At 42.5% G+C, this 127,487-nt stretch overlaps 2 protein-coding genes across 4 annotated transcripts; both read left to right on the top strand.

Annotated features, from left to right (window-relative positions):
- The first annotated feature begins 15,178 nt into the window (after window positions 1–15,178).
- On the top strand, window positions 15,179–33,422 carry SFT2D2 (SFT2 domain containing 2). Its single transcript, XM_022560059.3, has 8 exons — window positions 15,179–15,334; window positions 23,529–23,615; window positions 23,862–23,947; window positions 27,285–27,366; window positions 28,832–28,867; window positions 28,955–29,013; window positions 30,941–30,970; window positions 33,084–33,422. The coding sequence occupies exons 1-8, from the start codon at window positions 15,272–15,274 to the stop codon at window positions 33,121–33,123; spliced, it is 483 nt and encodes a 160-aa protein (XP_022415767.1). The 5' UTR covers window positions 15,179–15,271; the 3' UTR covers window positions 33,124–33,422.
- A 680-nt stretch (window positions 33,423–34,102) lies between these two features.
- Window positions 34,103–104,493, top strand: TBX19 (T-box transcription factor 19). Of its 3 annotated transcripts, none has more exons than XM_022560128.3 (8): window positions 34,103–67,128; window positions 74,225–74,489; window positions 75,910–76,008; window positions 78,562–78,623; window positions 79,823–79,884; window positions 87,546–87,737; window positions 90,001–90,136; window positions 93,190–104,493. In XM_022560128.3, exons 1-8 carry the CDS (start codon window positions 66,932–66,934, stop codon window positions 93,473–93,475), a joined length of 1,299 nt encoding a protein of 432 aa, XP_022415836.1. In that variant the 5' UTR covers window positions 34,103–66,931; the 3' UTR covers window positions 93,476–104,493. The 3 variants fall into 3 exon arrangements, with proteins under 3 accessions (XP_022415836.1, XP_022415834.1, XP_089767599.1); XM_022560126.3 differs by having other exon boundaries at window positions 75,874–76,008; XM_089911473.1 differs by having other exon boundaries at window positions 75,874–76,008; window positions 87,504–87,737.
- Window positions 104,494–127,487: the final 22,994 nt, after the last annotated feature.

The raw sequence follows: 127,487 nt of genomic DNA, 5'->3' as shown, positions 1-127,487 counted from the left end.
TTCTAATGGCAGCATGGAGGTATAGCTGGTTTTGATACAGTTTTGGGGGAGTAGTGACGTCAGAAGCCAGACTGGACTGTGAAAAGCAAATGTAGAAATGATAGCGCTTTCAGCAAAGCTGCCTTCACAGAAACGGGCTGGTAGCTGTGGTGTTGCTGGGACAGTCACATCTATGGGAATAGTCCAGTAATCAGACTGGTGATTCAGGAGAGGGTATAACCAGTGGAACAATTGGTATTATTGTAAGTGAAGTGATTGAAAGCCTCATGCTTTATACTCGTTTATCAGCCATTTCTCACAATAACTTTGTAAAGAATTATTATTAAGTCTATCAAAATAAGGTTCTAGATAACACTGGTTCCAAAAACCAGAAATCATCTAGTTCCTTTCCTTACTTGCTTAACCACACAGCCTCCCTCAGGCATTTACAGAACATCAAAGGCTTTCCCTAATCTCTCCTAGTTGTCCCTAGGATGTAATACTGTAATTAATACTCCTGTAAATGTGAGCCCTGTTCTTGCTTTGGGGCTTCACTGAGTTGCACTGTAACTATTAGGTCAGGCGGTGCTTATGGGAAATCTGCCTGCACTGGCATCATCTCCAGGAAACCTGTTAAGGTGTGTGGGGTTTCCTACTCAGGATGTATTTAGGGCACTGGCAGAGAAACACCCGAGTGGCTTTGAAGGCTGGACTAGTGTTAGAGTGACAGGCCTCTGTGTGAGCATGAGACCTGATTCTGTCAGAGACAGAAATAAAAGCTCATTACAGCAAATATCACCCCTGTCTGGCTTTGGGTTTTCTGCAAAGCATAGCCTGAGACCAGCACTAAGATGCAGGTAGTTGGGACGTGATCTCAGGAAGAACAAACAAGTGAGAACGTGGAGAAAGGGAGATAGGGAGGCAAGGCAAAATGTGGTGTAATGAATGAGCAGGTCACCTCTTGCTGGAGACTTCTGAGATGCTTTGTCCCAAGGAACGATCCTTGAATTGTCCGAGCAGAGGAGGGGGGCCTGGGGCATTTATAATCCCACCCCACTGGACCTGGCTCCAGGGGATAGCTCCCCCCTTAACTGCCACACCCCAGCACACACACACGCACGCACGCACGCACGCGTGCAAGAAAGGGCTTGGGAAGAGATGTTATCTGCATGCAGGATGTCTACCACAGGTGCAAGTGGATTCAGGTGGGCAAAGGAATATGAAAGGGGGCATCAACAGCCCTCACTAAAAACCCCAAATTCATGTATTGCAAACTTACTCCCCTGTGGTGATGACAAGAAGAGTCTTGTTTTTATTATCCCCAATTCTGTGCACTCCTGAACTGAAATGTTTTCTCTGGCCCCTGTCCACTTAACTGTTCCTCTATCAGCCAGCTGTGTTGTAATTGATCAAGGGGCTACCAGGTGGTGAGAATCCCTGAAGAGTGATGATAGGACGTCAAACAATGTCTCTTCAGTTCTCTTTCCTCCTTTAAATGATCTTGCCTCTCCCCAAAGGGACTTTGAAAAAATATATCTAAACTCTCACACCACCATTAAAATCAAGTGAACACGCAAAACAATCTAGGGCTTGTAGCAAAAGAAAGCTGGTGTCTGTTTCCCTGCTAAACCTGCGTTCTCAACCAGGCACCCATAAGCAATGGCTGAACTTTTGCTCTACGTTAACTCCCCTGGAATTGGAGGCAACCTTTCTTCACATGGGCTAGGAAGAGAGGCTCTATACAATTATATTCTCAAAAAGGTCTATGACAACAAAAGAGAATAAGAACCGCTATCCTCATTGGCTCACCAAGGCTCCTTTTCTACTTCACTTATTTACTTCATGTGGAGGATTCAAGAAAAGGCAAGAATACGCATTGGATGGAGAGGGGAAGTCTGGCTGCCCGGACAAATCCCCACAGGGTGTCATAACCCTGAGGAGGTCTCCCTAGTCCAGCCTTTTGGCTTTACATATTCAAGGCCTGACTTGCGACCACTCGGAGGTCTGATGTCTTCCTGGGAGCGGCAGGTTATAATGGAGAAAGCTGCTTGGTAAGCAAGAAACCAGGGCAAAAGAATAAAGTTCAGGATTTGCACAGTCAGTGGCCCCAGGTTCTCACAAGTGTGTTGGGGATGCACCTGGTTTAGGCAGAATTCATGCACCAGAACCACATCTTACCTGTCCCGTGGTTAAATGGGCTTTGCCAACATTGCCTTAGACTCTTCTTTAGCCTCTAGGATGAATCAGTCTGAGGAATCGGCTTTCCTTCCCTCTCTCCCTCTTTTTCCTTTCCAGATATATTAAGACATTCAATCTTGATATCTTAACATCTTTTAGGCCTTTTTCTTTAAAATCACCAGGAATGTGATTTTAAAGAAAATCCATTGGATAAATCCAACGGTTTCTGTCTTAATTTCATGCATTAAGGATCAGAGGTCTGTCTTGTTTTCTCTTCCCTCGGGGCTACCTCCGTAAAGTGCCCTGAATACAGATTTCTTAGAGACTCTCTAAAAGCTGTTTTCCTTTTAGCTCTTGCTGAGGATGCAATTCGACAAGGCACACATGAAATTTCAACTAAAAGCTGCCTGCTTGTCCGCCCTGGCAAGACAGACGTACAGAGAGGCTCCGCAGGAGTGCATCACACAGCCTGGAGGAGCTGGTTGCCTCTGCATTGCACCGTGGGGAGTGAGAAGAATGGCTAATAGCAATGATGCAGTAGGTTACTTAACACCTACTATGGTGCTAAACTTATTCATTCATTGAGCACTTACTACGTGTTCCTGCGCTGTGCTGGTGCTGGAGATGCAAAGGCAAATAAGACAGGGTCCATGCCACGTAGGGACCTTTATGTGAATGGAAGAAACAGCATACGAACAACTAGAGCATTTTGTGCTAAGTGTTAACATAGAGGTAAGAATCAGGTGACTTGGGAGTACTGTGTGCTGGGAGAGAGAAGGGGTCAAGGATGGGAAGAGAGCAGGTGTTTTCCCAGAGGACAAGGTGGGGAATGCAATGAGTTCAGGAACTACTCTCTCTTATGTTTGGGGCCCAGGCATGTCAGAGAAAGGGGAGAAATGAGTTCACAAAGGAAAGTATGTGCTGCTGAGTCAGCCACAGTTTATCTGTAGTTAGTGGGGACTCATGTGCATTAGTTTCCTGGGAATGCTGTAACAAATTACTACAAATCTGATGGCTTAAAACACCAGAAATTTGTTCTCTCACACTTCCGGAGGCCAGAAAGGCACCAATCGAAGTGTTGGCAGGGCTGCGTCCCTCTGGAGGCTCTAGGGGAGAATCCTTTCTTTTCCTCTTCCAGCTTCTGGTGGCCTCTGGCATTCCTTGACTTATGGCTGTGTCCCTCCAATCTCTGGTCACGTTGCCTTCTCCTCTTCTGTCTGTGTCAAATCTTCTGCCTCCTTCTTCTAGGGATACATATGATTGCATTTAAGGCCCACCTGGATAAACCAGGATAATCTATCTCAAGATTCTTAAAGTAATCACATCTGCATAATCCCCCCATGCCCTGCCACACACACAGTTTTATTTGCCATATAAGATAACATCCCCAGATTCCAGTGATTCGGACATGGATATCTTGTAGGGGACATTTTTCAGTTTACCACATTGTGGGAGATTTTAAGCAGGGCAACACTTAGGTTTACAAAGATCCTACAGGGAGTGGAGTGACCCAGTCAGAAAGAACCCTCTGAAGACATTTATTAAACCTAACATGAAATAGCATGGTGGAACAGTGGATTGAAGGAAGTTACAGCAAATTCACTGTACCCACCCTGGGTAGCAGCCTTGGTTAGAAGAGGGGCTTAGGAGTTAGACTGATTAATGTGGAACTCAGAAACCCAGAGCAAGTTAATTCACCTTTCTAAGCCTCAATTTCCTCATCTGTGAAAGCTGGATTATGATAATAGTATCTACCTTTTGGGGTTGTTGAGAGGAGTAAACTAAATATGATACATTGATTGGCACATGAGTAGGACTCAACAAAGAACATTCCGGTGATGACTAATGTTCTGGAATCAGGTTCCTGAGCAGAGGTGGCTGGAAAACCATCAGATGGAGCACATTTCACCCAGTGGCCTCTGATCAACTTGTTGAACCAGTCCACTAAAAGATAGATATTGTTTATGCGCAGCACTGAAAGAATTCCTGGTTCTTAGTGGGATGGTTTAGCTACATTTAAATGCAGAAATCACCTACAAGTAATATTGTTCTCTTAGACTATCAGAACCTGCTCATGACTTGACACCGTACAATTGATAAATGCTTAGCAGGAATAGTGCTTGCCTCTCCCGTTGCAGAGCACAGGCTCCGGACGCGCAGGCTCAGCGGCCATGGCTCACGGGTCCAGCCGCTCCGCGGCACGTGGGATCTTCCCGGACCGGGGCACGAACCCATGTCCCCTGCATCGGCAGGCGGGCTCTCAACCACTGCGCCACCAGGGAAGCTCCCATTTTTAATTTTAATGTGTAGTGTTTAAAGTCAATCAGTATATATTGTGCAGAGCATGATGCTTAAATCATCATGTTTGGGGAACGTAATGATTTGGGGAACAGAATATTATGCTTGGGGAACAGACTGGAAAGTCAGTTTGGGGAAGTTTAAAGGGGCCTTGAGTGGCAGGTAAGACCTTCAGACTTGATGGTGAAGACAGGGGGAAGCAGGTGCAGGCTTTGGAGTCAGAGGCATGACCTGATGAAAACGGTAACTGAAGGTGATAAAATGTGTATTGGTGGCAGGAGGGATCTGAGGTAGAAGCAAGGAAAAGACAGGGAGGCCACTTAGGAAGCTAGTGCAGTTTCCCACATGTGAGGTGACTGGGACCCGACTGGGAGGGAAGCAGGGGGAATGGAGGGGAGAAGAAAACTTGAAGGAAATCTTCCTTCAAATAAATTAGAGCTGATAAGGGTAGGTTCAAACGACAGGTGGTAGAGTAGTAACAATACAAGGGTAGGATCAAGAGAGATTGGTAGGCAGGCAGAGTGACAACCGTGCAGTGGGAGCCACTGAGATTTTTTGCTTGCCCTCGTGGGGAGGTGTCAGAGCTGGCTTGCTCACCTTGGGAAGGGTGGATCACTGCTGAGGATGACAAAATGAGGTTTGTGCAGAGGGGAAGTTCTGGGAGGCCCTGGAGAGGAGCAGGATCTACCTCTACTCTCCTGGGAGAATCAGCCGTTTGTGTTAAATTTTAAAAGCATGAGTTGCCTGGCCGTGATGGGGGCCACCGCCAACTAGGCAACCGGATGGGAGTGGTCCTAAGTGCAGAGGGGCCGGAGGAGGGTGGTTCTGAGGAGGGGGTGGGAAGAAGGAGTGTGTAGTGTTCTGAGTCCTCTCGAGGGTGGGAGGTCGAGGCCATGGCCGATTCCAGCTGTTGTGCGGGTAGTTAAAGGACACACACTGAACATCACAGCGGAGGGCCCAGAAGACAGAAGGAAGCATGCGTCGCTGTGCTCTGGCGCCGATCCCAGTGCCTGGTCCTCTCACCGGTACCTCCCTGGTCGCTGTGTCAATTGTTTCCGCCCTCGTTTCCTTTCTTAGCAACAGGCTACTCCATGAGAGGCTGTTTGCACAAAACCCCTCCAAGCCAGCCGCCTCAGATGGAAATTCTGCATACTTCCCTTCCTCCCTCCTTCCTTTTTTCTCTCTCTTTCTCTCTTTCCCCTACCTCTCCATTTTTCTTTCTTTTTTAAAAAAATGATTGAGGTGAAATCTGCATAACATAAAATTAACAGTTTCAAAGTGAACAACTCAGTTGCATTGAGTACATTCACGGTATTGTGCAACCACCTCCGCTATTGAGTTTCCAAATATTTTCATCACTCTAAAGTAAAGCCCCTTACCCAGGAACCAGTTTCTCTCCACCCCTCCCCCCCCACCCCCCGGTTCCTAGCAACCACCAATCTGCTTTCTGTTTCTATGGCTCCATCTATTCTGGATATTTCATATAAATGGAATCATACAATATGTGACCTTTGGTGTCTATATTTATTATTGAGTAGTGGCACATTCACAAGTTTCGTAATTGAAAAGTCAGTGAAAGATAGTGATATGTTCTCTGCCCCATGGTCGCTTAATTCCTTCCCTGGAGGTAAGGAGTAACCTCAGTATCTTTTGTTTATTATTGTTTTTGTTTTTCTTCCCTTCCAGGTATATTTCATGCATATAAAAGCAAATATGCATATATAAATATATATCTTCTTTAATCTACCATTCTTCATTATGTTATAAGTATGATGGAATGCCATCACTTGAGTTAAGATGAATATTTTCACCAGGTCTATATAGGAATTCTGTTATCTGACTCTAAACCCACCATCTTTTCTTAAAATTAAAATTTATTGTGTTTTATCGGATTATACATTTATTGTAGAGTTAATTAAAACTAAGACAAAGGAAAAAAAGCAAATATACATATATATATACACACATATGTCTATCATCTATCTATGTATTCATCATCTATCTATCTTCTCCTACACTGTTTAGACTTGATTTTTTTCTCCTAACAGTATATCTTGGAAAGAGTTTCATTATCAGTAAATTAAGACTCCCTCATTTATTTATTTATTTATTTATTTATTTATTTATTTGCGGTATGCGGGCCTCACACTGTTTTGGTCTCTCCCGTTGCGGAGCACAGGCTCTGGACGTGCAGGCTCAGCGGCCATGGCTCACGGGCCCAGCCGCTCCGCGGCATGTGGGATCTTCCCGGACCGGGGCACGAACCCGTGTCCCCTGCATCGGCAGGCGGACTGTCAACCACTGCGCCACCAGGGAAGCCCTCTCATTCTCCTTTTAATAGTCTTTTAATGACTATTTTGTATTCTTGTGACTGAGTATATCATAATTTATTTAACTATTCCCCCCACTGATGGACTTTTAGGTTGTTTCCAATCTTTTGTTATTATAGACAATGCCAGGATGAATTGCCTTGTACACAGGCCAGTTCGCGCAGGTGCGCATGTATCCGCAGATAAATTAAGAGTCTAATACTCAGGGTTCAAACTTGGACACGTTTAGGGTGAGATAAGGGTGGACACCCTCTACATTGTACAATAAATAACATTCATGGATTGGGAAACGTACTGGGCATTGTACTAAGCATTTTTTAAGCAGCTTTATTGCAATATAATTCATACCCCATAAAATCCACTCAGAGTACACTTCAATTAGCTTTTAAAGTTTAGTATATTCACAGTTTGCACAACCATCACCACAACTGATTTTAGAACATTTTCACCCTCAAAAGACCTCTGTACCTATTAACCGTCACTCTCTATTCCCTTCTGCCCCAACTCCTGGCAACCACTAATCTACTATTTACTTTTTGTCCCATTCTGGACATTTCATATGAATGAGATCATATAATATGTGATCTTTTTAAAAAAAATTTTATTTTGTTTATCCATTTTTTATACAGCAAGTTCTTATTAGTTATCTGTTTTATACATATTAGTGTATACATGTCAATCCCAATCTCCCAATTCATCCCATTCCCCCCTCCCCTCAGCTTTCCCCCCTCTTGGTGTCCATACATTTGTTCTCTACATCTATGTCTCTGTTTCTGCCTTGTAAACGGTTCATTTGTACCATCTTTCTAGATTCTACATATATGCTTTAATAGACGATATTTGTTTTTCTCTTTCTGACTTACTTCACTCTGTATGACAGTTTCTAGGTCCATCCACGTTTCTACAAATGATCCAATTTCGTTTCTTTTTATGGCTGAGTATAATATACCATTGTATATATAGACCACATCTTTATCCATTCGTCTGTCAATGGACACTTAGTTTGCTTCCATGACCTGGCTATTGTAAATAGTGCTGCAATGAACATTGGGGTGCATGTGTCTTTTTGAATTGTGGTTTTCTCTGGGTATATGCCCAGTACTGGGATTGCTGGGTCATATGGTAATTTTATTTTTAGTTTTTTAGGGAACCTGCATACTGTTCGCCATAGTGGCTGTATCAATTTACATTCCCACTAGCAGTGCAAGAGGGTTCCCTTTTCTCCACACCCTCTCCAGCATTTGCTGTTTGTAGATTTTCTGATGATGCCCATTCTAACCAGTGTGAGGTGATACCTCATTGTAGTTTTGATTTACATTTCTCTAATGATTAGTGATGTTGAGTAGTTTTTCATGTACCTCTTGGCCATCTGTATGTCTTCTTTGGAGAAATGTTTATTTAGGTCTTCTGCCCATTGTTCGATTGGGTTTTTTGTTTTTTTAATAATAAGCTGCATGAGCTGTTTTTATATTTTGGAGATTAATCCTTTGTCTGCTGATTTGTTTGCAAATATTTTCTCCCATTCCGAGGACTGTCTTTTCGTAATATGTGATCTTATATGTCTGGCTTCTTTCACTTAGCATGTTTTCAAGGTTCATCCATTTTGTAGCATGTATCATTATTTCATTCCTTTTTTATTGCAGAATAATATTCCATTGTATGGATATATCACATTTTATTTATTTATTTATTTGGGTTGTTTCCACTTTTTTGTAACTATGAATAATGCTGCTGTGGACATTTGTGTACAAGTTTCTGTGTAAACATATGGTTTCACTTTTCTTGGGGATATGCCTGGGAGTAGAATTGCTAGGTCATGTGGTAACTCTACTTTTAAACTTTTGAGGAATTGCCAAATTGTTTTCCAAGGTGGCTGCCCTATTTTATATTCCTACCAGCTGTGTATGAGGGTTCCAATTTGTCCACATCTTCAATGACACTTGTTATTATTATCCGTCTTTCTCATCATACCTATCCTAGTGGACGTGAAATTTTATCTCATTGTGGTTTTGATTTGCATTTCTCTGATGACTAATGATGTTGAGCATCTTTTCATGTGCTCATTGGCCATTTGTGTAACTTTTTGGAAGAAATGTCTATACAGAGCCTTTTTCCATTTAAAAAATTGGGTTGTCCTTTTATTATTGAGTTGTAATAGTTCTTTACACCTCTTAGATAAAGTCCCTTATTAGATAGATGATTTGCAAATCCTTTCTCCCATTCTATGGCTTGTTTTTTCCCACTTTCTTGGTGTCCGTTGAGCACAAAGGCTATTAATTCTGATCAAGTCCAATTTTTCTATTTTTTTCTTTTGTCATTTGTGCTTTAGATGTCAAATCTAAAAAAGGTTTTGCCTAACCCAAGGTCATGAAGATTTTTTCCTATATTTTCTTCCAAGAGTTGTATACTTTTGTTGTCAAATGCAAGTTCATGTGCCCAATGCACAGTGAGGCCAAACGAACTAAAACAGAGGAGTATGAAGCAGAGAGAGGTTTACTGTAGGTCAAGCAAGGATAATGGGTGGCTTGTGCTCAAGAAACCTGAACTCCCTGATGGGTTTCAGGGAAGAGTTTTATAGGCAAAATTGGGGTGAGGGCTTGCAGTTTTAGCTCTTAAATTTAAGCTTATGATTCATTTTCACTTAATTTTCATATATGACTTGAGGAAAGGGTTCAAATTCATTCTTTTGTATGTCAATATCTAGTAGTCCTGGCACCTTTTGTTGAAAAGATATGGTGAGCATTTTATACTGATTATCTCATTCACATCCCATAAAACCCTGGGAGCAGGTATTATTATTATCTCTTTTTACAGATGAAGAAATCAAGTCTTAGAAAGATGAAATAACTTGACCATGTGAAACCAAGCAGGACTCTGTGGGGCTGTCCTGGGTACAAATCCTTTCTGTGTCCCCCCATTTCTTTTTTGTAGGAAAAAGACTTCAGCCTCCTAGACCTTCCCTGAATTCCAAAGGGCAGATTCAAACAGTTGTTCATCAGAAAAGTGAGGGAATGCAGAAACAAAGGAGGAGCAATCAAGAAACAATAATGCAGTGATAAAGAAGGATCCTAGTTCCTCCTCAAGGAATACACATAAAATATACCTCTGAGTTCTTCTGCAGGAACTAAGGCCCCCACCCATGTGGATGATGCTAACTTCAGGCTGAGCACCAGATTCCTGGAGCACTGTCCTCTTACTTCACCACCAACCAATCAGAAGAAAGTCTGCACACAGTGGAAGATAATGAAGATGCTGACCCCCTCCCCAAATGATTAACTGTGATTAACTTCCACTTTCTCCCTTTAAAAACTTTCATGGTTAAGCAGAATCTTCGAAGTTGGTTCTTGGACATGAGTCCACCTTCTCCCCAGGTTGTCAGCCTCCTGAATAAAGCAACCTTTCCTTTCCAACCAACACTTTTCTCTTGAGCATCGGCTTTCAAGTGGCAAACAGCCAAACCTGAGTTTGGTTACGCATGATCACAAAACTAATAAAAGGAGGAACTAGATTTAAACCCATATCCTTCCGACACTAGGGACTACTTTATGCTGTAAAAGAACTTTATAAATTGTAAAGCACTGTAGAAATGTGTTGTTGAAACCCTGAAAGGAATAAACTTTCCAAAGGTGAATGTGTAAAGAGAGAAAACAGAGAGCAGGCAACACCTATTTTATGGTTGGGAAAAAGAAATGAAGGTAGAGAAGAACTAGTTATAGATGGAGATCCATGAGACCAGTGGTTCTCAGACGTACAGATTTCATAGACATGGTTTTCACAGTATGACAACTGATATCTTGACCATTTTACCATAATATCATGTATATAACTCACATAAGCGTCAGGTCAAGGCGCTATGAACAGAGTTGTGGAAGACCACAAATATTTAATCCTGCTAAGAATATTTTAAAAACACCTGCCTTTTTCTATCATTATCACTTCAGAAAATCAACAGTAATTACAGAAAAAAGAACAATTCTTCCCAAGAAGTATGGAGATTATACCACCACATACACATGACACATTGTCATATACTGCATAGTAAATATTTCATAAGCGCTGACATATGTCCTGTGGGTACTGTTTTGTCTTTTTTCATTTCCCTGCTAAAATGGTCAAAACCTCATTTCCCTGCTAAAATGGTCAAAAAGTCATCATTTGTAACTTTATCCTCTTTGAAAATAGGAACTGCATATTTCTTCGTTGGCACATAGCACTCAATAAATGTTTTTTAACTGAATAACAGACCAATTAAAAAAATGAATCAGCAACCTTGAGAACAAGGAGGGGGGAGGAAGTTAGTTTTAAGATATTTTAAGATACCTTATATTTTAAGATAATGTTCCTCAAGCATTACATAACTACTTGCATAGTGATATAACTAGTTATATTGGGCTCCAGCGCAGATTCTAATATTCTGCCTACTTCCCTCTTTCTTATGGGTCCTGCAATTAACTCAAAGTGCTTCCTTCCTCTTTCCAGCAGGAGAGGAGGTTGGTCTCTAAAGTTCTTTGAAGTCAGGGATAATGTCTCTTTAGTTTTGTATTTGTACATCAAGCACCTGGCCTTGTGTATGGTATGTAGTAGGTGCTCAGTAAATGTGAGAGGACTGAAGGACTCTGTGAGGCTAAGTCAATGGGGGACAGGGAGGCTGCCTTGGAGAAAGTAGAGAGACCTTGGAGGGAAAGGAGACTGACCAGGTTTTCCCTGGGGTAAGATCCCATGCTCCAATCCTGCTGGATGCAGATACCTCAGCCATCTTCCTCAGGCTGAAATTCTGTTAAGAGTTTTGCTGTAGGTGGGGCTGTCTGGGTTATAAGACTTATAATCTCCTGCTTCAGGTAATTTCATCATTGCTTGAACATAAAGCTTGTACACTGATACTTTGATAGCAGGCTTGTTTTTCTCCTAATTTAAAACAGAAAATCCTTGTCCTTTTACATCTGAACGCATCTAGCATTTCCCCTCAGGCAACCCAAATCCTTTGACTGGACCACTTACAGGCAAGTGTGCCCCTAAGATTTGCAGGGTCTGGGAAATAGCACAAATGGAAGTCCATATGTCTAAATTTATATATATATATATATATATATATATATATATATTTTTTTTTTTTTTTTGCGCTACGGGGGCCTCTCACTGTTGTGGCCTCTCCCATTGCGGAGCACAGGCTCCGGACGCACAGGCTCAGCAGCCATGGCTCACGGGCCCAGCCGCTCCGCGGCATGTGGGATCTTCCCGGACCTGGGCATGAACCCACGTCCTCTGCATCGGCAGGCGGACTCCCAACCACTGCGCCACCAGGGAAGCCCCTGTCTAACTATTTTAAAGCTATAAATCAAGCTAAACAATTGTTAAATTATGTTTGATCCTCCTACATTGACAAATACACGTAGAGCTATAGTTTTCTTTTTGTTGTTGATCTTAGTTCCCCAACCAGGGATTGAACCTGTGCCCTTGGCAGTGAAAGCTCCAAGTTCTAACCACTGGACCGCCAGGGAATTCTCTGTAGTTTTCATATGACTGAAAATTGGCAAAATATCAAAGATGACTGAATCCAATTATTATTACAAAATTAGAATATATTATCATGACAACATAAATTCAATTTTCAAATAAAATTGTCACTTTTTATGTTTTCAAGAATTATTTTTCTAAAATATTCAAAATCAAAAGTTAAAGGGAAGGAATATAATTTATAATTAACAAATGTTAAAAATTAAACCAAGTATTTAAATAAAGTTGAAACTTTTTACTTGACTTTTTGAAAATGCAATAAAATCTTATTAAATGTTTTTATCAAAAGCTACTGATGATTCTAGTGTTCAGTGTCAAGTCAGTGTCACGTTTCACATACGTTATGCCTAGACCTACATGTATACATTTAAGAGTAATATGAAGTGTTTAATTTTGCAAAATACTTATCAGCCTCCATGTGATATGTTGCAAATACTGCATTAATTTGTGCGTACCTCTGGGACCTTAAATTAGAGCATGTAGAGAAACAAGAAAATGTATACTTGGTGCTACTGGGAGGTGGTGTATTCTCATACAAGAATCTATTGCATCCAAGGCATCTTAGTGGAGGGATCTGACAAGTGCACTTGTCTTTTTTCTGTTACCTAAGCTCTTGCATTGTTTTGTATCCTACTGGCTCTGAAACAGTCTCTGTGTGCACAGGTAGTGGCACAACCCATGAGCTTCACAGCATTCAGATGTTGTCACCTTTTGTGTCAAGGACATTGGGCAGGAAACATGAAGAAGCAGTTCCCTGGGACCTGAGCAGTGTTATCCGTGAGAGGGGGTGTCGCAGTGCTGAGTGTCAGGTCCCAAGTAACCAAAGAGTCGTGTGTTCTTTAACGCATTTGTGTGTGTTTGTGATTGGCAGGCTCCCCTGCAAGCATGGGCCAAGAGCGGAGTCTATCCCTACCCAGCCCTAAGAGAAATACTGATTTTAGGCATGGGGTGAGATTACAGGTATATGATCTTTCTGATCAAAATCTCATTTTCTGTGAGGAATGCAGAGTGGAGGCGGAGGTGGAGGGTGGCCCAATGTTCTCACTTTGCTGACAAAAATAGGCTTTTCCGGCTGACTTGGGTAGCATAGTCATTTAAGTGTTGCCCTGTCTGCCAATCTGGCTGCTACAATTCACTGAATTGCAAAAGACAGACGCAAAGTTTCTCATTCATTCATTCACTCACTCAATGTGGATTTTCTGAGCACCTGCTTTGTGGGTGTTTTTCTGGGTTCAGGGAGTCAAGAACTGAATGACACTGTGAGGTGGGTCTCACAATGTAGAGGAGACAGACTTGACCATGAATAAAGGTAACACTGTGAGGTGAGTACTTACAGGTGTGTTTAAGGTGCTTTGGGAACACAGAGGAAAGAGCAACTGCAACGTCCGTGTGGGTTGGCTTAGAGAAGGCTTCAGAGGATATGGCAAAGTAATACTGGCTTCCATTAGTTGCTAACTGAATGCCTGCCATGTTCCAGGCTCTCTACATATACTGTCATGTTTACTTCCCACAATAACTTTCAGAGGTAGTCATTTATGTCCATCTTACAGATGAGAAAATTGAGGACCAGAAAGGTTAAGTAACTCAATACCACACATCTAGTATGTGGTGGTGTTAGAGTTGTAACTCCCAGATCTTCCTAACTCCACTATGGATGGACTTTCCACTCTGTGCTGATATTTCAAGAGTCTTGAAAGATGTGTAGGAATTTACTTGAATGAAACAAGAGGGTAAAGAGCATCCAGGCAAGAGCACCGGCATTTGTTATTCAAGATTTCAGGTGTAAATTAAAATTATAAAGCATAGCATATTTGCCTTCCATAAAGATGAAATCACATAGGGTGTAATTACAGCCGTTTGACTTGTATAGGGTCCTTTGCAAATCCCTTTGCTTGGTTGACATATAATACTTTCTAACAAGTTCTTGGTAACATCTAAGTTCTCTCCACTCAGACACAGATTCCTACTCTTTCATAAATATTCTCCTGTGCGCGCGCGCGCGCCTGTGTGTGTGTGTGTGTGTGTGTGTGTATGGGGGTGCAGGAAGATTCTCTAGTGGGTGTTCCTGGTAACCTCTCTTGGATTTGTTTTTTCTAAGCCTATTTAATCTCCAAGTTAGTTTTCCAGACATTCTCCAGCAAGCAGTTTGAGATGTGAGCCCACGTCCTGTCTCTGGCACCATCCTGGGGGTTACATGGATTCTCCAACATAGAATCATTAGCGCTGGAGTCCAGTTTGAGGTCAGTAAAACAAACCATCCAAGAAACACAAAACGATCTGGTATACCTTTCCCCACTCCCTCACCCAAGTTCTACCCGTTTCTCAAGTTTTTGCCCAAATCATTCCTCTCGATGCATTTTCAGTTGGAACTACAGTAGTGTTTTTCTTGTTAACGTTTCCACAAAGCTTGTTATAGATTGAATTTGCTCCAGTTGGCCTCAAGTGATTTTTAAACAGTTGTTTCCAGTATAACTACAATCAGAACGCGGATTCCCCACAGCATTTGTTTACAAGTCTGCAACCACACCAGAGGGAGTGTAGGGTACGGGGAGAGGGGGGTCCAGGCTTCACCGTCTTTGTTTCTGCAGTGCCTCGCATGTGCTAGGGACTCCGCGTCTGTCGACTGAACCTACGAGGGCCCCGGGAGGGAGGGGAGCCGGCTAGGGTGTGGAACGCTGCGCCGGACGCAGAACTGAGGCTTAGCCACGCGCGGTCGACCTTAAACCCACCTCTTCCTGCCCGCCCCTCCTTCCCGGACCAAAACCAGCCCTTAAACGCGGGCTAGGCGCAGGCTAGAGGCGGGTGCGGGGATCGCCGGGCGCCTGCGCCGGCAGCCGCCAGGTGGGCAGGTACCTGGGCGGGGCGCGCCGTGGTTGGCTGCGGCGGGGGCCGAGCACTCGGAAGAGCCCGCGACTCAGCCAGAGCAACAGGCGGCCGGCCGGGGGCTGGAACCGGGTTGGACCGGGCCCGCCATGGACAAGCTGAAGAAGGTGCTGAGCGGGCAGGACACCGAGGACCGGGGCGGCCTGTCAGAGGTGAGTGCGCCGCGGCGCCCAGCCGCCTGGCCGCGCCCTTTCCGCCCCGAGGCTGCTGCGCCCCCGCCTCGGTGGAGGGTCGGCGGGGGGCCTGGGAGCGCGCCGGGGCTCGGGGGTCCGGGTGACACCGGAGCCCCGCCCCCAGCTCCGCCGGCGCCTGTTGCTGGCGGGTAGGAAAGGCAAGCAGGACTTCCAGGATTTCGTGGAAAGCAGCTCTGCCCCTGCTCCTTCCTCCTCCTCTCCAGAGCTCCGGACCCCCGCGCTCCCCCCACTCCCCACCTCAGGTACCAGGGCCCAGACACTCTGCACAGGACAGTCGGCACCTGTTTACTTTTTTGTCCTGCACCCTTCAGCCTTCCGCGTCCCATCCCCCCACAAAGGGAGGGCCGAGCTGGAGCAAAACCTAGAAACATCTGCGAAGGGGAGGGCGGATATTCCCGCTCGGCGGCCCCATCCCTGCAGGCCAGGGAAAGGGCTTTAGGGCCGAGCTAGGCTGGGGCCTCTAGGGTAGATAGCCTGCGCCGGGGGCCTGGGTGACCGCCCCTCCTCGCTGCCCACCGCGAGGTGGGGCTGGTGGCCGCGCCCAGGTGCTCCCGGCTGCGTTCCTGCCCAGTTTAGGCTGTGGGGTGTGACACTCGCACCCGACCTTGTGCGCACTGTTGCTGTAAACTACCCCCAGGAAAATCGTGAACTCCTGGACGGCTGGTACCACATCTTGTTTCTCTGTGCACACACTTCACGTAGACTCCGTAGACGCCCAGGACCTCATGAGGCCGCCTGCACACTTGTTTGTTTTTTTAGAAAGGTTTGGTCGAGCTGAAACTTGGGCATTAATGCCCTATCTTCTAGAGCCACACAGGATGTTTATTTCCTATTTCTAGTGCTTAGAGTTTTGTTATTTTTTTTCTCCGTGAATGATAAAATAAGATTTCTCTTTATTTTTTGGCATATTCCGTGGGCCTCAGTTTCCTCATCTGTAAAATGAAGCTCTTGCACAAGATAATATGGCTTCTTTCAAGTTGGAGCCTAAGTTTTTCCTCTGTCATCAGTGTCTCAAGTGGCTATCTCAGCATGCTGCTTTCACTTGCTTTTGTGGTTGTTGATTTTATTCTGACTTTTGTGTGACCCTGATACCTCCACGCCCACCATGAAATCTCGGAATCCTAAAAGTTGCTCTCTGAATCTTCACCTTGAAGAAACAACACTACAGACGTTGAGTGTTTTAGAAATTGGAGTTTAACTTTTTTTTGACATTTCAGAACAGCCTGTGGCTTCTTTTAAATCTGTTGCCTTTATTAATTGGTCAAGGCTCGCTAATAATTTCATGAGTTCCTCGTTTTTTGATATCTGGCTTCTTGTATGAACTCACAAGCCAAACCTCAGACTGGGCCTAAGAAAACTTATGTGGTTGACAGTCATGCTTATCTAAAGCTTTATGTTGCACGGACTGTCAATAAGGTTTTAGAGCAGCTGGGGTTCAAGAGGGCGATGCTTTCTCTTTCTGTGGACTCTTGTGGGGAGAGCGGGGATGATGCAGACATTTTGATTTAGAAAGTCATCATGAAGTGGACAGACACTCAGGAGTGAACGATGTAGTACAGATTGAAAACATAAAATGCTGAGTTAGTTTTTACCTAAAATAGTGAATGCCTGTGTTGGACACAATGAAGGGCTTTAAAGAGTTGTAAGCTCAGGCATGTAGAATCTATTTTAGAAAGACTAGGTGCTTCTGTCTGGTTCTAAAACACTGCTGTCAGTTTCCTCTCTCTGAGTGTGAGATTCCTGTTTACATCATTGTGTGGCACTTCCTGAGTCCGCAACTAACCAGGAAGCATTTTGTGTCCAGCTGAATTCACTCTCAGGGTTGTTTTTGGCTCCGTTTTTACTTATTAGGTCAGGGCCTCCTTGAAAATGCTGGTACTGACTTGATGGTCTCACATTTCCCATGGTTTTGAGGCTGGCAAGGCTGGAGGATGCTGGTGAAATTTCTGTTTAGTGGGGGATATTGGACTTGGTGGCCTTAAAGTCTCTTCACATTCAGTTATAAAAACAGTCAGACGTCACCAGAAGTGAGTGCTTTAAAAAGCTGTTATCCTGTTAGCTAGTGGGAAGCAGCTGCATAGCACAGGGAGGTCAGCTGGGTGCTTTGCAACCACCTAGAGGGGTGGGATAGGGAGGGTGGGAGGGAGACACAAGAGGGAGGGGATATGGGGTTACACGTATGCATGTAGCTGATTCACTTTGTTATACAGCAGAAACTAACACAACACTGTAAAGCAATTATATTCCAATAAAGACGTTAAAAAATTGTTATTCTTTTAATGCAAAAAATAAAAATATGACTAGTTCTGTTTCTCCTACATATGAAACTGGGGAATTATAAAACTTGCCTGGTGATGTCTAATCACAGATGGCCTCTTGATGAGTTTTGTGATTGATACCTGGTCTTCATAAATCCACCTTCAATCTTCAATTCAGTTTCTATGGGCTTCTTTCTGAAACTGCGGGCTTTATGTTTTCTCTACAGGATTGCAGGGACACGGAGGGTCTGAATTGTACCTGGTTTGAAAGCACAGGAATGAGGCAGTGTTCCTTTCTCACCTTCTGCCTGTTACCAACCCTGTTTCTCCGAACAGTTCTCAGCTTTTCTTCTTTTGGCAAGAGCCCCTCTTCTCTCCACATCCCAGAGTCAGTCAAAGGGACCCTTGTGCATAACTGCCTGTCAGACAGCCTGTGAGCTCTTTGCCTACAGATTCTATCCAGGTGCTATTCCAGCTACTCTAATTTCCCAAAAGTGCGCTAGCACAGTTTCCAGAAACCATGAATTTAAGGAGTTATTTTACATCAATGGAGTTGATTTTCACAAATTGGCACAAAGAAGTGTTTAGCTTTCACTGGATCCAGTTGGAAGTGGAGCAACAGCTTCCTCTGGCCTGTGACTAAGCATGCTTAGTGAAAGAACTTGCAACCACGTAGATGAAAAGTTATCGCCCCCTCCCTCATTTTGGCAAATAGGGTGACATTTGGATGGGAGTCAGCTTGAGAGACATGTAGAACCAACCAACGTGTTACTTTCCTTTTTGAAGCAGAAACCAGAACTGCTTCCTATCACGAGTGATTTTAATTTTTACAAGAGCTGGCATCTCACTGTCCTGTTGAGACTATTTTGTGCTCTAAATACCAAGGCCGTGTCAAATTGATACTTAACCTTGTGGCTTATCCTGTAAAAAAATGGGTGAGGGCTTCCCTGGTGGCGCAGTGGTTGAGGGTCCGCCTGCTGATGCAGGGGACACGGGTTCGTGCCCCGGTCCGGGAAGATCCCACATGCCGCGGAGCGGCTGGGCCCGTGAGCCATGGCCGCTGAGCCTGCGCGTCCGGAGCCTGTGCTCCGCAGCGGGAGAGGCCCCAACAGTGAGAGGCCCGCGTACCGCAAAAAACAAACAAACAAACGGGTGAATCTTTTAAAATGTCTCTGTTGATGCCAAGTAATGCTCAGGCAAGCATTGGATTGAATCCAGTCCAATCCCACTACCACAATTTTCTTCTTCCACATAGCTCTGTTCAGTTTTCCACCTTGGCAAGGTAAGTTCTTCGGTGCTTGCATGAGTAGGAAGAGTGGTGGCTTTCGATTTTCTCCTGTCCTTGTGGGAGGTTGAACAGGTGAGTCAGAAGGGGTCTAACCCGAGTGTCTGGGGTGCCAGTGAAGACTGGTAACAGAGCATCACAGGGCTCATTTTGGGGGAGAGGTTCCTAACGTGGGACCAGGTGGCGCCTCTGTCAGCTCCTAACACCCTACTCCCCCGGAGTGTCACCATCCTGAGCGTGCCATTCTGTGTAGGGTCATAAGGTGCCATATGTTTCTGCAAGTGCTGTGTGTGTGTGATGAGCCCCACTTTCAATATGTGTGAACATATGGGGCAGATAACCTGCCCTGAATACCTGTCTCGTGAGTGGGGAGGAAGCCATGCTGTAGGGAAGCCTGCCACGCCTGAGGAAGCCTCTGGTCTTCCAGCTTCTAGTTTGACAGGAAGTTTAGAGACAGGGTTGAGAATAGGCCCCTGAGCTGGGAGCAGTCAAGGCTGAGGGAGTTGCCGGTTTAGTGACCCTGGGAACCTCTGCCACCACTGCCTTCCTCCATCAGCTGGGGGCATGTGTGGTCACCACATTGCCAGATGGGGACTGTGCTGGCCACTTGAGGTGAGCCCTGGGTGAATGAATATGCAGGGGGCCTGGCTGCCCTGCCTTGGCTGGGCAGGAGGAAAGGCCTTTGGTCTCCCTGGCAGCTGCCTGTGCAACTTGGAGCAGCTGTGGCCACTGCATGAGGTTGACAGACTAGGAAGGTCTCTGGTGCAGACACTTGGCTGTCATCTTTGACATGGGGAAAAAATCCTCAGGAGTTACTCAGAGGCTCCCTTGTTTTAGTGGGGCTTTTCTGGAAATCTCGGCCTCCTCTGAACTTTGCTCTTGGGAAGGATTAATCATGGTGACAGAGGGATGAGTAGGGCAGTCATTAATTAACTAGGATCCATCTCACACGTGGGTGACTTGGCTGATGCCAGCACCTTGAAGAACAACTTCTGCACCAAGAGTGAATAGACTCGGCTGAGAGTCCTGATTAGGATGAGAGCCTGAGCCCTCCCGGGTCCCAGAAAGGCCAGCAGGAGCAGTGAGTCCTGAAGCTTGGCTGGTTGACTTAGGAGATGGTGCCCCTTGGATCCAACTGCGCGAGTGCCATCCCTGTCTTTTCCCCTTTCCCTGGGCCCTGCCTGGGGGAGCTCACAGCTTTCCAGTTGTGGTCCTCATCCTGCCTAGGCTGCCGTAAAGGCTGAGGCTGCTCTAGGGTCTGCTGTCTTGCAGATGTGGGGTGCCGTGTCCATGGGGACATGGGTTCGAGCCCTGCTCCAGGAAATCCCACATGCCGCGGAGCAACTAAGCCCATTGTGCCACAACTACTGAGCCTGTATGCCACAACTACTGAAGCCCGTGTGCTCTAGGCCCTGTGTGCTGCAACTACTGAGCCCACATGCTGCAACTACTGAAGTCCATGTGCCTAGAGCGTGAATGGCCATCATCAAAAAGTCTACAAACAGTAAACATTGGAGAGGGTATGGAGAAAAGGGAACCTTCCTACACTGTTGATGGGAGTGTAAGTTGGTGCAGCCACTATGGTGAACAGTATGGAGGTTCCTTAAAGAGTAAAAATATAGTTATCATATGATCCAGCAATCCCACTCCTGGGCATGCATCCAGAAAAGATGAAAACTGTAGTTTGAAAAGGTACATGTATCCCAATGTTCATAGCAGCACTATTTACAATAGCTAAAATATGGAAGTAACCTAAGTGTCCATTGACAGAGGAATGGATAAAGAAGATGTGGTGTGTGTATATATATATATACATATGTATACATATATTCCATTTTATATGGAACATATATATATTAATATACATATTATATATAATGGAATATTTCTTAGCCATAAAAATGAATGAAATAATGCCATTTGCAGCAATATCGATGGATGTAGAGATTATCATATGAAGTGAAGTAATCAAAGACAAATATATGATATCACTTATATGTGGAATCTAAAAAAGTGATACAAATGAACTTATTTACAAAACAGAAACAGACTCAGACATAGAAAACAAATTTATGGTTACCAAAGGGGAAAGGGGGAGAAGGGAGGGATAAAATTAGGAGTTTGGGATTAACAGATACATAGTACTATTTATAAAATAGATAAACAACAAGGACTTACTGTATAGGATAGGGAACTATAGTGAATATCTTATAACAACCTATAATGGAAAAGAATCTGAAAAAGAATACATACATGTATAACTGAATCACTTTGCTGTACAACTGAAACTAACAACAATTGTGAATCAACTGCAGTTTTTAAAAAACTGAATCATATGCTATGCTCAAAGACTGAGTAATTGTATCTACCTAAAATTTGAGGAAACAAGCTCATTTACAATGTAAGACTAATTAAATTAATTAAAGGGGAGTGGTGCTTATAATAAAGTACATCTTATTCTAAGGACAGTAAATGAAGTAACATGGATGGGATCCACATAGCTGTACCTTAATGAAGCGCCAACCTACACTTCTAAATAGCTGTGAAACCAGCAGAAAATTGGACGTAACAGTCTTTGACATATGCGTAGCCAAAACTTTCTTAAATATGGGTCCTTTTTAGAGCTCAGCGTTTCCAGGTTTCTGTATTTTCTTTCACATGTATGGTTTCTGTCAGCTCTTTATGTTGGCCTGGATCCTTTAATTCTGCTTCTGTATTTGAATATCTACTTCATATATAACAACAAATAGTATACATAATTTAATAAATGACCAAGAGAAAATGGCCATATTTGTACTCACGCACCTAATATCTTCCACATCAAAGAGAGTGGAAATGTTATCAAAAGATATTTTACTGGGCTTCCCTGGTGGCGCTGTGGTTGGGAGTCCGCCTGCCGATGCGGGGGACACGGGTTCGTGCCCTGGTCCGGGAGGATCCCATGTGCCGCGGAGCGGCTGGGCCCGTGAGCCATGGCCGCTGAGCCTGTGCGTCCGGAACCTGTGCTCCGCAACGGGAGAGGCCACAACAGTGAGAGGCCCGCGCACCGCAAAAAAAAAAAAAAAAAAAGATATTTTACTATTATTAAAACAGTAATAAGTGACCATTCTTCTCATGGAATTTGAATCATCTAAATTGAAATATAACTGTCTCATGGCACATAATATCCCATACTAATATGTTTGTCCTTACTTAATGTCAAAGATATTTGAAGATGATTTTACTTATAATAAACAGAACATGGTGGAGCATTTATGCATAGGATAATATTCTGGAACAGTCTCTGAGGTCAACCTTGGCATAATTTGACTTGTGGTTTAACGGTATCTTATTCTAAGCACAGTGATTTCCTCATAAACATGGTCAAATCATTTTGCGGTAAAAACGAGAAAGTACGTATAGCATACATGACACAGCACAGCACTAGATAGGTTTTTTTATAATAAACACTCTTTAGGAAAAATGGAATGCATGTGTTTTTCAAATATAATTTTTCTAAGATCTAAATCTATTACAAAGGCATATATCTTTAAAGCAATAAAACTTTAAAAATTTTGTAATATAAAGAACAGTGCACTCAAAAGAAAGAACCCAGTGATCATGCCATTCACTATTTTTCCACAGTTTTCTTGAACTCCTCTTTCGAACTCAATAGCATCTGTTGGATAATTTTATAATTCCCTACGGAGTAAGAAACCAGAAGTTATCTTTAAATTTCCATGGACGATTTTGCAGTTCATTATGGAGTAGGAAAGTAGATAATACCTATACATTGTCAAGATAAAGTTAAGGGACTTCCGTTTGTGCCACAGGTTTTACCAAGGGCCAAAAATGCTAAATTTCTCTATATGATTTCCAGTGATGGAAACAAGGCAGAGACAGTAGGCACCCAAAGTGGTGAGTTAGCGCTTTCCGGATGCCTGTCGTCCTCATGGAAGAGACCCTGGAACTATTTGTTGGCCCGTTTGTGTCTGTACATCTGCATCATCCTCTGACGGACCACGTCAAACGTGTCTTCTTTGTGCTCCTGCCTGTTGGCACCCAACCCCTCCCCTTCCGAGGCAGTTCCCACGCTGATGGGCTCCCTGATGCCCTTCCCACAGGAGCCCAGGCCGTGGCCCTCCTTCCAGCCCATCTTCTGTAGCATCTGGACCCCCAGGTTCTTGTCGGTCAGTTTCTGCTGGGTGAAATCAAAGTCCTGGCGTTTCTTCTTGGACACGGGACGACCCCGAGGCCTGTCATAGGCAATTCGAACCGGTTCGTGAACTTTGGGCTCCTGGATGAGACACGGCACAGCTGTGGGACACAGCTCGGGCCCCACCAGCCCATCGCTTCAATCCACTTCACTGTTTGTGAAGTGCATTGTGCTTGAGGCAGAGTTTCCACCTCTGGAGATGTCCAACCAGAGGCTCGGTAGCCTCTAGTCAGCTGCTGGAGAAGAGACTCATGGCTGGACTCAGTGATCATGAGGGCTCCTGTAGCTATGCACAGCTAGGATTCTGTGTTGCTGCCTTTCTCTGTACAAATTCTAAATTTAAGTATGTGTCCTTTGTTTTTGGTGATTAAATATGCATATACATGTATGTAATTAGTTTTTTAAATATTTCAGGTTGTGGAGGCAGCTTCATTAAGCTCGGGCACCAGAATAAAAGGCTTCATTGCCTGTTTTGCTGCAGGAATTCTCTGCTCACTGCTGGTAAGACCGCCCACCCCTCCGCCATCTTTTCCCCCTGCGTTCCTTCCCTCTATCTTTCCACTTTCATCTACCTCCTTTTCTCTTCTGCTCTTCACTGAAATGCATGGATAAGAGGAGGGGGAGGAAAGGGAAGTGGTGAGGGAGGAAGGGGGGCGCGGAGGGGAAAAGGTTCCTCTGTGCACTCCTGGTTCGGTGGCTGTGGTGGGGTGTTCCTCACGTGCTGATACTCTGTGCCTTATCTTTCAGGGAACTCTTCTGCTCTGGGTGCCCAGGAAGGGACTATACCTCTTCGCAGTGTTTTACACCTTTGGTAACATCGCATCTCTTGGGAGGTAACAGTTTTTTAAATCTAACCTTAGCCAATTATTAGATGGGAAAATGGATGTGCGTTGTGTTTGGAGGGAGGTGAAAGAGGATGCTTCCATAGTTTTAAAGATTTGAAGAGAAAAGAGGTAGTTAAAATACATCACTTTCGGGCTTCCCTGGTGGCGCAGAGGTTGAGAGTCCGCCTGCCAATGCAGGGGACACGGGTTTGTGCCCCGGTCCGGGAAGATCCCACATGCTGCGGAGCGGCTGGGCCCGTGAGCCATGGCCACTGAGCCTGTGTGTCCGGAGCCTGTGCTCCACAACGGTGAGAGGCCCGCGTACCGCAAAAAAACCCCCACAAAACATCACTTTCATATCCTATCACTTCAACATATGTGTATATATATATATTTTTTTTTTTCTTTTTTAACTTCAACATATTTTTATATCTTAGTTCATCCTTGAAGTACCACTGGAGAAGGCAGGAACTGTACTACCATTGTGGTTTTACATGGCACGGAAGAGTTGAATGATTTCTTCAAAGTTTACAACACTGCCCTCTCCATTGCTCTAGTCTTACTGAGGCTGCCCCTTGCTGATTGACTCACATGCTCACACCCTGTGCTGGGCTCTGAGAATTCAAGGACGAGCAGGGTTTGGTTCCTGCTGTGATGGAGCTCACTGGTTGGCCAGGCATATAAACTGATAATATAATAGGGTATGGAGAGAGCAATGCTCAGGGAAGGGCAGGTGAGCTGGTCTGACGTGACCTGGGGAGACAGGAGGGCTTCCCGTAGAAGGTGATATCTGAGCTGCTTTTAGCTCTGGCCTCTATCACTGCTCACTACAGGAGTTCCTTGTTGGGCTTCTCTGCCTCTTTTATGGACCCTCGCCAGGCCATTTTCCACAGAGCTGTGGAGCCATTCTTTTATAGCCTTGCTTAGCCCCCTTAGTGGCTTCCCATTCCCTCTCAACGGGTGAAGTCCAAAACCCTCAGCATGCATACAGGACAGACTCTTCGAGTCGTTCTCCTCAGCCAGGCTGAACTTGCATTTCTCCAGACGTCTTTGTGCTTTGCTTGGGCTGTTTTCTGTGCCTGGGGTGCTGCCCCCTCTGCACCACCCCCTTTGATGGGTACTTGCTCATTTGTCAAGACCTGACTCAGAAGTCACCTCTTCCATGAAACTTCTCTTAATTCCCTTTTCCCCTCCAGAATCAATGACCTCCTCCTTTATATGGGCTCTGTCTGTCCCATATATATTTATGTGACAACAGAGATAGCATTTTATTACACTGACTTGTTACAAGTCTACCACTTGACAAGGGCTGCACTTCTGTCTTACTTGTCCGTAATTGTCCCCAAACCTAGGTCTTTTTCTGCTTGGAAATGTTAACCAAATGATTAAGTGCAATGCACTGGCCACCTGCTTAAACTTAATTTATTAATTCTGTTTTTTTTAAGTTTTTTTTAAATTTAATTTTTATTTTATATTGGAGTATAGTTGGTTTACAGTGTGATGTTAGTTGTACAGCTAAATGATTCAGTTATGCATATACATATATCCTTTTCCAGACACTTTTCCCATATAGGTTATTAGAGAATATTGAGTAGAGTTCCCTGTGCTATACAGTAGGTCCTTGTTGATTATCTATTTTACATACAGTGGTATGTATATGTTAATCCCAAACTCCTAATTTATCCCTCCCCACCATGTCTCCGCTTTGTTAACCATAAGTTTGTTTTCAAAGTCTGTGAGTCTGTTTCTGTTTTTTAAGTTCATTTGTATCATTTTTTTCTTTTGATTCCACATACAAGTGATATCATATGATATTCGTCTTTCTTTGTCTGACTTACTTCACTTAGTGTGATCATCTCTAAATTTATTCTTATGATAGTATAATGCTGGCCCTTGGAGATGTCTAATCTTGCCTCCAAAGTTCTCTCAAATACTAACTTTTGGGGGGTTTTGCTTTGGGCAGACGGCATAGGTTATAATGTAGAGTCTAGACTGAGCATAAATATATGGGTGTGTTGGTTAGTCCAAAAGAACTATTTAGCAAATCCTAATGGGACCAACTTTTCGAAGCATTGCCCAGGGAGATAATAAAGGGAGCGAATTGTTATTCCAGGGTGTGTCTAGGAGTTTGTGGCTTTACCTGTAATCTTTTATATTTTCGTATATATGCTGCATGTAATTTTTAAGGCCACCCTTGGCTATCGCTTCTTGTTCAACGTAGGCTCAAGAGTGCACTCAGCGCAAACCCTTGACCTGGGAGTGCAGCTTTGAATTCAAATGGAAACAATGCACTTCAAAGAGAGGTAGACTTATTTAACAAATTTTTGTTCTTAGAACACTCAGTAGCTAATGTCATCTGCTGGTTGGCTTGTATTAAATGCTGGCTGTAAACCAGTGGGGTGATGCCACACGGGGCGTTTCTGTCAGGAGTCGGGAAACATGACCTATACTGGGCCCTGGCACTTGCCGTGTTAGGCGTGAGTGTCTGCTTCATTTGTGTTTACTTTTTCTCACTAGCCACCTATCGAGTTCCATCCCTACAGAAGGCATGCTGGGGCTGTCTTTTGGAGCTTGGGAATCCAATAGATGTGGGTTGGAATGCCAGCTCTTTTATGGGCTTAGCTGTGTGATCTTGGATAAGTAAATTAACCTTTCTGAGCTTTTATTTTCTCAGCTCTAAAATAAGTGTAATAATACCTAACTCACAGAGTTGTTGAGGGGGTGAAATGAGATCATGTACGCGATATCTAGCACTTAGCAAGTGTTCCACACATCACAGATGATATTCCTATCAACATTAGAATTATCCTCTGGAGTTTACAAAAGAAAATGAAATGCTCTACCTCTTAACATAAACTGCCTAAGCCTGTAAGATGTGGTTTTTCTTTTTTAGATTACCGGAGTCACTTTGGTTTGTTTGTTTCCATGGGTAGGTTGTGAAGGAGGCAAGGTAGCACCTGGAAGGGAGGGGTCCTCTAACCTAGTGGTTATGGACGTGGCTCCGGAGTCAGACCTACTGCATCTACATCCTCACTCTACCGTATTCTAGTTGGGTGGCCTCAGATAAGTAACAGGTCCTTTCTGGACTTAAGCTTCTTTGTCTGCAAAATAAGTATGATGACTGTTCCTGTAATCAACTTCATAAATTGTTAATGGACTAAATAAGAATAAGGCACAAAAGGCCCTGAGGCACAGTGCCTAGCGCAGTCGGAGCTTTTCGAGGGTCAGCTACTATTACTGCTATTATTGCCCACAGGTGAGCTGGGGGAGGTGATGGGGAGGCACCTTGGTTTACCTCGTGTGGCTCTGTTCTGGGCTGAACGGCCTGTGTGTGTTTGCCTCTTAGCACTGTCTTCCTCATGGGACCGATGAAACAGCTGAAGCGAATGATAGAGCCTACGCGTTTGATTGCAACCATCATGGTGCTGGTAAGGTCTGCCTGTTACCTGGATGTCTAAAATAGGAGTGTTTGTTTCTGCTGTTTGCAATTTTTTTCCTCTTAAACCTAAAGACTCCTATCCTTTTCCCTTTCATCTTGACTTACTATCTGATTCCTGTAACCACTGTGGCAGAAGGGAGCATTCTTCATCTAATAATTTTTCCTCTCTTCCCCCGACTTGTGTTTCACTTGGTGTTAAGGTACTGCCATTTCTATAAAGCCCCTCCAGAAGGTGTTGCTTCTTAAATTTGGCAAACTCATGTGGTAATAAGAGGGCTCTGACACCCTCCTGGTGGTGGGTGATGCCACATACAAGGAAAGCTTAGAGGGAGTAACTGGGGAACACAGGGTTCATTCTCTCAAGTAGGTGTCCAGTCTCCTAGCATGGGCTCTTTTTCCCCTTGTCATTCTCTGACTTTGGGATCCTGTTTGTTTTTGTCAGTTTTCCTGAAGCAGGTCTGGTTTCCTCATGGCCCAGCACCCCCGTTCCCTGCTCTCACCACAGTGTCTTCAGTCTTGTCCTATCTTCCTGTCCCATTAACCCAGAATGCCTCTCCCTTCCTTGGGCCCTTTCCTTCCATGGGACCATCCCATCATTCCAGACCACGTCCTCTGGACTGCTGTTACAGTTATCAGTATTGCAATGTTCAGACCTTGAGCAACGTACTTTGTAGTTTCATTTGTGTACATCTCATTTGTTCAGGTGGGTAAGTTCTCTAAGGCCGTGGCCACACTTGCTACTGTTTTGTGTCCTTTCAGAGCATCGGGCACCATGCTGGACACCAAGAAATTATTTCGGTCATATTTATTGAGTGGTTACTGATACAGCAGGATGGAGAGGACAGGCATGACTGACAGCTGGACTACTCATTGTTTTTGGCCATCCCTGGATGTAGATGGCCTGGATAAGTCTCTTGCAAAAAGAACTTACTAAGAAAGGACTCAGGGACAGTGTTAGGTGATGTGTAAACAAATAATTGACTCTGGCTGTGAGATTGACATCTAGCGTTAACCCTTGTCCTCACATGCGCTTTCTACTCCAGACACTAGTGTTTGGCAGGAGTTAAAGAGGTGTGTGTTTAACCTACTTTAGTATATGTTGGAATGGAAGGGTGGATGGATGGGTGGACCAGAAATGTGCTTGTGTTTGCTGGGCAGAGATTTTGGGAAAATTTGAAAGTAGAAGAGGATCCTTCTCTTTTTAATCTACATGAATCCTTATTGGCCAGTTTCGTTTCACTGGGATTTGAACTCCTCTGCCAAAGATGGGTGCTCGCGTAGGTTCAGTGCTTTGAGATGAAGGATGCATTTGGTTGCTGTGCTAACCACAGAATGTGATTACTGCAGTTTGATGTGTTGTTGTAAGTTTGTCAAGAATGATGTCTTTAGTTTCTTCCCCTCCCTGTTATCATTGTCATTGTATTAATTAAATAATGTTTCCTCTCTCTCTCTAGCTGTGCATGACGCTTACCCTGTGTTCTGCCTTTTGGGTAAGTGTGTATTTTAATTTTCCTTAACCTTTTTGGTGTGTGCCTCTTGTCACACACGTACCTGTAACCGTATCATTTTTCTTCCAGTGGCACAACAGAGGGCTTGCTCTCATCTTCTGCATTTTGCAGTCTCTGGCCCTGACGTGGTAAGTAACCTTTTCGACAGTCCCTTCCCACATCGATCTCTGACTAACGCAGCTGAAGGAGATAAAATCCCACATGGTGTGGGTAGGAGGATTGGGAAAACAGAAGCTTTTCGACTTAAGAATCCTTAATGATGCAAGTCAAATCACACCGCAGAGCACCAAAGCCTGTCGACTCAGCCCACCGCCAGTAGGTGGCATTAGTGGCCTTGAGTGGTCCTGGGAGGCTCTTTGCCCACTGTGGCATTTTTGCTGGGCTCAGGGTTGATTTTGAGATGTTGCAGACGTTATTCAACCACTCACGTCTGGTAAGGGCAAGGACAATGAAGTTGTGTAGGGACCGGTAAAAAGAGGCTTGTGAGTCAAACAGGCATTAAAGGAAAAGGAAACTGGTGAGGAAAATCGTGAGTGTTACATTTGTGGTGGGATGAATCATTTAACAGAAGGACAAAGAGTGAATTGTCAGCAGCAGATGAGAAGCGGTGACTGACGCAATGGGAAACCGTGTGGCTGTGCGCCGTAGCAAAACCAGGGCGTTGTGCCCTAGGGGCCAAGCATAGTGAGAGGACCACTGAAGACATTATCATTCAGAACCATGGATGGGGCTGCAGCGTCATGGCCATTTCAGACCTGTCCAACGTCAAAGTACGGGGGTGGTGGCACGTATGGAATCAATAGCTTCTGAGACGTTTCTGTAATGTGTTCACGGTTTATCAAGGGATGGTATCTGCCAGAACAGTTTCATAAAAATGTGACTTGATCTACTTTGGGGAGAAATGTTGGCTCTAATGCGAAGAAAGGAAGACTGTGAAAGTTTTAAAGCTTCCAAGGATCAAATGTTGTCTTATTTGATAGAAATTCATCTTGAGACTGCAAGCTTAACACCCATCCTTCCTTTTAGTAATTTTGGACTTTTGAATAAATGTACTTTCAAAATGCCCTTTGGAATTTATTCCAAGTAAGTCAGCTTTTGTACGTGGTGAGTGTCAGCTACGGAGAAGAATGATGGCCTGATTTTAATGGGACACATACAGTGTGGTAGTGGGTACTGAAAGGGCCTGGTGTGATGGCTTATGTTTATATTTTGGTTTTCTTCTCGGGGCAGAAATTAATCCCTACGTACACATGCCTTTCTTTGCATATAGACTGATTCTGACGCCATTTTTTAAAGGTTCAGCGTTCATATGTGCACAGTCAGATGGCCCTATTCCAACCCTGATGTGTTCCAACTTAGAGTTGATTGGCTTCCAGCCCGCCTGACACCCAGGCCTGGTCTTTGGGGGCGTGGCCAGCTTCCTCCCCTCTGTGGTTCCATTCTGGGCGAGGGGGCTGCGCTAACTGGGACCACCAAGATATCTGTGGGCTTGGGTTCTTAAAGAATCATAGCTTGCTTATACTTTCATCCATAGGGCAGTTGGTAGTGCGTTTTTTTTTTCTTTTCTTTTCCTGCTCTCTTTTCTCTTCTTTTAAAATGATTAGGCACAGAGCAGAAAATTTATGCCAATGGGGTAGAAGTTGTATTCTGTTGCGAACTTGTAACATGTTAGAGGACAGCTGATCTGCGTTTTATTTGATGTTCCTTTAGAATAGGGCTTCTAGGTCATCTGGCTATCTGGAATCTGCCTGTTGTAGGTAAGGCTGCTGGCTCATTTGGTTAAAGCAGTAGCCCCGTGAGGCTGAGGTGACAGAGTTGTCTCCATACGGGCCTTCTGCCCTCCTACCTTGGCTACAGATGACACCCCCTTCCCTGTTATACACGTGGCACCGCGCGCGCCTTTATGTGTGCGTGTGCGCACACACCCTCCACACTGAGGAGGGAGGGGGTCTGGATACATCACCGCAGGTGCTCTTGCAGCTCAGAGACCCAATCCACTGCGTAATCTTCCACTCCCTTCATTTGACTTGATCTTTTGTTTGTTTTTCATTGTAGGTATAGCCTTTCCTACATACCATTCGCAAGGTAAGACTGTCTTGAGGATTATAATGTCTGTCGTTTGGGGATGGTGATAGTTTGCGTGGGGCCTTTTAGTTTAGGGTGCTTTCAGAGAGTTCACGCCATTTTATCTTTATGAAGATCCTTGGAGACGAATAGGCAGATGTTATACACCTATTTTATAGATTAGTAAGCCAATGCCCCCACCCCCTCACCCCATAATACAACCAGTGATGGGCATTGACCCAGGTCTACCGATTCCTGGCGCTGGGAGCATTCTGCTGTGATAGACAGTATGTATATGCTCATTATCACTCTTTTAACCTGTAGGTTTGAGGAGATTTTCCTAAAGGTGAATATCACCTTAATATCACTGAGCGAGGGATGGAGGGGGTCTACGTTCATGCTTGTTTTCTTATACTATCCCACTGATGGGAACATTTCAGAAAAGAATTCATAGAGGGAAAGTAGGCAGGGCCAGGACTCAGGAGGACCAGGGTTTCCTAATTAGCAGTGTGACCTTGAGCAGCTCACTTGACCGCCCCCCCCACCCGGCCTGAAAGGACTCGTGATAACTGACTTGGGTTGGCCCCTTCTCACTCCGAGCTTCTGACCTCCAAACCTCCTTTAATTAGCACTTTCAGTGATCTTTGCCTCCGACTCTGTTCTCATGTCACCATTTAATTTCCATTCCTCTCTTTCATGACCTGTGAACTAAAAAGAGGCTTTTCCTTAACTGTGTTGAGGCAATGAGAAATGTGCGAGAGCTGGGAAGGAGGTAGAGCAAGCTTAGGCCTTCCGAGGCTGTTGCTGACAGTGATCGGAAGACGGTGGCGAGTGACTGATTAGACGAGAAGTTAACCAGCCCACCACGTTAAAGGCAGCTGGGTGGCTTTGTGAGTAGGCTTTCCAGGTCCTTTAATATGTGTATTGTGAGCTGCCACAAGGGATCTTATTTGTCAAAACCCTTTCTTGTGCAGAGCATCTGCTGGGACTTCAGTGCAGAGCGTATCTTAAGAAATACTGTCCTAGGGCTTCCCTGGTGGCGCAGTGGTTGAGAGTCCGCCTGCCGATGCAGGGGACACGGGTTCGTGCCCCGGTCCGGGAAGATCCCATGTGCCGCGGAGCGGCTGGGCCCGTGGGCCATGGACGCTGAGCCTGTGCGTCTGGAGCCTGTGCTCCGCAATGGGAGAGGCCACAACAGTGAGAGGCCTGCGTACCGCAAAAAAAAAAAAAAAAAAAAAAAATTAATGCTGTCCTAGAATTATCTTGATAGCAAAATGCAGTGCCCGCTCATGCGAATACATTCTCTCATGTTCCCTCCCTCCCTCCTCCCTCCCTCCCTCCCTCCCTCCCTCCCTCCCTCCCTCCCTCCCTCATGTGACTCCAGTGTCCTTGGCACAAATGCCGCTGAGAACACAAGGAGTAGAACTGGGGTGAGAAGCCCTAGAACATGGCCAGATACGGCGGTGGGATGGATGTGCCTGCTTGAATAGAATAGTAATCTGCTGAGCCCTCACTCTTTCCTTGCACGCTCTACACTGAATTCCAAGGAGCAAGTGCCTGGGATAGAGCTCATACATCAGGGTAGCAAGTGCTCAGTACCTATAGAGAGCTCCCTGTGCTAGGGAACTCCTGCAAGATGTCCCTTAACAAGTTTCTGCTGCCTGCTTAGAGAGGAGAAAGGCCCTAGTGCCTATTTGACTTAATGCTTTCGGTGCATTCTGTGATTCTGGTAGATATTAAAGTATACAGTCCTGACTAATTTCTCGGTTTTAGATAGTTTCCACTTTCTTCCTGTCTTTTCCTCTGATGGTCATGGTAGCGATTCTTTATTAAATACCTACTCTGTGCAATGCACTAATTCCCAGACTGGTCTACAGGGTAAATGGGGATGTGCCCTTTTACAGATGAGGAATTTGATACTCAAATAAGGCAAGTCCCTTCCCCGGGATAATATTAGTAGTAGATGTTGAAGCTGAGGTTTGATGCCATGTAGATCTGACTCCATGGTCTGGGTGCTTTCTTCTCTGCAGCGTGCTGCTCTGGGTACCCAGAAAATCTCAAGGAAGGTCTTTACCACTTCCAGGAGCCTTTGGAGTGATGATCTCCCATTTATCTTTGTGTTTTTTCTTCCTAGGAACGCTGTGAAGAAGTGTTTTGCTGTATGTCTTTCATAACACACGGCTGGTTTTGCAAAGCTTTGGAAGGCATGGTGGATGGAAGCTCGTGGACCGTGTTGTAAATATCTTCTAAATCTCTGTCTCACAGACATGTGCCTTTGATCTTGCAGCGACATGCTGCTTGCATTCTGAACACCTGAGGGTTGCTTTTGGAGGCAACGGTGTGTTCCCAAACCCACATGTCTGTAGCACGATATGAGAGGTGGGTTCTGTATCTGATGGAGTGGCATCTTCCTCATGCGCCTTTGCATGGTGTTCCACTGAGTTCTCGTAAATAAAAACCTTGTTAAACAGCAGCAGATAAGCCTTGGGAGCCGGTGATTCCCAGCTGGCAACAGGCCGCCCTGTTGGAGTCACAGGGGTGCAACAGGAAGGGATAGAGTTTGGGGGCCTACAGGGACTTCGTAGATTTGTTCCTCAGCGTGGCATCCGTCACCCCTGCCCCACACAGCGTGGACACGCTTCTACTCTGGTGTCTGGGAACAAGTGCTTCTGCCCTCCTGACAGCTGCACACGAGCCCGTGGCGAGTCTGGCCGTGGACTGAAGTAGAAAAGGAGCACTTTTTGGTGATGTGTGTTGTTTTTAGACCTGAGCCGTGGCTCTTCTGCTGTTCTGATTCCACAGCTGCCCATAGAATGTATTTTCTAACATTCAGTGCACACTTTTTTTCTCTTGGGTTTTTCTTTCTCCCTGCCACATATCTTTACTCTTGACCTCTTGGAACGAGATTGAGAGAGAACAACGCAGCAGCAGGAGACACTACTGCTTCCTTTTGGACAAGACCTGGTAGGAGGTGAAAAATGTTGCTGCTCTCTGCTGTATTTTTTCCCCCCATTATTTATAAATGTTTGCTTTTAAAATGATTTTGTTTTCCATTCTCCCCTAAAACGGGGCCAGGGGAGAGTAGGTGGGAAGACAGAGCCCTGCCGTGGAGGCAGCAGGAAGTAGGCACGCCTGCCCAGTGACCTTTAAACAGTCGCAGCGTTTGCAGTGGAGCCTGTCCTGGAAACGGTGGGAGAAGACACCAGGGGCAGCGGGGTGGCCATATTGCAACTTGATGTCTGGCCACAGACAAAGTGCTTTCATGTCCCTGATCTTGTCTAGTCCTTGTAGGAGCCTTGTGATGAAGCAGGGATTGTTATCCCACTAGGCAGTCAAGGAAATCAAGGCTCAGAGAAGTTACGAGATCCGCCCAGAGCCGCAGTCGATGGCAGAACTGAGCCCCAAGCCTGGGTGCCCCAGCTTCTGTCCCCTTCATGACACCGCGTTTTGCCAGTGTGGCTCTGGTGTTACCTCCTGTAACTGTTTTCCCTGTTTTCATCAGCCAAGCCTGTGCCTTTTCTGGTTGCAAGCTCTCTACGTCATTGTATCTTCTCCTGCTCAGTCTCCCTTTGGGAAGCTTCCTCTTGGATCTGTAGGATCTCCATCATGCCTTTTGTGCCCTTTAGCTCCTCCTTGAGGCCTGACCATCAGAATGCCCTATCTTGATCGTTGGAGTTCTTGGCATTACAGGACCTCCAAAGTCACCTCCAGAGGAGAAGTCTGTTTGGGTTTGCCTTTCTGTTCTTCTCCCAGGTTGGCCGGTCCACTCAGACTCTTGCTCTGGGAATCTCCAAACCAAAGGCAGTGGTCCACTGCTTGTCTCCTTGCTTGTGGCTGATTGCTGAATTCATTTTCCTGCTGCAGCCAGGACCTCAAACCGGTGCAGCTTTTCTTCTGAACTGGGGAGGTATGAACAGGCCTGACCGGGCCAGAGTGTGGAGCCAATGTTACTGGGTCCTTTTCCAGGCTGTTGAGGGCATCCTGTCTTCTGCTGAGGCCCCTAACCTACCTTCAGCCAGGAGTGGAAAGTATATGCTACCATCTGGCTTGTGTGGGGTTCCTTCACAGGCCAGGTGCTTCCAGGAGACAGCTCAGATCTCAGAAGGGCTCTGTGAAGGCGGTCAGAAGTCATCTTCTCTTTAGAGCTGATGTGAGGCTAGCCTGGTCACTATGAGCTTCAAATAGCCTGGAGTAATACACCTAAAAGGCTGACCCCTCCGGGCCCTTTTCAGAGGCTGGACTTGACTTTGTGAGACATGAGGTTAAGATGTCACCAGGCCTGTGTAATGTAGTGGTGGTGAACGTGGGCTATGAAACAGGGCTGGGTGTGAGTTGTGGTCCAATCACCTGCTACTGTCATGTTGGACAAGCTCCTTAACCTCTCGTCCTCACGTCGCTCATCTGTTTAAAAATAATGGGGATAATGATTCCTGCTGGATCATCACAGGATGTCAATGAGAAACGCGTCAAGTGCTTAGCATGGGGCCCAGCATAGGTAAATGATATCTCCGTAAAAGGTGGGTATTATTATTTAATCCCGGAAATAATGGATGACCATTGAAGGTGATAGGGTGACTATCTCTGGCCATTAATTTGTCTGAAAAAGCTTATTTGGTAGTATGTGTCCGGCACTGTAGGCATTGCCATGCACTATCTTGTTGAATATTCACAATCGCTTTGCCAGGCTAGCAGTCTTGTCTCCATTATTAGAGAAGGAACAGCCTCAGAGCGGGTAAGGGGTCTGTACCAGATCTCACCAGCCGAGGGCGCTAGCTCTTGCGTGAAAGCTCGTGCTTTGCCTTATCTCTGGAGGCCTGTGGCCAGTTTGTTCAGACAGCTCCAGTCCGGACACCTCGGCAGCTTGTGGGTGATCCCGCCTTCCAGGATCTTCCAGACTGAAATTTTCCTTCTGCCGCCTTACCCTTTGGTTGCTTCCCTACTTGTTTTTGTCTGCCGGCCTGTAGGAGTAAGAAATCCATTTCAAATATGCTGAAAGCTGTTACCAAGCAACTGTGCTGGTTAAAAGCAACCTCGTGGGTGAGATGACGAGTGGAGAGTTAGGGTTTTAGGTCCTGTGGTTGGTCGTGGTCTCTGTTTCCCTGCTCCCCTGCCTTCTATCCTACCCCGTTCACTGCTGGGTGAAGGAGAGATCCTTGCGTTTTGGAACGAAGGGAACCCTTGAGGCAGCTCTTTTGTAGACAAGGAATGTGTTCGTGCAAGGCTGTGCTTCCAACAGCTGGGTGGGAGCGCTGGCCTGAACGCTCTTCCCTGGCCGTGTTTGCCTGTGACCGCTGTGTTGGGAGCAGCATTGCTCTCCAGACTTGGAGAACCGGCTTCCAGTGCTCTTGGCCCTCTCTGCCTTCATCCCACCCCTGAGAGACTGGGCGGGTCTGTTTACTAAGTCGCTGCTTCCCATCTCCTCCTGTCTCGCTGTCTAAGAGGTCTCCCCTTTTGCCCGATGTGCTCAGGGGAACCTCTGGCTCTCCAGCCCCTCTGCGTGGCTGTGCCTGTGGCCACTGCTGCTGAGACCCGGCCGAGGTTCCTGCTCTCCCTCCCTCCCACAGACGGGCCGTCTTGTCCTTGGGAAGGACCGAACACTCTCTGCAGCTGAGCGTTCTCACCGGCTTCACTGTCTCAGTGCTTGGAGCTCCTGTGCATATCACGCCTGTATGGTGACTGTGGGTTAGCCACCTGAGCGCTACCTTCCACCCTAATCAGTACATGCTCAGGGAGCAGGAAATACAATCATGAAATGCCTCTAAATAAAGCTACTTTTGTATACTTCTGTTAGAAAAGATAATTAAGAAGTGGGTCATACCTTAAAAAAAACAAAAGAGGTGTGGGGATACCGGTTTGGCTGCTTCTGCTTTCGATAGCTCCACGAGAGTGACATGTGTTGGAACACGTGTGATGAGACTCGGTGGAATGAATTCGGGAATGGAGCTGCAGCCCTGTGGCTGTGGAGTCCTTTTTCTATGGGGCCGCCTACACCAGTCTTGCCTTCTCGTCTCTTTGCTTAGATAACTTCTGACTAGAGTCTGCTGTAGGATTACAGATACTTCAAAATCCACAACCCATCCTTCAACTTCATTTTCAGCAAATCAACAACGACAGAAATCAGTGTTTAAGGTTTATAGAGCCATGTTGCTAGATTACAGGCATTGTTCTTTTGGTTTTAAAAATCCAAGACTTTTTAAGATAAGTTTGAAGATGTGCCGTAGCTTCCTTGCAGATAGCATTTTTAATAAAGCGAACAGACCTTCACCTGAAGTTAAATACTGATTGATATCTGTGTAGCTCTCGGTAAGATTGACAAAAGAATTTACATTTAGAAGTCTAAATTTTTTAGCAATTTCTATTTAAAAAGTTGGGGGATTAAATCATGTGACTTTCAAGCACCTTCTAATTCATAATTTTATGCAATTCTGAGATCTGGAGGATTTTTTGTCAAGTGGAGAGTGCCGTGCAGTGTTCTTGCCTCCAGTTTACTTGAGATAGGGCGTTTAGTCCTACTTTGCGGTTATTTCCAGTTCTACCCTGAACGCATAGGTGACACTCCTAAGCCCCTGGTACACTTAAGCTTTGCTGTTGATGGCTCAGATTTTCTGTCCCTTGACCTCACAAAGGGCCTCACAAAGCACCGGCAGAGGTCTCACCACAGAGCTTGTGAGCAGAGCCCATGGTCCGTCAGAGCCTTTGTTAATGTAAATTGACTGAATAAAATTATGTGCTTCTTAGCAGGAGTTGATAAACTGACGATGGGCTTGGAAATGTACAAAACATTTTCTATAGACGGGATGAGCTGAAAGCAGGGAAGAGTGTGTTCACTAGACAGGAGGAACATGGCTATTTGGAGTGAAATGTCAGTCCACAGCATCATAATAAACAATCACTACTGATGTGGATATTCATGACAAAGTAATGACACTACACTTAATAAACAGCACCAAAAAGTAGACATAGCATGGACAAAAGTTCCCTGATATAAGTGGCTGCCTAGACTTAATATCCTTGTGGATCCTTGGGAGGTATCCTTTGAGACCAAACTGAGACTTGTCAGAGAATGTTGCCCTCTGCCTGTTGAACTACCATACTGCAAGAAGTAATGAGCCTTAAGTACAGATGAACCTTGTGTAATGTCTTAAAGGGGAACCATAGTTTACATGCAATCTTGTGGTCTTTGTGCTACGAGAAGTGCTTATTTCGCCTTTTTCAGTATTTCTGCTTGACTTTGCCATTTGGAACGAGGAAAACAAAAAAATTAAAACCTCTGATCTTTCACTGCTTTTGTACATTCTGATTCTGCAGTTAAGGGTAAGGATGCTCAAAAGCCCATGGGGAGTTTATATGCGTTCAGAACGTTGTACCTGTTTTAGTATGATGAGCTTTTAAAACACTTTGTTAAAACATCAGTTTTTGTAATTGTGTAGATACTCAGCTAATTTTGAATGCTGCTGGTGGCATACCTAAATTTTCATATCGCAAAATGTATTCTTGTGTGCTGCTTTTCCTACCTTGAGATGCTGTTTCACACAGTGAAGATTGTTTTCTTTTTACTAACTCATTTCAGAGAAAGAATTGAGCTGGTTTTTTCCCCCAAGTATCACAAAACAATTCTTTATTTTTTTTTTTGCTTTTTTCCTCCAATAAATGATAGCATTATGATCTTTAGTAAATCTAGTGTTGTCTCTTATTCATGTTTGTTTTTCCAGGAGTCACTGAGCCAAATGAAGATTGCAGGACTATGAGAAAAGACCATGTCTTTAATATGAATCCTTAATGGTAGTGTACATCGTAGGCACTTAAAAGATGTTTTTTGAGATAAATTGATATGTTTAGCCTCTCTTTCAAATGACTTCAGGATAAACACAGGTCTAAGGACAGTTCTGAAGGTTTTGAAAGGTAAGACATTTCAAGTGTTTATTTTGGAATATTCCCAAACACCTAGCTGGATAAGTCACTTTATGTAAACTAGGTTGTCAAATTAATTACTAAAAGGTTTTTAATAATATCTCCTTATTCTTTTAATGTCTGTAGCACTTGTAGTTATGCCAGTTTTTCATTGCTGATACTGGTTATTTGTATCTTTCTTTATCTTTATCAGTTTAGCTTGAGGTTTATCAATTGTATTGATAGTTTCAAAGATAACTCAGTTAAAAAAATTTGAACATTTAACTAAAGAAGATATGTGAATGGCAAGCAAACACATCTAATACATAATATGTTATCATTATATGAAGTTTAATAAAAACAGGTAAAACTCAACTCTAGACTTCAAAGACACATTCTTAGGTGGTAAAACTATAATGAAAGCAAGGAAGTTATTTGCATAAAAGTTTGCATAGTGATTGGTTTGAGAGGGACAGAGAGGTTAATGATTGGGAAGGGACAGGATGTGGAGGGAAACCCTGGGTATTGGTTGTGTTTTATTTCTTGATCAAGTGGTACTTACAAGGTGTTCACTGGTAAATCATTGCACTGTGTGTTTTCTGTGTATGTGCACTTTTGTGATGTGTTATATTTTATAATAAAAGAACCAGCTTTGGTTTCATTGATTTTCACTATTGGTTGTCTGTTTTCTATTTAATTGATTTCTTTTTGTTTTTGTTTTTTTTTTGGTCCAATAGCTGTTTATTGTGCTTGCTTTTACAATAATTGATTTCTTTTTATTATTTCTTTTCTTATATTTAGATTTATCTTTTCCAGCTTTTTAAAATTTATTTACATTTTTCCTGTTTATTCTTATACATCCAGCATTCAAGTTATAAAAATTTAAAACAACATATTTAGTTAAAAAAATGGAGACTTTGGGGATAAAACCCAATGGACTAAGGCTCAGTCTCTTATTTTTTATTTTCCTTGTTGGTTATTTATTTTAAATATAGCAGTGTGTACATGTCAATCGCAAACTCCCTAACTTTCCCTCTCCCCCCACCCTTCCCCCCAGTAACCATAAGTTCATTCTCTAAGTCTGTGAGTCTGTTTCTGTTTTGTAAATAAGTTCATTTGTATCATTTTTTTTTTTTTTAGATTCTGCATATAAGTGATATGATATTTCTCTTTTTCTGACTTACTTCACTCAGTATGACAATCTCTGGGTCCATCCATGTTGCTGCAAATGGCGTTATTTCATTCTTTTTAGTGGCTGAGTAATATTCCATTGTATATATGTACTACAACTTCTTTATCCATTCCTCTGTAGATGGACATTTAGGTTGCTTCCATGTCTTGGCTACTGTAAACAGTTCTGCAATGAACATTGGGGTGCAGTTATCCTTTTGAACCATGTTTTTCTCTGGATATATGCCCAGGGGTGGGATTGCAGTATCATATGGTAGCTCTATTTTTAGTTTTTTAAGGAACCTCCATACTGTTCTCCATAGTGGCTGTACCAATTTACATTCCCACCAACAGTGTAGGAGAGTTTCCTTCTCTCCACACCCTCTCTAGTATTTATTGCTTATGGATTTTTTGATGATAGCCATTCTGACTGGTGTGAGGTGATACCTCACTGTAGTTTTGATTTGCATTTCTCTAATAATTAGCAATGCTGAACATCTTTTCATGTGCCTCTTGGCCATCTGTATGTCTCCTTTGGAGAAATGTCCATTTAGGTCTTTTGCCTATTTTTCGATTGGGTTGTTTGTTTCTTTGATATTGAGCTGCATGAGCTGCTTGTATATTTTGGAGACTAATCCTTTGTCAGTCACATCATTTGCAAATATTTTCTCCCATTCTGTGGGTTCTGTTCATTTTGTTTATGGTTTCCTTTGCTGTGCAAAAGCTTTTGAGTTTAATTAGGTCCCAGTTGTTTAATTTTGTTTTTATTTCCATTACTCTTGGAGACAGGTCAAAAAAGATATTGCTGTGATTTATGTCAGAAAGTGTTCTGCCTATGTTTTCCTCTAAGAGTTTTATAGTGTCCAGTCTCACATTTAGGTCTTTAATCCATTTTAAGTCTATTTTTGTTTATGGTGTTAGGGAGTGTCCTAATTTCATTTTTTTACATGTAGCTGTCTAGTTTTCCCAGCACCATTTATTGAAGAGATTGTCTTTCCTCCATTGTATAGTCTTGCCTCCTTCATTGTAGATTAATTGACCATAGGTGCATGGGTTTATTTCTGGGCTTTCTAACCTGTTCCATTGATCTATATTTCTGTTTTTGTGCCAGTAGCGTACTGTTTTGATGACTATACCTTTGTAGTATAGTCTGAAGTCCTGATTCCTCCAGCTCCGTTTTCCTTTCTCAAGACTGCTTTGGCTATTTGGGATCTTTTGTGTCTCCATACAGATTTTAAGATTTTTTGTTCTAGTTTTATGAAAAATGCCATTGGTAGTTTGATAGGGATTGCATTGAATCTGTAGATTGCCCTAGGTAGTATCGTCATTTTCACAATGTTGATTCTCCCCATCCAAGAACATGATATATCTCTCCATCTGTTTGCGTTATCTTCAATTTCTTTTGTCAGCATCTTATAGTTTTCAGAGTACAGGTCTTTTGTCTCCTTAGGTAAGTTTATTCCTAGGTATTTTATTCTTTTTGGTTTGATGGTAAATGGGATTTTTTTTGAATTTCTCTTTCTGATCTTTCATTGTTACTGTATAGGAATGCAAGAGATTTCTGTGCATTTTTTTGGTATCATGCAACTTTACCAAATTCATTGATTAGCTCTAGTAGTTTTCTGGTGGCCTCTTTAGGATTATCTATGTATAGTATGATGTCATCTGCAAACAGTGACAGCTTTACTTCTTTTCCAATATGTATTCCTTTTATTTCTTTTTCTTCTCTGATTGCCATGGCTAGGACTTCCAAAACTATGTTGAATAATAGCGGCGAGAGTGGACATCCTTGTCTTGTTCCTAATCTTAGAGGAAATGCTTTCAGTTTTTCACCATTGAGTATGATGTTAGCTGTATGTTTGTCATCTATGGCCTTTATTATGTTGAGGTAGGTTCGCTCTGTGCCCCCTTTCTGGAGAGTTTTTATCATAAATTGGTGTTGAATTTTGTCAAAAGCTTTTTCTGCGTCTGTTGAGATGATCATATGGTTTTTATTCTTTAATTTGTTGATGTAGTGAGTCACATTGATTGATTTGCAGATATTGAAAAATTCTTGCATCCCTGGGATAAATCCCACTTGATCATTTGTATGATCCTTTTAATGTATTGTTGGATTCGGATTGCTAGTATTCTGTTGAGGATTTTTGTGTTCATCAGTGATATTGGCCTGTAGTTTTCTTTCTTTGTGGTATCTTTGTCTGGTTTTGGTATCAGGGTGATGGTGGCCTCGTAGAATGAGTTTGGGAGTTTTCCTTCCTCGGCAATTTTTTTGGATGAGTTTGAGAAGGATAGGTGTTAGCTTTTCTCTAAATATTTGATAGAATTGTCCTGTGAAGCCACAGTTTCAATTGCAGTACTTGTGATTGGTCTGTTCATATTTTCTACTTCTTCCTGGTTCAGTCTTGGGAGAGTGTACCTTTTTAAGAATTTGTCCATTTCTTCCAGGTTGTCCATTTTATTGGCATACAGTTGCTTGTAGTAGTCTCTTATGCTCCTTTGTATGTTTGTGGTGTCAGTTGTAACTTCTCCTTTTTCATTTTATTGACTTGAGTCCTCTCTCTTTTTTTCTTAATGAGGCTGGCTAAAGGTTTATCAATTTTGTTTATCTTTTTAAAGAGCCAGCTTTTAGTTTCATTGATCTTTGCTATTGTTTTCTTTGTCTCTATTTCATTTATTTCTGCTCTGATCTTTATGCTTTTTTCCCTTCTACTAGCTTTAGGTTTTGCTTGTTCTTCCTTCTCTAGTTGCTTTAGGTATAAGGCTAGGTTGTTTATTTGAGATTTTTCTTGTTTCCTGAGGTAAGATTGTATTGCTATAAACTTCCCTCTTAGAACTGCTTTTGTTGCATCCCATAGGTTTTGGATCATTGTCCTTTCGTTTTCATTTGTCTCTAGGAATTTTTTGATTTCCTCTTTGGTTTCTTCAGTGACCCATTGGTTGTTTAGTAGCATAGTGTTTAGTCTCCACGTTGTTTGTGTTTTTTACAGTTTTTTTCATGTAGTTTATTTTTAATCTTATAGTGTTACGGTCAGAAATGATGCTTGATACGATTTCAATTTTCTTAAATTTACTGAGGCTCGCTTTGTGGCCCAGCATGTGGTCAGGCCTGGAGAATGTTCCATGTGCACAAGAGAAGAATGTGTATTCTGCTGCTTTTGGATGGAATGCTCTATAAATATCAATTAAGTATAAGTCTATCTGGTCTAGTGTGTCATTTAAGGCCTGTGTTTCCTTATTGATTTTCTGTCTGGATGATCTGTCCATTGATGAAAGTGGGGTGTTAAAGTCCCCCACTATTATTGTGTTACTGTTGATTTCTCCCTTTATGACTTTTAGTACCTACCTGCCTTATGTATTTGAGGTGCTCCTATGTTTGGTGCATATATGTTTACAATTGTTATATCTTCTTCTTGGATTGATCCCTTGATCATTAGGTAATGTCCTTCTCTGTCTCTTATAACAGTCTTTATCTAAAAGTCTATTTTGTCTAATATGAGAATTGCTACTCCAGCTTTCTTTTGATTTCCATTTGCATGGAATACCCTTTTTCAATCCCCTCACTTTCAGTCTGTATGTGTCCCTAGGGCTGAAGTGGGTCTCTTGTAGACAGCATATATATGGGTTTTGTTTTTGTATCCATTCAGCCAGTCTGTGTCTTTTGGTTGGAGCATTTAATCCATTTACATTTAAGGTGATTATTAATATGTATGTTCCTGTTGCCATTTTCTTAATTGTTTTGGGTTTGTTTTTGTAGGTCTTTTTTCTTCCCTTCCTCTTTTGTTCTCTTGTGGTTTGATGATCCTCTTCAGTGTTGTGTTTGGGTTGCTTTTTCTTTTTTGCATGTGTATCTCTTGTAGTTTTTGGGTTTGCTGCTCCTATGAGGTTTTAATATAGTAGTCTATATATGTACAAGGTTGTTCTAAGTTGCTGGTCTCTCTCCCACCTAGAGAAGTTCCTTTAGCATTTGTTGCAAAGCTGGTCTGGTGGTGCTGAATTTTCTTAGCTTTTGCTTGTCTGTAAGGCTTTTTCTTTCTCCATCCAATCAGAATGAGAGCCTGCTGGGTTGAATATTCTTGGTTGTAGGATCTTCACTTTCATCATAAATATATGATGCCACTCCCTTCTGGCCTGCGGAGTTTCTGCTGAGAAATCAGCTGTTAACCTTATGGGAGTTCCCTTGTATGTTATTTGTTGTTTTTCCCTTGTTCCTTTTAATATTTTTCTTTGTCTTTACTTTTTGTCAATTTGATTACTATGTGTCTTGGCATGTACCTTCTTGGTTTATCCTGCCTGGGACTCTGCGCTTCCTGGACTTGGGTGACTGTTTCCTTTCGCACGTTAAGAACATTTTCAGCAATTATCTCTTTGAATATTTTCTCAGGTTCTTTCTCTCTCTCTTCTCCTCTGTGACCCCTATACTGTGAATGTTGGTGCATTTAATGTCCCAGAGGTCTCTTAGACTGTCTTCATTTCTTTTCATTCATTTTTCTTTATTCTGTTCCATGGCAGTGATTTCCACCATTCTGTCTTCCAGGTCACTTATCTGTTCTGCTTCAGTTATTCTGCTATTGATTCCTTCTAGCATATTTTTCATTTCAGTTACTTTATTGTTTTATTGTTCATCTCTATTTGTCTGTTCTTTAGTTCTTCTAGGTCTTTGTTAAACATTTCTTGCATCTTCTTGATCCTTGCCTCCATTCTTTTTCCAAGATCCTGGATCATCTTCACTATCATTCTTCTGAATTCTTTTTCTGGAAGGTTGCCTATCTTCACTTGACTTAGTTGTTTTTCTGGGGTTTTATCTTGTTCCTTCATCTGGGCCATATACCTCTGCCATTTCATTTTCTCTAATTTTCTGTGATTGTGGTTTCCATTCCACAGGCTGCAGGACTGTAGTCCTTGCTTCTGCTGTCTGCCCTGTGGTGGATGAGGCTGTCTCCAGCTTTTTAAGTTAGATGCTTAAATAATTGATTTTAGATCATTCTTTTCTAATGTAATTTCATACTATAAATTTCTCTCTAAGCACTGTTTTAGCTGCATCTCACAAATTTTGATACATTGTATTTTCATTTTAATTCAGTATATTTTCTTATTCCTCCATGATTTTTTTCTTTGACCTGTTGATTATATAGAAGTGTGTTTAATTTTCAAATATTGGAGATTTTCTGGATGTCTGTTATTGATTTATAACTTAATTCCATTGTAGTCAGAGAACATATTCTATATTATCTTCATGATTTTAAATATATTGGGACTTGTTTTATGGCCCTGCATATAGTCCATCTTGATGGATGTTCCACGTATATTTGAAAAGCATGTATATTAAGCAGTGGCTCTGTGGAGTGCTGTATAGCTATCAGTTTAGATCAGATTGGTTGATAGTACTGTTTACATTCTAACCTTACTGATTTTGTCTACTTCTATAAATTACTGAGAGAGATGTGTTAATTATAATTTAAATTTAACTATCCATTCAATCAGCTTTTTAATAATTTATTTAAAACATTAAAAAATAAAATATGCATAGAGAAACAAAATAAAATATGAAACAAACAAAAATGTATAGCTCAATGAATTATTACGAAATGATTATATAACTACCACCCAGGTCAAGAAATAGAACGTTGTTAGCATCCCGAAGTTCCCTTATGCTTCCTTCCAGTTATTGCTTCTTGTATTCCTCCTTCACAAAGGTGACCAGTATGCTGATTTTATAGTGTCACTTCCTTGGTTTTCTTCAGAGTTTTTTTCTTTCAGTTTTGTTGAGATACAATTGACATAACAGTACTTTAAGTTTAAGGCATATAAGTTTAAGGCATATAGCATAATGACTTGACTTATATACATCTTGAATTAATTGCCACAATAAGTAGAGTTAACATGTATCATCTCATTTAGATCCAAAAAAAAAAATCAAAGGAAGAAAAATATATTTTTTCCTTTGTGATGAGAACTTTTAGGATTTACTCTCTTAACAACTTTCAGATACACCAGTACAGCAGTGTTAACTATAGTTATCATGTTGTACATTACATCCCCAACACTTACTTATCTTATAACTGGAAATTTGTAACTTTTACCCACATTCGTCCAGTTTTCATACCTCCCAACCGCTATCTCTGTTAACTCCAAATCTGATCACTTTTTCTATGAGGTTTTATTTTTTGTTGTTGTTTGTTTGTCTTTTAAGGTTCCACATATAAGTGAGATCATGCGGTATTTGTCTTTCTCTGTCTGACTTACTTCACTTAGCATAATGTCCTCAAGGTCAACCATGTTGTCATATAAATGGCAGGGTTTCCTTCTTTTTTATGGCTGAATAGTATTCCTTTGTGTGTGTGTGTGTGTGTGTGTGTGTGTGTGTGTGTGTGTGTGTTTCAATATCATGCTGAGTTCAGTTTGCTGGTTTTTTCTGTTTGGGGGGGTGGATTTTTGCATCAATGTTCATAAGGGATATTGGCCTCTAGTTTTTTTTTAATGGTTTCTTTGTTCTCATAGAATGAGTTAGGAAGTCTTCCCTCTTCAATTTTTTGGAAAAGTTTGTGAAGGATTAGTTTTTTTCTTTAAATGTTTGGTAGAATTCCAGTGAATCTATCATGTCCAGGGCTTTTCTTTGTGGAGATATTTTTGATTACTGATTCAACCTCCTTACTAGTTATAGGTCTATTCAGATTTTTTCTTTCTTTGTAATTTAGTCTTGGTAAAGGACTACCAAGCATTGTGTGTCTAGAAATTTGTCCATTTAAAACTAGGTTATCTGACTTTTTGGCATATAATTGTTCATAGAACTCTCTTGTCCTTTTTATTTCTGTAGGATTGGTAGTAATGCCCACTTTCATATCTGATTTCAGTAATTCCTGTTGTCTCTCTTGTTTTCTTAGTTCATTTGGCTAAAGGTTTGTTGATCTTATTGATCTTTTTTTGTTGTTGATCTTTTTGTTGCTCTTTTTTTCGTAGATCTTGTTGATCTGTTTTGTTTAATTGATTTTTTTCTATTGTTTTCTATTCCCTATTTTATTTATCTCTGCTCTAACATTTATTATTAGTATTTTTCTACTACTAGCTTTGTGTTTAGTTCTTTTTTTCCCTAGTTCCTTAAGTTGTAAAGTTAGGTTGTTGGTTTTAGATCTTCCTTCCTTCCTTCCTTCCTTCCTTCCTTCCTTCCTTCCTTCCTTCCTTCCTTCCTTCCTTCCTTCCTCCCTCCCTCCCTCCCTCCCTCCCTCCCTCCCTCCCTCCCTCCCTCCCTCCCTCCCTCTCGTTTTTGGCTGTGTTGGGTCTTAGTGGGACATGCGAGATCTTTCGTTGCTGCGTGTGGGCTCTTCATTGTGGCACATGGGCTTCTCTCTAGTTGTGGCACACAGGCTCTGTAGTTGTGGTGAGCGGACTCTGTAGTTGGAGCGCGTGAGCTCCAGAGCACGTGGGTTTAGTAGTTGCGGTGCACAGGCTGTCTCTAGTTGTGGTGTGCAGGCTTAGTTGCCCTGCGGCATGTGGGATCTTAGTTCCCCAACCAGGGATAGAACCTGTGTCCCTTGCATTGGAAGGCAGATTCTTAACCACTAGACCACCAGGGAAGTACTGTTTCTTGTTTTTTAATGTAAGCATTTATAGCTGTAAATTTCCCCCAGGACTGCCTTTGCTGCATCTCATAAATTTTGGTATGTTGTGTTTTCATTTTCATTCATCTGTAAATATTTTCTAATTTCCCTTGTGATTTCTTCTTTAATTCATTGGTTGTTTAACAGTGTGTTGTTTAATTTCCATAATTTTGTGAATTTTCCAGTATTCTTTATGTTATTCATTTCTAACTTAATTCCTTTGTGGTCGGAGAAGATGTTCTGTATGATATATGTATCTTTTAAAATCTGAGACTTAATTCATGGCCTAACATATGGGCTATCTTGGAAAATGTCTCATGTGCATTTGAGAAGAATGTTTATGCTGTTGTTGGTTGGAGTGTTCTGTATGTCTATTAAATCTCATTTGTTTATTGTGTTAAGTCCTCTATTTCCTTACTTTCTGTCTGGTTGTTCCATTCATTATTGTAAGTGGGGTATTAAAGTTTGCAGCTATAACAGTAGAACTGCCTATTCCTGCCTTCAGTTCTGTCAGTTTTTGCTTCGTATATTTCGACGTTCTGTCATTGTGTGCATAAATGTTTATAATAGTTATATCTCTTGCTGTATTGAAACTTTCATTAATATATAATGTACTTCTTTGTCTTTTGTAAACTTTTTTGCTTAAAGTCTGTTTTGTCTAAGTATAGCCATTCCTCCTCTCTTTTTATTACCATTTGCATGAAATATCTTTTTCCATCCTTTTACCTTTGACCTGTTTGTCTTTGGCTCTCAAGTGAGTCTCTTGTAGACAGTATGTAGTTGGACCATGTTTGTTTATCCATTCTGCCAAGTTTTGTCTTTTTTTTTTTTTTTTTGGCGGTACGTGGGCCTCTCAATGTTGTGGCCTCTCCCGTTGCGGAGCACAGGCTCCGGACGCACAGGCTCAGTGGCCATGGCTCACGGGCCTAGCCACTCCGCAGCATGTGGAGTCTTCCCGGACTAGGGCACGAACCCGTGTCCCCTGCATCGGCAGGTGGACTCTCAACCACTGCGCCACCAGGGAAGCCCCAATTTTTGTCTTTTGATTGGAGAGTTTAATCTATTTACATTTCAAGTAATTACTGATCAGGAGGAACTTATTTTTGTCATTGTGTTATTTGTTTTCTATATGCCCTACAACTTTTTTGCCCCTCATTTCCTGCAGTTTTGTCTTTTGTGTTTAGTTGATTTTTTAGTAGTGAATTATTTAAAAACCTTCACAGTTTCCTTTGGTGCTTTTCTATAGCTATTTTCTTTGTGTTTACCTTGGGAATTATGTTTAACATCCTAAGTTGAATGTATAGCAGCTTATCTTCAGTAACATGTAAAAACTATATTCCTTTACAGCTCTTGTCGTCACCTCTTTTGGCTGCTGATGCCATAAAATTCCACCTTTATACATTGTGTGCCTGAAAACATAAACTAATAATTCTTTTAAATGCATTAGTCTCCTAAGTTCTGTAGAAAACAAAATTTGGAATTACAAACCAAAGTTATAATAGTACAAGCTCTTATACTAATAATTGCTTTTTTTCTTTAAATGTATTAGTCTCTAAAATCGTGTAGAAAACAAAAATACAATTATAAACCATTGTTACAATAAAACAAGTTTTCATAATTGCCTAGGTATTTACCTTTATTGAGATCTTTGTTCTTCCATATGGCTTTGAGGTATTGTTTAGTATCTTTTCATGCCACCTTGCAGGACTCCCTTGAGCATTTTTTGTAGGGCAGGTCTAGTAGTCATGAACTCCCTCAGCTTTTGTTTATCTCTGGGTGTTTTGATTTATTCCTCACTTTTGAAGGACAGTTTTGCTGAATATGACTCTTGGCTGGCAGTTTTTTTCATTTAGCACTTTGAATATATTGGCCTACTGTCTTCTGGCCTTCAAAGTTTCTGATAAGAAATCTCATTGAGGATATTATTGAGAATCCCCTGTATGTGATGATTAGCTTCTCTCTTGCTGCTTTCAATATTTGCTCTTTGTTTTTGGCTTTTGAAAGTTTGGTGTGGGTTTCTTTGAATTCATTTTACTTGGAGTTTGTTGGGCTTCTTGGATGTTTATAATCATGTATTTCATGAAATTTGGGAAGTTCTCAGCCATTATTTTTTCAAATATTTTCTCTTTCCCTTTCTCTCTTTTCCTTCTGGGATACCCACAATGCATATGTTGGTGTATTTGCTGGTATCCGAAAGGTTCCTTAGACTGTGTTCACTTTTCTTCAATCTTTTTTTCTTTGTTTCCCAGCATTGATAATTTCCATTGTCTTATATTTAAATCCACTGATTCTTCTACCTGCTTAAATCCACCTTTGAATCCTTTTTACCACCCTAGCTGCCGTAAGCTGTGTGCAGGCTGTTCCAGGAACACTGCATAGCTGCCTTCCAGGTGGCTGAAGATGGGTGATGGGTAGCCATTACTGTGTAAGAGCTGAAATTGACTAAAATCAACCACAATTTATTGTCCAAGCCTTCTCCTCAAAGTTGCAAGCCTTCAACAGACCCCAGAGTTCCAAAATAGTTATATCAGACAGATTCTGCCAGTCCAGTTATTGTCTAGGTGAGGAGACAGATTCCTGGTGCTTTCTACTCTGCCACTTTCTCAGAATTTTCATTATCTTTTACTTGCATTGTTTCTGTTAAGAAATCAGTTTTATGATAGCTGGTGCATCTTTGAAAGCAGTCTATTTTTTCCCACCTGGCTCTTTGTACTCAGTATTTTACTGTGATGTAATTAAATGTCCATTTCTTTTTACTATCTTTTTAGAACTTTTAGGGCTTCATGAACCTTTACCTCAGTGTCTTCCATCAGTTTTGGAATGGTCTTAGCTGTTATCTCTTACATTAGTTTTCTCCTCTCCTTCTGGGACTCTAATTAATATGATAGACAGTCTCACTTTATACTTTATATCTCTTACCCTATTTTCTGTGTGCTTTTATTTCTTTACATTTAATTCTAGGTATTATTTTCTGACTTCTTCCAGTTCGTTTGCTCTTCAGCTGTGTCTTATATAATGTTGAACCTATCCACATTGAATTCTTAATTTCAGTTGTGTTTTTAGTTTTAGAGTTTTCATTTAGTACTTTAAAAAATAGTTTCCAGTTTTCTGCTGAAAGATCCCTATACTATCTTTTATCTCCCTGAAAATGGTCAGCATGTGTCTGTTAAATCCATTTTCTGAAGGCCCTGATAGTTCTGTTTATAGTGTCTTTTGGTTTTTCTGGTTTTCATTCATCGTGTCTTGTTCCCTTGTTTGCCTGCCTATTTTTTTTTAATAAATTTATTTATTTTATTTACTTATTTTTGGCTGCGTTGGGTTTGTTGCTGCACGCGGGCTTTCTCTAGTTGCGGTGACTGGGGGCTACTCTTTGTTGCGGTGTGTGGGCTTCTCATTATGGTGGCTTCTCTTGTTGCCGAACATGGGTTCCAGGCACGCGGGCTTCAGTAGTTGTGGCACACGGGCTCTAGAGCGCAGGCTTGGTAGTTGTGGCGCACGGGCTTAGTTGCTCCGCGGCATGTAAGATCTTCCCGGACCAGGGCTCGAACCCATGTCCCCTGCATTGGCAGGTGGATTCTTAACCACTGCGCCACCAGGGAAGCCCCTGCCTGACTATTTTTATTTTGTGCTAGGTGTTGCATTTGCAGAAAGCTATGTTGAAATAATTTGAAGCCTAGAATCTTCCATAGATGATTTATATTTACTTCTGGCAAGTGGTTGGGAGTACCAGCACTGAGGTTAATTTCAAGGTGATTGGTAGCTAAGTTACTCCTGGTTTACTCTATCTCCTGGTGCACAGCTCTTCAAGGCCAAACCCAAAGATAAGGAGGATCCATCGCTTGTTCCCCTCGTTATGTCCTAGTCTCCTTGCCCCTACCTAGATTCAGGAAGCCTTCAGAAGTGCTTGCTAGACCCTTAGTCTTTTCTTTTGGAATCAGCAAATCTTCCCAGAAAAAGCACTCCAAACACCCAGATCACTTCCCCAGACTCTGTCTTCTTCCCTATCCTGACTTTATAATTCCTCACCACTTTGTTGCATCTCTGATGCTTTCAAGTAGATAATTATATTTTGTCCAGATTTTCTGTTTGTCCTCAGGATGAGGGTTGGTTCAGATTATTTGGCTTGCTATTAATGGAAGCAAAAATGCCCTCCTATCAACTTTTGCGATGCCCTCTATCATAATCACAAATGGCCTTTTCATGCTTTTTATGATGTTTAAGCTTTTGACTAATAAGAGTAATGACCTTATTTAGCCTCCTTCCCTGCCTTTTTAATTTTATTTGCATTTTTTGTTCAGCTTTCACATTTTCTTTTTTTATTTGGCATCTTTTCTCGAGTTATATCAAAGCTGAATGCAAAAGAAAAAAATTGTGTTGTGAATATGTCTATATATGCAGGGTAAAATTTGTTTTCATTCTTCCTGTCTTCCTCATAAAAAGAGTAGTTTGTTGGGCCTTAGAAATTTTTTGTTTGGGAATTTAGTATTAGAAGATACTATAATATTTAGTAATTTAGGTAAAATGCTTGAGCTGTACATTTTTTAAAAACTTATCTTTTGGTTATTCATATATATATAATTAAAAAATTCTCATTAGACATATATATTCATAGTGGGTAATTAATAAAAATCTACTTTCAATTTATTTTCATCTGAATTATTTCATGGAACTCATGATTCTGTTTTCTGGAGTTATGTTTATCCTAAAGCTAACTTAGGAAGAAGGGAAGAATGTTGGCCTCTAGGAAGAACATCAGAGAACTTGATTTAAGGTAGATAAGCCAATCAATCAATGGGCAATATCTCCAAAAATCACTAATAAGTTTCTATATAGAAATGTCTTATTTTCTAAACAAGCAAGTAAAACTTTACTCAATTATCATGAGATTGGGGGATTAAAGTAAGAAATTAAGGAATGTGTCAAACCGTGAGGTCCATTGAGGATCAAACTTGAGGTTGCTTCTATTTGAACATTTTCATAAATATTCCTCCGGAGGAATTACAGGTGAAATTGAGAAATTTGTAGATAATGCAAAATCCATCTGCAAAGTAAAAATTCTGAGCTGATGGGAAAATGCAGGAAAATCCAACCAAATCTTATGAATTGTCACAAAAGTGGTAGATGACTAAGCATACAGTGAAAAGCAACCCAAATTGTGTTTATGATCGTGGGCTCCAACTTGCCATTTGCCACCTAGAAACTCAGGGCCAAATTAATTTTTGAGTGAGGTTTCTGGTGAAAAATCACAGATATTTGGGGGTCTGACAAATAGATTGCCAGTGGCTTTGTAAAATCTAACCTTTCAGACGTGGAAAAGGGATGAGCTGTTGGCATGGGAGGGTATCTTAAAAAGCTCTTGTGACGTTGATTTGGAACTGACCCCAGACACTAATGAAAGAGTAATCCTCCCTAAATCACCCCAAAGCTAGTAATCCCTAGGGCTGCATGTTGGTGATTAAAAAAGAAAGGTAGGAGCAGCTGTCTTTTTGTTCAGTTTAATTATGACCCAGTACCTGGGTGAGTGTTAATTTCCTGGTGGCACTGTAGGTGGGTGGAGAAAGGTGTTAGGTTTCTGCACGCTGCAAGGACTGAATGTGCAGACATGAATTCTGCCTGGTGTATGGCCAGGGATGTGGACACTGTTCAGGGGAGCTCAAGCTCATGAGCTCAGGTTGCGTGGCGTTCAATTTCTGCCCTTTAAGTCTGAGACGTGGGCTGCTGTGTGCCAGAGGACACAGCAGTGCTATCAGGTATCAGCTAGACTGCACACCTTAATTAGTAGCCCCCCATCTCCAGCAGGGCAGCTGCTGGGCCTGTGGGGTATAACTCCATTAAGTCATCAGCAAGAAGAGGAACATTTAGCCCCCTTAATCCCTTTAGCAGCATTCAGCACCAGAGGTCACAGAACTGGGCATCTGCTTTCTCAAGTTCCCAGTTCCGAATATTCAAGTGGTGTCTAAGGGTGTGTTCACAGACAGCCTGTGAGCTACTGGCTGTTCTTGGAAATTAATGCCCCAGCTCATGGTGAATGTGGAACACCATTCCTCCCAACTCATCTCCTCTGTGTTTTCTCTATTTGAGAATGGTCCTATTGTCTGCCCAGTCATCCAGCCAGATGCTTGATATCATTGCATATGCCTTCTACCTCCTAAATAGCTCTCGCATCTACTGCATCTTCTCCTTTTCCATTGCACCTGCCTTGTTCTCCTTCACGACCCCCCTTGAGGGTTTCTGCAGCATTCCCCCTGCCTGCCTAAAATCCCATCACTTTCCTGTCCAGCTTCCACATTGCCACCAAAGCAGTCTTCCTAAAGTGTCAATCTCCTCAGGTTGTCTACTTGCTTAAAGTTACACAGTGGCTCCTAATCACCTATAGCTGCTTTTGCTAATCTTCAGTCATCTTCTTACCATCTTTGTGATGTTCAAATTTTACCTTCACTATTGCTTTATTATTATTTTAATTTAAACCACATCTCTCCTTTTAGTTTTACTTTTTACTTGTCCTCGGAAATACTATCCTTAAAGGCATGGGTTTCACATGCTAGTTACAGTTCTCTGCTGTAACTACTATAATAATCAGTGTTAGGCTGCGTGCCACCTAAAATTGTTTCCTTGTGGGAAATACTGAATATCCAAAGCCATTTATCATTTCCTCTCTAGCCTAATATTCCACAGGCTTGACTCCTTGTTATTGTTTGAACATATACAACCTTCCAAAACTGAGTCAAGAAGAAACAGACAATTTGAACAGACCGATCGCTAGTAGTAAAATTGAATTTGTAATAAAAGCTCCCAGCAAACAAAAGTCCAGGACTGGATGGTTTCACAGGGGAATAATACCAAACATATAAAGGAGAACTAATACCTGTCCTTCTCAAACTATTCCAAAAAATTGAAAAGGAGGGAACACTCCCAAATTCATTCTGTGAGACCACCAATACCATGATACCAAAACCAGACAAAGATGCTACAAAAAAAGAAAATGATATCTTTGATGAATATAGGTGCAAAAATCCTCAACAAAATATTAGCAAACAAAATCCAGCAATATATAAAAAGGATCATATGCCATGATCAAGTTGAATTTATTCCAGGGACACAAGGATGGTTCAGCATTCACAAATCAATCAATATGATACACCACATTAATAAAAGGAAGAATAAAAATCATATGATCATTTCAATAGATGCAGAAAAAAGCATGTGAAAGATTCAACATCCATGATAAAATCTTTCCAGAAAGTGAGTATGGAAGGAACATATCTTAACATAATAAAGACCATTTATGACAAACCCACAGCTAACATCATTCTCAATGGTGAAAAGCTGAAAGGCTTTCCTCTAAATTCAGGAATGAGACAAGAACGCCTACTCTCACCAATTTAACATAGTATTGGAAGTCCTAGCTACAGCAGTCAGCCAAGAAAAAGAAATAAAAGGCATCCAAATTAGAAAGGAAGAAGTATATATGTATAACTGATTCACTTTGTTATAAAGCAGAAACTAACACACCATTGTAAAGCAATTATACCCCAATAAATATGTTTAAAAAAAAAGGAAGAAGTAAAACTGTCACTACTCACAGATGACTTAATACTTTATATAGAAAACCCTAAAGTCTCCACCCCAAAACTATTAGAATAAATGAATTCAGCAAAGTTTCAGGATACAGGATTAATATACAGAGACCTGTTGCTTTTCTGTACACTAGTAATGAACTATCAGAAAGAGAATGTGAAGAAAAAAATCGCATTTAAAACCACATCAAAACAATAAAATACCTAGGAATAAATTTAACCAAGGAGGTAAAAGACCTATATTCTAAAAGCTATAAAAAAATTGATGAAATTGAAGATGATGCAGAGAAATGAAAAGATGTCTCATGCTTTTTGATTGGAAGAATTAATATTGTTAAAATGACTGTACTACCCAAAGCAACTGCTATCAAAATACCCATGACATCTTTCACAGAAGTAGAACAAATAATCCTAAAATTCATACGAAACCACACACACACACAAAAGGAGTTATAACCCTCCCACACTTCAGACTATACTACAAAGCTACAGTAATGAAAACAGCATGGTACTGGAGCCAAAGCAGACACATAGATCAATGGAACAGAATAGAGAACCCAGAAATAAACCCATGTACCTATGGTCAATTAATCTCTGACAAAGGAGGCAAGAATGGAGAAAAGGCAGTCTCTTCAATAAATGGTGCTGGGGAAATTAGATACCTACATGTAAAACAATGAGATTAGAATATTTCTTCACACCATAAGCAAAAATAAACTCAAAATGGATTAAAGACCTAAATGTAAGACCTGAAATCATAAAACTCCTAGAAGAGAACATAGAACAAACACTCTTTGACATAAATCATAGCAATATTTTTTGCAATCTGTCTCCAAGGTAAAATAAATAAAAGCAAAATAAACAAATGGGACCTAATTAAACGTAAAAGCTTTTGCATAGCAAAGGAAGCCATCAACAAAAGAAAAAGACAACCTGCGGAACTGGAGAAAATATTTGCAAATGATGTGACTGACAAGGGGTTAATATCCAAAATATATAAACAGCTCATGTAATACAACATCAAAAAAATTACCCAATCAAAAAAAAATGGGCAGAAGATCTGAGTAGACATTTTTCCAAAGAAGACATACACATGGCTAATAGGCACATGAAAAGATGCTCAAGATTGTGAATCATCAGAGTAAAGCAAATCAAAACAACAAGGAGAGATCACCTCACACCTGTCAGAATGGCTATTATGAAAAAGCCTCCAAATAAATGTTGGCAAGGATGTGGAGAAAAGGGAACCCTCATAAACTATTGGTCGAAATATAAATTGGTGCAGCCATTATGGAAAACAGTATGGGAGTTCCTCAAAAAACTGAAAATAGAACTACCATGTGATCCAGCAATCCCAACCTAGAGAATATTATACTAGTGAAATAAATCAGAGAATGACAAATGCTGTATGATATAATTTGTATGTGGAATCTAAAAAATAATAGAAATGACTGTATATAGCAAAACAGAAACAGACTTACAGATATAAAAAACAAACTAGTTGTTACCAATGCGGAGAGGGAAGGGGGGAGGGGCATGTTATGGGTATGGGATTAAGAAATACAAACTACTATGTATAAAATAGATAAGCAACAAAGATATGTTGTATAGCATAGTGGAATATAGCCATTATCTTGTGATAACTCTTAATGGAGTATAATCTGTAAAAATACTGAATCACTATGCTGTACACCTGAAACTAATATAATATTGTAAATCAACTATACTTTAATAAAAATATGTTATGATACCTCTAAAAGTATGTCATTAAATAAACACAATGGTTTTTTCTTAATAAACATGAATTTTTACTTCATTGCATCTGACATATTAAACAATAAATCAATCACTAATTATAGAGGACCTACTATATGCTAGCTACTTGACTTTACGGTTAAAAGTAGTAAGAGCTTATGATATTGGAGGCAAAACAATTTAGTGATTTAATCTTAACATGTAGATATGAAGCTCTATTTTAAACTATCGAAGATATGATACCGAATCACATATTGTCTAAGATTTAACTCTACAGGTAGGCATCGTGCTGTAAAGACACCTGAAGAGAGAAAAAAACGAGTGATTTGTTTTCTAAGAAGCTTGACCAGAACCCCTACTTATAAAATATGCCAGGGACCCACATGTGAGGCTTTTAGAAAATAATTCAGAAAGTGGCAACTCACTGTCATGGAAAGCTGGAATAGCATATTATATCTGAGGAAGAGAAGACTTCCAAGAGGGGTTTTGAGCTTTTTTTTTAATATGTAAAATAATTGGCTTGCTGCAACTAGAGAACACCCACATGCAGCAACGAAGATCCAACACAGCCAAAAAAAAAAAAAAAGGTCCTTTGCTAGTATGTAAAATAACAACAGTTATAGTAGTACCACCAATATATATCAAAGGGAATGCTAGATTGCTAGAGCTGGGAAACACCTTTGGCATCATTTAGTCCAAGGATTTTGAAATGTATATTTAAAGTTTATATATCTATTCTTAAAATATGAGAACACCTTCCCACCTTTTCTTTAAAAAACAAACAAACAAAAAGTTCCATGGCAGCCCATTATCTAACGTAGAAAAAAATTTCTGTGATTGAAGGATGTTCAGTGGAGCAAGAGGAAGGTGGGGTGAAGATTCCCACCTGCTAGTTTCCTGTTAACTGTCCAGCCTAGCAAGGGGATAGAGGACCACCCATGAGGTATTCCTTGATCCCTAAAAGTGCACTTATTTGTGCACTGGGATGCTCTGTACTCAGGTGGAGATTCACTGGGGGTGGGAGGGTCATTTCTTTTCTAACTCTTTCCCTGGTTCACGTCTTATTGGACAAATCATTTTTCCTTCTTTACCTAGTTTTTTCATCTACTATAATATGGAGATGATTAGGATCTCCTGATTTCATCATTAAGTTGCTGAATGAATAAATTCCTGGAGATAGATGGGTTAAAATAAAGTCTATCTATTTGGACTATAAATTGGTACTCAGCCTTCAGAACGAGAATGATGCAGACTGAAATGGATTTACCATTTACTTGTTATGTGACATGGGCAGCATACATAATCTCTCAGAGCTGGAGTGCCCTCCTCATTTTAAAAAAAGGGGATGGCAATGATTCTTTACAAGGTTATGAATATTATATGAGGTCACTCATATAACACATAATACAGTGCCTGGTCTATAGTAAATAATCAGTATAATGTAACAGTTAAGAGAATAAACTCTCCTTAGGCTCAAATACTGGCCTTACTACTCATTGTCTAGATGCCCATGGACAAGTTACTTCACCACTCTGAGTTTCAACTTTTCTCACCTAAAAAATGGATATAATTATAGCACTTACCTTATAGACTTGTTATAAGGATTAACTAAGATAATGCATATAACATAGTTAGCATATTTTGTTCTTGTCAATTAGCACTGCTTCTAAAATTACATGTGTAATTTTAGAATGTGTAAGAAAACAATCATTATGTTTTCCCAAATATTTGTTGTCCAGAATTCTTATCTAATTATTTAAAATGATAAAAAATGGAGAAACAGCATATATGTAAGTATAAAAGATTGGTTAGATAAAACATGACCCATTCATAAGATGGAATAAGTTGCAAGCATTAAAATAACAATGTAGGAAGCTATTTGATGATATGGGAAAATATTCTTTATACATTGTTAAAAATAATAAATCTTATTAGTATTTTATTTACTCATATGTTTAAAAACTTATTTTAAGGAAAAACCCAGCATTCATCTGTCCCTCTCTCCAAAAGTAGTCACTTTCCTTTCTTTTTACTATTTCTTCAGCCATTTATCTCCAGATTTTTAAACATTGTATTTGTACTGCTCTTTCTTGATTTTTCAATTTTAGGCAATATTTACTGTCTTCCTACCATAGAAGATGAGAATTTAGCATCCCCTTCCTCTCACAATACAAGCTTCCCCTTCTCATCATTCAACTGTCATCATTCTACTAAATCAACGTTTAATATTTACTTTTTTTACAATTTTGGTTCCAGCTGAGCTGTTATATACTGTGATTACATTTCCTTTCTTCGACAACTTGTTTTTTCCCTTGTAGTTCATAGTTGCTTCAGTTTATTTCATTTGTTTTCTTGCTTGTTTGTTTTTAATATACTCTGGTAGGCAGAATTCGAAGATGGCTCCCTGGTGGACATGCCCTGTGTAATCCCCTCCCCTTGGGTGTTGGCAGGACCTCTAAATATGAGGAAACATCACTCCTGAGATTATGCTAATTATATGGCAAAAAGGACTTTGCATATGTAATTAAGAATCCTAATCAGTTTACTCTAAGTTAATATAAGGAAGATCATCTTAGGTGGGTCTGGCCTAATCAGGTGAACACTTAAAAGAAGTTACCTAGCAACTTCTGAGCAAAAGGGCATGGGAAGTATTGTAAAATTTTTGATACCCTGTAGGTCGGAAAATGTATTTATTCTAGTCTCACACTGGATAGTTTGAATGGGTATAGAATTCTGAATGAATAATAATTTTCCATCACAATTCTGAGAGCATTCATTAATTTTCTTGTAGCTTTCAGGTTGTTATTGAGAAGGCTGATGGCATTATAATTTATGATTTATTGTATATGACCTGTTTTTTTTCTCTAAAAGATTTTTATGTTTTTTTTCTCTTTATCACCAGTGTTTAAAGTTTCATAATGATGTATGTGTTTTGGAGCAGATATATATTTTATTCATTGTGCTGGGCCCTCCATGGACTTTTCATTCTGGAAACCTATGTTCTTCAATTCTGGGAACTTTTTCTGTATTATTTATTGGAGAATTTCTGCCCCTTTGTCTTCTCTGCTCTTTCTTTTTGGAACTCATTGTCACTTTGTTTTACTTTCTTAGAGATTTCATCAACTCTATCTTCCAAGCTCTTATTGAATTTTAAATTCATGTTTTGATGTCTTTGATTTTCAAGAGCTCTATTTTGTCCTCCAGTTCTTCCTTCCCTTCCTTTCTGACCCCTTTTCTCTTCCTTCCTTCCTTCTCTCCTCTCCTCCACAATTCCTCCCTCCCTCCCTTCCTTCCTTCCTTCCTTCCTTCCCTCCTTCCTTCCTTCCTTCCTTCCTTCCTTTCTCCTTTCCTCCTTTCCTCCCTCACTTCCTTCCTTCCTTCCTTCCTTCCTTCCTTCCTTCCTTCCTTCCTTCCTTCCTTCCTCCCTCTTTGTCTTATTTCATGAATGCAAGATTTTCTTTTATGTTTAACTGGAAAATAGTTATAGTTTTCTTTTGTTATATTTTGCTCCCTGCATGGTCTCTGTTTACTCAGAATTCCTTTTTAAATTTATTTATTTATTGCTTTGGTCTCTGACTTCCGCATCTGATGTCTGATGGTCTCTTACTGTCATATTTAAGGCTGAGGCACATGCAGGCATACCTGGTTTATTGCACTTCACAGATAGTGGGTTCTTTTTACAAATCGAAGGTTTGTGGCAACCCTGTGTCGAGCAAGTCTATCAGTGCCGTTTTTCCAAAAGCGTTTGCTCATTTCATGTTTCTGTGTTACATTTTAGTAATTCTCACCATATTTCAAGCTTTTTCATTATTACTATATTTGTTGTAATCTGTGTGATGTAACTATTGCAAAAAGATTATAACTTCCTGAAGGCTAGCATTTTCTAAATTCACTCTTTTTTTTTCGGTATGCGGGCCTCTCACTGTCGTGGCCTCTCCCGTTGCGGAGCACAGGCTCCGGACGTGCAGGCTCAGCGGCCATGGCTCACGGGCCCAGCCGCTATGCCGCATGTGGGATCTTCCCGGACCGGGGCACGAACCCGTGTCCCCTGCATCGGCAGGCGGACTCTCAACCACTGCGCCACCAGGGAAGCCCCCACTCTTTTTTAAAAAAAAAATGATTTATTTGGCTGCTCCAGGTCTTAGTTGCGGCATGTGGGATCTTTCAGTTGCGGCATGTGGGATCTTTTAGTTGTGGCATGTGAACCCTTAGTTGCGGAATGTGGGATCTAGTTCCCTGATGAGGGATCAAGCCCGGGCCCCCTGCATTGGGAGCGTGGAGTCTTAGCCACTGGACCACCAGGCAAGTCCGTGAAGACTAGAATTTTCTGATGGTTAGCATTTTTTAGCAATAAAGTATTTTTTTAGCAATAAAGCATTTTTAGCAATAAAGAATTTTTTAATTAAGGTATGTACATTGTTTTTTAGACATAATGCTATTGCACACTTAATAGGCTACAGTATAGTGTAAACATAACTTTTATATGCACTGGGAAACCAAAAAAATTTATGTGACTCTCTTTATTGCAATATTTGCTTCGTTGTGGTGGTTTAGAACTGAACCCACAATATCTCTGAGGTGTGCCTGTAAATGCCAATGGAATGCCTATGTGCATGGGCAGAGTTTTACAAAGGTTGGCTTTTCCCATTTGATTGGGGTTGGTGATCATTGGGGATGGGTCATTGCATTGAGGAATCACCAAGTCTATTACCTAAGGAGTGTGTCATAATACTCTGTTTTCAGTATGTTCCTCACCACTACCCCCACCAGCGACTGCTGTCTTTGAGTACAAATCCTCTCAAATCCCCTCTCTTCTGCAAGTCATTCTCTTGTTTTCTGCTGCGATGGGTAGGCACAATTGCCTGGCTGAGGGGTAAAGATCTCAAAAGTTAACTGTTTCTTAAATAAAATTTCAAGAAATTTTCCTGTTTGGTCCTAGCCAGAACTACCTGCCCACTCTTCCTTTCAGAGGTATATGATGCATCAAATCCCTGAGATATTTCAGAGTTTTGTGGCACAATGGCTTGCTTCTTATTGGCTTCTTCACCTTGAAACTTAGATTTCAACTTTCTCTGATCTGCCTCATCAGTTACCACTCAGCCGTTTGTTTTGTCAGTTTCCAAAATTTTGTTGACATCTCTTATCTGCTGTTGTTTCCTCTCTTGTACTCCTCAACTTTGTGGGTTTACATTTCATTTTACCTTAGTACCATTTTAGAGCTGTTTGGAGAGCAGATAGAGAAGAATGTGTTCCATCTGCCATGCCTACTCAGAAGCATTTAAAAATTCCATTTTTAAAGGAAAAAGTATGCATATATTGTAAATAAAAAATATCTACACCAAACCTGTTAGCAGAGGTCATCTCTGGGTGTTGCGATTATGGGTAGTTTTTCTTTACTTGCTTATATTTTTCAAAATTATCTATAGCAAGATACTTAGTAACTAGAAAACAGTGATCTAAGTAAAATGATATTATTAGATAGCTGTCTCAGTCAAAGCATTTTATATTAGTTTCAAATCTAATGATTAGCTGAATCATATGAAATTGCTATTTTTTCAAATAAAACAGTGGTTGAATAACAGTAATTTCATATGGTTCAATCTAAACTATCTAATATAGTACAGACCTTAGAGGAGACATAGCCTGGAAAGTGAAGCCATCGTCTACTCAGGTCAGATTAAAAGTCAAGAGAATGTAAACCATCTTTTATTGCTAGGTGACTCTTGGGGTTCACCCCAGAGCCATTGCCTGTGCTATTCTCCAAGGGCCATTTTTTACTGGGCCCACTGGCTGAAGATATTCATGTGCTAACCTAGTTTTCAGCGGCACACTGATTTGGATATAACTGATAAGAAAAATAGTATTATTTCCTTCTTTTCTCCCTTACTGGTACGCTTCACACATATCTGTATTGGAATTCCCTGGGCATATGCCTTTTTCTCTCTTCTAGATTGTTACAGTCTTTGAAGGTAGGGATCCTCATCTTACTGGTATTTATGGATTGTTTGAGGAAACACTGCTCAGTGTATCACACAGTGTTTTCCTCTAAAGATTCATAGGAGAAATTTCTCTTGGGCAAATGGCTTGTTTTTAGTTTAGGAGCACAGTGTAATGTATGCCAGATTGTATTTCCCCCACTTTACACGGGCTGCTAGGAAGCTCAGAGCCACACTTGTGCCATAGTTCTAAGCAGTTCCTTCTTGAAATCTCTGCTTAGATGTCTTGTGGTTTTTCTATTAGTTTCTTATTGCTGCTGTAACGATTACCATAAACTTAGTGGCTTAAAGCAACACAAAGTTATCACCTTACAGTTCTGGAGCTCAGGAATCTTAAATCAGTTTCACTGGACTAAAATCCAGGTGTTGGCAGGTGTTTCTTTCTTCTGGAGACTGTAGGGGAGAATCCATTTCCTTATCTTTTACAACTTCCTGGGCTTGTTACCCCTTCCTCCGTTTTCAAAGCCAGCAGCACATTATCTTCTCTTCTCTCTGACTTCTGCTTCTGTGCCTACATCTTTTCTGACTCTGATCCTTTTTCCTCCTTCTTATAAAGACCCTTGTGATTACCTTGAGCCTACCCTGATAATCCAGGATAAAATCTCCCCGTCTCAAATTTTTAACTTAGTCATACCTGCAAAGCCTCCTCCCCCCGCCCCTTTAATAGATTTTAGTTTTTAGAACAGTTTTAGGTTCACAGGAAAATTGAGCAGAAAGTACAGAGATTTCCCATATACTTTCTACCCCCATACATGCATAGCCTCCTCCACTCTCAATATCCTGCACCAGAGTGGTACGTTTGTCACATTGATGAACCTACATTGACACGTCATCATCACCCAAAGTCCATTGTTTACATTCTTGGTGTTGTACCCTTTTGGTGTTGTACATTCTAGGGGTTTGGACAAATGTATAATGGCAGGTATTCATTATTGTGACATCATACAGAGTATTTTCACTGCCCTAAAAGTCCTCTGTGCTCTGCCTATTCATCTCTTTCTCCCAACCCCTGGCAACCACTGTTCTTTTCATTGTCTCTATAGTTTTGCCTCTTCCAGAGGGTCATATAGTTGGAATTATACAGTATGTAGCCTTTTTTGGATTGGCTTTTTTTCACTTAGCAATATACATTTAAATTTCCTCCAAGTATTTTCATGGCTTGATAGCTCATTTCTTTTTAGCACTGAATAATATTCCATTGTTGGGATGTGCCAGTTTATTAATTCATTCACCTACTGAAGGACTTCTTGGTAACTTCCAAGTTTTGGCAGTTATAAATAAAGCTGCTGTCAACATGTGTGCAGGATTTTGTGTGGACATAAGTTTTCAACTTGTTTGAGTAAATACCATGGAGTGTGATTGTTGGATCGTGTGGTAAGAGTATGTTTAGTTTCGTAAGAAACCACCAAACTGTCTTTCGAAGTGGGTGTACCGTTTCGCGTTCCCACCAGTGGTGAGCGAGAATTCCTATTGTGCTGCGTCCTTATCAGCATTTGGTGTTGTCAGTGTTTGGGGTTTTGGTCATTCTAATAGTCACGTAGTGTTAACTCATTATTGGTTTAGCCTGCATTTCCCTGATGACATATGAGGTCGAGCAGCAGAGTTCCTTTTTATCACGTGAGGTAACATATTCACAGGTTCTGGGGATTAGGGCATGGTCATCTTATTTAGACTGTCACAATCTTCTCAATATTAATTCCGTGAAAATGAAAATTTTTCTTTCCCTAACTAAAGCAGTACCTCTGTAAACCCCTCTCCCTGCATCCTTCCCCATCTCAGTAAATGGCCCTCGCATCTAATAATCATTCACTGCAGACACTCCCTCCCTCCCCCCACATCCAGTCCCTCATGTGCTTCTGCCATATCCACTTCTAAGATGTATCTAGAGTCCATCCAATCATGTGTCTTTGTGGCCACAGCCACCACCCTAGGCTAAGCCACCACCATCTCTCGCCTGAACCACCATAACAGCTCTCTAATTTTTCTCTTCAACTCTTGCCTTTTACTATATTCTCTATAAATCATCCAGATTAAAAAAAAAACAAAAACCACAAAGCAAAACATGCCATCTTCCTACTTTAATACACACTAATACAGTAGTTTCCTTTCTCATATGGAATAAAATCTAAACTCCCTCCTATAGCTCATAAGGCCCCTCTTAAAGCACATCTCACTCTGCTCTCTTCACCACCATATTCTTGCCACGCCAGCCCCCCTCATTTTTCTCTAAATGGCCCAAGCCATGCTTCTTGCATGTGGTTCCTCTGCCTGAACTCTTCCCCCAACTCTTTCCTGACTAAATCCTTGTCATCTTTTTGGTCTCAGCTGAAATGTCTCCTCCTCAGAGATGACTGTCCATACAGCCCCACATTGCTTTGCACCCACTTTTCTCCACCACCTCACCCCTTTACGTAGTCTTCATAGACTTATCACTATTGGTAACTACTCAGCTGTTTACTTTATGTCTTTCATCTTCTCTCTCAGGTTGTTAATTCCACGAAGGCAGGGCCATTTCTGCTTCATTCATCATTGGATTCTTCATTGGTATTTGGCACTTAGGAGGCACTGAATGCATTTTGTATATTATCCTCACCCTGACTTTATCTTACCTTTTTGCTTTTATTTTCCTTTTTTAAGGGAAAATACATTTTAAAAAAAAATTTCCTTTGTGGGAGTATAGTTGACTTACACTGTTGTGTTTGTTTCTGCTGTACAGCAAAGTGAGTCAGTTATACTGTTTTCCTTTTGTTTGGATCTTCTATGGCTTTCTGCTGTAGCAAGAGAAAAACTCACAAAGTCCCAGGATCTACTCAGAGTTGAGGAGGTAGAGCTATCTCTGCCCTTCGCCCCTCCCCAGTTGTACTATGTGTCATGGGTAAAAGAAATGTTTTCTACTAGTATTATCTCCCAAGGGGAAAGTGGGATTCACCCCAGAATGCCAGATAGGCCATGGACCATCTAAGGGGAAAGCCAGAATGCCTTTCTGGACTTGGGATTAAAATTGCTCTGCCTAATAATGTAAAAAGCTTATTTTCACTCACTGGGGGCAGAGTGCTTCCTTAGACTAATATGATGCTAAATGATTTTTTTTTTTCTCCCACTGGCTAGGTTTGGAGATAAGAAATACTTAGGCTGTGGATTCTAGGGAGGAGGAACCAGGTTCAGAGCTTGTCTGCTTGCAGAGGCAATGAGGACACTTGAGATGAGCAGGGTGTGAATGTGTAGGATTCCTCAGGAGAGCGATGACCAGTAGGGGATACCCTGGGAGAAAGAGGTCCTTAGCACTTTTCTCCTGATCTCTGACCCTTGAGCAGGTGGCACACAGAGTACCTTCCTTCATTCTGCGACACAGTTGTCGTATTCCTTGGCACAGTGCCCTTGGCCTTCCATATATGCTATTCTATTCAGAGCTAGCGAATAGCTTATGGATTTAGGTTCTCGACTGGGTCAGGAAAGCCTGTATTGGCATCAAGTTTGTCGATCCTCCCCAGGACCTCTTTCCCTATAGGTGCCACATGCCATGATTTATACACAAACATGATTTGCCTGATTGTTGCAGTCTGGGCCCAGAACAATTTTAATTAACAGGAAAATGGTCCTCAATCCACCGATTAGACCTCTTCAGGTACAGCAAGATAAAAGCCTGATAATTTGGATGGAGTACTCTTCTTAAATGTCTACTCTATACACAGCAGCCAATGGGAAAGCCAGGCTGTCTCCCACCTGATCCAATGAGTAATTAAGAGAGGGCTTTTTCTTCCCCATCTCTCCCCTCCCTCCATCCCCCACCCCAACTAAAGCTTAACAGGTTGGTGTTATAATTTGGAGACTTTCAGGGGTGTCATGCTAGGAGCTTAGGCAAGAGACAGGGCGTCTCTCCCCCAGCTCCCCAGGCATGTCCAGCTGGATTTGAAAAGCAGGCAAGTGACAGGAGAAAAGAGGTGGAAGCAGGCAAAGTAGGTAACGTTTCTCAGCAAAGTTTGAGAGGGGCCTGTGGCCATGAGTGAGCTGGGCACACAGAAGACCAGCGATGGCACCGTCTCTCGCCTGCTCAATGTGGTGGAAAGTGAGCTTCAGGCAGGGAGGGAAAAAGGCGACCCTACGGAGAAGCAACTTCAGATCATCCTGGAAGATGCCCCTCTCTGGCAGAGGTTCAAGGAAGTCACTAATGAAATGATCGTGACCAAGAACGGCAGGTGAGTTTATGTACGGCCCTGCTTGGGCTGGCGGGGCTTGGCAAGGGAAGCGAAGCCCCTTGAGTATTGCAGAGGCTGCCGCTCTTAACTCAGAGGCAGCGGGGTCTGATTAAACATGCTCCCGAGAAGGACAGTCTCCCACGGCTTTCCCCCAGCCAACTTAATTAATTTCTCTGAGATCATCAGAGAAGTGGAGGGTGAAGCCACCTGTCCTGTGTGCATTTTAAATGAAGAAATTCTGGGAAATTATTATAAAGGGGGGCATGTCCCATGGGTTTGGGAAATGCACTCAAATGTCAGAAAATAATGTTAATTTTTGACTGACTGTATATCCTGGAGCAGATTATTATTCTTTGAGCCCCAACTCTGTTCACATAAGGTAAAAGACAACTTTATTTGGAAGCTGGATGGTTTCCTCTGACGTGTAGCAAACTTGCCAGACATTTCTGACTAGTTGAAGATTCAGAGGCAAAAAGGCAAATTTCATCTCACTGCCTATCCCTGCATCTGCTTCTTCCTGTGTGTTTGTGGTGAGTGTTCATTTGAGATTGTGTGTGTTTAGGACGATGTGAGAGCTGTTGCAGTAATAGTTAATGAAACCGTAATATACTGACCTGAGAAAAGAGAAGATGCCTTCCTTTCTTTTTTTCACTGCAACAAATTAGGGATTAACTGAAATGGATCTCTGTTGGCATTTCTTGGGTTCTATTAAATCTAGCCCTGCCAAGTGACGTCTCGGTAATATTAGGAGCTTCTGTTTAGTAGAGGAGATAAAAATATTTAGAAAGAAAATCTCAGTGCTCCCAGCTTGGCCAAACAGGTCCCAACATTCAGTTGACACTGATCTTTCTGTTCACATGGTCACAAAAGTACAAAACGTCGAAAGGCATTTTCAATATGGTTAGTTTCAGCAGAACTTTGATTATGACCCTTGAGAGAAATTCTGTTCTCCAATGACAGAAAAGTCCAAGCTAGTTGAACTTCTGGCAGGCTTTTGTCCTTGTGAAAAATGCTTCCATTCCTGATGTCTCACTTTTCTATTTCTGCATAAAATGCACGGTATAGAGAATGAACCATTCCCATCTATCCGGGAAAATTATGAACTTGAGTGTTGTTGTGTGACATTAAAGTGCTTGGTAAGTAAAACGTGTTCCAGAAATAAGGGCGTTTCAATAAATTGTGATTATTAATAGTAGCAGGAATATCAACCTTGCTTGATGCTTCTATTTTCTCTTTCTAAATGGGTCCCATATTTATTTCATATATAGGATTTATTATTTTTAATATTTGTAATTATAATTACACCTGTTCCTACTCTTGATCTGTATTGACACATTATTTTTGGTAGAAAGAAATAGAAAACATGTTTTTAATTTCAAAGAATCATTCCCAATTCCTAATTGGATTTACTTTCTTCCCTTTCAAAGATGAGTGATGACACAATGGTAAAAATTTTATGATGTCTGATGACAGGTAGAACTTTCTGTTCATTATTCTTTGTAGTTACACTAATACTTAGCCTCATGCTATCTGTTTGGCTGTCAAAGCAGTCATATATGGAAGTAAGAGAAGTACAACCGTCAAGAAAAAAATATAGTTAATCTCTTTCAATGAGGAATAAATAAAAGTTTCTAAAACCATTATAAAATTCAATTTAATAATATGTCACATTGGTATGTACTTTTATAATTTCAGAAGAGCTTTCTCTTGCCTTTTTGCGCCTATATAATTTTTTCTTCATATTTAAAACTGAAAAGTCTTCACATGTTTAAAGTCATTAACTACGTGAAAATTATTCTTTGTAGAAAGAGCCTAATTATGGTCAACATGGTTATTCTTATTTTCTGTGGAGGTCCTGGCGACGTTTCACCTCCTTAGTGAACTGAATCTTTTCTTAGGGTTTCTGAACCCCTTAGCGTCAAGATTTTGCCAGGAGATAGAAAGTTCCCTTTGTACTTCAGATAAAGAAGGGAAGACAAATCTCTAAGAAATTGATGTGGTTGATAATGAATGAGCGTGGTTTGGAATTACTCTCAATCTCTTAGCTTCTCAGAATAAATTGTTAACAACACTTTCCTGCTCTGGATATAGACACATCTTTCTTGTTTCATTGTTTTCTTTACTCTCATCTTCATCTCTTTCCCCCCCACTTTTTTTCTCCTCACCATCTATTCCTGTATCTCTCCATTTTACCCATTTTCCTCTGGCTGTAGAATGATGTCTACTCTAGATGCAGCATCCCTGCATTTCACACAAACTCCTGAGCCTGAGGTAGATGGATTTGTGGCCCTTCTTTGGGGAGAAAAACATTCCTGGTTGTTAACACCCAGTCCTCGCCCTTTTCATTCGCGTTACTCGCCTGCCCCTGCAGGCAGTTGACTTTCTGACTTTTCTAAAGCTTCAGTGAGCTTTAGAGGGTAAAGCCTCTTGAGGGTAATCAGATAGCTCTTGCACACTTGAGTGTAATTGTTTTGTGTAATAGCAAGTTTTAAAACAGCATAGGGGCTTCCCTGGTGGCGCAGTGGTTGAGAGTCCGCCTGCCGATGCAGGGGACACGGGTTCGTGCCCCGGTCCGGGAAGATCCCACATGCCGCGGAGCGGCTGGGCCCGTGAGCCATGGCCGCTGAGCCTGCGCTTCCGGAGCCTGTGCTCCGCAACGGGAGAGGCCACAGCAGTGAGAGGCCCGCGTACCGCAAAAATACCCAAAAAAGCAAAAAAAACCCAGCATAGGACGGGCTGATGAATTAAAAGAGTCATTTTCAAATGGAGACTTATTTATGTGTATAAATAGGAGGCTTGCTTCTGACATTGATCAGAAGTAGTAAACACAGATTTTCCCTGAAAATCATTGAATTATCCCCAGAAACTGGGATTATGATGGTTCTTCATTCCTCCCACTCCTGCCCCTCCCCCCCCCGTTTTACTATTTCTTTTCCCATTCTTCTTTCTTTTTTCTTCCCTTCTTTTTTATTTAAAATGCTTACTTATTCATATTCAATAGTCTTTCAGAACTAACAATAACAATTATAATACTCCCCTAGAGCTCATTTGAATCACCACTAGTGCATCCAGCTTGTAAGTACTTCCTTTTATCTCCATCCTTTAAGCTAGGAACTTATATTTTAGGTTGCAGAAAAAAATTTATTTCAGCTTTCAGTGGCAAGTAAGTGAAATCTTTTGCACCTTCTGTTTTCTCTACGGTAACATCTTCACCTTAGGGGAAACAGCTATGTTTCATGTGTATTTCCGTGCAGTTAAATAATTTAATTTCATTTGGATTAAATATGCCTTGAGGAGATTTTAAGAAATTGGAAGGATTTCTGATGTAATTGGTGTATCCATTTGTTATCATAAAATAAGTGTTAGGATCATTAAGTTGAACTTGCCAGTGATTAAGTGATGTTAGTGCAGTGAGCTGATGTTCATAGTTTCCAGGGATGGAGTTGCAAGAGGAGAGAAAACCAAGGTTGCACATCAGGAAATAATTTTCCATGTCCCTGTAGTCCATGGATATTTTTCTCTGAAGTTTACAATTGCAGTTTATGAGGATCATATGTATTTGTGTGATCTGCCTCTAACCAGGCTACTTTGGTTTCTTGCTGCTCTTCCTATAAGCCTCAACATCCATGTCCTATGGGTACACAAGCATGCGCACTCCAAAAGTTCTGATGAGTGTTTCAGGATTATTATAGTTCTGTGGGGAAATGGAGGAAGGAGTTTACAAGTGAAACTTCCTGAATTTTGCCTTTAACCATCTCTGCTGTTTTTTCCCACCTAGAAAATCTGCTTTATCTCTGCCCTCTTTCTTTTTTTTTTTTTTTTCTGCGGTACGAGGGCCTCTCACTGTTGTGGCCTCTTCCGTTGCGGAGCACAGGCTCTGGATGCACAGGCTCAGCGGCCATGGCTCACGGGCCCAGCCGCTCCGCGGCATGTGGGATCTTCCCGGACCGGGGCACGAACCCGTGTCCCCTGCATCGGCAGGCGGACTCTCAACCACTGTGCCACCACAGAAGCCCTCTGCCCTCTGCCCTCTTTCTTCCTTCCCACAGACCTCACTCCTCAGAGCCTTCTCCAGCAGTGCTGGCTCTCAAGATCCTCTGTTAGAGAAATGAAAACTGGAAAACTAGCCTCACAGCAAATCAACACAGAGTTCACTGGCCAAGCCTAAGCATGTGTGGTTCCTCAAGCCTGGTTTTGGGGAGTGCTTATATGCCCTGCCACATTTGCTTCTCTCTCTCTCTCTGATATGGGGTCTGATTTACATATTTCTTAGCTTTTCAAAGACTCTTGGCCATCTCTGTGGTTAGCCACACCTTGGGAAGAAAAGGGAAAAAAGATCAAATTGATAAGAAGTGCAGTTTATCCCTGAAAGCATAGCCTGGTCATGAGTGCTGCCCATAAGTAAATAGATAACACATCCCGGTCCTTGTGAGGCCAGAGAAAGAGGCAGGGGGGAGGCAGGAGGAACTGAACTTGGCTTAGAGGCAGGGTGAGTTCCATTGCCAGTTACAAGACTTTTGGCTGGTTGACTGACTTATATTTACTCCTCATTGGCATAATGGAGATAAAAATATATAGCATCTCTTAGTTCATTTGTGTTGTGATAAAAAATAAAAATCGTAAAATCCTTGGCAAATGAAGTACTAGAGAATAAAGCAACAAATGGTTCTACCACGTTTTGGATGTGTCCTAAGAGCCAGGACACCATGGCTTCTTTACTTCTTTACTTTTCTTTTGTTAACAGCTTTATTGTGATAATTTACATACCATACAATTCACCGATTTAAAGTATAGCATAATGTCTTCAAGGTTCATCCATGTTGTAGCATTTTTGTTGACAAACTACACTTCATTGTATAAATATACCTCGTTTTATTTATTCACTCATCAATGGACACGTGTGTTGTTTCCATTTTTTGACTGTAATGAATAATGCTGCTATGACTGTCTGTATACAAGTTTTTATGGGTGTATGTTTTCATTTCTCTTGCATATACACCTAGGAATGGAATTGCTGGGTCACATGACAACTCTGTATTTTAACAGAGGAAACGGCAAGACTTTTTTCCAAAGTGGCTGGACCATTTTCTATTCCCACCAGCAATGTATGTGCGTTCCAATTTCTCCACATCCTTACCTGTGTTTGCTGTTGTTCACCTTTTTTATTATAGCCATCCTAGTGAGTGTGAAGAATGATTTCAAGGGTAGGTTCTGGTTCAGTTTGTTTGGTTTCAACTCCCACCCTTCCTGAATATATGGACTTAAGCTAGTTTACTTAAACTCACCAAGCTTCAATTTCATTATCTCAGTCACCCACCCTCTAGTACTCAAAGGTACTATCTATTAAATGCTTGCTAAGCGCCATACCAGGGGTATGAAACTTGGTTGGCATAAAATCCTCCAGGCTCTTTGTATTCTGCCATGAGATTAGAAGTGGTCTCTAAGGTAGGACATTTAGAAAAGAGGGGGTGCTGAAAACAGATCCCCATTACGCATCCACAACTGGAGGACTAAGTTGGAAGAGGATCCAGCAAAGGAGTCGGAAAGGAAGTATTGATGAGGTGGGCGAACCAAAGGGAAAAAAATCCTTTCTGTCCAGAGAGCTCAGGAAGCCCATGTAATTTGAACTCAGGAGACTGAGAAGCCTGGATGGGTCGAGTCCATCTGTAGATCCATCCTTTGTCATCTGTCAGTCAGTTTCATCACTTAACATATGTACCAATTCCCATTGTACCTCACCTCAAAACCAGGAACCTCTGGACACAGGAGGTGCTCTTTGTGACCCTCCAGTTCCTGGCCATTCTGCTTTTAACACTTCCGCTCCTGGCAACCCCTTCTCTTAGCAGTGGACACATTCCAGTTTCCCCCTTTTCATTCTCCTCCCAGCCTCACCAGAAGCACAAACCCTCAGAGTGACTCCCCCTTATTCCCTTGGATATCTCCTTAGTTATTGTCTTAAAAGCTAAAGATTCCCTAGACCGGTACCTTTTAAGCTCTAATGTTCCAATGACTCACCTGGGGATTTTGTAAAAGCACAGATCCTGACTGAGTAGGTCTGGAGTGCTACTTGAGGTTCTGCATTTCTGATAAATTTCCAGCTGATACTGATGCCGCTGATTCATGGACCACTCTGAGTAGCACATGTCTAGACCCTAGATTGTTAGCTTCTCAACTTGGGGATTCAGATTTTAAAAGATGTATTGACAAATAAGACAGCCTCTGGGGCAATTGCGAGGTGGTGAGGGTCTGTCTGGAAACTAGGTCTTTTGAGGAGATTGGAGCAACTTAGAAAGTTTGGTGAAGGGAAAGGCAACTAAAGAGAATCAGAAGCCAGGTGAGATAGCTTCTCCAAATATTTGTGAGAGTAAGCTTGCTGGTGTTGCCCTAGAGGGTGGGAGAAGGGACCAGCAAATCCAGATCAGCGTGTCTCAAAGTGTATTTCTTGAATGCACATTCCCGCAAGATGATAGGTGAGAAGGTAGCACTGGTACATAAGTGCAGACTGTGCACAACCCCGAACCTCCTTTCCAAAGGTTCACGGTGCACATTAAAGCCTCTGACAAGTCCTGCAGGAAAGGAAGTGGCCTGAATTGATGTATAGTCAAGTGTTCCCTTCACTCACTTTACCAAAAAACCATGTTTTCCCTATAACGCTATTACTATTATTCAGAGCTGGTGTTCTTTGTGAGATGGAGAAGGGCTGCTTTGTGTCATTAGCATGAGAATCTGACGTAGGCTGGGAGGAAACCTCTGGAGAAAGCTCTGTGAGAACCTGGCATCTGACTATATACCTTAAGCTTCAGGAGGTACTTCATTCTAGTCAAATGACTAGATCAGTGGTTTTCAGACTTTAAGGTGGAGCACAACATTTAAAAGTAAAATCCCAATATAAAATACATTGGTAAAAAGAGGCTTAGCTGGACTTGGGGCCGCTGGCCTGGCCCCTCTTTGTTTGGCCTTCCCCGGGGCATTTTCTGCACCCCTGGGACAGAAAATGCAAGGTCTCCTCTGAGTGGAGAGAGGGCTGGACAAGCAGGGAGATGTCCCTAACACTCTAACATCCTTCCTGTGGCTCAATTTCTGCCTTTTCTTTTAGACGGATGTTCCCGGTCCTAAAGATTAGTGTCACGGGGCTGGACCCCAATGCCATGTACTCGCTCTTGCTGGACTTTGTCCCAACGGACAGTCACCGCTGGAAGTACGTCAATGGGGAATGGGTGCCCGCGGGCAAGCCAGAGGTCTCCAGCCACAGCTGTGTCTACATCCACCCGGACTCCCCCAACTTCGGGGCCCACTGGATGAAGGCGCCCATCTCCTTCAGCAAAGTGAAGCTGACCAACAAGCTCAACGGAGGTGGGCAGGTACGACTGTTGCCCGGCCACCCTAACCCCACTACACCAATCAAGAAATTTCAAGGGTGCATTTAGGCAATTAGGGGGTCCTCACCGACCTCTTCTCTCACGGAAGCCAATTATTCCCCGGAGTCCAAATGTGAACAGGAATAAACAGCTCTTAATTGGTGCTTTCAGTTTTTAATGGACTTCCTGATGTTAAGAGAGAGTGAGAGAGCGCAGTAGTTTACTTAATCATCACTGGGCGGCCTTTCAGAGTTTTGTCTTGTGTGTGGTGCTTTTTACCCAGCTGGGGAGGAGGGAGATGTTTGTGGGTACCAGGGTTTTGTTATTCCCTCTCCCCTCTTTTTGGTGTAAGTGGCATGTTGGCAAGAGACAACTACCTTAATAAAAAGCTGCTCCGAAATGAAATAATTGCTCCCTCCACTTGGGCATTGTGATAATTATCAATAGAATATTGAATCAGCTTTGGGTTTTCAGAAAAAAGTATCCAAACAAACCTTAAATAAGGAAGGTTTTATTTAAGGTCTCCAATTAGAGTAAACAAGATTTTGAGGCTTTTTATTCTTTCGTTTCCTCTGGTAGGATTGTGAACACTAGTGTGCTGTACAAGGTTGTTATTTGCTTTATAAAATGTAGACTGTTTTGGGGGATTAGAGACACAGCCGGGAGGAAGAGGTCTCATTCCCCCAGATTTCCCTTTGGTCAGCCTCTTAGCCCTCAGAGTTTTCACCCCTTCTCTGATCCCTGTGCTTACCTAGCTGGGACATAGGGGTTCTTGTTTTAAGAGCAGAAGTCATCCACCTAAGTCTTTGCAATATTCAGAAGGTTCCAGTTATTTATTAAAACAGGAAATTGAAAAGTAAACTATTATTCCCCCCCCCCCAGATTTCACAACATGAGATTTTCAATAAACCTCTGGTTTGAATCACAAAGGGTGGACTTTATGTAGCCAGCAGATGTCAGCTGTCATTATACTTTAGGTAATGCAGCCCGTGTCAGGATTTTGAGATATTAGGATTCTTTATAGGAAGAAAAACAGTATGTTTTAACAGAGCAAAATCCACATCATTGTGCTGAAAATGGGAGAGAAAAAAAAGGAAGCCAGGATTTTGGCAGAAAACTGAACACTCTTTAGACCAGCTCTTCCCTGGCAACCCACCCCTCACCCTCCTATAAGCAGCTCCAAAGTTATGCTCCCTGAGAGCTTCTAAAAAATGTCCCCACAGTAATTTCTCAGAGAGGTGGAGGCAGCTCAGGCAACTGGGGATTCGGTGTGTGTACCCTTAACCGAGGTGGGTGCTGAGCTTGGGACTAACCAAAGACGCTGGGTCATCTGTCACTTGTGCTGCCCCAGGCTTTGCATGTCCTCTCTCTCCTTCCACCTCAACAGATAATGTTGAATTCTCTGCATAAATATGAACCCCAGGTTCACATAGTGCGTGTTGGAGGTGCCCATCGAATGGTGATGAACTGCTCCTTCCCTGAAACCCAGTTCATAGCTGTGACTGCCTATCAGAACGAGGAGGTGAGTGTGTGTGTGTGTGTGTGTGTGTGTGTGTGTGTGTGTGTGTGTGTGTGTAGATGTCACCTGGGAGAATGTGGTAGGACTGGGTGGTGGTGCTTTTATTGCCATGACCAAGCTTGGATGAAAGGTAGGTTTTCCAGGACTCAGATACACTCAGCAGAGATGAAGTTAAACAGTGCGGTAGTCGCTTTCCACACCCTCCTCCTTGTTTGCCAAAGGCCCGCCAGTGCTTCTTTTCCTGGTGCCAATAAGGCACAGCTGTGCATTGTAATACAATTAGCAGAAACGCAGAAGTCTTTGTTTCCAGGCCCTTGGCCTACAAAGAGCTGCGTGTCTCTCCTATTTTAAAGCAATTCTGTGGGAATTGATCCAATCGCGCACCTTCTTTGGGTTTGTGTTATGCTATCTGTCCCATTTGTTAGCTTTTTTGGGGCACACGTAGGTCTTTTCCTGCTTAACTTGAGCCACTCTGGTGGTTAGAGCAGAGTAGCCAGAATCTGGTCTCCGTGAACTCTGTGGGAGCAGGATTTTTTGGTCCATCCACATACTTTAGGAGTTTCCAGGCCTGCTGGTCACCAGGACACCTGATGGGTTGGATTCTTTTTGATTAAACTTAAAAATTTGTTTCACTGGAGTATAGTTGATTTACAATGTTGTTAATTTCTACTCTACAGCAAAGTGATTCAGTTATACATATACATTCTTTTTTATATTCTTTTCCATTATGGTTTATCTCAGCATATTGAACATAGTTCCCTGTGCTCTACAGTAGGACCTTGTTGTTTATCCATTCTATATGTAATAGTTTGCATCTAACCCCAAACTCCCAGTCTATTCCTCCCCCACCCCTAAACATTTTTTTTTTTTTTTTTTTTTTGGCGGTACGCGGGCCCCTCACTGCCGTGGCCTCTCCCGTTGTGGAGCACAGGCTCCGGACGCGCAGGCCCAGCGGCCATGGCTCACGGGCCCAGCCGCTCCGCGGCATGTGGGATCTTCCCGGACTGGGCCGCGAACCCGTGTCCCCTGCATCGGCAGGCGGACTCTCAACCACTGCGCCACCAGGGAAGCCCTATTTGGAAGCTTTAAAAGATTTTTGGCATCCCACCCAGCCAACTGAGTCAGAATCTCCAGTGACGGTGCCCAGAATCTGTAGTTTTAAGAGTCCCCTTAAAGGATTCTGATAATCATCCAGGTTTGGAAACTGCTGCCTTAGTGCCTACAGGTGAAATTAGTTGCAGATTTAACTCACTACAGATGCACAGGGAAATGTAATTTCTCTTCTATAGGTAATCTGGCCTCTTAGCTGAGCCCCTCTAGCAGGTCAGTGGAAAGAGAAATTAACTAAATACCTGATAATTTAAATAGGCCCTCAAGTACTGTTCAGTTTTTATAGGCTGAACCACTTTGTTCATCAGATTGCCCTCCTCCCTCTGCTACTCTCTGTAGGATGGAGTCTGGGTCTATGAGGGGAGGGTGGGCTTTTGCGATTTCGGAAAGTAGGGAGGAGTTGGGGACCCCATCCTGGCCTCCTCTGGCCTCCGGGCAATGCCCCTTATCCACTTACATGCTGCCTGCTCTCTTAGTGCGTGGCTGGTGGAACCTGTCATCTGGTTGCCCTCTGGGTAAGTGTTCAGAAGCTTTTCCTAGACATGGGCTGGACAGTTCCCTCTGAACTACAAGCAGGGCTAAGGCCACACCTCCAGCAAGCTACCAGCCTGATGCTGTAATTCTGGTCTTGAACATGCCTCAGGGGAATCAAGCTCAGGAAAATCTAACCTCAGAGCTTCCGTCTCCTGATGACGCATCCCTGCCAATTTGATGTAGATGCACCCTGAGAGGAGAGTGGCCACAGGGGTGGATAAGGGAGCCAAAATCTTCCTTTATTCAGCAAATACTTGCTGAGTATTACTACATGCTGGTAATACTGCACTGTCCTCAAGGCACTTAAATCCCAGTGGGGAGAGATGAAAACCAAACATATATATATATTTGGTCAGATGGCTCTGAAGAAAAATGAAGCAGGCTAAGGCCAGGGGGGATAAAGAGTGACAGTGGTTGGAAGTGATAGTTTGTTTTTTGTGTTAACATGGCCCAAAGGGTAAGTGATTATTTAAGAGTTAGGGAGTTGATACTAGTCTGTACTCAAGACTCTGGAGGCAGGTTCTCACCTGTACAACTCTCCTCTGTGTCTCAGTGACTGGAAAACTAACTGACAGATGGTAGGTGTTCAATTGTTGTTGAAAAGAATGAATGAGTAATGGAATGAATGCTGGGTTTGGCACATAAGGCTTGTGCATGTCTAATGCTTTGTCCTTTCTTTGCTCACTTTATACTATATTTGGCATTTTTACCACATGTGACAATAAAACGTTTCTTGTTGGACAGTGCAATAGTGATTTTGTGCAGAAGTAAGCAAAGAAACATGGAAAGGGAGAAAAAAAGAGAAAGGAGAATTATTCTGATTTTACAGAAATTCACAGGTGAAGATAAAGGGTTCTGTCTGCCCGTGCATGTTCTACTTTCACTAACACTTCTTGTCTTTGTAAACACAAGATAACAGCTCTCAAAATCAAGTACAACCCTTTTGCCAAAGCCTTCTTGGATGCTAAGGAAAGGTGAGTAGAGAAATTTCAGTGAAATCTTATGATTTCTGTAACTGTGAAATTTATAATCATCTTAAAAGGAACTAACTAGTAGCACTTGCATTACCTTTGATAGAAGCATGTTTTTAATATTCAGTTCAATGTCCAACAAAATCAGCAAAATAGAACAAACTCATAATTACCTGTCCCTTATAATATGGGTCCAGGAGATCCCGGAACTGGCCATGTTTCATTAGCCCTGTTTTACTACAGATTCTTACAAGTAGTACAATCCCATTAAAAAAAATAAATGATTTAAATTTTTAATAATTCACTCTGTCTTTCCTACAATTATCTGAATAATATGATTTCAATAAGTTTTTTTTAAAAAAACTAGATTTCACCTAGGAAAGGTGAGTAATTCATATGAGATATTCGTAAAGGTGAGAGGCTCATGTCTTTCAGGTCTGAGAGAAGAGAAGTCAGAGACTTTTGGGGGTGTGAATGATTTCCTTTGAAGTGTTCAGATTTTATTGTCTGTTTCAAATCTTTACACTAGCTCCTATAACTGTCTAATTTTTCCTTTTCATCTTAAAGGCTCTAGATTAATAGATATTTACAGTGATGTGTCACAGGGGTCTGTGCTGTCAATACTTGATTTAATTTTGACGATGTAGAAGAAATAACTTTTTCAGATAAGAAAAGTAGTATAATAAAAAAAAATTAGGACTTTGAGTGAGAGATCGTAGCTTTGAGTCCTGGCTTTGCCATTTCCTGGCTTGCATAAGTCAGTTTACTTTTCTGGGACCCATTTTTTAAATCTGCGAAATGGGCACAGTAATACTCTCTCACAGGATCATTGGCGGATCTAGCGTATCACAGATGTGATTGTGCCCTGAAGTCCTATGCAAATCTTAGCTATTGTTATTGTTGCTTGAATTTTGTCAGCAGGAGCACTGATCACAAATCAGTAAGATCGAGCTAAATAGGGATAGGTGTAAATAAGGTAAACTGGAGTGACTATAAAATTGCAATTCAAATAGCAATTGCACAAGTAGATAAAGTAGGAGAAGGATATTGTGGGAAAGATAATAGCTTTGAGGGGAAAAAAAGGTGTTTGATTTTCTTATTGCAAGAAATGTATTGCTCTCCGAAGAGAATCTTGGGTGTACTTGATACTAGACTTGTATAATAAGCTGGACAGCCGTGGTGCACTCTCATTGCTCTTTCAGGAACCACCTCAAAGACGTTCCGGAAGCTATGTCTGAGAGCCAGCATGTGGCCTATTCTCACTGTGAGTTGGGTGAACACTGGGTGGGAGAGGCCTGGGGCTACACAAGGAGCATCTCCACCGCACTCGGACTTTTTACCTCTCATGACTGCTTCAGGCTTGTTCCAAATCTTCTATCAAGACCCAACAGGTTATTTCTTCCACTCAAGACAAGTATATTCCCTTGCAAGAATTCCCAGAGAGAACCAGTGCTCATGGGGGGCTTACTCAAATCCTAGGCAGGAGAGAAGAATGGAAATAGTAAATTTCTTAGACTCTCGTTTTTGTGTCAGTGTGGCTAAAGAGCTCATAAAAATGCATTCTGGGTGTACCTCCTACCCTTACACTCCGCTCTCGCCTCTCTGTTTTGGATTTCCCTTGTTCTTAGTGCTTGCTAGTTTTCGAGTTGGTCACTGTTGCAATGCCTCAGGAAGGCCATCGCTTTGCATATGAGGAAGTTTCTACATTTGTTGACTGGAAAGCTGCAGTATTAGTGGAGTAATATACCTGGGATTCTGCAGGTAGGTTGGATGTTCCTGACGGGGTGCCACTCTCTCCATGTCTCAGATCAGAGAGAAGGTCCCATGGTGGAGCAGGTCCTCTAAACCTGCAACAGTAACACACAGTCAGTGGCATCAGTGTCTGAGATACTCTTTAATTTAGATGATAGTGGCTTGCTAGGATTCCTTCTGCAGTTTTCCAGCTATGGTATTCCTCACTCTCTCCTTCCCCTAAACCTCAGTGCATTTTTCATTGCAGAAGTGGCAGTATAGCCACATGAAGAGAAGCAGCTCTCAGAAAAGCATTTAAAAAAACTTTTCTCAGGAGTCTTTTTTTTTTTTTTTGTCTAGTTACCATCTGTCACCATAGAAAATTATTACAGTATTATTGACTATATTCTCTATGCTGTACATTTCATCCTCATGACTCATTTGTGACTGGAAGTTTGTACATCCTAATCTCCCTCACCTATTTATTTCCTCCCCACCCCCCTCTTCTCTGGTAACCACCTGTTTGTTCTCTGTATCTATGAGTCCGTTCTGCTTTGTTATGTTTGCTCATTTATTTTGTTTTTTAGATTCCACGTGTAAGTGAAATCATATGGTATTTAACTTTTTTAATCTGACTTATTTCACTTAGCATAATACCCTGTAGGTCCTTCCATATTGTTGCAAGATTTCATTCTTTTTTATGGCTGAGTAATATTTCATTATATCTCTATCTATCTATCTATAGATATAGATAGTTCTAGATATATCTATATCTGTATCTCTTCTTTATCCATTCATCTCTTGATGGTCACTTAAGTTGCTTCCATATCTTAGCTATTGTAAATAATGCTGCAATGAACATAAGGGTGCATATATCTTTTCCAATTAGTGTTTTCGTTTTCCTTGGAAAAATACTGAGAAGTGGAATTGCTGGATTGTACAGTAGTTCTATTTTTAATTTTTTAACTTAATTTTTTAAAAAAATATTTATTTGGCTGTATCAGGTCTTAGTTATGGCACACAGGATCTTCGCTGCAGCATGCAGGATCTTTCATTGTGGCACACGGGCTTCTCTCTAGCTGTGACATGCAGGCTGTAGGGTGTGCGGGCTCAGCAGTTGTGGTGCATGAGCTTAGTTGCCCTGCGGCATGTGGGATCTTAGTTCCCCAACCAGGGATTGAACCCACGTCCGCTGCATTGGAGGGTGGATTCTTAACCACTGGACCACCAGGGAAGTCCCTATTTTTAATTTTTTGAGGAAACTCCATACTATTTCCATAGTGGCTATACCAGTTTACATTCCTGCCAACCACTCACAAGGGTTCCATTTTCTCCACATTCTCACAAACGCTTATTATTTTTTTGAAAATAGCCATTCTGACAGGTGTGAGCTAATATCTCATTGTGGTTTTGATTTGCATTAATCTGATAATTAATGATGTTGAGCATCTTTTCATGTGTCTGTTGCCCATCTGTAGGTCTGCTTTGGAAAAATGTCACTTCAGTTCCTCTTCCAATTTTTCAGTTGGCTTGTTTGCTTTTTTGATGATTAGTTGTATGAGTTCTTTGTATATTTTGGATATTAACCAGATATATAATTTTCAAATATCTTCTCTCATTCAGTAGGTGGCCTTTTTGTTTTTTCTCTGTGCAAAGGCTTTTTAGCTTGATGTAGTCTCATTTGTTTATTTTTGCTTTTGTTTCCCTTTCCTGAGAAGACAGATCCAAAAAAATATATATATATATATATATTGCTAAGACCGATGTCAAAAGAGTTTACTGCCTATGTTTTTTCCTATGAATTTTATGCTTTCAGGCCTTCCATTTAAGTCTTTAATCCATTTTGAGTTTATTTTTGTATATGATATGAGAAAGTAGTCCAGTTTGATTCTTTTTCATGTAGCTGTCTAGTTTTCCCAGCACCACTTTTTGAAAAGGCTATCTTTTCCCCATTGTATATTCTTGCCTCTTTTGTCATAGATTAATTGATCATGTAAGTGTAGGTTTATTTCTGGGCTCTCTATTCTGTTTCATTGATGTATGTGTCTGTTTTTGTGCCAGTGCCATACTGTTTTGATTATTGTAGCTTTGCAGTTTAGTTTGAAATCAGGGAGCATGAAACCTCCAGCTTTGTTCTTCTTTCTCAAGATTGCTTTGGCTATTCAAGGTCTTTTGTGTTTCCATAAAAATTTTAGAATTATTTGTTTTAGTTCTGTGAAAATTATCTTTGGTATTTTGACAGGGATTGCACTGAATCTGTAGATTGCCTTGGGTTGCATGGTCATTTTAACAATATTAATTACTTCAATCCATGAACATGGTGTGTCTTTCCATTTGTTTGTGTTTTCTTCACTATCTTTCATCAGTGTCTTACAATTTTCCAAGTACAGGTCTTTTACCTCCTTGGTTAGATTTATTCCTAGATATTTTATTCTTTTTGATACAATTATAAATGGGATTGTTTTCTTTATTTCTCTTTCTGATAGTTCATTGTTAGTGTATAGAAATAACAGATTTCAGTATATTATTTTTGTATCTGGCAACTGTACTGAATTCATTTATTAGTTCTAGTAATTTTTTGGTGGTGTCTTTAGAATTTTCATTATATAGTATCATCTGCAAACAGTGACAGTTTTACTTCTTCCTTTCAAATTTGGATTCCTTTTATTTCTTTTTCTGGTCTGATTGCTGTGGCTATGGACTTCCAATAATATGGTGAATAAAAGTGGCAAGGGTGGGCACACTTGTCTTGTTCCTGATCTTAGAGAAAATGCTTTCAGCTTTTCATCATTGAGTATGATGTTAGCTGTGGGCTTGTCAATATATGGTCTTAATATGTTGAGGTATGTTCCCACTATGCCCACTTTGTTAAAAGTTATTATCATAAATGGATGTTATATTTTGTCAAAAGCTTTTTTTTTTTACTTCTATGCAGATGATCATATGATTTTTATTTTTCAGTTTATTAATGTGTATCACATTCATTGATGTATAGATATCAAACCATCCTTGCATCTCTGGGATAAATCCTACTTGATCATGATATATAATCCTTTTTATATACTGTTGAATTTAGTTTGCTAATTTTTTGGAGCATTTTTACATCTATGTTCATCAGAGATATTGGCCTGTAATTTTGTTTTTTCCTTTTTGTTTTGTTTTATAATTTTCTTGTTTGTGGTGCTTTTGTCTGGTTTTGGTATCAGGGTGATGCTGGACTCATAGAATGAGTTCAGAAGCATTCCTTCCTCTTCAGCTTTTGGGATAGTTGAGAAGGATAGGTGTTAACTTTTTAAAATATTTGGTAGAATTAAACTGTAAAGTGGTCTGGTCCTGGACTTTTGTTTGTTGGGAGTTTTTTGATTACTGATTCAATTTCATTACTGGTAATCAATTTGTTCATATTTTCTATTTCTTCCTGATTCAGTCTTGGGAGATTGTACATTTCTAGAAATTTATCCATAGAAAAAGCACTTTTTAAGTGACCTGGAATAAAAAGCATTTTTGTATAGGATAGGATCACATGTGGAACCATACCTTTTCAAAGTTCATATGTTGCAGTCTTCTTAGTAAGCTTCTTAAGGTATATACCTTATATGCGGCAAACTACATGGACAAAAGTCCAGTTCTGTGGGACCACTTGCCTAGCTTTGCTCACTGGACACCTGAATCTTGATCTATTGTTCAGGTAGGGATCCCTTGGGCCACGTGTCTATACAAAAATGAGAAAATGAAGATAACAAAAGGATTTGTTGAGAATGACTGACATACATTTTGTAATATGAATTCTGTACAATTTGCTTACTTATACTTAAAAAGTATTAAGCAAATGGTTTTTAATAAAAGTTCCATTTCCATATTACTGAAGCCCTGGTGACAATCCCTAGTCAATATTCTTAAGGAACATCTCTGGTGTGTCTGAATCCTTATCTGTGGGCCCCTCAGTTGAGAGCTAGTTGGTGAATGTATGTGCTTCTTGTTCCAGGGCCTGTATTACTAAGTCTCAATCTTTTCCCATGAATTCACTTGAAGTAGAGCCTTCTATTCAGAATGTTCACTAAATTTTTTTATTGTGGCAAAAAACCATGACATAAAATGCACCCTCACAACAATTTCCACATGTACAGTGTAATATTGTTAACCACAGGCACATTTTAGTGCAACAGATTCCCAGAACCACCTGCCCGCCCCCCGCCCCCATTCCTGCATGACTGAAACTACATATATTCACCAAACTACATCTCTTCATATCTCCCGCTCCACAAAGCCCCTGGCTACCACTGTTCTACTTTCTATCTCTATTTGCATATCCTTTAGATACCTAGTGTAAGAGGAATCATGCAATATTTGTTTTTTTGTGACTGGCTTCTTTTGCTTAGCCTAATGTCCCTCAAGGCTCATCCATGTTGTATCATATGACAGGATTTCCTTCTTTTTTAAGGCTGAAATAATATTTACTTGCATGTATATACCAAATTTGCTTATCCAATAACCTGTTGTTGGTCATTTAGATTACTTCTACCTCTTGGCTACTGTGAATAATGCTGCAGTGAACACAGGTTTGCAAATGTCTTTAATTCTCTTGGATATATACCCAGAAATGGGATTGGTGGATCATGCAGTACTTCTGTTTTTAATTTTTTAAGGAAACTCCATAGTGTTTTCCATGACAGCTGCACCATTCTGCATTCCCACCAGCAGTTCACAAGGGTTCTAATTTCTGCACATTCTCACCAACACTTGTTTCCTATTTTGTTTTTTTTGTTTTTGGATAATGGCCATCTTAATAGTATGATGTGATATCTAGTTTTGATTTGCATTTCGCTGATGAATAGTGATGCTGAACATCTTTTCATATACTTATTGGTCATTTGTATATCTTTGGAGAAATGTCTATTCGAGTCCTTTTCTCATTTTTAATTGGAGTTTTGTTGTTGTTTTTATTGTTGAGTTGTAGGAGTTCTTTATATATTCTAGACATTAATCCCTTATCAGGTATATAGTTTGCCAATATTTTCTTCCATTCGGTAGATTTCCTTTTCACTCTGTTGATTGCTTCTTTTGCTGTGCAGAAGTTTTAAAGTTTGACATAGTTTGTCTATTTTTGCTTTTGTTGTCTGTGTTTTGGTGTCATATCCAAGATATCATTGCCAAATCCAATTTCATGAAGTTTTCTCCTGTGTTTTCTTCTAGGAGTTTTATAGGTCTTACATTTTTTTATTTATTTGTTTTAAGTTAAGTTAAATTTTTTTATATGGTGTAATATAAGAGTTAAACTTCTTTCTTTTGCATGTGGATATCACCGGATACTAAAATTCATATAGACTCTCAAAGAACCCCAAATAGCCAAAACAATCCTGAGAAATAAGAGCAAAGCTAGAGGCCTCACACTTCCTGATTTCAAAACACATTACAAAGCTACAATACTCTAAATAGTATGGTACTGGCATAAAGACATATAGACCAGTGGAAGAATAGAGAGCCTAGAAATAAACCCTGCTTATATGGTCAAATAATTTTCAACAAGGATACCAAGATTACATGATGGGGAAAGGATAGTCTCTTCAGCAAATAGTGTTGGGAATCTGTTGCACTAAAATGTGCCTGTGGTTAACAATATTATACTGTACATGTGGAAATTGTTGTGAGGGTGCATTTTATGTCATGGTTTTTTGCCACAATAAAAAAAATTTAGTGAACACTCTGAATAGAAGGCTCTACTTCAAGTGAATTCATGGGAAAAGATTGAGACTTAGTAATACAGGCCCTGGAACAAGAAGCACATACTTTCACCAACTAGCTAGAACACTAGAATTTTAGTATTGCTTTACGTTTCTGACAAAAATGCCATTGGGATTTTGATAAAGATTGCTTTGGGTAGTATGAACATTTTAATAATATTAAGTCTTCCAATCCATGAACATAGGATGTCTTTCCACTTATTTGTATCTTCTTTAATTTCTTTCATCAATGTTTAGTAGTTTTCAGTGTACAAGTCTTTTGCCTCCTTGGTAGAGTTTATTCCAAAGTACTTTCCTCTTTTCAATGCTATTCTAAATGGAATTGTTTTCTTAGTTTACTTTTCAGATCGTTCATGGTTAATGTGTAGAAATGCAACTGATTTTTGTGTGTTGATTTTGTATCCTGCAACTTTGCTGAATTTGTTTGTTAGTTCCAAAAGTTTTTTTGTGTGTGTGAAATATTTAGGGTTTTCTACATGTAAGATTGTGTCTTCTGTGAACAGAGATAATTTTATTCTTCCTTTCCAATTCGGATGCTTTTTCTTTCTTTCTTTTTCTTTTTTCCAGTTTGCTCCAGTACTATGTTGAATGGAAGTGGTGAGAGTGGATATTCTTGTCCTGTTCATGATCTTAGAGGAAAAGCTTTCAGTTTTTTACCATTGAGTATAATGTTAACTGTGGGCTTGTCCCATATGGCCTTTATTATGTTGAGGCAATTTCCTTGTATTCTATGTTTGTTGAGTGTTTTTATTATGATAGGGTGTTAACTTTTGTCATATGCTTTTTCTGCATCTATTGAGATGGTCATTCACAAACACATTTCTGTGAAATATTTTGCAGTTTCCCAAAATGTGCCACAAGATTCTTGTCAAGTTGTCTAGCCAGCTCTCTTTTTGCTTTCAGAATCCTCTTTGTGAGGTGGTGATGGGAGGGATCATGTCTCCTCATGCTTGGAGTGAGAACTAAAGATACCTTCCCACTGGGTAGAAACAGAGAGGCCTTCACTCTTTCTGGGTAACCAAATTAAACATTCGGTAGCTGTAGATCAGTGAGTAGGATATACATCTAACACCTCCTTCTTAGATTGACTTTTAATTTAATCCAATTAAGTCAGAAGCAACTTAACTTTTGCAATTCTATTGACTTATACATTCAAATAATATTTTATGTAGCTGTGATTCCACAGTATTTCTTAAGAGGTTTTGCAAACTTTGATAGGACCTGTAATCCACTTCCAAAGAAGCCAACTTTGCTTCTTCATCCACTTCCAAAGAAGCCAACTTTGCTGCTAACATAGAAGGGGAGTGGCAGTTGGGGTGGTGGTATGTAACTCCACATGGACAGACATTGTGTCATTCACACAGAAACATAACTATGCAAAGTGGCTGGTAACCTGATTTTGGTGTGGAAGTTCACAGAGTCATTCTCTGTGTCTTCCTCTTGTCTCTTCTAGTGGGAAGCTGGATCTTCTCCAATCCGGATGGAGTATGCACAGCAGGAAACGCCAATTACCAGTATGCTACTCCTTTGGCTCTATCTGCTCCCCACACCCACCATGGCTGTGAGCACTATTCCGGCCTCCAAGGACACCACCGGCAGGCTCCATACCCTTCTGCGTACATGCACAGAAACCATTCTCCCTCAGGTGTGTGACTCTGCTAATTAAACCCTTGGGGGCGTGGGTGTGGGTGGTGGTGGTGAGAAATGGACAAACAGCTAGAAATGGGGAAATATCTGAAGATAGAATCCCTTTCATCTAATATATGTAAAATTATTGTGTATTAATATTTTAATTTTTTATTTTATATGCTAATAGTTGATTATATAGTTACAACATTATTAGTGTTTTGTAATTACTTCAAATAATTACAAAAACTGGGAGACACCCAGTTTCTAATGGTTGTGAAAGTCCTCCTCCCAGGGTGCTGGAGTACTGAGCAGTTTCAGGCTGCATCTCTAAAAGCCAAGTTAAGTCGTGGGACTCTGAGACCCTCAGCTCATTGCCCTCACATGGCTCTTTTCTACATTTGGAGCGTATGGCTCAGTCCAGGGAATACTGGGCCCAGCATTGGAGAGCTATTAAGAAGGTCTCTGGGAAGGTGGATGACTCAACATCCGGGCTTTGGTCTGATTCAGTTGGAGGCGTGCAAATTCAACCTTGATAATTTTTGCAGTCTGATTATTTTTTAAGCTGATGCTGTTGTTTGTGTAGTTTCTTCCTCATTGACTGCTGCCTTGTCTGCCTTGGCCTTGTGTAAGCCCAGATCTTGCCTGGTTATTAGATTTGTATGAAGGAAGGGAGACATGAAACCAAGGGTTGATTTCTCATTCAGTTATTCATGCAGCAAATATTTATTGAGGGTTGACTATGAGCCAGGTTTTGTCCATGAACAAAATAAATTAATACCGACCTCTCAGAGAGATTCTATTCTCATATGGGGAGACTGACACTAAATGAAACAAATAGGTAAAGTTCATGGCATGGGAGATGGAGGAGAGTGTTAAAGTTCCAGCCTCAGGGACACTCTGAGCTCTGTACCTGCAGAGGGCTTTGCTGGCCACCAGGTACCTGTCCCTGTGCCCCATCGCCTGCTACTCTCGGCAGCCTTGATAGCTGCTGCCAGGAAGGGAGAAAATGTAGGTTAATGTATCAGAAACTGAGCAGGGTCCTCATCTACTTTCTGGTTCTTTCCCATGGTCCGCACACAAAACACATCTTCTGAGCAAATGCTATGCACCAGGCACTCTTCTAGGCAGTGGGGCTAGGAAGGTGATTAAGGTCTAATTTCTTCCCTGAAGGAGCTCAGTGCTACACGAATACATAAATGATTAATCCTAATACAATGTAGTGAGAGCTCTAATGTGGTCCTCGGACCTGCAGCATCTCCTGGGAACTTGTTAGAAATGCAGGCTCTCAGGTTCTCCTTCTGAAAGAGTCTTCAGTTTAACAAGATCCCCAGGTGATTCCTATGCACATTAAAGTTTGAGAAACATTCTATAGAACACACAAGTCAAGGTGCTATGGGAATGAAGGAAAAAGAGCAGCTAGATCTACCCAGACGGCTTAGCGTTTAAGTTGAGATTTGAAGAATAAATAGAAAAGGACAGGGGTGGGAGTGGGCAGGGGTGAAAGAGAGATGACATGGGACACAGGCAGAGGTGAAGGGCATTCCAGGTGAGAGAGTTGTATGAGCAAAGACACAGAAGGAGGAGAGAACCTAGGTCATCTGGGGAATAGTTTGGGAAAAGAGTGTAGAGGGCGGGGGTGGCGAGGTGGTGGATGAAAGAGCTGAAGCTGAGGAAGTTGCAAGGGCCACATCATGAAAAGGAGTGACGTGGCCAGGGATATACATGGAATCCTCTTCCTCTCTTTCCTTTGTCCCCTTCTTCCTCCCCTCCTTCTTTTCCTTCTTCCTCTCTATTGTATAGGCACTATTTATGCAAATGGCGATTCAAAGACAGAAGGCACTATTCTTGAGATGTTTAAATCTCCTTGGGGTTGCTGAGAAGATAGGTCCTGGTCCTCAGAATCTCATCTGGGACACTGGTGATCCTTAGGCTTGTCCTGAGATGATGACATGGCCCATTTTAAAGGGGAGGTGAGTGTGGTGACACGAGCTAGATCTGTGTCGTAAAGAACAGATCCTCCCACCTATCTGAGCCTCATCTATAAAATGGCGATGAGTAGTCATTGTTGTGAACATTAAGAGATGAATGGTACGTGACATATGGCTGACACTGAATTAACCTAAGCTCCTCACTCCTTTCTGTGGCCTTCAGAAAGGACGAACAACTGTTGGCACATGTGGCACAGGCCGTGGTTATATTTTGACCTAGGATAATGTCATTGGTCACCATCTTTATGTTTTCCATGCTCCATCAATTGATCTGTTGTTATTTCCCAAAAGTGAATTTGATAGAAAGCTCCAGCAATAATCTGCAAGTTTTCTCTGGAGCTGACAGCTGGACTTCCTTACCCTCCACACCCCATGCCAGCATCCTGTCTGTACCTCACACCAGCGGACCGATCAATCCAGGGCCTAGGTAAGCCCAACACAAGCAACTTGCTCAATTGGTCTTGAGGGTTGATTTAGCACTGGGGACTCGAGTTCATTCTTTTTCCTGGGGTGGCTTGGTCTAAGCTATTGTCCTGACTTCTAAGCCACAAGGAAGTGAAAGTAACGACAGGATCAACCTTTCATCCCTGGAGAAAGGGTGGTGGGAAAGCACGTGCTCAGTCATGTACTCTTTTCTTTGTAGCTTCCGTATTTTATTTTTAGAAGGGAAAAGATATTATGGCCTGGAATCATTTATCTCGAACCAGGAAGAAATACTGTGAACTGTGGTGGTAGCAGATAGATACCGAATATTGGGAAACTGAAGGGGAAAAGTGTAAATACACACTGAGAATTCAAGACCCTTGATTGTCCATATCCTTACAAGCTGTTCATTCTAACAAGGGGACAGATTTTGGGTGTCTGGGCCTCAACCCAGGCAGTAGGGCTGAGTGCAGCTTGTAGGACCCATGGCATACCTCTCACACCAGAGACCTGCATTCAGTTCTGACTGGAAATCCGCGTGGTGGAGGGGAAAGGGAAGGGGCCTGGGGTCTGACAAATGTGGGCTTGAGCCCCAGTTTTACTCCTTATTGACTTTGTGACTTTGGGCAATTTTCTTAGCCTCACTGAGCTTCAGCTTTCTTATCTGTAACACGGCAATAATGTGAGCTACCCTGTAGAGTATGGTGAGCACCAAAATTAGAAAAAGCATTATAATGCGTTGTAAGCAGTAACATTCTATCAATATATACATGTCAGCTGTTACGTTCAATGTAAGTATGCAGAATTTTGAGAAGGTCCAAAAAGGGATTCAAAATTAAAAGATGTCCCCATCCTTTTTTTTGGCAGTGGAGGGGGCAGATGGTAGATGACTTATGACTTGCAGGTCTAGAAAAAGTTTGGGGAAGGTAGAACTTTGATCCACAGCAGTGCTTCTCACACTTTAATGTGCATTAGAATCACCTGGGATGTTGTTCAACTGTACAGTCCGATTAATAGGTTCGGGTTGAGGCCTGAGATTCTGCATTTTTAACCAGCTTCCAGGTTTAACCAGCTTCCATACAGCTGATGTTGCTGTAAACTGTGATCTTGATTTTGATGTTAATGTTGCTGGGGCCCCCGAGGGTCTAGTGTTGCACTGTTCAATACAGCAGCCCCCAGCCGCCTCTGGCTCTGGACCCTTGAAATGCAGCTGTTCCGAACTGAGATGTGCTGTAAGTGTAACACACAGAATTCTGAAGACTTAGTGCAAAACAAAGAATAAAAATCTCAACAATTTTTTAATACCGAATGCATGTGGAAATGATATTTTGAATATTCTCAGTTACATAAAATATTATTAACAGTAAGTTCATGGTTTTCTTTTCATTCTTTTTCTTTTTAAAATGTGGCTACTCAAAACTTTAGCCTATTGGACAGTGCTTGACAGGAGGACGTCAGGGAAATGTACTGACTGGGACTGTGTAGAAAGTGAGGGAAAGAGTGTCTTTGAAGATATTAAACAACCATGTGCCAAGTTTTGTACTAGATCCTTTATGTAAGTCATTTGTAGGATTCAAAGACATCCATAAGGCTGCTGTTAAAATTCCTATTTTCCTGATGGAGAAACTAAAGCTCAGAGGCATTAAAAAACTGCCTGGAGGTCATACAGTAAGTAATGTAACTCAGAGCCCATGGTTTTCCCACCGGCCCAGGAAGCATCAGAAAGGGGCTCTGACCGATGTCGTAGAAGAGTCTCTTCTGGAAACTGGGGAATTGGGGTCAGAATCCCAGCAAGCTGAGCTGGCTAAAAAACAAAAACAAAAACACCAAAACCCCAAAGCTTGGGTTCCTGCAGGTTTCATACGGTCCAGTGAGGTCTGCGGTATCTGAAATATAGCAGCGAGTGCAGGGTGGCATTGCTACCTCTGGCTTCATCAGTGGCATGTTTAACCCACTGCTGATGCTATAAAGGTTTTGCTAGAGAGAAACAAATGTGTTCAGTACTGACATTAGGTAATGAGCCTATTATCAAGCAATACAGTATCAGGCAAAATGGAGACTCTGAAAGGTCAGAGCACGGTGAGGACTAAAGCACTGGAGGTTATTCTGCCTGTGTCACCTGTAGTCATTTTCATCTAGGTTCTATGTGAAGGCACAAAATAGGCTGCACATGACAGTCATCAGAAAAGCTTTAAAAACTTCTGATACCGCATGCCAGACTAATTAGATGAGAATCTCGGGGGATAGAACCCAGGCATCGGTATTTTTTTTTTTTTTTTTAATTCGCTAAGTGATTCCCATGTGCAGTCAAGTTTGTGAACCAGTGACATAGGATAAGAGAAGTCCAAGATAGTGGTACAGCTCCCCAGCCTTTCTACCAGGGACCAGAGCTGACAGGTAGAAACCTGGAATGGAAGAATTAATTATAAGAACCATCATTTACTGAGTCCTATGTGTTAGACATCACATACTCATTTTTTAATTTAATCCTCATAACAACATCTGTAAGGTATGTCTGATTATCACTCCAGATCTTGAGGATGAAGAAACTGAGGCTCATACATTAAATAATTTGATCAAAGTCACAGAGCTAATAAGTGGTAGTGCGAGGGTTCAAACCTAGGTTTTCTGACAACAATGTGTCCTGGCTATTAGGCCACATCACCTCTCTTGGTCAGTGAGGGATCTTACTCACAGATCATACTGCCCAGATATCATCCTTTCACTCCCCTGTCCATTTACACAGGTGGCAAGTGAGACCTAGAGAAATAAAATGCCATGTTCAAAACTGAACAACTTGCTGGAGGTAGGGCCAGCATCAAAATGCGGGTCTCAGGACACCTAATCATATGCCTGTTCTGCACATCTTGCTGCTTCTCTGCAGAAACTGGGCCAGTGTGTGTCAGAGCTAGAAATAACGCCATGGTCCGATGCCCTCTTCCTAGACCTGTGCCCCGCTCAGCACTGCGTGCGTGCTTGCCAGGTGGCAGTCCTTCCTGGGTGTGTCGACAAGCATTTTTTCTCTCTCTCTCTCTCTCTCTCTCTGTTTCTCTGCAGCCCCTACCCGTGCCTGTGGACCATCAGTAACGGTGGCGGGGGCCCTTCCGGGTCGGGCTCAGAGGTGCACGCCGGCTCCCCGGGAGCGTTTCTCCTGGGTAATCCAGCTGTGACTTCGCCCCTCTCCACCCAGGCTCCTGCTTCGGCTGGTGTGGAGGTTCTGGGGGAGCCTTCGCTGACCAGCATCGCTGTGTCTACCTGGACAGCAGTGACCTCGCATCCCTTCTCAGGCTGTGGCAGCCCGGGTCGGGGTGGGCGCCAGTCTCCCTCCTCCCTGGATAGTTAAGCAGGATCCTAGGAAAGTTGTCAGCAGAGAACCTGCTAGGTGTAGAGCTCTTAGAAGTCTCACCTACTAATCCCAGTGAGTCAGACTGCAGAGTCTCCCCACCCAGTGAACGGGGTTATACCAGAAGCCTACAGGGAGATGGTTTAGTTTGGATAATGCTAATTTTGTCACCTGCATCTCTCCACCATTTTCATTTTGCGCTCCCATTTTCTCTGCAACTTATCCGTGCTATGCTTAGGCAACAAAAGTTCGCTGAGTATTTTCCTCGTGCCCTGCCCCTTACTGTCAAGTGATTCTAGAAGGCTGTCCTTCTTGTTCTGTGGAGGTGATGCAAGGCTGTTAAGCGAGCTCAAAATTTACTTAGCCTAAGGCCACTGCTTTGGAGCTTTGTGCAGCCCTGAAAGTATGTGTGGCCACAGAGCCTCTGCTTTGAGACCAAGAAAGGCCGTAAGTCCATGGAGTGAAGTTAACAAAAACAGAGCTAATCACATATTACAGCGTAGAGAGTTGAGGAAATGAGATCATGTCACTCCCTGGTTTAGAAACCTTCGATGGCTCACCATTGCCTACAGATTGAAGTCGATCTCCTCTGCCATCTGCCCTCAAACCACTTTTCCAGCTTTAGCTACCTGTTTTCCCTTTAGCATACTATATTTCAGTAAAGGCATACATTCTGCCCCTGTCTTTTGAACATTCAGTGTACTCTCCCAGCTCTATACCTACTCCTGTACCTGAAATATCCTTCTCTGTTCAGTCCTACCTGTACGAATCCTGCCCATCTCCCAGGGACTGGCCAGAGCACCACCCACTGCATCAAGCATCTGATCTGCTGGGCTCCCTGACTTCCCACTGGTTTTGCCTCTGTTCTAGAGCTCACCTCAATCTGCCTTGTATTTTTAGTACCTGTGCGTGTGTCTCTCTCCCACTAGACTGTGAGCCCCTCGAGGGTGAGGCCCAGCCTTCTTGTCTCTGTTCCCCATAGCAGCATCTGTTTCTGTGCCTTGCCTATAGTAGGTGCCCAATAAACACTGGTTGAGTTGAGTGCGTGTGAAGTGCATGTGCTAAATGGACAGTTGTGGAGCTCACTAGGGGGCAGAGCTCAGAGACACGTGTCCCGAGACAGGGCAGCAGGTCAGAGTGGGATCCCGGGGTCATGCTTGGTGTTGCATATGAGATGCAGCCCATTCTCAGTTACTGATGATATAAGGAGTCGGTGTGGACTAGAGCGGTTATTCTCAAACACTGGTCCTTGGATCCCCTGTGCCAGCATCACCTGGAACACCTGTTAGAAACAGATTCCTGGGCGTACTGCATACCTCTTGGGTCAGAATCTTTGGGGCTGGAGTCCAGGAATCTGTGTTTTGTACAAGTGCTCCAGACAATGACCTCAGAGCCAAACTAGGAAACAGCTTGCCTGGAATAGAGAAAGAGAATGATAAATACTCCGGGAACCTCATCAGATAAGAGTTTCAACCTCTGCCCCAGCCTAGGCCATTGCTGTGGCCAGTGAGCAGAATCACGGTTTCATTGGTTTCCCTTTTCCTTTTCTATCCACTACTGCACGTGCTGATCGCCACAGGAGTGAGGTTTCCAGACCTGGGTGATGGGCGGTTCTCCCATCATCAACATCACGCTGCACTGACTGGTGGCCTTCTTGGGTCATCCCTGAGGGAGTCTGAGGGTCCACTCGGGGCCTGGCAATGGCTCAGCTGCTCCCACCACTATTCCATCAGTGGAGCCCATGCAAACCCACGCAGGCCAAGCCTTAGCCTGGGACGTCCTGTTGAGTCTATGGCTCTTTCTGCAGAGAAGGTTCTTTTAACATGTTGTGGTTACCCTGATATTTTGGTGCCATTCCATTTTTGGACCTGGATCTCTAGAAACGACGCCAGTCCCACCACATGGTATCCTGGGAAGCCACTTGACCACACTTAGGGTTGCCTGGCCAGAGCTCTGGGTCCCTAACTGGTGTGTGAGTGACCAAGGCACAATGTACCTACACGACTGCTCTTTGAAAAGCTCCCTGAGGCAGGACTGTTTTTGGTTCCCTGGTCCCTCTGTGATATCATTAGAGGCCATTAAGATATTAATACACTAGCATTTCTGCAAGATGGTATTTTGGTAAATTAGAAGTTTAGGCCTCTTTACCAGTCACTGCAGTGATTGGTCACACACCTAAGTGCTTAGCAAGTACAATTAGGTCTATGAAAACCTACGTTTAGTCTCACCTTCCTGCACCTCCCCCCATCCTGGAGGAGCCAGAAGATGTGGCCCAGAGGCACAGAGCAGAAAGAAGCCAATAACCTCCTTCCTTTCTTCATTTATATTGCTCAGGTGAATTGGGGTCTCTGTGAAGCAATAATGTAAGTGTTAGCTGAGTTTGGGGCAATTATACCTTATCAGTCTTACTGGATGCTCAGCTTGGAACCTGCGATGATTTTTAAACACAACGTGATAGCTGGTTCCACATGGAGGATCTCTATTTGGTGTTAGCCATGCAGCTAGAGTCATATACTTTCGGTGTTTTCTCCAGGTTGTCCAGGGCTAATTTCTGATTAATTGCTTACGTCAGTTTAATAAATGATAGAGTCTCTGACATATTAGACAAACTTTGAAGCCTTTTACATCCTTTCCTTACTCATGCACCTTCTTTATCTGACTCAAAAACGGTGCCACTTCAGAGTTTTAGGCGTCTACACCTCTTCTATCACATGACATTTAAAAGAAATTTAAATCCCAGTTGGATAGAAAGAGTTAATACAGTTCCTTTAGCCAGGTGGTAGAGATTTTAACGCTCCTGAAGGACTGGTCTATTTGAAAGTGTCTCCCCTTGTGGGACCTCATGGCATCTCCGTGGCTCTTCCGTGTCCTGCTGAGCCACACTTATCATCAAACACTTCTTCCCACCGGATTTAGGCCAGGAGCTTGCAGCCACTGCTCACTCCCTTCGGCACCTCCTAGGCCTGGGATGGAGGGGTGGGGAGGTGTGATATGAGGAGAGCGAGGATACTAGGTTATTAAGAAAAAAACTCAATAAAAGATCTCTGAAGTCTGGTAGATGTTTGCCACGTTTCCCCAAGACTGGAATAACTTTGGGTGAATAATAGCATCTCACATTTGTGAAGACTATTAGTCCTTGTTTTATGGAGCCATAGGTTATTCAAAGTTGGGGAAGGGCAACTGGGACATTCCAGTGGCACTTGTTTCAACTCCCTCCCTTTTATTTTCTCCACTCATTGAGCCACTCATTGGCTCCTGGCCAGGTTGGTAAACAGAATATGGGCATCCGGGAGGAGAGGTCAGGGAAGGTGTATGCAGTGCTGGAAAAGGCATAAGGGAAGAGCCTCTGGGGTCTGAAGATTCCAAACCCTTCCCATTACCGTCGCTGTAGAGACAGCCACGATGTCTGCCACGTACTCCAACCTTCTGGGTACAAATTCCCACACCCCCTCCCACGCACTTGGGGGAACTACCTCCCCTCCACCTGCTCTCTACATCTGCAGTGGGGGCTGCCATGCCCATACTCCATCCTGCCGAGCTGGTTGGGTTGGAGGGACTCGCTGCCAGAGTCCCATCTGCTATGGGACGAACAAGCCACCCAACACGGGCAAACACGCACAGGCTCATTAATTCCAAGCTTCACTACGTTACAGGCTATGTTAGGCCTGTGAAGATGCTTTAAAAATGGAAAAAGTGGAGCTTGCATTTATCGTAAACAAAATGGAATTGGAAATACCTGTTAAGGCCAGGGGTTAAAAGTTGTGGCAATTAGCAAGCTTCGTTAGTACATGTGACTAGTCTCACCTAGAAAAGGGACTGAGATGCTCCTTTTAAGTGAAGTTTCTCCCATTGGGGCATCTGACACATGGTTTCTGCAGATCTGTACTGGCTGGATTCTGTGCTAAGCACTAGTTACACAGCTACTTGGGCAAATGCACCTCTTTCTTGTTGACTAGTGGAGATCACCTCCGTGATGTGGCTGGGTCCTAGTGTGTGTGTTCTGATCACCTCCGTCTGCAGGTCAGCGTGTCTGTTTGGCAGCACCACCGACATCTTGGTTCTCAGGCTGTGGTTAGGATCTTGGATCATGATTACAAAAATACACAAGGGGCTGCAAGGAAAACCACTGTTACCAAAGTGAACCCAGATCCTCCTCAGCTGGCAATGGAGGGAGAATATTCTGTGAGAGGGGCAGTTAGATTTTGCAGCTTCTAGATTCCTGGGGAATCTCTCAAATCACTACAGTCTCCACTGCAAAGGGCTCTATCACTGCCTCAGCTGTGGACCCATGATCACCCCACTTGGATGCACCAGCCAGGTTGTACTGTCTTTTTTTCTAGGGGCTTATAGAGGGAAACTCGATAACAGAAAGGATTACATTATATACATCTGCATAACTTGGTTTTCAAGTTAATCATCTTCTATTTACTAGCGTCGATTTTAACATTTTTATTTGTATTGAGATGGACATATATGATAGGAAGCCCACAAATCTTAATGTTTAAAGCTTGATGAATATTTACATATGTACATACTTGTAAAACTCCTAATAAGATCAAAATATAGAATATTTCCAGCACCCTAGAGGGCTCCATGTGCCCCTTCCCAGGCAATACTCGCCCCCAAGATAAATACTACTCTGACCACCATCACCGCATGTTAGTTTAACCTGTTCTTGACCTTCATATAAATGGACTCAGATAGTAGGAACTCTGTCTCTGGCATCCTGTCTACCTCCCATCTAGCCCTCCATTCAAATCATCTTTTCAGCTTTTAGTAGAAATACTCTCAGTATATTAATTCGATTCTTTGATGTTCAAACCAAGAGACTGATGCCCAGAAAAACGTAGGAGTTTCTTTTCTGAGGTTCCCCACCTTCTCTCTGGATGACTGGTAGAGGCAATGTCTACCTTCTTGTAGTAGATTCTCACTTTTCCCCCACCTCCGCAAGACACTTACACCAGAATGCAGCATAGTAAATTCAGCCTCTGAACACTTCGAGCAGTTAAAGGACTGTTTTGTTCCAAGGACTTTAGAAAGCGTTGATTGCTGTCCGTTCAGTTTGGGGATGACAAAACACTGGTTTAACATTATCCATGAATGGAGTAGGTCACAGTGTATGCAACAGGATTTGAAAGGCACTGACTTAGGATCCCCTAAGAGTTTATCTCCTGGCGCCTGACCTACCCCAACTTATTTTTCCAGTTTGTGTTTCTTTTGGATTGAGACAAGAAAAATCATTTTACTGTGTAAATATTATCTGTGAAGAATAGCTGTTTGACTTGTTTGTTGCCTACATTACCACAGGCAATATAAATTATCAAATTATTTAGCTAGTAATTGAGTTCCTGAGAGAAGGACATCAGAGGTGAGTTTTATTGAGGTGAAGAGATTATTACTATTTAAAAAAAAATTCTCTCATTGAAGTATAGTTGATTTACAATGTTGTGTTAGTTTCTGCTGTACAGCAAAGTGATTCAGTTATACACGTACATACATACTTTTTCATATTCTTTTCCATTTTGGTTGATCACAGGTTATTGAATGCAGTTCCCTATGCTAATACAATCAGACCTTGTTGTTTATCCATTCTATATATAATAGTTTGCATCTGCTAACCCCAAACTCCCAATCTTTTCCTCCCCCACGCCCCCTCCTCCTTGGCAACCACAAGTCTGTTCTCTATGTCTGTGAGTCTGGTTCTGTTTCGTAGAGAAGTTCATTTGTGTTCTATTTTAGATTCTACATATAAGTGATATCGTATGGTATTTGTCTGTCTCTTTCTGACTTACTGAGGTGAAGAGACTACTGATGACCGCATAAAAAGTCGCTGATGTCAGCCAAGAGATGATAAGAAAGCATAGAGTATATGCGGCAGGGCAGAGTGAGGAGAAAATCAGCAGATATGGAAGGCATTTTATAGCAATCATTTTTTTTCAAAAACCCACTGCTTCTCACTCCTCTGCAGTGGTGGTGATGGCAGAGAGGAGCTGGTAAGTGAGCAGGTAGCCAACTCCTAATTTCTAAATTACTGTCAAGACCCACCAAATACCTGGAATTGGATTGGGAGCAATAGGCTGCCTTTGACACTGCAGCTCCGTAGGGCTTTTGGCATTGACGGGTAGGTGTCTGGGCCTGTGCAGAAGATTTTGACGTTTAATGCTATAAAAAGTAGGGATTCTCTGTAGTGAAGATCTTGCAGACCAATACAGTGTCACTTCTCATGGACGACAGTCTAAAAACTACAGAGGAAAGAGCCTTGAGAGCAATGGGCACAGAGGAAGAAACCTGAAATTTACATGTCAGTTCTGCCACTGGCATTGAGCAAGTTCCTACACCTTACTGGACTTCAGTTTCCACATCTATAAAACAATGTTCTGTAGTAGCAGATTTTACAAAGAGTATGAGGCATCTGCAACGCTCTGGGTTCTACTGGAGAAACAAAACCAGTAAATCATATATGTATATGTGTATGTGTGATTTGATTGGCTGCAAGGAATTGGCGTATGCACTTGTGGGGGGGTTAGGCAAACTTGAACTCTGTAGGCAAGTTCAAGCAGGTGTGGCCACCACGGTCCACAGGTGGAATTTCTCCTTCCTCAAGGAAACTTCACTTTTGTTCTTAGGAACTTTCAACTGATTGGCTGAGGTTCATCCACATCACTGAGGATAATCACTTTTATTTAAAGTCAATTGACTGTAGATGATGTTAGTCACATCTACAGAATACCTTCAACCTAGCCAAGTTACACAGTAAACTAACCAACGCAGCACCCAAGCTTGTTTTTCCTTGTCCTTGCTGCAGCTTCTGAGAGCCGGGGGAACATCCCTGGGGCACTATTTATGTGGAACAAACAAAATATTGTAGAGATGCCAGCCCTCTGTGGAAAAAACCTGCCCCCTGGTCCTTGGAGAGTCAATCGAGGAATCGTTAACAAGGAAACTGCCTGTGATCCCAGAAGAGAAGGCACAGAACCCCTTTCCTCTTCCGTTGTTCTCACAGGCACGAGCGTGTAGGAAGAGTAGTGGTGGGGACCCTAGGCAACCGAGAGAAAACTGGAATCTGGGAGACCTGGAGGTCAGCACATCTTGTCAGGCCCATGTTAGGACTTGGATAGAATCAGCCTGGGACAGGAGTGAGACGTTGGTCGCATTCTTGTTCTCAACGTGGAAAAATCTGAAATTCACTTTTTCTGTTCGTGACCACTCTGACTTGCAGTGCCTTGTGGGAGTAACTGGGTGTGTGTTTACACGCGCATGTATGTACCTGTGTATCTATTTAACGGGGAGTTTCCTGTTCCTACTGGAGAAGTTAATAACCTTTGGCGCAGACTCACTCTGTTCTAGAAGAGCACTTTTGGGGAGCAGGGGTGTGGGGAAGAGCATAACAGGGAGTTTCGGGTGAACTGCGGCTGGTGCCAGAGGGGGAGCTGCGGTTTCCCTCCCACATACCCATTGGATGACGTGGAGCTTGGAGGTTGTTGAGCAGAGATTGGACAAAGGTAGTTAGGGGGCTTCCCTGGTGGCGCAGTGGTTGAGAGTCCGCCTGCCGACGCAGGGGACACGGGTTCGTGCCCCGGTCTGGGAAGATCCCACATGCCGCGGAGCGGCTGGGCCCGTGAGCCATGGCCGCTGAGCCTGCGTGTCCGGAGCCTGTGCTCCGCAACGGGAGAGGCCACAGCAGTGAGAAGCCCGCGTACCGCAAAAAAAAAAAAAAAAAAAAGGTAGTTAGGAATGTATCAATGTCTAAGAAGGAAAGGGATTCAGATCTTAACTCTCTCTCTTTGTGGTTCACATTTAGTGAACTATATTGGGTAGCCTGGGATAGCCCAGACCAAGGTTGAGCAGCAGGAAAAGTATAATATGACGTCTAAGACAAAATTCACCAAATGGGAGGGATGGCTTGAATGGACGATTGGTTTCTACACAAGAGCCATCAAAGGTAAAAGATGCTTCTGGACCCCGTGTGGACTCCTGCAGCCACCTGGACACTCGTATGTACTGAGAAAAATGGCTGGTGTGTGAGTTGAAAGAGTTGACCCTCAAGAGCTTCCATGTTTGGGGCCTGGGCTGAAACTGCTGAGTGGGTTACTTGGGGAAGGAGCGTCCAGGGCCATACCGCAGACAGTCATGAGAGAAGTGAGGACACCCCTACGAATTCTGTTAACTACAGATGTTGACAGTCACTCTAGTTAGAGATTTAAATTAAAGAACTGATTTATCTTGCTGTTCCAGGGTGGGTGATTGTCTTGGTTATACATGAGGACAAAAACTGTTTTCCACTGATACATCTCTAATCCCCTGCACGTGTGCCTGGTACATGGTTGGCACGCTATAGATATTAACCCAGAATTTATAGAAATAATCCTTAGCATTATTTAGGTGGGGAAGCAACATGTTTGGTCTGTGTATATCTTTGTTAAGTTTTTGTCTTTGTGAGATCATATCTCTTTGGCAGAACTTTTTTGGTTTGTTTTTGGTCTGTGTATTGTTAACCTCCGCTCACCTGGAGTTTTATCATGCTTCCTTGGAGGTTCCTCTGTCCATCCCTCTTTCCCTCCTACCTTGCTTCTTTCCTTTCATTCTTTCCTTTCCCTCTTTTATTAAAGTGTTGCTTACAGATGCTGATGAGAGCGCCCCATGACGGATGAGGGGAGCAGCTCATAAAGCCATGACCTTCATCTTACCCGGGGGAAGAGGTGGATGGTAAAAACAAACAAACAAACCAGAAAGAAACTGGGCAGGCTTGTTGCAGCACAACCTACCCACAGCTGTCAATGTTAGTTTACACTCTGTCCTATTTAAGAATGACTCGCTGAAATGTCTTGAGTTGGCCTGCTGTGTGCTAATCATAACTGCTAACATTTTTTTTTTTTTTTTTTGCGGTGCGCGGGCCTCTCACTGTCGTGGCCTCTCCCGTTGCGGAGCACAGGCTCCGGACGCGCAGGCTCAGCGGCCGTGGCTCACGGGCCCAGCCGCTCCGCGGCATGTGGGATCTTCCCGGACCGGGGCACGAACCCGCGTCCCCTGCGTCGGCAGGCGGACTCTCAACCACTGCGCCACCGGGGAAGCCCATAGGTGCTAACATTTATTGAGCGCTTAATATGTGCCAGGCACTGTGCTAAGCAGTTTACATGCATTATCTAATTTAACTCTTACAATAAGCTTGCAAGGTAGGTTCTATTAATTTTTAAGTAGCTTTATGATGAACCAATTACATATCATAAAATTTACCTGTTTAAAGCATACAATTCATTGGTTTTCTATTTATAGAGTTGTGTAACCATCATCATAATCTAATTTTAGAATATTTTAATTATTCCACAAAGAAACCTTGTGCCCCTGTTTACAATAACCAGGACATGGAAACAACTTAAATGCCCATCAACAGAGGAATGGATAAAGAAGATGTGATACATATATACAATGGAATATTACTCAGCCATAAAAAGGAACGAAATTCGGTCATTTGTAGAGATGTGGATGGACCTAGAGTCTGTCATACAGAGTGAAGTAAGTCAGGAAGAGAAAAACAAATATCGTATACTAACACATATGTGTGGAATCTGAAAAAATATAGACGAGCTTATTTACAAAGCAGAAATAGAGACACAGACATAGGGAACAAACTATGGATACCAAGGGGGGAGGGGATGAATTGGGAGATTGGGATTGACATATATACACTATTGATACTATGTTTAAGACAGATAAATAATGAGAACCTACTGTATAGCACAGGGAACTCTACTCAGTGCTCTGTAGTGACCTAAATGAGAAGGAAATCCAAAAAAGAGGGGATATGTGTATATGTCTAGCTCATTCATTTTGCTGTATAGTATAAACTAACACAATATTGTCAAGCAACTATACTCCAATAAAATAAAAAGAAACCTTGTGCCCATTAGTCACTTTCCATTTTCTTCCTTCTCCCTTCCATCCCTAGCCCTAGGCAACCACTAATCTACTTTCTTTCTGTATAGATTTCTAAACATTTAATTTAAATGGAATCAGGTAAGATATGGTCCCTGGTGACTGGCTTCTTTCACTTAGCATATTGTTCTTGAGGTCCATCAATGTTGTAGCATGAGTCAGTACTTCATTCCTTTTTGTTCCAAGTAATATTCCACTATATACCCCCATTTGTCTACCCTTTCAGTTGTTGATGGACGTTTGGGTTGTTTCTACTTTTTGGCTGTTACGAATAATGATGCTATGAACATTTGTGTACCAGTTTTCATGTTGGATAGATGTTATCATTATCCCCTCTTTATAGATGAGGAAACAGGCTTGGAGAGCTTAGATGGGTTTCCCAATATCACACAACTACTAAAGGGTGGAATTCAGACGATACGATGGTAGGGCTCCCTACCATGCTCCCATCCACAAGGCGATATCCCCACTGTACTGAGAGTGGACCTAGTAGGAGCAGTTATTTGCTCTGCTTGTGCTTCCTCTGGGTTTCTTATCAAATGTATACCAGGTCTCTAGGACTACTGTGGCAATTAAGGAAGGGATCTGTGCTCATGCTTGTGGGGAGGCTGGCGGTAGGGAGTAGAGAAGCAGGAGGTAAGGACACTGTGATATGAGAAGGGCCTCAGGGGCAAGCGAGGACCAGGGGTGCTGCTGGCTGATTGCTGTCCTCCAGGAAGGACTGGGTGACAGGGAAGCATCTCTAGGCGATTGTCAAAAGCTTTTTGGGACAGAGTCTGGCAAAAGACTGAATTTCCTGGAGTAAGTAGAATATAGGTGTGAATCTATTATAGTTTGGATTATTAATGGAAATGTGACCTCAAAGTCTAATGAAGTCTCAAAAATATTGATTGTCATTAAAAAGAGGGCGTTGAGGGCTTCCCTGGTGGCGCAGTGGTTGAGAGTCCGCCTGCCGATGCAGGGGTCACGGGTTCGTGCCCCAGTCCAAGAGGATCCCACATGCCGCGGAGCGGCTGGACCCGTGAGTCATGGCCGCTGAGCCTGCGTGTCCGGAGCCTGTGCTCCCCAACGGGAGAGGCCACAACAGTGAGAGGCCCGTGTACCGCAAAAAAAAAAAAAAAAAAAAAAAAAAGAGGGCGTTGATTTTAGGATAGATTTTATAAAGTAGACATATTGACATCGAAAAAAATGTGCTGTAGTCAAAGCACTGACACAAGTAGTTCAGAAGTGATGGACTAAGTTTGCATTTTTAAAATTCACAAATGTGATGAAATGGATGAAGAGGATTTTATAATCCTTTATAATGACTAGACTTCAAATTGAGGGCATATGTGTATAAGTTATGCCACTGTTTGGTAAGTCTGCTGCCAGGAGGGCCACGAGCCGGATGAGGCCATAAATTTCTCTCCCAGCAGGGAGGATGAGATACAGGGCACCAATGATACCTTCTTGTCCCAGAGGGAAGTCAGTGAGTCCTTGGGAAACAGAAGTGGCAAACATGGAAGGTGACCACCCTGGCTTGCTTGGGACTGAGGACTTCCCTGGAAGGTGGGATCTTCATTTTGAAATCAGAGAGCATGGGTTTGCTCAGGATAAGTTGGCCAACCTGCAACGTGGAACATGTGATTGTGGGCTTGTCAGCGGGAGTAAAGAATCCCGCCGTTTTGAGCATATAAGGAGTGAATATTTTTCTCAAAAGGAATAGGGCAGAGATGAGCAGAGAAGTAGAGAAGCTAACAGATGAGCCCTCCTTTGTGGCCTTAAATTCCCACTGCTGCACTTTTCTCAGCATCCTGTAGGTGGGTCTATTACTTAGCACACTATTTACAGAAGGAAACAAGGCTGCTGCTTCGAGCAGTCGGAAGTGCTGGAGACAGTAAAAGCGGCTGCTTGTCTCATTACAGACAACTCTGTTCACCTGTCCTAGCTCGAGCGCGTGTCTCCCTGCCAAGTGCTTGATATGGTCTGAGACCTAGAGACGCTGTGTGTCACCTTTAGATTTTCTTCTCTCCAAGTTGTTGCAAAGCTCCAGACTTGTAGCATGGCCCAGAGCCGGTGAGATTTCACGTAACGAATCAGGAAGCTGCTGGTGAGTCCTGCAGGCTCACAGCACTCACAACCACAGGCATAGGATTTATTCGCCAGTGCAGACCCCAGGCAGTCCAACAGAGGCCCTGGGCTTGTGATAATGAAACTGCCCAGGATCAATCATTAGATTGCTGTTTAAGAGGCGGGAACCCCATTAGTGGGTTTACGTAGGGAGGGAAATGGAAGTAGAGAAAGCACAACCTTCTTCCAACGCCCTGGTCTCCTGCTGTGTAGGGCTAGTGCCCTATAAGTCCTGAAGAGTTACACCATAGGTAAGATAAGGGCACTTTCTTGAATGCCCTTAATTCATTTAACGAATATACAGAAACCTGGGGTACCAGCACCTCCATAAGCAAGGGCTTTGGTGTAGGCAGAAATGTATGTATATGCTCATAGGGTAAGTTTGATGGGGATGGTGTAAAAGTAAGGGATCCATAGCTTTCATTAGATTTCCAATAGGATCCATCACTCTCCAAAGTTAAGACCTACTGCTTGTTGAGTGATATGCTCAGCCCATGGCTTCAGCTTTCAATGCATGTGCCAGTGACTCATAAATTCTTGAGACTAGGCCTCTTCTTTTGGTTCCAGACCTATATGTACTATGGCCTACAGGACATCTCCACTTCTGTGTCCTATGAGTGCCTCAATGTCAACGCGTGTAAACCTGAAGTTAATAACTTCTCTTTCAATATATTCCCTGTTTAGGTGAATGACATCACTATTGATTCAGGTACTAGAGCCCTGTGAGTTATCAGAGAATTGCTCTCTTTCGTCTGCCACATCTGATTAGCCAATCAACTTGGTCTATGCCACCTCAGGAATACTTTTTGGTTCAACTGTACCACCTCCTTTTCTCGATCCCACTGCCATTACCCTCATTTAGCCAGACATGGAAACCACAGTAATAGACCCTCTACCCTCTTACCCTCACTGAGGAAAATACCTCAGTTAGCTGTTTGCTTTTCCAAGGAAGACTGAGTCAGAACCTCTTTTGAAATATAGGTAAATCTTTTGTGTATCCAAAGGCCAACTGTAGTCTCCTCTCTGAGCTTTGGTGTCAAAGACAGGAAGCCAGGAATGGAGGCTCCCTTGGCCAAAGGAGAGAAGATTCTGAGAACGGCCCCATACAATGGCCTGTGTGAATATAGATGGGAGCAGCTAGAAGCACCTGGCTCCAATTAATTTCTTGTTTAAAAAGGAATATTTTAAATATGTTAAACATTCAGAAAATTACAGATAATAAGATAGCAGAAATATACATCCCCACCACCCATATTGAGTGGATGTTCACATTTGCCGTATCTGCTTCAAATCTCTCTTTTACATTTTTTCTTATGTTAAATTAGAAAAGTTTTTCCCTTTTATTAAAAAAACATTACAGATACTAAAGCTTCACACTCCAATATATTTCCCCACCTTTCTTTCCCTGAAATAACTTTTCAGAGACATTGCTCATGTTTCTGCACATCTTGTGAGCAGAAGTACTGACAGATTCTGTTCCAGACTATCTTTTCAAGGTTGTTTGTAGAGTGAACAATCTTAGAAGATGGAGAGGCTTTCTCCCTATGAGCAGAGGGCAGCTTTGTTTACTATCTGGCACAATAAAGAGAGTGTCTCCCTCCAGGGTTCAAGTTCTCTTACAGTTCATCATAAAAGCCTGGGGGTTCCTCAGCTATGAGAGAAACCCATTGTGTGTACAATCTCCACCTGGGCCACTCGGCAACACCCTTGTGAGACTTGCGAGGCAAGGGGAACTGATGCAAACATCAAATGTGTGCTGCCTGCTCTGCCGTGGGTGATGACGTTCTTTGTCTCTGACCCAGGAATCTCGTGTCTTTTGCCAGCATCCATAAAACTGGCAAACTAACTTGTTAGTTTAGAAGGAGGGCAAATTCTTAGATCCTTCACAGTACTCGACAATCTTGAAGTTGACGTATATCACTCCCATGTATGCTCTTGTAAATCTCCTAACATATATGAATCCATAACTAATACACATAATTATTTTATATATCTTAAATTATAGGTAAATGATATCAACCTCTACAAGTCATTTTGACACATTTTTAAGCAATTCAACAAATGATTTAAAAATATATCCACATTTATAAACCTAGTTACAGTTAATTCATTTAAATTGTTCTGTCATCATTTACTAGTTTTCCATTTTATGAACAAATCTTAGTTTGTCATGCCCCTACTTAGGACAGTTAATTTTCACTTGTTTTCTGTTATCAAAAGTGATGTTAAATTGTTCTCTAAACTGGTTGTATCAATTTACGATCTCAGTAGTAATATATGTTTCCAACTTTGCTAACACCCTGTTTTACTGAGCTGTTAATATTTTTCAATTCGAATGGTCCAAAATTTTATCTGGTTGTTTTAATTTCCATCTTTGCTGAGGTTGAATATCTTATCATAGTATGATGGCCATTTGAGCTTCTCTTCTATGAAAAGCCTCTTTATTTCTTGTGCCCATAATTGTTATGAGTAGTTTGTTTCTCTGTACAGGTTTTGAATGATATTTGTTTGTTAGCAGAGGTGGATCTAGTGAAAGCTAATGAAACTTAGCTTTACGGCCCCTTGCTTGTATAAGCCTCTTCCAATGAATGCCGTGGGAAGGGACACAGCAATATGTTCATATGATCATCTATTTTTGTAAAATTTGCAAATCTAAGATATTTTTATACCATCTGGTTAAGTCCAATTTTTCTTTCCATCTCCTTCTGTAACACTTCTCTTTGTATTGGGTGGTGTTGGACATTTTTGGAATCTGGCTAAAAGGAAATTGAATTTGGAAATACATTTAATAGTTTGGATTTAGTGAAATATATATATGGGGTTCTCAGTCATTTCCATGCTATTGTTGGCCTCCCATCAATCCTGCAAAAAATGGCATCCAGGGAGACTCCTACTGGTCATGACATGAAAATGCAGTGCCAGAGATTGCACTGTGACACAAACATGCCCTATGGCACCTGGCACTAGAGGAGTTTGGGTAACGGAAGAGAAACACGATTGAAATGTACAGACCAGGAAGCTGCTGTGTGGAAATTTTATCCTGTCATCAGAGGTATAAACCTCCAAGCGGAGAACTCAGTGATCGTTGACACCTAGTCGAAATGGAAATTGTCTCCTGTCAGGTATATATTCCATAGTGGTACAAACAACAATGATTTGTAATGCTTATGGCTTCTGTCGGACAGAAATTCAAAAAGGGCAGAGTAGGGATGGCTGGTCTCTGCTCCATGAGGTACTGGAACCTCAGCTGAGAGGAACCAAGGGCTGAAGGCTTCTTATCTGAAGGCTTCATAAGGCTTCTCATCTGAAGGCTTCTTAAGTTCATGTCTGGTGGTTGATGCTGGCTGTTGGCTGGGACCTCAGCCAGAACTGTTGGCTGGAGTGCCTACATGTGACCCCTTCAAGTGACTGCTTGAGCTCTTGGCATGGTGGCCGAGTTCTAAGAGCCAACATCCCAAAGAGAACCAGAAAAAAGCCATCTTGCGGTAAAAAGAGTAATGGTTGCCAGGGACTCGGTGGGGAGGGGGATGCATAGGAGGAGAACAGAGGACTTTTAGGGCAGTGAAAATACTCTGTATGATACTGTAATGTAGGATACATGTCATATGTTTGTTCAAACCCGTAGAACATACAACATGAAGTGTGAGCTCTAACGTAAACTATGGACTCTGGGTGATAATGATGTGTATGCAGGTTCAACAGTTGTAACAAACATACCATTCTGGTGGGGGATGTTGGTAAGGGGGGAGGCTTGCATGTGTAAAAGCAGGAGGTATATGGGAAATCTCTGTAACATCCTCTCAATTATGCTGTGAACCTAAAACTGGTCTAATAAATAAAGTCTATTAAAAAGAAGCTGTCTTGCCTTTTATGACGTAGCCTTGGAAGTCATATAACATCACTTCTGTCATAGTCTCAACCCACCCAGATTCAAGGGCGAGGGAAGGTGGACTCTACATTTTGATAGTAGGTGTGCCAAAGTCACACTGGAAGAAGAACCTGTGGCCTGGGAAATGTTCTTGCAAACATCTTGGAGAAAAACCCTCTGCCATGCCAGTCCAGGCCCAATTTTAATGTCAATTTTTAAACTTGGGGTTTTCTTGTTTCCAATGTTTGAACCAATGCTAAATCCAGTGTCTCAGTTCAAATGTTTAAACTATCAAGGGAGAATTTTTCTCTCACCCAGAGCCCAGACAAGGATGGATGATCTTTTTTTTTTTTTAAGGATAGATGATCTTCCATGTAATTTTTCCTATGCCGGTTGGTGAACATTCCCAATGTCATTCTTTTGCTTGACATTGTAGCCTTTTGAAGGTCATAGTTTCTATCATAGTCCCAGTTTTAGTTTTTTAGGCATCTTTCTACCTCACTGGATGAAGCTCCCCAAGAACAGCAGTTGAGTCTCCTTCATTTTTGTATTTCTAGAAACCAACACAAATACCTGTTACACACTAGAGGCTCAGTGAGTGTTTCTGAACTGAACTCTCTTTCCTATATATATATATATATATATATATATATTTGCGGTACGCGGTCCTTTCTCACCGTTGTGGCCTCTCCCGTTGCGGAGCACAGGCTCCGGACGCGCAGGCTCAGCGGCCATGGCTCACGGGCCTAGCCGCTCCGCGGCATGTGGGATCCTCCCGGACCGGGGCACGAACCCGCATCCCCTGCATCGGCAGGCGGACTCGCAACCACTGCACCACCAGGGAAGCCCTCTTTCCTCTATTTTGACCTCATGTTTCTGTGCTTCATTAAGTATCCATTCATTCCTGCCGACTTCATTATTTTATCTTGGTATTTTAAAAAAAGTTATTTATTGTTTAAAGATTCTCTTTGATTATTGGAGACATAGGCCTGTAGATATCTGATAATAATGTCATGAGTTTAGCATTTATATGATTCTGTATATTTGCAATGCAGCAAGCATAAATATTTCAGTGCAATGCACTTAAAAGATAGCAGAGTAGAAAAGCATTTCCCTGGTTCTACGGCCCCTTGGGGTGATTCTTCCCTCTTGCTTTTATCCAAATACAAAAGAAAACACACATTTGATCCTCCCTCCCTCCAATTTATCCTGTATGGACATTGAAAGTCCTTTAAAAAGCCTTTGGCCTCCAGTAATGTGCTAGGTTTAGAGGTCTAGAGCTGTTCCCTTCAATCCTGGCTAAGTGCTATCAGTTGTAATTTTAGCGAAGCTGCCGGTCACAGTATCTTTTATGATTCAACTTGTGGATCTAAAAAGTGAAGAGTGGAGGATAAATGAAGTTAGGAGGAGAAGGCAACATTGAAGGTGTACTTAAAGTAAAACTATAGGGTCACCAAAGATATACTCACCATTATTTATGGTAGAGTCTTCTTTTCAATAATCCCCAGTATATTTCTTTCTGTGTAGCTCTTCAACTCCTCATGAGATGTTTCCCACTGGTTCTGAGGTGGATGACTGAATTTTTCATGCTAATGGGGAGAATGGGACAGTTTTAAAAATTAATTCCCAAACCTCACCTTAGTCATTAGTTTAACCTTTTGCCCTCTCTCCCTCCATCCAACTCTCTGTGTGGGTTGCTTTCTTAAGCAGCAAACAATTGGCTTATTGGAATTTCATCCCGTCTTTTTCATTTGATAATGTTAGTAATAATAAGACTAATACATGGTATTTGTATTGTGCTTGGGTGTTTACAGCACATTTTCACATTATCTCAAAAGCTAAGATGAGGGAGACCACGGTGAATTGTCCTGAGCACTGCTCTCAATCAGACACTGGTTACTGTGTCCTTGGGTTGTGGTTCTGGGTTCTCCTCTCTGCCTTCCAGGCCATCCTGCAATTGCTGTCAGCACCATCTTCCTAAAGTTCTATCTGGATATGTCACCCCTCTGCTCAAAAACCTTCAATGACTCACTGTTGGCAATGTAAATATAAAGGTCAAATTCCTTAGCCTGTCATTTAAAACATTCCAAAATTGAATCAACATACTGTTTCAGTCTAACCTCCCACTATTCTCTTACATAAAATGTATGTTCCAACCAGTCCACTATTATTCTTTTCGCATCTTAGTTTCAGCTTACTGTTCTTTTCATGGGGAACTGTCTCCTTTCATCTTTTCCTTTTAAAACTCTAATTTATAATGTCCAGCGCACAATCCATCTTCTCCATCGAGCTTTCTCTGATGACCAAACAGCTCTTTCTCTCTTTAGCCTCCTATACTACATTGTTTGTATGACCTCTATTTCTGATTTTCAAAAACTGGTTAATTTTAAATGTATCTAATTTTCTTTATTACATTATATAGGTATGTGTCTTTGTTAAGGATCTTATATACTGTAACAAGTAAAACCCTGAATCTTAGTATTTTATTCAATAAGACTTTGGTTTTCACTCCTGTAACATTCTAAGTTGGCTTCCTGGTAGGAAGACGCCATGTTGTGGCTCCACCATTTTTTTTTTTTTTTTTTTGCGGTACGCGGGCCTCTCACTGCTGTTGCCTCTCCCGTTGCGGAGCACAGGCTCCGGAAGCGCAGGCTCAGCGGCCATGGCTCACGGGCCCAGCCGCTCCGCGGCATGTGGGATCTTCCCGGACAGGGGTACGAAGCCCTGTCGCCCGCATCGGCAGGCGGACTCTCAACCACTGCGCCACCAGGGAAGCCCCTGGCTCCGCGCTTTTTAACACAGACTCTAGAGTGAGTTTCCTTTGGTGGTAGTGGCGGTGGGTGTCTTCTTTCTTTCCCATCAGCCAGAAGGGGTAAGAACATGGACAGATGTGTAAAGATGGTTCTTATCAGTGAGAGGTGGAAATAGTGCGTACCACTTCCTCTCATATTCCATTAGAAATCTGTCGCAGGCCACAGCGGAGGATGGGAAATGTCTAGATCTGTGACTATGAAGAAAAGGAAATGAGTTTGCGAGCAAACTCATTGGGTGGCTGGTTTCTTCACAGAATGCTACAATTTCCCTCCTTCTTTAGTGTTCCATCATCGCTCTTAAAGAACCAAACTCAGGCAATATTTCTTTCCCCTAAGAGCTCTGGGGGAAAAAGATTCTGCCACCTCTCCACTCTTCACTTGCTTTTCCCCACGAGAGGCGAAATAGCTCATCTTATTAGGGAGATCAGTGACAATCAGACACCCCTGGGCCAGGTTAACTAGAGTACAGGTTGCAGGACAGACTCAAGTTGTGTAGTACCTGAATATGAACAATGTTGGGAACACAAAATTGTGAGTACAAAATTGATAGTGCCCCCAGGGCTTTGGAAAGGCTTTTGCAAGTGAGGGCTCTAAAACTTAAACTTCACTAGCTTCCTGATAACCCCCAGGGCAGGCCACCATGTTGGCAAAGCAGCCTGGATCCCCTGTCCAGAGTTCTCCATTCTGCCATCCACCAGGATGTGAGGTAGGCCCTCCCCTCACTGTCATTCTCTAGACCAGGGCTGCCCAGACCTGCCCCAAGGTCTGCGTTGAGACAAGTGTCTTGTTTTGGCTTCAGGTCTAAGACGCATTCTCCAGCCCAGTGTGGTGGCTTTGTAATGTGTGAATTTAGGTAGACTGTACCATATTTCCCAGAATTTCTTTTCCTATGTATTTCTAGTAAGGATAGGCCATGAGAGAGATTCTTATGGGCAGAGTTAAAGAGCAGCCACTCTGCAACTCACAGATGTTTTTGCTTATCCACTGGATGACCTGGGTGAGTGAGGCAGTGGTAGGACCTGCATCTGCTCTATCCTCCCTGACCCTCCTTCAACTTCTCTGGCTCCTGGGCAGGGTGCTTGGCTTAGTTCCATGATGAAGGGCCCCGGCTTCAGCAGGACACTCATGTCATCAGCGTCAAGGCAATAAGAACTGAAACTGACACTGGTTTCAGTCCATCTTCATGGGCTCTGGCTCGTAATTGTGATTTCCAGCTTGTGCCTGCTCTCCACTTCCCTTCCGAACTGCCTGCCCTGAGGACTTCGAGCTCCAGCATGAGATGTGAAGATGACAGACTTGTAGAGACTGCTTAACCTGCTCCCACAATTGCATCATCAAATTTGTATAACAAATCTCTCTCTCTCTCTTTCCCTCTTACCTACCTATCTTTGTCATAGTGTACCTCCTTCTATTTTGAAACCTGCTTGCTACACCCAACTTTACTAATCCTTCAACCTTTATCTGCTTACCTGTTCTTTGTATTTATACTCCTCTATTTTGACCCAGAGGCATGGGTGGTGAGGGACTGGCCCCCCCAAATTCTAACACTTTGTAAGTTCATTTTGGGAAAGAATAAAGTGTTAGTAGACACTCAGTAAATAAACCAGATGGGAAAGAATAAACAAAGCAGAGAGGCAGAAACACACGTGTTGCTGGATCTCAAGGAGAAAGCCCACGATGGAAGTAAGGAAGCCAGCCCTGCTCTAGTTGGATATGACACGTTGTTTCCCATCGGGGCCACACTGGCATTTTGGGTAGCACAAGTGCTTCTTCGCGTGGGACTGTTTGCTCCTTGCAGGGTGTACAGCATCCCTGCTCAGTAGTGGTCCCAGGCACTGAAGCAACCAAAAGCACCCTCGGATTTTACAATGGCCATGGGTGCATGGTGTTGTGCCGGTTGAGAACCATTTCACCTCACTGAGTTTCTCATGAAATCCTTCCCAGTCCCCCTGAAGAGGTCAGTCCCCTGTTATATTATCTCACACCCACTTACCAGAATTTACATTAAACATGTGTGAGTATAGAATTAATATCTGTCTCCCCTCTAGGTTTAAGCTCTATGAGGGTGGATGCACTTTTCAGGTTCTGGTTCCAGTCTCTTGCTGAAGATCAGCCACCGTCAGGAGAGTTCCCTGAATCCTTGCCGTAAATCCTCTTTTAGCTTAATACAGCTTGCTTTGGTTTCTTTTGCAGTCAGCTGTCTGTATCTGTGGGGTCTGCATCCTCAGATTCAACCAACTGTGGATTGAAAATATTTGGGAGAAAAATTCCAGAAGTTTCCAAAAAACAAAACTTGAATTTGCCATGTTCTGGCAACTATCTACACAGCATTTACATTGTATTAGGTATTATAAGTAATCTAGAGATGATTTAAATTATACGGGAGAACGTGCATAGGTTATATGCAAATACGATACCCTTTTATATAAGCGACTTGAGTATCCATGGATTTTGGTATCCGCAAGGGACAGGGGGCTGGTCCTGGAACAAATCCCCCAGGATACTGAGGAATGACTGTACTTGTCACCAAAGATTCCTAACTAATCCAGTGGGTCAAACCACTTTATAGAGTACTTACACATACCAGGTATTCTTCTAAGCACTTTACATATATTAACTCATCTATTCTCACAACAAACCCATGAAGTAAGGACTGTTATGATACTTATTTTACAGATGAAGAAATGGAGAAACAGAAGTTAAGTTATTTAAGTGGTGGAATTGGGCATGATATCCAGGGAATCTGGCTCATGAGTCTATGATCTGCCCCATTGTGTTGTATTTTCCTCTCCATAGCTAATGGGGAAATTCAGATCATTAACTCTCAGAGTTGATGTAAGAGGTAACATCTGTTGAACACTTGCTAATGTACCAAGAATTAGATGCTGTACATTTGTTATCTCCTTTAGTTCTTACAACCATTCTATGACATGGGCACCATTATTTTCTCATAGAAAAGGAAACAAGCTCAGAGAGGTTAAGATGTTTTCTTAAGTTCACACAGGTGGTTAAGTAGTTGAGTCAGGAAGAGACTTTAGTGTGTGTGTGTGTGTGTGAGTGACCAAGTCCTGTCCAGGACAGGAATTATTTCTATGGCATCTCTCACAGTGGTTAGACTCTGTGAATTATTGTGTTGGCCAAAAAGTTCGTTCGGGTTTTTCTGTAAGGTGTTAACCAAAAACCCAAGTGAACTTTTTTTTAAAATTTTATTTATTTATTTATTTATTTTTGGCTGCATTGGGTCTTTGTTGCTGGGTGCGGGCTTTCTCTGGTTGTGGTGTGTGGGCTTCTCAACGTGGTGGCCTCTGTTGTTGCAGAACATGGGCTCTAGGCACGCGGGCTTCAGCAATTGTAGCATGTGGGCTCAGTAGTTGTGGCTCACGGGCTCCAGAGCGCAGGCCCAGTAGTTGTGGCACACGGGCTTAGCTGCTCCACGGCATGTGGGATCCTCCCAGACCAGGGCTCGAACCCGTGTCCCCTGCATTGGCAGGCGGACTCCCAACCACTGCGCCACCAGGGAAGTCCCCCAAGTGAACTTTTTGGCCAAACCAATATATGGTGGTTTTGCTGAGCCAGGTCCATTTGCCCAATGCACAGCAAACCAAATACTGAGACAGCGAGGTTTGCAGCCAAGAAAGAGTTTATTTACAAGGCAGCCAAGTGAGGTGATAGGAGAACAAGTCTCAGATCTGCCTCCCCGAAGGTGAGGGGCTTGGGATATTTATGGGATAAAGAAGCAGGGTGGTCTTAGGCCTGGAGAAAGGTGATGGGAGGTGGGGAAAAGGTGAGGTAGGTGGCCTGTGCAGGCATATCTGAGCCGTATGCTTCTTCGTAGGATGCACATTAAAAAATGGTGGCATTTAGCACTAGAGTTTTTGGCCCCCTGACTTCGAGGTCATTCATTAGACACTTGTGCAGGTCCAGTTTTAGGGTCAGTGGTCCTGTCCAGTTTTACCTGGCTCAGCTCGAACTAGACACAGGTGACTCCAAGCTTCTGGAAAACAACTGGGGCAAACATCTTATTGTTTAGGCTAAGTGTTGTTTGGAGGACATGCAAGTTTTTTGTAGCAACAATTACAACGACCTTGGTCAGTGAAGGCAGGTTACAGGTGTAATGGATTTAACTGATGCTTACCCGTGGTTTCAGTGGGACCCCCATTTTCTCACAGTTCAGTTTACTTGATTGTTCTAAACAATTCTGTTAGAAAGCTTTTAATTCTGTTCCCCCTTCCCCACAGCTCTTTAGTTTTCTCCTGGGCCTTCCGTGCTAAACATCCTCAGCAGCTTCAGATTTTCCCCATGTGACATGATTTCTGGAACTTTCATCATCCCGGTCCCCTTTCCATTTTGTATTGTGGTGGGCAGAATGGAATGCAGCACTGCAGGCATGATCCTAGCATTGCAGGAAGCAGTAGAACTCCTATCTTCTCTGCTCCAAACACTGCCTCTGACAAAAATTCTCTCCTTGACCAAACCGTAGCTGGACTCCTCTGAGCCCTTTCTCAACTAGGCCTTAACTTTGGCCTATAAAGATTGAAAGGAAACACGAATATGATTTCTAACAGCTCAGGGGCATACCCCTAGGATGACTTTAGCTCCACTAAAGTACCTGCCAAAGAAAACAAGGCTGCCAAAGAATCGACTGTTTGTTCCAGCCAACACCTGAAGGTAGAGTCTCTGTTTCTCAGCCTCTGTGGGATGTTGGAGTTTAGCTTCGGTAAGCGCCAGTTAGCAAACCCAGATGGGTTTCACATGGATCAACTCTCTTCCTGTTTTTTTTCACTTTCCTGACTCTACTGAGCCCCTGTGCATCCCCTCCCTCCCTATTCCCTTATTCTCCCTTTAAAACACCCGGTCACCTCTGTGCAAGTCAAAGTTGAGTCAAATTCACACTGGACCCTTTTCCCTATTGCAATAGTATACTACTGGTTAAAATCTGTCCTTTAACTAGCGTCTGGTTTTGTTTATCTTTGACACCTCTATCAGTGCTGCCTGAGGCTGTTTTGCCATTTTGGGCCGCTGTATCAGGCCACTAAAACACCTGGGTTTCCCCACACTGACCGCTATAAAGTCAAATTTGTACATCCTGTATCTGTGTGGTCAACTTAAAAAAAAAAACCCCACCTATTTGCAGGACTTTAGTCTTATCTCTTATAAGAGAAGTCTGTTGAATTCTAGCCTGTTGAATTATTTTTCGATGGAATTTTGCCATATAATGCACCATCAGTCCTCCACACTCTATGCTGTATCAAATTTGATCAGCATGTCTCAAAGTTTCCTGTGTTAAGAGAAATACTGAATAGAGCACAGATGCGTGAGAGTTGCACCTATGTACCAGCAACCATTTTCTTGGTATAGGAGACGCAATTTGAAAAATGAATGCAACCTTCTGGTACCTGACCCTTCGGATTAGTTGAAGTTCGCAGTATTTTTGTTAAAGGTGTGAAGAAGTCTTGTGTGAGTTTTCCCAAATTGGAGCATACATAAATACACAGCAGGTGCTACAACTGGGGCTTTGAACTTGCAGATGAACCACAACCAACCATCAGACATATTAAGTTAGGTTGAAGCTATTTTTCCTGAGTGTTTGTTTCTAGCTGACTTGCAGGGTCCTCTCCAGCCCTTCCTGGTGAGAAGCCACTCGTATCACCGTGATAGCTTGCATCTCCTGGAGATTTCAGTGCATGGACTCAAGATCACTTTCTGTCTCTCAACAGTCATGGTTTTAGTGCTCTGCATTCTCTCTGTAGGGGACTGAGGAACCCAGAGAAAACCACACTGCTATGTTTCTCTGCCTCCTTCTCTTCTGTCTTTCCACTTATTCACCAGGGAAGGACACCGAGGGGGAAGCCTACTGGATTCAAGTGGGAGGGAGAATTCACCAGAAGGAGACTGAAAAGTTCTGTTGTTAGTGGAGGAAAGTGCTGGTCACACCAACTTTGCCCTGGTGATGGGATAGGAGGTCAGGTGCCAGCCTCGTTTTCTGTCTGTGGGTGTGTGTGGTCAGCCTTCTTAAATCAGGGCCTAGCAACTGAACGGTTCAGAAACAACCATGTGACCCAACACTCTGCACGAACGTCACCCCCACCGCCATGCCGCATTAGGCCCAGAGCCGGTAGGCAAATCTTCCATCTGTGGACCACTGACTGAGAACGTCTGAAGATCCACCCACGTCCATTAGCTGTCCCTGCTTCTTTACCGCGTCAATCTCGCACGCCGACACTAGGTGGCAGCAAAGCGCCGGTTCACCAACGGCCCCTCACTGCGTCCTGGCTGTCTTCTGACGCAGAACTTAAAAAAAGAAGTGATACTGCAGATTTTCCTTTCAGAGAAAGAGCTACCCATGCAAAACTATCAGTTTTAAAGGGAGCCATGGCGATACCTGAAACGTCATCAGGATGACAGCTGCCTTCTGAATAGGATAGTCAAACAATCAAAACAGAGAAACAAACGAAAACCCCTAAACCAAGTCATCACGTATGAAACACCTCTGAGAATACAATGCAATTTTGTTCTTGATGCTTAGGGCCTGACAATTCGATACTGCAGGTGTGCAAGGAGACAGAGCTTGTGGTTTTCTGAGGCCCTTTTTCTGGGTCGCTTGACAGTTAAAAGGTGAAGGTTTCCTGAAAGGTTGCTGGCTCTAGAGGAGGTAGTTCTACATGCTTTAGGGATCCCCAGCTTCTGATCCATGCCTGCAGTATTAGTGAGTGCCTTGTAGATAATATACGGACCCCAGGCAGATGTCAGGATGGGGCTTTCTAATCGACAAGGATTAGCTCAGGAGGAACAATCCGTCTGCTTTTAAGGCAGAGCCTTCAGGGAGTGGATGATTCAGCCTATCACGTGACACAACCTTGTTGCAAGCTGCATCCCAGAGGAAGGAAAAGGACAAATGGGGAGAGAGGAGACAGTGAAGACTAGAGCACCCTGCTAGGGTCCAGAACACCTGAGTCCTGTCCGCCAAAGACCAAATGGTCCTTAGAATTTAGTGCACCCACCCCATCATCCCTGCTCCCCACTCCCACCCCCATACGCTGCTGCTTCAACAGAACTTTTTTAAAGAGTGCCGTCAAAGTCCTTTACGAAGCCAGCCTGTTTCAGCTGAGGCTGTTACACCTGCAGAGGCCATGTTCTTGCTGAAGATGAGGTTTTCAGCTTGTTTGAAAGCTATTCATGGGGCTCTAGAGATGGCATGCCGATGCCAAAAGGCCAGAGAGAGGAAGCCCGAATCAGAGCAAGGGTGATAGCTCTCAGATACCTTTTCTCTTTCTGTTTCGCCATCATCTAAGTTGCCCTGAATTTCAATGCAGTTGAGACCTGTAAGTTTACAGAGGGTAAGAAACTCGATCTTGCCCAAGGCCTGCTTAAGGTGCATACTGCTTCTGGAGTGCAGCAGTTCAGGGGATACAAGAGCAGGGAACAGGACGAGGGTCTGCTGAAGCCAGGCCACGGGAAGTCATCTACTGTATTCCATCCCTAACCTATTCAAGTGCCCATATTCCCCCTGCAGGCAGAGCTGTGGGACACTGCACTGCCTTGCCAGGGCAGGGACTGCCAGGCTAAGGGGATATCCATCAGTAGGAGACACTTGAGACCCCTGGTTGACACAGGAGCCCAGGGCTCCAACTGGCAGCTAGTCCTAGTGGGAACTGACACTCGACCGTTGGCAGCTGCCACCTCAGACTGATGTGTGTCGGGCTCCCTCCTCCCCTGGATGCTATGAAAGTGACTGGGGTGGGCCCTAGCTCTACAGACCTTGACAGCCCCAGCTGCCCAAGGCCTGCCTAAGGGGTGTGTGTTTTGCAGGTGTGCACAGTGCAGTTCGAGGGAGCCAGAGATCTGGAACAGAGCAAGGGTTAGGTGGGAGTGGCTGGGTCACAGGAGTGGCCAGGTCATAGGGGTAGGCTCTTGGGGGAACAAGGCGTCCACCTGAGTCCAAGCCCTAACTTACCCAAATGGGCGTATGCCCACTGAAGGCAGAGCAGGAGAAATCTGGATTCCCCTACCAGGGTGGGACCAGGGGCAATGGCCAGGGTATCCCTCTGTAAGAGACATCTAGAAGTCCTGGTTGCTGGAGAAGCCTGGGACCCATCAGGCAACAAGTCCAAATGGGGACTGCTACAGAAGAAACAACAGGCTCAAAATAGAGTCAGTTGTGCTAAGCTCATATCACTAGACCAAGGTTTAAGACCTAACCTAATTGCAATTTCAACTTTCCCCAGTAATGTAGTCTTAACCTGTCAGTCTGGACTTTTCTGGTCAGCATTTATGAGGTAATCTGGCACATAGGCCCTTTCCATCCTGAAAGGAGGATGAGGTAATCTGCGCTCTCCTCTTCCCTTTCCCCTCCCACTTATAATAGCCTTTCATTTTGTACAGCTCTTTGGAGCTCCTCCCTACGTGCTGGGTGCGATGATGCTGATTCAATAAAGCCACTTAGATCTTTTAAATTTACTCCGTTGAGTTTTTGTTATTTAACAGGAGTGACAGTCACCCTTTTGCTGCTGCCTCCTTAGAGTGACTTGCGGGGGTAGGTCCCTTCCTCCTGGAGGCTATGCAAGAGGTTGGAGTCAGCTGTAGCTCCAAGACCCGGAGGGCTCCAGCCACCCAATGCCTGATGAAGAGGTGGTGCTGTGCAGGCGTGAGCAAACACGGCTCAGGGGATCCAGTGATCTGAAACAGGGCCTGGGTCTGGAGAGAACTTGTTACAGGAGGGACTATTGGGGGTACAAGGCCTCTGCTTAATCCCAAACCCTAACCCTCTCGTGTACACGTTCCCCTGAAGGCAGAGCTGCAGGAAACTGCACTGTCTTGCCAGGGCAGGTCTGGGCAGGCTGGTGTGAGTATCCCTCAGTAAGAGTCATTTGGAAGCCCTAGGTGCTGGAGAACCCTTGGATCCCCATCAGGCAGCATGTCCAATTGGGGACTGACTGTTGCCCATTTTCAGCCATTGCTTCTGTGTGATTTTCCATGTGGCTTTCCTCCACAATGTACGCTATGCAGGCTCTTGGTGCTGGGCCCTCGATCCACACACCTAAGGGACTTAGTAGGCCAAAGCCCACTGAGGGTGTTTGTCCTGCGCATGTGCGTGCAGCATGGTTCACGGGAGCCAGGGATCTGGAACAGGGCGAGGTTCCAGAGAGTCTTGGTCATGGTATCTGGTTCTTAGAGCAACCAGGTTTCCGCCTTATTCCGAGCCCTAACTTACTCTTTGGAGAATATTCCTCGTTAAGGCAGAGCTGCAGGGAAATTGGCTGCCTGGCCAGCTAGCCAGGTTATCCTCCCATAATAGAAACCTGGGAGCCCTGTTGGGTTGTTGGAGAGACCTGGGTCCCTTCACGCAGCAAACCTTAATGGGGACCACCTGTTGTCCATGTCCAGCTCCCGCCTCAGAGTGATTTGCAGGGCGTTTTCTTCCTCCATCTTGGAGGCTATGGAAGAATTGGGGCCGAGCGATAGCTCCGCAGGCAGACCTGAAGAGCCCTGGCTGCTGGAGGCTTGATGAAAGGGTGCAAAGTGCACATGCGCATTTACCAAAGTTCAAGGTAACCATGGATCTGGCACAGGGCAGAGGTTCGGAGACGTGAGGTCAAAGGTGTGGATTCTTGGGGGAAAGACATCTGCCTAATACCAAGCTGTAACCTACCCAATGGTGCATATTTCCCTTGAAGGTAGAGCTAAAGAAACTTGACTGCCTTGCTCAGGTGGGACCCGGCGGGATGGCCTGGGTATCCTCCCATAAGACACTCCTGGGAGCCCTGATTGCTGAGTAGCCTCGGGTCACATCATGCGTCACCTACAAATGGTGTCAGACTATCGCCAATTTGCAGCTACCGCCCTCAGAGCAACTCACTGGTGCTGAGCTCCTTCTCCTCTGGAGGATAGGCAGGTTTTGGGGCACGTGCCTAGAGCACTGACCTGGAAGAACCAGGCTGCCCAAGGCCTTCCGAAGGGACGCGTAGTGCGCATGTGCTTGCAGCCAGGGATCCGGAAGAGGGTAAGTGTCGGGAAAAGCCATGGCTTAGGGGTGGACTCTTGGATGAATAAGGCACCTACCAAATTACAATTCCGTGGTCACTGAAGTCCAAGTCTTGGTCGCGTGGCTTAAGCTGTTCCAAGTTTACCATAATTAGGTCCTGGGTACCCACTCATGACGATGATGGATGGAGATGTTGTGAGCTGTGGCAAGATAGGTAAAATCCAAATTGAAAATTGAGCTGTCTGTTGGTTAATTTGCTGTAATGTTTTCCCTCGTTGTCTCGTCTGTTTCCTGATTTTAAAACATAGTTTTATTCATTGTTTTTCCTGAATATCAAACTTGGCATGCTTATTGTAAAAAAAAAAAAAAGAGAATCTTATTTATGAAAAGCCATACAAATGCTCTCCAAATTCAAAAGAGGCAGTGAAAGTGACTGGGAAGACTGGAAAAAGAGGAGATTAAGCACAAACCAGTGCAGCCTGTTTTTTATTTTGGGGACTCTGGGCAAACTGCTGGGCGCTGCTAAGGACTAAACTCTTCATCTACCCCCAGTTCTTCCTTTGCTGGGTCTTGTAAAACAGTGTGTGTGTGTGGGGGGGGGTGCAAAAGGCACCACCATATTGGGAGCGGGGCAGACATGGTTTGAAACTCTGTTGCTATGGTGAGCATCTTGGTACAACTTTTAAAGCTTGCCGAACATTTGCCTCCTCATTTATAGAGTAGGGGATAATAATACTTAATTTGCAGGGCTGTTGGGAGATTAAAGGGAGATGATACTTGTCAAACGCCTGGCACTTTGTAGGTAGTGGCTCTAAAGCAGAAGCAAATGGACCCAATCTCTTGTCTAATATCGAGGCAGGCGCTAGGATGTTATACAGTTGCCTGGCCCTGAGATCCGTTGGCAGAATCACTGCTCCCCTTCAATCAGAACTCCTCAGTGCTTGGGCAGGAGGGTTGTGTCTCCTCCTCTACATGAGGCTCACATATGTGCAATCACTTCATTACCTGCCCTCCCAGCAACGCTGAGGCTGAGCTGGGAAGAGTTCCCTTCTCCCTTCCATACTCTTCTCCTGGGCTCCAAGATTTGTACCTAGTTTTCCCTCTGGCCATGGCATCTTCCATGTTTAGCTAAGCCTGGTTATTGCCTGTTTAAAAATGTGGCTTTTGCATGTTCTTTTGGGGAGAAGAAGGCATCTGAGAGCCACAGTAGATTCTCCCAGCTCCCTAAGCCCAAGAGATACCTGATCTCAGTGCCCCCTGCCCTGCACATTGCTCTGTCTTGGTGATGTGTCAAACAGGGGCCACTCTTTTTTGTGACCTTCTGGAAGGGAAGAAGAGCCCTGTTAAACACTTGCAAAACTAGCGCAGGAAGGTAAGGTGACAACGTTAGAAAAAGAAGGACCTACTGTATAGCATAGGGAACTCTACTCAATATTCTATAATGGCCTATATGGGAAAAGAATCTAAAAAAGAGTGGATACATGTATATGTATAACTGATTCACTTTGCTGTACACCTGAAACTAACACAACATTGTAAATCAATTATTCCCCAATAAAAATTAAAAAAAACTTTAAAACAAAACAAAAAACCAGGGTGATGTATTTTCAGAAACAGTACAAGAATCCAGGGGCAAAGTAGTTATTCAACCTCCATCTTTATTGAGAGATTAAGTCAAGTAACTGTAAGTTTCCAGAAGGAGGAATCTAACTTGGGCAGTTCTAAGTGATGCTTATGCTGTCTCCCACCAGGGCAGCCCCACACCTGCACAGGTGGGTTAACCCTCCAAGAGTCATACAAAATGACTCTAAAAATGATTGTTGAAATTTAACCCCAAAGATCTTTGCCATCTCTTGTCTTTACAGGCGGTGTAGTTTTCTTTCTTTAAGAAGCGCTGCTAAAGTGGCAAAGAAAATACAACAAGATTAGAGAAAATTTAGTAAAATTATAAAAATTGCTTTCAATCCTCTCACTTTGCTCAAATATTTTTACTTTTCCATCTTATCCTCCTTATGCACACACATATCTAGTTAATTGCAATCAGTTTGAATATTATTTTGAAATGTAGTATATATTAATTTAATTTAATGCTGTGCAATTTTCCCCATATTTTTATAACTTTCTATTATAATTTTAATTTCTGTGTAATGTTCCATCTTGTTCATGTATCAAAATTTATTAAATCACTATCAGACTGTTGGACATATTTAGCTTTTCAACAAATATTTTTTAGTGCATAATAGATACCTGGGATTGTGCAAGGCCGACATTTTTACATTGTAATGAACAGGTTTGTGCCTATGTGTTTTTTTCTTCTCTTTGTTTTTTTTAGGGTATTTTCCTTGGAGTGGGATAACTGGGCTGAAAGTTGTGAATTTTTTCTGACCAATGCTTTGCATTAACAATCCAAAATGATTGAACAAGTATATCTGTGACAAGCAGTACATGAATACACTAATTTTGCCGTATGCCCACTAGCATTAAGTATTATCATTTTTTACTGTTTTTCTAAAGGCATAATTTCACACAAAACTCTAAAATGGTCGGGAGAAAGCAGAGTTTACTGCCGAAGTCATCTGTTTTCAGGTCATGCTTACGTGATGTCAGTGAGGTCTTAATCAGGTAACTATGCTGTCTTTTATTTCTTTCACTGCAGTATTTTCAGTTGAGGGGAAATGTTCAGCCCTTGACTCAGATTCATATCATCCTTTTGCTTTAACACCTCCAACAAGTTCCTTGAAGACAGACCATATGAACAGAGGGGTGAGCAGGTGGTGGGTTTGGGGGTGGTGACATGAACTTGCCCAGTGACTCAAAAGAGACCAGCACCAACTCAGGGAGAGGCCAGGTCCGGCACCTGGTGTTTGGGCTTCCGCCACTGGCCCTCCCACTTAGGGTGCTGCCTGCAGGAAGAGCTGCAGAAAAGGAAAGAATATTATATTCATTACCTAGAAAAAGGCATGATAGGCAGGGCCGGCTTCTAAACATTGCTGAGCTTAATAGAAAAGGCTTTTGAAATCTTGTTCGGATCCAGAAATCCTCACTCTGTAGAGCAGTTGATTCAAGATTAAAAGATCTCTTGTGATTCTCTTATTGCATTTATTCATGCATATTTATTCCCCAGACCCCAGTTTCAGAAAGGGTCTGATGCATGTTGCCTTTTCTCCAGAGGGAGAATGGAAAATTAAAAAGGAGTCAGGCTACTCTCAAAGCAGGCAAGGCAGTGGGGAGCTCTGCTGAAGAGATACAGAGATACAGCCTCAGAGCTACTGCAGATAACAATGCGAAATCACAGAGAGCTGCAGGCAGATAAGCAAGCTCTTGACAAAGGTCAGATTAAAAAACCCATTTCTTGAAGAGATTCTGAACACAGGCATACCTCGTTTTATTATGCTTGACTTTATTGTGTTTTGCAAATGTTGCAGTTTTTACAAATTGAAGGTTGCCATCTCTGCATTGCCAGATGATGGTTAGCATTTTTTTTTAGCAATAAACTATTTTAAAATTAAGGTATGTACATTTTTTAGTTCTTTTAAAAATTTTACGTTTTAATTGAAGTGTAGTTAATTTACAATGTTGTGTTAGTTTCAAGTGTACAGCAAAGTGATTCATATATTCTTTTTCAGATTCTTTTCCATTATAGTTATTATACGATATTGAGTATAGTTCCCTGTGCTATACAGCAGATAAGGTACGTACATTGTTTTTGTTAAGACATAGTGCTATTGCACACTTAATAGACTTCATTATAGTGTAAATAAAATTTTTTATATGCACTGGGAAACCAAAAAAAAAAAATTGTGTGACTAGCTTTACTGCAATATTCGCTTTATTGCAGTGGTCTGGAACCAAACCTTCCGTGTCTGTGAGGTATGTCTACATTTTGAAATGAATGCAGCGATCACTTCGTACAGGAAGAAAATATAAGAAATGAACATCATTCTACTTTTCAAAACAGGGCAATTCATTTGCAAGCTCAGGGAAAGCTGTGGATACGGTGTATTGCTGTTTCTGCTGGCATTTAGGAAAGTGTGTTATGTGCTGTCTAGGTGGAGAAGAGTGTATACTACTTGACTGGATGTTATTGTCGTCAGATGTACCCAGACCTGCTGGAACAAATAGTACCCTCTTTCAGCTTGTGAGACAGTCTCTGGTTGAGGCGGAAGGCTCTGTCCTTGACCTTGGCTTTGTTCTGTTCAAGAACATGACTCGATTGAGGAAAGACGCATTTTATAATCCTGCAGATGTGACAAAGCTCAGAGGAACCTAGTAACAGTGATGGCAGGACAGAGGTTTGAAAATAATTTTAGTGGCCTGGAATTAGGCTGAAACTGAAACTAACATGATGAAGTTAAAAACTTCAAAGATTTAAAAAAAGCAGTTGTTCAAATATAGAAGGAGAACTGTTCCTGGGAAAAGATCTGGGAGTAATGAGATGCAGCAGCTAAAGAGATAATGGGGATTCAGAGACAAGCAGGCTCTAGATAAGAGTGAAGACATTCGCCTGTGGATGCCGGTCCAGCGCATCCGGGCCTGGGGTCCCCTGTGGTCTTGGCATCGGAGGGAGAGACTCAGAGTCAGCAGTGTGGTCAGAGCAGGCCCCCAGGAGGGTTATTTGAAACAAAGCACAAAAACACAAAAATAGGAGTGTTTTACGAAAGAGTGAAGAAGTGTAAAGGGGGACATGAGAGTCACTTTTAAATATTGAAAGAGATTTTAGATAGAAGTGGGATTGACTAGTTTTAGGTAACATCACACACCAGAACTAGTTCTCGAAACCTGCTCTAATCCCTTCTTCACCCTCTCGATTCCCAGCAACTCCATTCTAACAAGCCTTACCTGGGCACCTGGCAGAAACATCAGCCCGTCATCTTTTTTTCCATACTCCACTCCCTACTGTGTTTTTCTTCACAGCACATGTTAGCAAGTGAACATCTATATTTACTTGTTTCTGGGCAGTTTTTTTTTTTTTTTTTTTTTTTTTTTTGCGGTACGTGGGCCTCTCACTATTGCGGCCTCTCCCGTTGCGGAGCACAGGCTCCGGACGCGCAGGCTCAGCGGCCACGGCTCACGGGCCCAGCCGCTCCGCGGTATGTGGGATCTTCCCGGACCGGGGCACGAACCCGCGCCCCCTGCATCGGCAGGCGGACTCTCAACCACTGTGCCACCAGGGAAGCCGGAGCCAATATGTTTAATGGGTGGAAGTTTCAAGCAGCCAGATGGTATTTTGTTGTAAGTGGGAACTTATCCCAAATCAAAGCTCTTCAAGGTCAGAAAGACTGTCCGGGAGGTAATGGATCCAGCCAC

This window comes from Delphinapterus leucas, chromosome 1 (assembly GCF_059928025.1).
Source record: "Delphinapterus leucas isolate spDelLeu-1000000601 "Yukka" chromosome 1, BTC_Dleu_Yukka2, whole genome shotgun sequence".
NCBI classification, from domain to species: Eukaryota; Metazoa; Chordata; class Mammalia; order Artiodactyla; family Monodontidae; genus Delphinapterus; species Delphinapterus leucas.
The sequence above is the reverse complement of the archived record's forward strand: the minus strand, read 5'-3'. Positions and strand labels throughout refer to the sequence as shown.

Excerpts from the sequence above, each read along its gene's own strand:
- SFT2D2 (XM_022560059.3), top strand. The coding sequence starts at position 15,272 with ATGGACAAGCTGAAGAAGGTGCTGAGCGGGCAGGACACCGAGGACCGG. Across the intron at positions 15,335-23,528 it reads ACCGGGGCGGCCTGTCAGAG|GTTGTGGAGGCAGCTTCATT; the intron begins GTGAGTGCGCCG and ends TAAATATTTCAG. Across the intron at positions 29,014-30,940 it reads CAGTCTCTGGCCCTGACGTG|GTATAGCCTTTCCTACATAC; the intron begins GTAAGTAACCTT and ends TTTTCATTGTAG.
- TBX19 (XM_089911473.1), top strand. The coding sequence starts at position 66,932 with ATGAGTGAGCTGGGCACACAGAAGACCAGCGATGGCACCGTCTCTCGC. Across the intron at positions 67,129-74,224 it reads ATCGTGACCAAGAACGGCAG|ACGGATGTTCCCGGTCCTAA; the intron begins GTGAGTTTATGT and ends CTTTTCTTTTAG. Across the intron at positions 74,490-75,873 it reads AGCTCAACGGAGGTGGGCAG|ATAATGTTGAATTCTCTGCA; the intron begins GTACGACTGTTG and ends CCACCTCAACAG.